At 31.7% G+C, this 144,179-nt stretch overlaps 12 protein-coding genes and 1 long non-coding RNA gene across 20 annotated transcripts; 8 read left to right on the top strand and 5 right to left on the bottom strand.

Moving 5' to 3' along the window:
* The first annotated feature begins 10,941 nt into the window (after nucleotides 1-10,941).
* Rpn9 (regulatory particle non-ATPase 9) lies at nucleotides 10,942-12,909 on the top strand. Of its 2 annotated transcripts, none has more exons than XM_083102723.1 (5): nucleotides 10,942-11,293; nucleotides 11,378-11,491; nucleotides 11,617-11,943; nucleotides 12,042-12,374; nucleotides 12,502-12,909. In XM_083102723.1, exons 1-5 carry the CDS (start codon nucleotides 11,139-11,141, stop codon nucleotides 12,767-12,769), a joined length of 1,197 nt encoding a protein of 398 aa, XP_082958849.1. In that variant the 5' UTR covers nucleotides 10,942-11,138; the 3' UTR covers nucleotides 12,770-12,909. The 2 variants fall into 2 exon arrangements, with proteins under 2 accessions (XP_082958849.1, XP_082958850.1); XM_083102724.1 differs by having other exon boundaries at nucleotides 11,167-11,293; nucleotides 11,349-11,491.
* A 214-nt stretch (nucleotides 12,910-13,123) lies between these two features.
* Nucleotides 13,124-18,708, bottom strand: LOC145973390 (choline/ethanolamine kinase). 2 transcript variants are annotated; one of them, XM_083102727.1, is made up of 7 exons: nucleotides 18,125-18,708; nucleotides 16,977-17,013; nucleotides 16,765-16,877; nucleotides 16,155-16,634; nucleotides 15,835-16,081; nucleotides 14,197-14,361; nucleotides 13,124-14,050 (listed from the first exon to the last, which is right to left on the bottom strand). In XM_083102727.1, the coding sequence occupies exons 3-7, from the start codon at nucleotides 16,875-16,877 to the stop codon at nucleotides 13,937-13,939; spliced, it is 1,119 nt and encodes a 372-aa protein (XP_082958853.1). In that variant the 5' UTR covers nucleotides 16,977-17,013; nucleotides 18,125-18,708; the 3' UTR covers nucleotides 13,124-13,936. The 2 variants fall into 2 exon arrangements, with proteins under 2 accessions (XP_082958853.1, XP_082958852.1); XM_083102726.1 differs by lacking the exon at nucleotides 16,977-17,013 and having other exon boundaries at nucleotides 13,127-14,050; nucleotides 18,125-18,698.
* Nucleotides 18,709-29,646: 10,938 nt separating this feature from the next.
* Nucleotides 29,647-31,672, top strand: LOC145973384 (zinc finger HIT domain-containing protein 2). Its single transcript, XM_083102719.1, has 5 exons — nucleotides 29,647-30,081; nucleotides 30,249-30,540; nucleotides 30,613-30,879; nucleotides 30,967-31,170; nucleotides 31,241-31,672. Exons 1-5 carry the CDS (start codon nucleotides 29,915-29,917, stop codon nucleotides 31,556-31,558), a joined length of 1,248 nt encoding a protein of 415 aa, XP_082958845.1. The 5' UTR covers nucleotides 29,647-29,914; the 3' UTR covers nucleotides 31,559-31,672.
* A 399-nt stretch (nucleotides 31,673-32,071) lies between these two features.
* On the top strand, nucleotides 32,072-42,529 carry Pi4kiiialpha (phosphatidylinositol 4-kinase III alpha). 2 transcript variants are annotated; one of them, XM_083102714.1, is made up of 23 exons: nucleotides 32,072-32,233; nucleotides 32,860-33,253; nucleotides 33,541-34,049; nucleotides 34,126-34,441; nucleotides 34,698-34,760; nucleotides 35,024-35,278; nucleotides 35,376-35,568; nucleotides 35,657-35,867; nucleotides 35,958-36,212; nucleotides 36,289-36,641; nucleotides 36,908-37,328; nucleotides 37,399-37,506; nucleotides 37,588-37,794; nucleotides 37,887-38,163; nucleotides 38,248-38,740; nucleotides 38,816-38,951; nucleotides 39,110-39,445; nucleotides 39,533-39,820; nucleotides 40,001-40,228; nucleotides 40,310-40,656; nucleotides 40,744-41,020; nucleotides 41,111-41,517; nucleotides 41,615-42,529. In XM_083102714.1, exons 1-23 carry the CDS (start codon nucleotides 32,144-32,146, stop codon nucleotides 41,838-41,840), a joined length of 6,390 nt encoding a protein of 2,129 aa, XP_082958840.1. In that variant the 5' UTR covers nucleotides 32,072-32,143; the 3' UTR covers nucleotides 41,841-42,529. The 2 variants fall into 2 exon arrangements, with proteins under 2 accessions (XP_082958840.1, XP_082958838.1); XM_083102712.1 differs by lacking the exon at nucleotides 34,698-34,760 and having other exon boundaries at nucleotides 32,075-32,233.
* LOC145973387 (NADH dehydrogenase [ubiquinone] 1 alpha subcomplex subunit 7) lies at nucleotides 42,501-43,625 on the bottom strand. The gene is made up of 3 exons (XM_083102722.1): nucleotides 43,402-43,625; nucleotides 42,872-43,050; nucleotides 42,501-42,680 (listed from the first exon to the last, which is right to left on the bottom strand). The coding sequence occupies exons 1-3, from the start codon at nucleotides 43,468-43,470 to the stop codon at nucleotides 42,620-42,622; spliced, it is 309 nt and encodes a 102-aa protein (XP_082958848.1). The 5' UTR covers nucleotides 43,471-43,625; the 3' UTR covers nucleotides 42,501-42,619.
* A 436-nt stretch (nucleotides 43,626-44,061) lies between these two features.
* LOC145973382 (uncharacterized) lies at nucleotides 44,062-60,381 on the top strand. 3 transcript variants are annotated; one of them, XM_083102715.1, is made up of 25 exons: nucleotides 44,062-44,443; nucleotides 44,601-44,794; nucleotides 45,049-45,164; nucleotides 45,268-45,567; nucleotides 45,747-45,881; nucleotides 46,158-46,322; nucleotides 52,907-53,044; nucleotides 53,283-53,426; nucleotides 53,550-53,667; nucleotides 53,830-53,972; nucleotides 54,040-54,265; nucleotides 54,345-54,423; nucleotides 54,596-54,731; nucleotides 54,812-54,951; nucleotides 55,185-55,538; nucleotides 55,621-55,855; nucleotides 55,937-56,174; nucleotides 56,259-56,368; nucleotides 56,454-56,693; nucleotides 56,863-57,230; nucleotides 57,298-57,436; nucleotides 57,549-57,658; nucleotides 57,734-57,992; nucleotides 58,065-58,341; nucleotides 58,751-60,381. In XM_083102715.1, exons 2-25 carry the CDS (start codon nucleotides 44,677-44,679, stop codon nucleotides 59,932-59,934), a joined length of 5,472 nt encoding a protein of 1,823 aa, XP_082958841.1. In that variant the 5' UTR covers nucleotides 44,062-44,443; nucleotides 44,601-44,676; the 3' UTR covers nucleotides 59,935-60,381. The 3 variants fall into 3 exon arrangements, with proteins under 3 accessions (XP_082958841.1, XP_082958842.1, XP_082958843.1); XM_083102716.1 differs by having other exon boundaries at nucleotides 44,064-44,443; nucleotides 57,749-57,992; XM_083102717.1 differs by lacking the exons at nucleotides 44,062-44,443; nucleotides 44,601-44,794; nucleotides 45,049-45,164; ... (1 more) ...; nucleotides 45,747-45,881; nucleotides 46,158-46,322 and adding an exon at nucleotides 49,973-52,558.
* On the bottom strand, nucleotides 60,315-62,898 carry LOC145973383 (putative tRNA (uracil-O(2)-)-methyltransferase). The gene is made up of 3 exons (XM_083102718.1): nucleotides 62,806-62,898; nucleotides 61,669-62,720; nucleotides 60,315-61,332 (listed from the first exon to the last, which is right to left on the bottom strand). Exons 2-3 carry the CDS (start codon nucleotides 62,629-62,631, stop codon nucleotides 60,433-60,435), a joined length of 1,863 nt encoding a protein of 620 aa, XP_082958844.1. The 5' UTR covers nucleotides 62,632-62,720; nucleotides 62,806-62,898; the 3' UTR covers nucleotides 60,315-60,432.
* A 339-nt stretch (nucleotides 62,899-63,237) lies between these two features.
* LOC145973385 (ras-related protein Rac1) lies at nucleotides 63,238-67,460 on the bottom strand. Of its 2 annotated transcripts, XM_083102721.1 has the most exons (4): nucleotides 66,293-67,460; nucleotides 65,773-65,984; nucleotides 65,332-65,650; nucleotides 63,238-63,373 (listed from the first exon to the last, which is right to left on the bottom strand). In XM_083102721.1, the coding sequence occupies exons 1-3, from the start codon at nucleotides 66,639-66,641 to the stop codon at nucleotides 65,348-65,350; spliced, it is 864 nt and encodes a 287-aa protein (XP_082958847.1). In that variant the 5' UTR covers nucleotides 66,642-67,460; the 3' UTR covers nucleotides 63,238-63,373; nucleotides 65,332-65,347. The 2 variants fall into 2 exon arrangements, with proteins under 2 accessions (XP_082958847.1, XP_082958846.1); XM_083102720.1 differs by lacking the exon at nucleotides 63,238-63,373 and having other exon boundaries at nucleotides 63,959-65,650; nucleotides 66,293-67,458.
* Nucleotides 63,439-67,678, top strand: LOC145973388 (uncharacterized). The gene is made up of 4 exons (XR_014439422.1): nucleotides 63,439-63,654; nucleotides 65,352-65,616; nucleotides 65,766-66,008; nucleotides 66,314-67,678. It is a non-coding gene; the product is annotated as an uncharacterized LOC145973388 (long non-coding RNA).
* Nucleotides 67,679-68,371: 693 nt separating this feature from the next.
* Nucleotides 68,372-70,810, top strand: Pisd (phosphatidylserine decarboxylase). Its single transcript, XM_083101666.1, has 5 exons — nucleotides 68,372-68,498; nucleotides 68,569-68,719; nucleotides 68,800-69,033; nucleotides 69,119-69,389; nucleotides 69,448-70,810. Exons 2-5 carry the CDS (start codon nucleotides 68,591-68,593, stop codon nucleotides 69,909-69,911), a joined length of 1,098 nt encoding a protein of 365 aa, XP_082957792.1. The 5' UTR covers nucleotides 68,372-68,498; nucleotides 68,569-68,590; the 3' UTR covers nucleotides 69,912-70,810.
* Nucleotides 69,918-77,748, top strand: LOC145972760 (CB1 cannabinoid receptor-interacting protein 1). 2 transcript variants are annotated; one of them, XM_083101668.1, is made up of 5 exons: nucleotides 69,918-70,059; nucleotides 71,015-71,173; nucleotides 71,399-71,626; nucleotides 71,746-71,966; nucleotides 77,246-77,748. In XM_083101668.1, exons 4-5 carry the CDS (start codon nucleotides 71,791-71,793, stop codon nucleotides 77,568-77,570), a joined length of 501 nt encoding a protein of 166 aa, XP_082957794.1. In that variant the 5' UTR covers nucleotides 69,918-70,059; nucleotides 71,015-71,173; nucleotides 71,399-71,626; nucleotides 71,746-71,790; the 3' UTR covers nucleotides 77,571-77,748. The 2 variants fall into 2 exon arrangements, with proteins under 2 accessions (XP_082957794.1, XP_082957793.1); XM_083101667.1 differs by having other exon boundaries at nucleotides 71,399-71,966.
* Nucleotides 77,749-79,442: 1,694 nt separating this feature from the next.
* Nucleotides 79,443-84,148, bottom strand: LOC145972758 (RNA polymerase II-associated protein 1). The gene is made up of 9 exons (XM_083101664.1): nucleotides 83,945-84,148; nucleotides 83,571-83,788; nucleotides 82,786-83,473; nucleotides 82,213-82,714; nucleotides 81,891-82,060; nucleotides 81,604-81,763; nucleotides 81,239-81,515; nucleotides 80,961-81,061; nucleotides 79,443-80,880 (listed from the first exon to the last, which is right to left on the bottom strand). The coding sequence occupies exons 2-9, from the start codon at nucleotides 83,715-83,717 to the stop codon at nucleotides 79,536-79,538; spliced, it is 3,390 nt and encodes a 1,129-aa protein (XP_082957790.1). The 5' UTR covers nucleotides 83,718-83,788; nucleotides 83,945-84,148; the 3' UTR covers nucleotides 79,443-79,535.
* Nucleotides 84,149-132,492: 48,344 nt separating this feature from the next.
* LOC145973217 (uncharacterized) lies at nucleotides 132,493-134,423 on the top strand. Its single transcript, XM_083102459.1, has 2 exons — nucleotides 132,493-134,200; nucleotides 134,374-134,423. Exons 1-2 carry the CDS (start codon nucleotides 132,493-132,495, stop codon nucleotides 134,421-134,423), a joined length of 1,758 nt encoding a protein of 585 aa, XP_082958585.1.
* Nucleotides 134,424-144,179: the final 9,756 nt, after the last annotated feature.

Below are 144,179 nucleotides of genomic sequence, written 5' to 3'. Positions count from 1 at the left end.
TATTACAGAAAATATTTCGGCAACGAGAGAATTATCAATAACACCGTGTTCGACCTTGATAAACAGTATCGCGCTATTGTTAATATGTTACACGGCTTTATTATCATTCGCACAGTGATCTTGAGTAGTGACGTGAGAGACGTTTCACATATTATCAAATTCTTTCTTTACATAGTCAACCTTGGCGATATAAACAGTACCGCGGTAATGTTTCTGACTTACGATCATTCGCTCAGTGGCTCTTGAGCAGTGAATATCTTGAGTAGTGATGTGAGACGTATCATATATTATCAAATTCTTTCTCTGAACACAATTGCAAGTGCAACGAGGAACTTTTCGTGAATGAATGTAAGTGCAACGAGGAATTCAAATGAGTGCAACGAGGATTGAAGTGCCACGAGGAAAAAGCGAAGAAAGCAAAAAAAAAAGGAGATTTTGGAAATGGATGGACCAATGAAATATGATGTAAGTCATTAATATAAATTATTTATCACATTCATTATTTGTTATATTGTTGCGTCCCCGCGTCCCGTCCCGCTGTATTCGTCACCCGTTGAATTCTTTCGAAGAAGGTCGTTTCCGCGCGCGATGTCAAGATATTGTTATAAACAACGACTGTCAAAGAATCTGAGCCCAGCTGTCAAGCTGTGCGGACGCGCGTCTATTTGTGATCCATTTTACGATTATTCTGAATTCTTGTATGTTACTCGCGGTTTATTAAAATTCTTGTGCACCTTAAATCGCGTTATTATTTACGAGTGCACGAACGTCAGCGTATGCCGAAAAAAATATTCCATTTTATTTTAAAATATTTATAAAACATTTATAAAATTTTTTATTAATTAATATTTTCAGTTACTTCTTATATTTTATAAAACATTTCATATTAATATATTTCTTTAAATATTTCATGTATAAAAAAAATAGAAATTTTTTTATTTATCATATTTCTAAAAGTTTATATCTAAGAAATATAAATTATTTTGTAATTACGAAATTTATAATATTAAAATATAATAATTAGTTTTAAAAATAATTAGTTTTAAAATCAATTATTTTGAACATTGCTTTATATAATAGATTTTCTTTTATCTTTTATATTTTTATTTATTATTTATATTTGCGAATTTAAATTTATGTACTATATTACAAAATAAATTTCAAATTATGTATTATATTATATATAAAATTATATATAATATAACCCTCCCATGGGGTACACCTTGTCGCGGTGGGAGGGCTTAGTACTTGGATGGTGCCTTGAGGTTTATCTTAAATTTTTCTATTTATGATAAATTTTAAGGTGCCTGAATGGGAAGCTAAGTACCCTTTCGCGTCGTCGGTGCCGTCAACGTGCCGCGGACGGCAAGCGCTTCGTTACCGCGTTTTCGCGTTGCAGTATTCTCGCGTTGTCGCGTTTTCGCGGAACTTTTGGACTTTTTCATATAAAATCCCAATTTCATTTATTGTCACGAGTCTCTACTTCCGATGCCAACTAACTGGGATGTTTCGAGTTTGCACACGTTACTATACAACGTACACTCGCGCTTCGTGCTTCGTGCTTCGTCAAGTGATTCGGCCCGAATTAGTTAGAACTTGATCGATTGCTCGGAATGGTCGTCAATGGGTCCCTTCTCTTTGCTCGTCTACAGCCATACGCACTGCGTGTGTTAACCCTGTCGAGGAGTCGAGTGGATTCCCCTAAGCACGATTTTCGCTCGGTAAAAGGGGTTGCCTCCCCATTTTCTAAATTGCTGAATGTTAGCATTTAAAAAATGTGGGTATCCTCTTCTTTTGCCGTCTACTAGCCTGGTGTAGCATATAGCAACCGCGGGAGGCATAATATGTCCGGGCGGAGCACCTGAAATCGTGCTTAGCGGGTCCAGGTTCGATACGAGATAGGATAATTATGCGCGAAAAAGAGTTGGTGAACTTCATTTTCCTCTATTTCCGTTAATCGCTTCGTCTTTTTTCCGGTTTGGGCTTAGTCCTTGCTCGTTGTATCGTTGCATTCCCGACCTGTTGACTCGAAGCTGATTCTCGTAAGTGAAATGGGATTTTCGCTCGTACCGAAACCGGGAGTGCCGTTCAAAGTATATACATATTAAGTATATACATCGCGCGATCAAATAGAAAATTTTTTATTGTACCGAAATAGTGCGGACACCGTTAAGTATCGCGCGTAAAATAGCGGAAATAGCGATATAAAAATATCGCTCGCGAGTGCGGGAGTGTCGTTATCGCGCGCCAACAACATGAGAGGAGGAGGAGGCCTGGGAGAGGCATCTTACATCGGCGGAGCAACCTGATGGTGAATATCTATTATTTATATGTTAATTGTTATAAATCGTTAACTTGTTATAAACGAACAATAATTCGATCTTATTATTTAAATGAATTAAAGAGAAAGATTTTTATAAAAGTCATATAAAATTTTCTATTTAAAAAACGGTTTCAAAAATTTATAAAATTTTTCCATACGTGTTTATCTGCTTATTATTTTACACATGGGATATAAAATTCCGCGCGATAAAAATTTTTTTAAATATTAATTGCATTTTGTGAGCATTATTATAAATGAATTTTATATTTGTATGTTACAGACAACTAGCTTCGATAACAACAACTCCGCTGTTGCGCATCAGTGCCGGTGAGTGAAAAAAACTTTTATTTAACTTTAAGGTAACAGATTCGTAGAGATTGCAGATGTAGATGTAGATGTAGATGTAGATGTAGATTGTAGATTGTAGATAAATCCGTTGCCTTAAAATGGATGAGCTAGGATGGATTAAATTAAATAAATTAAATTAAATAATTAAATTAAATTAATTCAATTAAATTAAATAATTTTAATAAGTTCTTTCGAACTTATGCTTTGCATCTATTGCGAAAATATATTGAAATATTAATTAAAAAAAGAAGAGATTAAGAAAAGATTTTTTTGTAAAGATTTTGTCTAATTTATTAAATAAAGGACACGCATTAACAATTACCAATTTTATCAATTTTTGATGCTAATTTATTCTTATAATACGCACTTATCTTCTAATTGCTCATAGCTCATCCATCGTAGAATTTGTTTGTAGATATTGTTTTTAAACTTTACTTTAACTTAATATAAAGCCAAATGATTAATTAATTAAATAATTTTTAATATGATAAATACACATATTAATTTTATATTTTACTATAAAATATAATTTATAGAAATTTGTAGTAATTTGGCTTTATTTCAGTTAAAATAAAGTTATATTCAATATTTAACGAACGATCGTGAAATCGAACGATCGTTATTAAATGAGCGTAAATATTTCACGCTCTTTTGCCGGTAATTATCCGGCAAAAGAAGGAGTAATTATCTCCTTCTTCGATCTCTGATTAGAGATCGAGAAAGAAAGTGGCCAGGATCAACGAAAGGTAGGTTCAACTGGCCTGAAGAGTACGGTTAGGGTACGCGGTTAGGGCACGTGACTAAAATATATACATGATTAGGTGAGGTGATGATTAGAGATAGGTTCCTCAAATCTCGAATAATTTTAGTTAATCAGGAAGTAGGGTTGTTAAGGCTATTAAGTAAAATCATTAGAATTCTTCTATTAATATTAGGGTTGTTAGGGCTCTTAAGATCATTAGAATTCTGTTATAGTAGGATTGTTGGAGCTATTAAAATTATTAGAATCCTTTAATAGTAGGGTTGTTAGGGCTATTAAGTAAGATTCATTCTTTCTTTTAATATTCCAATAATCCTAGGGGTAAATTAAAATTATTTTAATTAAGTTGAATTTATTTTTAAAAACGTAAAAATGAATATAACATGTTTTAAAAATAAAAATGTTTTAAAAGGGAAATTTAAATTATCAAAATTATCTTCAGAAATATTAAAGAAATTGCATAATTATTAACGTTTAAGAAATCTTAACATGTTATATTTTATTTTAAAACTTAAAAATGTATGTGTATTAAATCGAATATAATATTAAATCCAAATGTTAATGCTATCAATATCAAATTATTATATCAATGTTATTAAATATTTGAATAAATGGAATTATTATTTGATATTGATAGCATCATAAATTTGTAAATTGTAAATTGTAAATTATAAATAGTTATAATTGTATTTTAATTATAATATCTAACATTGATATTTTAATTGTAAAATACAATACAATTATGACTATAATTATATTATATGAAATTGTATTTATGATTGTAAATTCTTATGTAAATTACACGAAAAATTATCGAAAGTATACGTATAATGATTACATAATAGTAATTAACATAATAGTAATTCATTAAATTAAAGTATTTGTTTCTGTAGTATATATTTTTGGAATATTCATAAAAGAGTAACTGTTTGTATTTTCATGTCAAAGAGGAACTGAATATTCTTAAAATAAATTATTAAATTATGATTGCGAAAATACCGTGTTCTTTCCGCGTTCTCTTCGCATTCTTATACAAGATTATCATTTTAACAGAAGAATTTTATCGCTGTCCCTCTCGTCAGATAATATTCCTAAATATTGCTAATTAAATATAAAGAAATGTCGAATAAGAGAGTGAAGATTCGATAAGATTTGTGATAAGTCAACGATTAAATATTAACTTCACAAAATTTAACGATCACCTTCGATATTATAGAATCGCGAGTTAATTATTATGAATTTAATAATTTATTTTTTTTGGTTATATTTGTATTTACGAATTTTTTTTTTCATATCGGAAAATATTCATAAATAAATTAATAAATTACCGTTGCGAAAACACCGTGTTCTTTTCGCGTCCTTTTTCGCATTCTTTTTCGCGTTCTTAGACGAGATTGTCGTTTTAATAAAAGAGTTACCATTGTTCCTTCCGTTAAATAAACTTTAATGAAAGTTGCGTGGCTCGTACCGCCAAGGAGTCAAAACGATTTTCATCATGGAGAATTATTTTTCATCGGTTCTTGTGAGATCCATTCGCGACGTCTAGTTCGGTGCCCTGTTAAAAATTGGGAATTTTTATTGTAAGATTGAAGGAACTAATCTCAGGTTTTCCTGGCAATTTCCGAAAGCAATGATTTCGGTAGTAATTCAACGATGATACGCTTCTTTAACGTCGAATTAATTTAAATAATATATATTTAGATGAGAGAAATGTATCTTTTCTTTTCTTCGTTAAAAATGTTCTATCATTATTAGGATTGGTATTATTATTGTCTATATATATAATGCTAGAAAGATTTAATAGTAGATTAAATATGGATATAGCGTTGTGTATAAATTTTAGGTTTTCAAGTAATTTCATATTGTAATTAATTTGTATAAATTTTTTGATAAAAATAATTACGAACGAATATATTTTTAATTAATATAATTTGTCTCTTTTGAAAAATTATTTTTAGATGCTGGGGATATTAACATTAATTTTTAGTTTCTTTTAAGAAACTATTTGCAGGTATTGGACATCCATCGGCATTTTGAAATATTAGTTTTTAGATATATACCATTTTATATATATGTATAATAAAATACATGCACAAATTTACGTATCCAAAATATTTTTATAATTTTTAATAATGTTATATATTATATATACGCGAAATTATACATGTATATTATATAAAATGTGCGAATACTTAAAAATTTCGAGACAAATCGAATGGGTACCTATATCAGTAAGATATTGATTAAAAGAAAAGAAATTATTAATTTAAACGTTATAAGAATAAGAATCTAGAGAATTAATCTAGAATTAATTGTTTACAATTATTTTATTTATTTTATTTTGCACACTGTTCGAATTGAAATTTTTTAAATCTTGCTGATATCGGGTTCGATTCGTCTCGCGCGCGCGAACCGTACCCCAAATTATGTGTTCGCACATTTAACACAAACTCCAATAATGCATGTATTTTATTATTTATAAATATAATCGTTCGTAATCACATTTCAATAAAATAGGTCGTTATATCCATTTAATTTTCAATAAAGAAATATATTTCTTAATAATGGAAGAACATGTTTTCTAATGTGCATATCAATTTCGTGAATTGGAGATAATGATGAGGGATAATTGTGGTTGATTTATTACTGAAATCATTGCTATCGGGAATAGTCCGGAAGATCCAGGATTCGTTCCCTCCTACAGTGAAGTTCCCGACATTCAATGGATTACTTAACTTTTCTTCGCAGATTGATGTTGCGAAATCTAATGTAGACACAAGATGTTAATCGTTCTCCATTTTTAAGATCGCTCCTCTTTTTATCGGATATTACTGATATATCATTCGCGTATCTGCAATTGAATATTTTGAATATTATCGATTTATTTATTCGTCGCGTTTTATCGCGAATTTTAAATCGCGATTTATCTTATAAAAATTCGCAAGTAAATCGGTCGGTGAATTGTATATTCGCAAACATTACAGACCTCAAATGATTGTCGAAATATTTTTGATTTTCTATACTTACGTGATAGCAATTATATCGCGCTCGTGTCTATTGAGAGCTTCGATTATTATATTATAAAAATTACGTATCGCGATCAAATATTCCGCATATTATGGACTTATTTATTCGTCGCGTTTTCCCGTGAATTCGAGTCGCGATTTATCTTATAAAGATTCGCAATTGACTCAGACAATGAGTACTGTATTCGTAAATATTACAGACATCAAATTGTCTGTCCAAATATCTTCGCATTTATGTGATAATTATATCGCGCGCGATTATAATGTCTATTGAGACGCTTCGATTATTATATTATAAAAGGTACATATCACAATCGGATATTCCGAATATTATCGATTTATTTATTCGTCGCATTTTCTCGGGAATTTTAAATCGCGATTTATCTTATAATTTAATCGTTGACTTATGCCTGTTTCTACCAACGTCGTTTAACTTTAATCTTAGCTTAACTCACTCTTTGTCTCCTTCTAACTGTTCTTTTAATTTGCAATTAACAATTACATATTTTTTCTTCGAAACAACTGTTTTCTTTACACCAATTGATTCCTCTCATTATTTTGTACATAAAAGTATTAAGGTAAGATAATCGAAAAATGAATATTTTACAAGATATTTTACGGTTTATGTAAAATTAAGAAATGATTTCAAGCCTCATAACTCGGAAAGTACTTAATTAAAACTAACTTAATTATAGTATTTTGGAAAGCTCTTGAGATGAGCTACAAGAATATGTAATAAAAATAGCGAGTTCCATTTAAAAAATCCAAAGTGATTTTGCCCTGATCTTGACAACACTCTTCAAGGTCATACTGATATCACCATGTAATGCGTTACTTGAAACCTTACAACTTTTGTTTGAAATATTTTTGTCTGCCGCGCTCAGTTTTTGAGATATTCGGCTGAAACGGGTGATCTGCGACACCCTGTATATACATATATATATATAATAAATTAAAATAAATTGTTTCACTGCACAATATATAGACCATTTAATATTAATTATATTGAACATATTTAGACCAGGAGACGTCATGTGAACACCACAATTGATAACATTGAAAATGTATTAGAAACTAAAATTTTTATATTACTTAATTTATCTTACTGAACATAATTTTAAAATTAATATGATTTTTACGACTAATTGTAAAATCACATTAAACCCAACATTTTATTCAAATAATTTTCAATTAGAAACATTCTTTTACTTATATAACAATAAGTAAAAGTTATCCGAATTATATTGTGTTCGATGTCATTTTAAACGCAAGAATTTCATTAATCCCTTTTAATCAAAAAAGATCAAACAAAATATAAAAGCTTTAGTTTTTATTTTATGGCAATTTAAAGTCATATATTATTATAAATAACGAAAAAATTCCCGATGCCGCAGATTCCGAAATTTCTTACACGAGACTTCATTTATAATATTCACGAATATATGTCAAAATATAAAATGCATTTTTTATTCATTGGAAAGTAATTTTAATAGAATAATGAGAATTTTGCGATTAAAATAATACCAAACACGATATAAATCGCATAAATTTAATTAAATATATAATTATAATGAAATATTTATTATCAGATTAATTAAAAATTACCCGATTTACGTCATGTTTGATATCATTTTAATCGCCAAAATCTCATTAATTCATTAAAATTACTTTCAAACCGATAAAATTAAAAATAAAAGTTTCAATTTTTATTTTATAAGATGTTTACATTTTCGTGAATTGCGAATGGATAGAGGAAGCGAAGAAACCGATTGTAAGAGACTTCGGAACTCTTTGATGATAGGTCATCTCGCTCGCTCTCTACTCATGGTCTTACTTTCTTTGTCACACTTGACAATCGTGATAGATAGCTCGGAAAGATAAGCGGACCCAAGAATCGAGAGCGAGCGAAACAGTAACAAGAACGAGCGAGACAATAATAGGAGCGAGCGAGACAGTAATAGGAGCGAGCGAGACAGTAATAGGTGCGAGCGAGAGGAAAATAATAGCGCGCAAGAAAAATCCGATTCTCGAGCTCGAGTCTCGTTGCTCGTGCTATTTCTATCTCGTTCGCTCTTATTGTTATTTTACTTGTCCTTCTCGCTTCCTCACGTAACTTTCGCATTGCTTTTATACATACATACGTACATACATACGTATATACCACACACACACACACACACACACGCACACACACGCGCGCGCGCGCGTGTGTATATATATACATATATATATATATATATATATATATATATATATATATATATATATATATATATATATATATATATATATATATATATATATATATATACATCTTTATTATTTAGAACTTTTATTCTTAAGAAATGTGTAGGATCTATATTGAAAATAATATCAAACTTTCTCTCTCTTTAAATATATAAATTAATTATTAATAGTCTGGTAAAAAATATCTTATTTTCAAGTATAGTCATATTATGAATAAATTTCTATATATTGTATATAGCTATTTTTAGTATAAATCTCGATATACACTACCGCTCAAAAGTATTTGCCCACTGTAAATTTTATCGAAAATTTTAAAACAAAAGTCTCTATTGTGACTTTATCAATATTTATTGTTTATGTACATATATAACATCCTTATCGATAGCTATTATGTTGAATAAGATTTGATATTTACCGATAATTAACCACGAAACTAAAGATAGCGCCTATGATTCATTTCTTGGAATTAATGTACTTATGTTTTACCCGCGACAGGCACTTGATTATTTCGATCTTCTTTTATTTGGTAGCTTGGCATACAGAAGTAAGACGTATAATACAACTTTGCTTTAGTTATCTGCTCACTTGACTAAAAATCATAACTGTCTAAAATACTCTCTTTTTATAAAGACTTTTTTTCCCTCAATTTATCAAAATGAGCAAAACAAAGGAATTATCGGTAGAGACGAGAGGTATTATTATCGGGCTTCATATGGCTGGAAAAAGCAATCGTCAAATCGCAAAAGATTTGAAGATATCAAGGCGAACTGTTGACTACAATGTGAAGAAATTCACTACTCAAGGCAAAGTTACCAATAATCCTCGCCAAGGCAGACCAAGAATAACGAATTCAAGGGATGATTTAAATATTATAATAAAAAGCAAACGTAATAGACGCCTTACCGCTCCTGAAATAACAGCACAAATCAATGAGAGCCGCAATAAACCTATTAGTTTATCCACTGTAAAAAGACGACTTTTAGATGCAGGCCTTAAAGGATGTTTAGCCGTATCAAAACCGCTATTGAAGACTGCAAATAAGAAGAAAAGACTTAATTGGGCTCAACAACACAAAGATTGGACAATTGAAGACTGAAACAAGGTTCTTTGGAGTGATGAATCCAAATTTGAAATTTTTGGGACTAAGAGACGTGTCTTCGTTCGCCGATATTCTAATGAGAGGGTAGCTGACGGCTGCACAGTGGCTTCTGTCAAACACGGTGGAGGTTCTGTCATGGTATGGGGATGTTTTAGTGGATCTGCAGTGGGTGACTTGATTAAAATAGAGGGAATTCTCCGAAAAGAAGGATACAAAAAGATCATAGAAGAAAATGTTGTTCCTTCTGGCACTCGGTTAATTGGAACAAACTTTATTTTTCAACATGATAATGACCCCAAACACACATCAAAACTGTGTAAAACATTTTTAGAACATTTGAAAAGGCAACACGTTTTAAAAGTTATGGAATGGCCCCCGCAATCACCTGATCTTAATCCGATCGAGTTATTGTGGGATGAACTGGATAGACAGGTGCGAAAATCTTGTCCTACATCCCGAGAGGACTTGTGGAGAATTCTACAAGAAGAGTGGCAGCAAATATCCAGAGAAACGCTAGAAAAATTAATAAGAAGATTGCCAAGACTTTGTGAAGCCGTAATCAAAAATAAAGGCGGGCATATAGATGAATCAAAAGTTTAATGTATAAGTGTTTTGTTAAATGTATAAGTTAAGTTAAGTGTACAATTTGTTCTTGCAATTTTAGTTTATTATATATGAATACTTTTCATAAGATTATTACATTGTTTTATTTATTCCTAGCCATTAGAGCACAAGTATCTTAGGTGGGCAAATACTTTTGAGCGGTAGTGTATATATATATATATATATATATATATATATATATATATATATATATATATATATGGAGAAAGAGAGACCACAAATCTTATTTACATTAAAGATGTATACATAACTTGTCTTGCATTCATATTTTTGCAGTCATATTGCCGGCACTTTGTGCATATAGCACGGAACAGAACCACAAATCGTGGACATAGCATGTTACCCTTTGAAAAGTTTCATGGAAATGGCTATGTAGTTCAATGTCCACGTTTTATGGACATAGAGGCGCTTCAAATACGGGTTCCACCTAAATCAGGGGCATGGCCGCTCTCAGGCTTCTCTCTGCCATAATTCATTTAAGCCCCTTGCACAATGCTAGGCAACAGGCAATAGAAATAAGGAATAGAAACTGTTCACCAATAAATACGCGGAACAGAAAATATTCGCTAATAGGAGCAGAGAATAGATACTCAATAGATTTCTGTTCTTATTGCCTGTTGCTTAGCATTGTGCAAGGGGCTTTATAGTTCGAGTTTGTAATACAGCGCAGCTAAAAAGAACACACTTGAGGAATCGAGAGCTCAATTATGAATGTATCGCGATTTTTCTCGCTCACTCATGTCATCAGACATGGCGGTATCCGTGGCGGTGAAAGATGTGAACACTTTTCTCAGTCAGAAACAAAATGTTTCCGACAAGGAACTGGCCGCAGAATGGGCTCAGCTCGAGGAACTATATAGTAAAAGGTAAGACAAATAAACTATTTCATATAACAAGATTTTATGAGGGAAAAAATAACAGATGGACGTGTTGGTCCTGGTGACTTGCAGGCTTTGGCATCAGCTGACGCTAAAATTGGAGACCTTTGTGAAGAATCCAACGCTCCAGCAGGGAGATAATCTCGTGCAACTGTATGTTAATTTTCTATCAACTTTTGAAAACAAGTGAGTATTTTTAATCATATCTATATTTCGAATTTAAATTTCCTGCGTTATTTTTATTTTATTCTCTGTTTCTCTTTATTATTACCTGTATTAAAATCTTTTTATTATATTTTGTGAAAAAACAGAATAAATCCATTATCATTGGTGGAAATATTGGCACACGTGATACAACAATTTCAAGATAAACAAGAGGCAATTAAATTTTTGGAAAAAACTGAAACTAAAGTCCAAAGTAACAATGAAGCTGTTGCTCTCTGTAAAGTCCTCAAAGGACAAATCTTATTGGATAAATTAAATAATCAAGAACAAGCAAAAAAGATAATAGAAGAAGTAGAAGCTATGCTAGATAATGCCGATGGCATTACAACAGTTCATGGACGTTTTTACCTTTTAGCTAGCCGATTGTATAGATTACAAGGCAAACATGCAGAATATTATCGTACAGCACTAAGGTATGCTTAGGTATAATTTGTATAATTAGTTTATTAAAACTATATAATTTCTGTGTAATTAATTATAATTATCCTTATTTACCTTTTTTTGCATTAAGATATCTAGGCTGCATTGAGCTGAGCAGCTTGAGCAGGCAAGAGCAAGAACAGCACGCCTTCTTTCTTGGTTTAGCGGCACTTTTAGGCGAAGGGGTTTATAATCTTGGAGAACTGCTTGCACATCCAGTTCTAGAATCATTAAAAGGCACACCCAACAATTGGCTCATCGATTTGTTACAAGCTTTTAATGCTGGTGATATCGTCGCATTGGAGAGATTGAAACCGCAATGGAGTAAAGTGGCCGATCTAGCCGCGCAGGAATTAAAATTGAGACAAAAGATCTCCTTGTTATGCCTCATGGAAATGACTTTTAAGAGACAAGCCAATAATCGGTACATATATAATTCATTAACATTTTTTATATATACAATAATATAAAAGTTTGGAAGCTTCAAGAATTAAATGAAATATGCATTTAATTTCTTATTAAATGGACATTCCACAATAATGTTTACACAGGCAGTTGACATTTGCGGAGATCTCTCAGGAGACGCGTTTGCCTCTCGGTGAAGTGGAATTATTAGTGATGAAAGCTCTCGCTCAGGGTCTTGTTCGAGGTGCCATAGATCAAGTAGCAGGTACCGTCAACATGACTTGGGTGCAGCCACGCGTTCTAGATCGCAGCCAAATTGCCGGTATGGTACAGCGTCTCGACGGATGGTGTAAAGACGTTAGTTCAATGGAGAAACTTTTGGAGTCTAGAGCCTCTGAAATTCTCACTCTTTGAGAAAAATTTGTTGCGCAGATCATTTCCAACTTATTATTAATCTGTTGTATTACAATGGAATGCTAAGGTTCACATATTTACAATTATAAAAATCAGTTCCCCAACATGCCATCAATAAATATGAAAAATTATTTCACATATATTTGCATTTATATAACAGTCTTCCGTGTAAATTTTTTCCTCCTATACAAAAAGACAAATTGTATAATTTATAAATAATATTATTTTATAAGTGAATTAAAGGTATAAGAAAAACTCTAAATAGAAACGAAAAAGGTAAAACATTTTATCTGAAACGAAAAAAGTAAACATTTTATTTGAAAATTCGTGAAAATACATTTTTCAGTTTTAGGTGCATTTTATATTAAATATCAATAACTATGAATATTAAATGCTGTGCTCCTTGATACAATCTTAAGTACTTGTACTTTAATATAATATACTTAAGTAAAAATGGTGAATATTTCTCTAGTTCTATTTACAAGTATGTTATATATAATTTATATATAATTATTACAAGTTAATAATCAAGCATATAAACAGACACAATATGATTGACAGAAAACAATTTGAGAGATATAGTCCTACAATAAATATATATAAAAATTAAAAGAAATGTACATTTATAAATGATAGACTCACAATTTGATTGAGCACATAATTTTTTACATTCAGCCTTGTCATTTTTAATTTTCACTCCTTATAAAAAAAATCAGTTTTCTCATTTATTTAAAAGAATGTTTCAAATAAAAATAAATGTATTTAAGTACTTTGCTTCTTATTTTTGATAGAAGCGTATTAGGATTTGAGAAATGCTATTAAAAATACTAAACAAAACGTTTAAGTACATGCTTATTCTATATCACATGGTTGACTTTCCGTTTACTCTTGATCTGCTTCGTTTATTCATGCGTCGTATTGTATGCAAACAATGCACTTATACGTTTGTGAAAGTAGCAGAGTACATTATTTCGCGATTTCGAATGAAATGATGATTTAATGTACTCTATTAAATATACTCTCTTAAAAGAGTTACTCGTTGCTCGCTAGAGTTATATCAATACCATCAATTGGAATTGACAAAGCAAATGAAGCTACCTACTTATGTAGCAAAATGTTATAAGATAGATTGCAAATGTATCTTTTTTTCTTTTCAATCTTGTTTTTTCAATCTATATCTTTAGATCTTCTTTTCAAGCTGTTATCTAAAGTTGGTGGACCAGAGGCAATAATCTTCTCTTTTAGATACATATAATTTTTCAATCTGCAGACAGCATAATCCTGAAACATGCAGTTATATTAATACATATTTAAATAGATCTACTAATTAAATGGAAAAGGGTAGAAGATACAAAATATTCTCTTATATAATTTTTTTCATTTTTAATATATTTAAAGTATCAAAATTTGTTTACATCTGTACACACCCAATATCCGAACGGAATCTGCGAAATTTTGGCATTTACGATGCTCCAAAGACCCCAAAATAGATGACTAGCTAATGAGAATATCCTCACTTCCATTATGACACGTTGTTCCTCCAGAGATCCTTCTTTCCCCAATGTTTTCAGATAGGCTCTTATGAAGTTGAGCTGTTGAAAAAAAAATAGTCTGTGAAATCGTGTATCAAAGAAGAGACAAAAAGTTATCCTACTCTTGTACTTTACATTTTGTTTAATAATTGTTAAAATAACTTTTTTATAATAGACTTGTTTACACCTCAAAAATATTCAATGATTGTTTCACAAAAAAAGTAATTTATATAATATAATGTATAACAAGAGAGACAAAACATTGTTATAACAATATGAACAAATTAGACATACACAGACTTTAAACATTAACAAATAAGATAATACAATCAATAAAAGCATCTGAAGAAGAAAATACAAAAAAGTTATGATATGTTAACACAATATATGAAATGTATATTTAAAAAAAAATATGAAGTTCTGCATAAAATTCTTTTTACTTTTTTAAATTTTTATATAAATCTAAAAAAAGGTGATCATTATTCAACATATGTCATATTTTGTTATCAAATTATTCATATCTATCCATATTTGTATGCGTAATTGAAAGATAAATATTTCCTATTACTTAACGCACGCGCGACTATAAATCCCTAATATTTTATGGAAAACGACATAATTATAAAGTGAATCGTTTTCGCAAAATTTGCTATTAATTTGGTATTAATTATGGTATTAATTGCGTATCGTTTGGTATTATGTGTATAGAGTCACATCGGTTAAAGTGCTCCAATGCTAGATTAATAAATGCACTTTTACCGCTACCGAAACAATACATTCGTACAAGGGTACGCAGATTATGAATTGATTAGAGTGAGGAGAGTGTACAGGTACTATAAAGTGTAGATGAATGGATTGGTGTTGCCAAGATGGTACCCTGATTCCACAAATGTAGAGCACCCACAAGTCGGGATCCATCGCGCAGACATTCAGATTGCTGGCCATTTTTTTCTCTGATTGCAGGCATCAACTTTGTCTCGACGGACTGCAGTCCTGCGAAACTAATATATACACACGCAGCACACGCCAAGTCGACACCCCTATCTACTTTGTGTCCTGGCACAATATCCAATAATATGTCAATTTGCAACCCAAGAGACTATACTGTGTAAGGATTAAATTACAAAATTCTGGCAATAATTTGTATAAACATTACATTTTTATGATATATAAAATGCACACTATTCTCTTCAATCAAATTTGTATTTCTTATATAACTTAAATAAATGTTTGATAAGTATGAAAATAAAATAATAATAATAAATTAAAATTAATTATTTCGGTATTAAATTGCTATCATATAAAACTTATGAATTTCTGTTAACTTCAAAATTTTCCTTATGAATGTAATTTTACATCACTGTAATAGATATACCTATCTTTTATTTGTGAGCATTATATATTCTCAATGGTTTAATTCGTTTATAAAAAAACTCATGATATGATAATGCTGGATGAAGCATATTGAACAAATAATCAGGATATCTTACCCAAATTAAATCATCGCCCAATTTTTTCTCATTTGAAACTTACCTTTTGTTCTTTTGTAGGACCAGCAGATGGACGTTCATGAAAGAAAGGATATTCTGGCGCTGTGTAGTCGTATTGCCATTCAGCAAAATGATTAGCGATATCAAATCCTCGATAATTATAGGAACAATATTCGAAGTCAATAAGTACTAATTCCGGCTTTCGCGTATTTTGACGTAGAAGTATATTGCCTTCCTGCATATCGTTATGACAGAATGTAACCGGGTATTTTTGCTGCATCACGAGTGCCCTAACAAATAGATTGGAAAATTTAAATTTTAGTATGATATTTTTTTTACAAGTTTTAAACTTTTTCTACTTACTTGAGCCAATTGATTTCGTGTTCTAAATTTATATATTTTATTGCATTAATATTCTCTAACTGTTGAATATCAATATCTTCAATATTCTCGAGAATATCTGTCGCTGTGTTAAGCCAGTTATTCATTGTTTCCCATATCCATTTAGGCTCTTTGCTAATTGGTATCTGCATTGTATGTATCTGTCCCATTTTCTCTGCGATCAGCAAACTCAAAGTAGAATCTGCCAGTTCCTTTGTAAGTAAAGGTCGGGCGGGTATATACTCCTCTATGCGACCACCAGGAAATACTCCATGCAATTTGGGACCGAGTCTCCTCTCAGAGAGTAAAGTGAAGATGACAGATTCTGTGATAAGTCCCTCCAAGGCTCTCTCTCCGTGTACTTGTCCATATAAACGTAGCAAAACTTGACGAGGTTCCCCTCTGACTGGAACTGTTCCTTCAGGGAGCTCGATATTATACAACCAGTTACTAAGACCACCACTGGAAGTAATGAATGATGTCATTTTATTATATATATATATATATTGCTAAACTAATTTTTATCTATAACTGAATTATCTAAATTGTAGTGTACTTTATATAAAATCTTTTACATAAAAATCTCACAAACCTGATACGTTTCAGAATAATATTTTCTGCTGTAACATGCTTCCAGACACCGTTTAAGTAATCTCGACAAATTCTCGCAGCAGTTTCCCTCATCTCAGGATTCTTATCTGACATCTATCATAAAACATATAACTTACAATAATTTTGGGACATTGTATTTAATTACATCTTTCTTTTTTTTGAAATAGTTAAAGTATAATATATTTCTCTCACCGGCTATATTGAAAAATCATTTCAATCACGTTCTCTCCTGATATGATATGACGGAATGCGGTAAAAATAATCAAACGAGTAAGAAATATAATATGATTCCCAAAATTATTTGTGCAACTAAAGATGAGTTTGTGGATTCAAACGAAAAACAACGATTAAACATTATGCCAAGAATCATGTATTCATAATATTGAAATCATCTGCTGTTTACAGAAAAAAAGCATGCATCACGACGTCTGATGTTACGGATCAGTGGATCTCAAATTTGACAAATAACATTTGACACATGATATTTGACAAATTGCACAATATGAACTATGGACATTTGCACGTAAAGATCTACCTGTGTACGGAGTAGGAAGAAAAAATAGAATTCAAATTAAAATGATTTATTAAAATACAAAAAATATAAAAAATGTAATTTTGCATATCACGCTAAATTGTGATGGCTGATTTATATAAATACATTGCGCATTTCTTTGCTGATAAATTAATTTTTTTAATATACGATTATCGCAACTTACGCGCCATTCTGAATCCTCTTTTATTGATAAAAGTGCCTTTAAAAGTGTCTTATAAGCCTTCTGATTGGCTGTAAGCCACTTGTAGAGGCACTTTTATCGATAAAAGAGGATTCAGAATATAGACCTAAGAATTTGCAATCGCTGTTTATAAATGGATATAGGGGAACAGGCTTTATTTATACGATCTACAAATATTATCACGGCACACATATATGTATGTACAATGAGAAAACAAATATAATATACGCACAAAAATAGATTAATGAGCATTTTCGACACAACATTATGGACATCACATATATGAGTGAAAATTAATGATAAAAATAACTGCAGCAAAATTCATCCAGCTCGCTTCGATTAGCTACGACGCAATCGCGTACACACGCGTACACACAATGCGTAAATAATATATAAATAATGATATTCAAGGATATCGAGTAAATTAAATATAGCGAAGGAAAAGGGAGAGAATCTCAAGGCTACGAGCATTTTCTTGTATTGCCTTTATTAAATTCCAATGTTATCATGCTTATCGCGTTCACTTGAACATTCAGTTTTATTTCAAAAAGAGAAAGAGAAAAAAAAAACAAGTATATAAAAGGTACCACAATTTACAGTAAATACCTTATGTTCAACGCCTATGCCCATGTCGAAATCTTCTAGGTTGAGCCTCGGATATTATCGAATACGCTGTCGGGAACTAATTAAAATCGCTGGCACGTCGCTCGGAAGAGGATAAGCGAGGAATTCTTCGATCGAGTCTCCCGATATAATACACACCCGTCGAAAACTATAATTATTATTGCCACGACTGTATCACCGATTCACAATGAGTCATGTCCGGATCGCAAACCGGATAAGATAGATAATTTATATGTACACGTGTACAGTATGGTATTTGCGTCTTTCCGTTTTTCGCGATAAACAAGTCCTCGTTAAGAGAACTTAGATTAGCTAGATTAGGATATTAGCTACGTTAAGTATCGCTCGCGGAATTTGACGTATAACACAATGATAACGATGATAACCTCTTCTAAAAAAAAATGTTTTATCGCAAAACATACAGCATTGCGAGATAAAGAGAGAAGAAACTATGTCGATACAAAGCTGTGAATGAAAGACGAATGGTTGTTGGACTTGAAACAGAGAGAAGCCTGAGAGCGGCCATGATTTAGATGGAACCCGTATTTGAAGCGCCTCTATGTCCACAAAACGTGGACATTGAACTACATAGCCATGTCCATGAAACTTCTCAAAGGGTAACATGCTATGTCCACGACACCGACGAGATAATAGGTGCTTTCCATTTACATCAAAACTCAGATAAATCTCACTTCTGTCTTTCTTTAACATGAATGTTGAAGAAAGACAGAAGTGAGATTTATCTGAGTTTTGATGTAAATGGAAAGCACTTACTATTAACATAGAGAAGACTGAGAGATGTCATGTGCAAGTAATGTGACAAGAGAAAAAGATGCAAAATGGATGGAATCAGAGAGAAGACTGAGAGATGTCATGACCCGTTTTTAGATGATCCCTGGAAGCGATACTCCCTCTGTGGACACTAAAAACGTGGACATGAACTACAAAACCAATGTCCACGAATGTTCTCAGAGGGTAACACATATGTCCCTCTGATAATATAAATAATATAAATAAAAATATAAATAATTTAATTAATAATAATTTATTATATAACAATATTAGTATGTTCTCTCTTTTCACGCTATTATTTATTTATTTATTTATGTGTCTTCTTTTTCTTTTTCTCAACATCATTTATTTATTTATTTAGTTCGCTCTAAGTCAGTCTTTTAAAATGCAAAACTAAATATTATAAAATTTGACTTCGGAAAAACGCGGTAAAACAATCGAATAAATTCAAATCATTAGCATAACAAAAGGTTCCGTGATATATCAATCGTTTAATAATTAATTTAAAATAAAATACCTCTATAATTTAAAATTCCGCGTGTTTATGTAGTACGTAAAATATTTCGGCAGAGAATTATCAATAATATCATGTTTGGCCTTGGCGACGTATAGCAAGCGCGCTATACATATCACGGCTTTGTCATCATTCGCACGGTGACTCTCGAGTAATAAAGTAGTGATGAGAAACGCTTCGTATATTGTAATTTTTGTACTAAACACGATTATGATTAGTATCGAAACATAATTTGCTATAAATATTAATAATTAAAAATTAATTAACTTTTGATAAACATGAAACTGTATCGCAACGATAAATATTTATCGAATCGTAATCATTCATTACTGCGAATAAAAATTGAAACAGGGAATACATGAAAGGGGACAAGAGAATTAAATATATTATGATCTTTTGATCATCAATGCTTATTATAATATTTCTTTAACAATATTAGAATTAAATATATTTCGACCAATGCTTTAAATTTTCTCAATCCTGGTTAATTAAACAAGAAATATATTTAATTCTAATATTGTTAAAGAAATATTATAATAAGCATCGATGATCAAAAGATCATAATATATTTAATTCTCTTGTCATCTTTCATGTATCCCCTATTTCAATTTTTATTCGCAGTAATGATTGATTACGATTCGATAAATATTTATCGTTGCGATACAGTTTCATGTCGTTTATCAAAAGTTAATTAATTTTTAATTATTAATATTTATAGCAAATTATGTTTCGATCGAGTGATAAAGTAACACGGATGGAATATATTTGTGACTCTAAGTATTAAAATAATAATTATTGTCCGTAAAGATCACAATGATCGAAGTGATTATTTAATATTTTGTATTCCTATCATTTTATCGATTCTCGATTAAATTGTATATTAATATACAATTTAATCGAGAATCGATTTAATGTGATAGGAATCCAACATATTAAATAATCACATCGATGTTTGCAATCTTTACGGACAATAATTATTATTTTAATACTTAGAGTCACAAATATATTCCATCCGTGTTACTTTATCATTTTACTTGACAATCTAAATATAATTTGGGGGGGGATTGTGAAAGAACACGAAGTAAAACAATCGAATTATAGATGCAAATAATTAGTATAACGAAAGACTTCATGATGAATAGTTTAATAAATAATCAATTAATCTTAATCAATAAATTAAAATGCTTCTATAATTTAATATTCCGCGCACGAATATTTTATATTACAGAAAATATTTCGGCAACGAGAGAATTATCAATAACACCGTGTTCGACCTTGATAAACAGTATCGCGCTATTGTTAATATGTTACACGGCTTTATTATCATTCGCACAGTGATCTTGAGTAGTGACGTGAGAGACGTTTCACATATTATCAAATTCTTTCTTTACATAGTCAACCTTGGCGATATAAACAGTACCGCGGTAATGTTTCTGACTTACGATCATTCGCTCAGTGGCTCTTGAGCAGTGAATATCTTGAGTAGTGATGTGAGACGTATCATATATTATCAAATTCTTTCTCTGAACACAATTGCAAGTGCAACGAGGAACTTTTCGTGAATGAATGTAAGTGCAACGAGGAATTCAAATGAGTGCAACGAGGATTGAAGTGCCACGAGGAAAAAGCGAAGAAAGCAAAAAAAAAGGAGATTTTGGAAATGGATGGACCAATGAAATATGATGTAAGTCATTAATATAAATTATTTATCACATTCATTATTTGTTATATTGTTGCGTCCCCGCGTCCCGTCCCGCTGTATTCGTCACCCGTTGAATCTTCGAATTCTTTCGAAGAAGGTCGTTTCCGCGCGCGATGTCAAGATATTGTTATAAACAACGACTGTCAAAGAATCTGAGCCCAGCTGTCAAGCTGTGCGGACGCGCGTCTATTTGTGATCCATTTTACGATTATTCTGAATTCTTGTATGTTACTCGCGGTTTATTAAAATTCTTGTGCACCTTAAATCGCGTTATTATTTACGAGTGCACGAACGTCAGCGTATGCCGAAAAAAATATTCCATTTTATTTTAAAATATTTATAAAACATTTATAAAATTTTTTATTAATTAATATTTTCAGTTACTTCTTATATTTTATAAAACATTTCATATTAATATATTTCTTTAAATATTTCATGTATAAAAAAAATAGAAATTTTTTTATTTATCATATTTCTAAAAGTTTATATCTAAGAAATATAAATTATTTTGTAATTACGAAATTTATAATATTAAAATATAATAATTAGTTTAAAAAATAATTAGTTTTAAAATCAATTATTTTGAACATTGCTTTATATAATAGATTTTCTTTTATCTTTTATATTTTTATTTATTATTTATATTTGCGAATTTAAATTTATGTACTATATTACAAAATAAATTTCAAATTATGTATTATATTATATATAAAATTATATATAATATAACCCTCCCATGGGGTACACCTTGTCGCGGTGGGAGGGCTTAGTACTTGGATGGTGCCTTGAGGTTTATCTTAAATTTTTCTATTTATGATAAATTTTAAGGTGCCTGAATGGGAAGCTAAGTACCCTTTCGCGTCGTCGGTGCCGTCAACGTGCCGCGGACGGCAAGCGCTTCGTTACCGCGTTTTCGCGTTGCAGTATTCTCGCGTTGTCGCGTTTTCGCGGAACTTTTGGACTTTTTCATATAAAATCCCAATTTCATTTATTGTCACGAGTCTCTACTTCCGATGCCAACTAACTGGGATGTTTCGAGTTTGCACACGTTACTATACAACGTACACTCGCGCTTCGTGCTTCGTGCTTCGTCAAGTGATTCGGCCCGAATTAGTTAGAACTTGATCGATTGCTCGGAATGGTCGTCAATGGGTCCCTTCTCTTTGCTCGTCTACAGCCATACGCACTGCGTGTGTTAACCCTGTCGAGGAGTCGAGTGGATTCCCCTAAGCACGATTTTCGCTCGGTAAAAGGGGTTGCCTCCCCATTTTCTAAATTGCTGAATGTTAGCATTTAAAAAATGTGGGTATCCTCTTCTTTTGCCGTCTACTAGCCTGGTGTAGCATATAGCAACCGCGGCAGGCATAATATGTCCGGGCGGAGCACCTGAAATCGTGCTTAGCGGGTCCAGGTTCGATACGAGATAGGATAATTATGCGCGAAAAAGAGTTGGTGAACTTCATTTTCCTCTATTTCCGTTAATCGCTTCGTCTTCTTTCCGGTTTGGGCTTAGTCCTTGCTCGTTGTATCGTTGCATTCCCGACCTGTTGACTCGAAGCTGATTCTCGTAAGTGAAATGGGATTTTCGCTCGTACCGAAACCGGGAGTGCCGTTCAAAGTATATACATATTAAGTATATACATCGCGCGATCAAATAGAAAATTTTTTATTGTACCGAAATAGTGCGGACACCGTTAAGTATCGCGCGTAAAATAGCGGAAATAGCGATATAAAAATATCGCTCGCGAGTGCGGGAGTGTCGTTATCGCGCGCCAACAACATGAGAGGAGGAGGAGGCCTGGGAGAGGCATCTTACATCGGCGGAGCAACCTGATGGTGAATATCTATTATTTATATGTTAATTGTTATAAATCGTTAACTTGTTATAAACGAACAATAATTCGATCTTATTATTTAAATGAATTAAAGAGAAAGATTTTTATAAAAGTCATATAAAATTTTCTATTTAAAAAACGGTTTCAAAAATTTATAAAATTTTTCCATACGTGTTTATCTGCTTATTATTTTACACATGGGATATAAAATTCCGCGCGATAAAGATTTTTTAAAATATTAATTGCATTTTGTGAGCATTATTATAAATGAATTTTATATTTGTATGTTACAGACAACTAGCTTCGATAACAACAACTCCGCTGTTGCGCATCAGTGCCGGTGAGTGAAAAAAACTTTTATTTAACTTTAAGGTAACAGATTCGTAAAGATTGCAGATGTAGATGTAGATGTAGATGTAGATGTAGATTGTAGATTGTAGATAAATCCGTTGCCTTAAAATGGATGAGCTAGGATGGATTAAATTAAATAAATTAAATTAAATAATTAAATTAAATTAATTCAATTAAATTAAATAATTTTAATAAGTTCTTTCGAACTTATGCTTTGCATCTATTGCGAAAATATATTGAAATATTAATTAAAAAAAGAAGAGATTAAGAAAAGATTTTTTTGTAAAGATTTTGTCTAATTTATTAAATAAAGGACACGCATTAACAATTACCAATTTTATCAATTTTTGATGCTAATTTATTCTTATAATACGCACTTATCTTCTAATTGCTCATAGCTCATCCATCGTAGAATTTGTTTGTAGATATTGTTTTTAAACTTTACTTTAACTTAATATAAAGCCAAATGATTAATTAATTAAATAATTTGTAATATGATAAATACACATATTAATTTTATATTTTACTATAAAATATAATTTATAGAAATTTGTAGTAATTTGGCTTTATTTCAGTTAAAATAAAGTTATATTCAATATTTAACGAACGATCGTGAAATCGAACGATCGTTACTAAATGAGCGTAAATATTTCACGCTCTTTTGCCGGTAATTATCCGGCAAAAGAAGGAGTAATTATCTCCTTCTTCGATCTCTGATTAGAGATCGAGAAAGAAAGTGGCCAGGATCAACGAAAGGTAGGTTCAACTGGCCTGAAGAGTACGGTTAGGGTACGCGGTTAGGGCACGTGACTAAAATATATACATGATTAGGTGAGGTGATGATTAGAGATAGGTTCCTCAAATCTCGAATAATTTTAGTTAATCAGGAAGTAGGGTTGTTAAGGCTATTAAGTAAAATCATTAGAATTCTTCTATTAATATTAGGGTTGTTAGGGCTCTTAAGATCATTAGAATTCTGTTATAGTAGGATTGTTGGAGCTATTAAAATGATTAGAATCCTTTAATAGTAGGGTTGTTAGGGCTATTAAGTAAGATTCATTCTTTCTTTTAATATTCCAATAATCCTAGGGGTAAATTAAAATTATTTTAATTAAGTTGAATTTATTTTTAAAAACGTAAAAATGAATATAACATGTTTTAAAAATAAAAATGTTTTAAAAGGGAAATTTAAATTATCAAAATTATCTTCAGAAATATTAAAGAAATTGCATAATTATTAACGTTTAAGAAATCTTAACATGTTATATTTTATTTTAAAACTTAAAAATGTATGTGTATTAAATCGAATATAATATTAAATCCAAATGTTAATGCTATCAATATCAAATTATTATATCAATGTTATTAAATATTTGAATAAATGGAATTATTATTTGATATTGATAGCATCATAAATTTGTAAATTGTAAATTGTAAATTATAAATAGTTATAATTGTATTTTAATTATAATATCTAACATTGATATTTTAATTGTAAAATACAATACAATTATGACTATAATTATATTATATGAAATTGTATTTATGATTGTAAATTCTTATGTAAATTACACGAAAAATTATCGAAAGTATACGTATAATGATTACATAATAGTAATTAACATAATAGTAATTCATTAAATTAAAGTATTTGTTTCTGTAGTATATATTTTTGGAATATTCATAAAAGAGTAACTGTTTGTATTTTCATGTCAAAGAGGAACTGAATATTCTTAAAATAAATTATTAAATTATGATTGCGAAAATACCGTGTTCTTTCCGCGTTCTCTTCGCGTTCTTATACAAGATTATCATTTTAACAGAAGAATTTTATCGCTGTCCCTCTCGTCAGATAATATTCCTAAATATTGCTAATTAAATATAAAGAAATGTCGAATAAGAGAGTGAAGATTCGATAAGATTTGTGATAAGTCAACGATTAAATATTAACTTCACAAAATTTAACGATCACCTTCGATATTATAGAATCGCGAGTTAATTATTATGAATTTAATAATTTATTTTTTTTGGTTATATTTGTATTTACGAATTTTTTTTTTCATATCGGAAAATATTCATAAATAAATTAATAAATTACCGTTGCGAAAACACCGTGTTCTTTTCGCGTCCTTTTTCGCATTCTTTTTCGCGTTCTTAGACGAGATTGTCGTTTTAATAAAAGAGTTACCATTGTTCCTTCCGTTAAATAAACTTTAATGAAAGTTGCGTGGCTCGTACCGCCAAGGAGTCAAAACGATTTTCATCATGGAGAATTATTTTTCATCGGTTCTTGTGAGATCCATTCGCGACGTCTAGTTCGGTGCCCTGTTAAAAATTGGGAATTTTTATTGTAAGATTGAAGGAACTAATCTCAGGTTTTCCTGGCAATTTCCGAAAGCAATGATTTCGGTAGTAATTCAACGATGATACGCTTCTTTAACGTCGAATTAATTTAAATAATATATATTTAGATGAGAGAAATGTATCTTTTCTTTTCTTCGTTAAAAATGTTCTATCATTATTAGGATTGGTATTATTATTGTCTATATATATAATGCTAGAAAGATTTAATAGTAGATTAAATATGGATATAGCGTTGTGTATAAATTTTAGGTTTTCAAGTAATTTCATATTGTAATTAATTTGTATAAATTTTTTGATAAAAATAATTACGAACGAATATATTTTTAATTAATATAATTTGTCTCTTTTGAAAAATTATTTTTAGATGCTGGGGATATTAACATTAATTTTTAGTTTCTTTTAAGAAACTATTTGCAGGTATTGGACATCCATCGGCATTTTGAAATATTAGTTTTTAGATATATACCATTTTATATATATGTATAATAAAATACATGCACAAATTTACGTATCCAAAATATTTTTATAATTTTTAATAATGTTATATATTATATATACGCGAAATTATACATGTATATTATATAAAATGTGCGAATACTTAAAAATTTCGAGACAAATCGAATGGGTACCTATATCAGTAAGATATTGATTAAAAGAAAAGAAATTATTAATTTAAACGTTATAAGAATAAGAATCTAGAGAATTAATCTAGAATTAATTGTTTAAAATTATTTTATTTATTTTATTTTGCACACTGTTCGAATTGAAATTTTTTAAATCTTGCTGATATCGGGTTCGATTCGTCTCGCGCGCGCGAACCGTACCCCAAATTATGTGTTCGCACATTTAACACAAACTCCAATAATGCATGTATTTTATTATTTATAAATATAATCGTTCGTAATCACATTTCAATAAAATAGGTCGTTATATCCATTTAATTTTCAATAAAGAAATATATTTCTTAATAATGGAAGAACATGTTTTCTAATGTGCATATCAATTTCGTGAATTGGAGATAATGACGAGGGATAATTGTGGTTGATTTATTACTGAAATCATTGCTATCGGGAATAGTCCGGAAGATCCAGGATTCGTTCCCTCCTACAGTGAAGTTCCCGACATTCAATGGATTACTTAACTTTTCTTCGCAGATTGATGTTGCGAAATCTAATGTAGACACAAGATGTTAATCGTTCTCCATTTTTAAGATCGCTCCTCTTTTTATCGGATATTACTGATATATCATTCGCGTATCTGCAATTGAATATTTTGAATATTATCGATTTATTTATTCGTCGCGTTTTATCGCGAATTTTAAATCGCGATTTATCTTATAAAAATTCGCAAGTAAATCGGTCGGTGAATTGTATATTCGCAAACATTACAGACCTCAAATGATTGTCGAAATATTTTTGATTTTCTATACTTACGTGATAGCAATTATATCGCGCTCGTGTCTATTGAGAGCTTCGATTATTATATTATAAAAATTACGTATCGCGATCAAATATTCCGCATATTATGGACTTATTTATTCGTCGCGTTTTCCCGTGAATTCGAGTCGCGATTTATCTTATAAAGATTCGCAATTGACTCAGACAATGAGTACTGTATTCGTAAATATTACAGACATCAAATTGTCTGTCCAAATATCTTCGCATTTATGTGATAATTATATCGCGCGCGATTATAATGTCTATTGAGACGCTTCGATTATTATATTATAAAAGGTATACATATCACAATCGGATATTCCGAATATTATCGATTTATTTATTCGTCGCATTTTCTCGGGAATTTTAAATCGCGATTTATCTTATAATTTAATCGTTGACTTATGCCTGTTTCTACCAACGTCGTTTAACTTTAATCTTAGCTTAACTCACTCTTTGTCTCCTTCTAACTGTTCTTTTAATTTGCAATTAACAATTACATATTTTTTCTTCGAAACAACTATGTTTTCTTTACACCAATTGATTCCTCTCATTATTTTGTACATAAAAGTATTAAGGTAAGATAATCGAAAAATGAATATTTTACAAGATATTTTACGGTTTATGTAAAATTAAGAAATGATTTCAAGCCTCATAACTCGGAAAGTACTTAATTAAAACTAACTTAATTATAGTATTTTGGAAAGCTCTTGAGATGAGCTACAAGAATATGTAATAAAAATAGCGAGTTCCATTTAAAAAATCCAAAGTGATTTTGCCCTGATCTTGACAACACTCTTCAAGGTCATACTGATATCACCATGTAATGCGTTACTTGAAACCTTACAACTTTTGTTTGAAATATTTTTGTCTGCCGCGCTCAGTTTTTGAGATATTCGGCTGAAACGGGTGATCTGCGACACCCTGTATATACATATATATATATAATAAATTAAAATAAATTGTTTCACTGCACAATATATAGACCATTTAATATTAATTATATTGAACATATTTAGACCAGGAGACGTCATGTGAACACCACAATTGATAACATTGAAAATGTATTAGAAACTAAAATTTTTATATTACTTAATTTATCTTACTGAACATAATTTTAGAATTAATATGATTTTTACGACTAATTGTAAAATCACATTAAACCCAACATTTTATTCAAATAATTTTCAATTAGAAACATTCTTTTACTTATATAACAATAAGTAAAAGTTATCCGAATTATATTGTGTTCGATGTCATTTTAAACGCAAGAATTTCATTAATCCCTTTTAATCAAAAAAGATCAAACAAAATATAAAAGCTTTAGTTTTTATTTTATGGCAATTTAAAGTCATATATTATTATAAATAACGAAAAAATTCCCGATGCCGCAGATTCCGAAATTTCTTACACGAGACTTCATTTATAATATTCACGAATATATGTCAAAAAATAAAATGCATTTTTTATTCATTTGAAAGTAATTTTAATAGAATAATGAGAATTTTGCGATTCAAATAATACCAAACACGATATAAATCGCATAAATTTAATTAAATATATAATTATAATGAAATATTTATTATCAGATTAATTAAAAATTACCCGATTTACGTCATGTTTGATATCATTTTAATCGCCAAAATCTCATTAATTCATTAAAATTACTTTCAAACCGATAAAATTAAAAATAAAAGTTTCAATTTTTATTTTATAAGATGTTTACATTTTCGTGAATTGCGAATGGATAGAGGAAGCGAAGAAACCGATTGTAAGAGACTTCGGAACTCTTTGATGATAGGTCATCTCGCTCGCTCTCTACTCATGGTCTTACTTTCTTTGTCACACTTGACAATCGTGATAGATAGCTCGGAAAGATAAGCGGACCCAAGAATCGAGAGCGAGCGAAACAGTAACAAGAACGAGCGAGACAATAATAGGAGCGAGCGAGACAGTAATAGGAGCGAGCGAGACAGTAATAGGTGCGAGCGAGAGGAAAATAATAGCGCGCAAGAAAAATCCGATTCTCGAGCTCGAGTCTCGTTGCTCGTGCTATTTCTATCTCGTTCGCTCTTATTGTTATTTTACTTGTCCTTCTCGCTTCCTCACGTAACTTTCGCATTGCTTTTATACATACATACGTACATACATACGTATATACCACACACACACACACACACACGCGCGCGCGCGCGCGCGCGCGTGTTTATATATATACGTATATATATATATATATATATATATATATACATCTTTATTATTTAGAACTTTTATTCTTAAGAAATGTGTAGGATCTATATTGAAAATAATATCAAACTTTCTCTCTCTTTAAATATATAAATTATTTATTAATAGTCTGGTAAAAAATATCTTATTTTCAAGTATAGTCATATTATGAATAAATTTCTATATATTGTATATAGCTATTTTTAGTATAAATCTCGATATATATATATATATATATATATATATATATATATATATATATATATATATATGGAGAAAGAGAGACCACAAATCTTATTTACATTAAAGATGTATACATAACTTGTCTTGCATTCATATTTTTGCAGTCATATTGCCGGCACTTTGTGCATATAGCACGGAACAGAACCACAAATCGTGGACATAGCATGTTACCCTTTGAAAAGTTTCATGGACATGGCTATGTAGTTCAATGTCCACGTTTTATGGACATAGAGGCGCTTCAAATACGGGTTCCACCTAAATCAGGGGCATGGCCGCTCTCAGGCTTCTCTCTGGTGCTAGGAAGATATTATGTTAAACTACCAGTGTATCGGTAAAATAGAGGCTCTGTGTTATAGATACAATACAATAATCAAAACATCAAAACATTGCTGTGTTTATTGCAATGAAATCCTAATAGAACGATTGAAAATGATGGAATCTCCTGGTCCGAGTTCAGACACTAATATCTGTAAATTGTAAGTAAAATTCTTTTATACAAATATTTGATTACAAATATAATTTGTAAAAAAATATTTGTATAATAAAATTGCAGTAAAATTTAGTAGCTTTGAAAAACCGATTATATTGTGTAAATTTGACATTTTTTAACTTTTATAATTAACATGTACTCTTTTAATATTAGGTGTAACAAACGCACACGTTTGTATACCTGTCCGCGATGTGGCATAGGTTATTGTGGGACTGAATGTTACAAATCAGATTTTCACACTGATTGCTCCGAGAGTTTTTACAGACAGTGTGTCGAGGATGAACTAAAATCTCAGAAAAATGACCCATTTGTTAGGCAAAATATGATAGAAATTCTCAAGAGAGTACATAAAGCAGACATAGACAATGATATTTTAAACGAGGATTTTGATGAAAACAATAGCGATGATGAGGACTGTGTATTAGATTCAGATGATGAACAAGAGGTAATGAAACTAATGGCTTGAATGATTTATTTCATAATTTATTAAATATGTATTCTCAAATGTATATTTTAGCTTGTCGATTTAGAAAGCAGATTGCAGAATGTTAATTTTGAAGATCCAAATGAACTTTGGTCAGCCTTGTCAGATACAGAAAAGCAAGAATTTGAAGCATTATTAAAAAACGGGGAAGCAGAAAAATTATTGCCTAAGTGGATACCATGGTGGACTCATCGTATTGAAAGAAAATTAATTCTATCCATTGAAGAGGATATTATGGATGCTTACAAGGATTTAAAATATCCCATTTTAATAGATGTACCATTATTTAGTGAATTGCAGGTAACAGATATCAAATCTATTCATATAATAATAAATTTTGCATACTGAGAATAATAAAATTAAATTAAATGGATTACTTGTATTCAGAAAGCATCCCCTTATGTTTACTTCAATGTGACAAATGTGATATACGCTTATGCGTATACAGCTCTCTATTATATTGGAGATTATCTAAATTGCGCCGAAGATGCTGCTAGTGTTTTTCTGATTATATGTGCGAATATGAGAAACAATGAAATCTTCAAAGATACAGACTCGGCGATTGAATCTGTCGTAACAAATATCAAAAGTGTGAGTAATTTGTGTATATTGTATTATTAATATTAAATTATTTCATATAATATTATTAGTAAATGCTTAGGTTGACTGGTTGCCTCAAAATCAAGAATGTTTAGCAGCTCTAAGGGACGCGGGCGCTTTGATCTTGCAAGGACCAGGTGCTGAAATGAAAACTCTCTATATATCTGCAGCACTTTCGGAACTTCATAGATTATTGACAATAGCCAAAAAGGAAATTTCAATGCATAAGAATGCAAAGAGCAATCAAGAATTTACAAAGAGATTTCCACATAGACGTGACAATGACATTAATCTCTCAAGAAAAAATATAATTTTGTGTTTAAAAAAATTAGAATATTATTTATCATGGGTAAAAAACTATGGGACAGAACTTGTGTAAAGTACAATTGTGAAATATTGTTTTATTATTTGTTATAATTATAACACTATATTGTACTATTTTATTGAAACGGTAAAAAAATAATAAAATAATTTTCCATTAATATATTTTAAATGCGATCTTATCGCATTTATTAAAGAACATGTTTTTTAATAAAATTTTTTTTTATTTAAAACATCTATATATTTCTAAAGAAACAAAGACGGAAGAAACGTTTCAAGCATTTCCGGAATACAGATATATTGTTATTTTAAATAAAAAAAAAAAAGGTTTTATTAAGAAAACATGTTCTTTAATAAATAAGATATGAGATCGCCCTAGCTCGCTTCGTGCCTACCACCGCATGATTTGCTCATCATTAGTGAGACAAAGCCGGTGCAGTTGTCTGTTCTTGTCAACCTCATCTAGTTTGGATATGAACCGTAGCACGGACACGAACCATGTATCATTACCGAACGTAACGGACATAGTTCATGTTCGGCGGCGCATCAGCACAATATGCGTGTTAAAGCGAGGCCGCTCTCAGGTTTCTCTCTGTCATCTGTCAGTACCTGTGGTCAGTACTAATGATCGGTCAATTGTAAGATGATGGCGGATGAGAAGTTATTTTTCTCGAATGCCGTACAACAATTGGCGAGGTGTTTAGCCGCTATTAAACCTACACCATGGGAGAAGGTAAATTAAGTTTTTGCATAGAATAGAATTCTCTGATCGAACATTAATTTTTCGATGATTTTACGAATAATAATTATTTTACGTTTCTCCATCAATTTGACATATCAGGGTTAACCACAGGAAATGTCAGCTGATATCTTGACATATTATTATGACATAATAATCTCCAAGAGACACACTTGTAGGATTATTATAGTCGTGACATTACATATGATAATTGTTGTTGTCCTGTGCGTTAAAAAAATTATAATCGCAACTTGTATAATAACTGTTTGAAACAAATCTTGTGAAAAACATAATAACAATGTTTTTAATATAATAGAATAAATATAAAAGATAGAAATATCCAGAAAATTACGTACTATAAAAAAATTATAAAGATATATAATAGACAATCATTTTCAAAATATTATAAGAGAAGAAAATTATAATATATTATTGCAAAATTACTTAATAAATTATTTATAAATAGTATTTTGATACGCAATAATATTTTATAAAATTTTGTCCAAGAGAAGAGTTTGGATCATTATTTTTTCTCATAATGCAATTAACAAAAAAATTATTAGTGCAATTTTTATGGAGAAGAAAAGAAATTAACTTATTCTTTTTATATTGATTTACAGGTAGCTAAATTGTACAAGTTGTGTCCTCAAGATTCCGCTCAGGGTGTATTCCGTTTGGATCAGAGGGGTCAAGATGCGACCATTGCATTGGGAATTTATTTTTTGGAATCTGAACTGCAACACCGGGATCGAATCTTACCATATTTGCTCAGACTGTTGCGCGGTCTTCCAAAAGCGGTATGGCGGGATGAAGTAAAATGTTCTCTCGCCGAGAGAGTTCCAGTAGCCGAACGCTTCAGCTTCTGTCTGAACACATTATTGAGCGATGTGGCGGCCAGATGCGAACCAGTACGAGAAGAAATTATTTCAACACAAGTTGAGATCCTCGCGGTTCTGACCAACCTGATACGTGGATATAAAGATCAAAATAGTAATCGGGGCTTACAAGCAAAGAGTAAATATCAACAGATATATTAACATAACATAATTGTTTCTGATATAATAAATTGCAGCATTTAAAATGAGATACAAATGAGATACAAATGACAATTCTATCTAAAGTATTAAAAAATCAGTAATTGAGACATACTAATAAAAGGAATAATAAGTCAGAATTATTTTTTTTTATTGTAATGTCACTGATATTGAGTCGTTATCTTAAACTATATATGTGTCATTATTTGATAAGAATTGAAAAGTTTCAATTAAATTATATTTCTGATGTGTTACATTTTGTTTCAGTATCATTATGCAAATGCCTGGTGCCAGTATTGATTGGTCTGGCACGATCGATGGGCCGCTTCGCGTGCACGGATCCACCATTGCTTTGTCGCATCTTCCCGCGCCGGGAGACACCCTCACCGGCAAGCAGTTCCGAAAATCGCTCGATATCTGACAAGAAACAGTACAACTTTTCAAACTTCAGACCCATTATCCCGCGATCTCTGAGCGGTAATTTTAATTCATGTATCGACAACATAGCTTTGCCAGGCTACGACAGTCACGATTATCAGTGCGGCAAGAGACCGTCATTACAGTCCTTCCTGTCGGTACCGTATGATCCGACAACATATTTCTTCAGTCGTTACGGTTCGAGCTTCAATCAATTCCCGCAGATGCGATGCAACGAGAGTCCCGAGAGAAGAGCTGGGATGCAATTTACCGTGGTGCACTTGCAGAGTGTGTTAGCTCTGGCTAAGAAATTGCTCACAAAGGAGATCCTGACGTTTTTAGATGAAGAAGCGCAACAAGTGAATTATTTATATTAACGATTTTCTATCATTTATATGAGTCTAATTATACATAATCATAATTATATCGTTTTAGGTTTATAGTTCTGGTCAAGTACACATTTTCCCATATCGGACCTTCAGTGAGACGATGAATTTAGTAATGGTGGCTCTGTTGCGCGAACTGCTGCAGAATCAGCGCGATTTGCCGGCTCCGTTTACGAGGGACGTGCAGGAATTTGTCAAAGGTTTATTCCTCTCGGGACAAACGGAGCTGCAATCGCGACAGCACGATGCGAGTGAACGCGAGGACATTGATACGAATTTCCGTACCGTCAATCGCTTCAAGGTGAATGTAATGGCCAACTCCGCGTGCGTGGATCTTCTAGTCTGGGCGATTGGTGATGAGACAGGTGAGCATATATTTTACGTTTGTCGATAGACAAAATAGAAAGCGCGTCGCGGAAGCATTTTAAAGCTAAAATAAATTGCGCATTCATGTCAGAATAATAATCTGGAAGAGATATACTGAAGAGTTTCACGATTGTGCTCGTAATTGTAAGCGCATGGATAGTGTGATCGCGAGAAATCAATGTCTATATCGATCATGTAACACATAACTCAATACAAGTATAGGTTTCTTAAGATTTTTTCACGTTATTTTTCCAGTATCCGGCGAATATGATTTGTCCGCGCTGTTCGCAGATATCAGTTCAATGCTGATCGGCAAGGGTATATTGATTTACCCGTGTGTGTCACTTCCCTATTAACACGTCCGCTATTTTAGTGTAATTACTAACATAATAAATTTATTTCTGCGTGGCACGATAATAATCTGTTAATCGCTCTTTCTTGCAGTGTTTTTTGTCAAATGTCATGCATAAATAACTAATATCGATAATTTTATAACAGACAATGCTGCAAAATAAAGTTTTATCTATTTATTTATATGTTTATATATTATAAATTATATGTATATAAATTTTGATCCTCAGGCGCGGACAGTTTGTGCGGACGACTCGTGGAAAAGATTAATTCTAATCATGGGCCCAAGCTTGTGCTGGCACACATGCCATTATTGATGGTTTGTCTCGAGGGATTGGGAAAATTGGCGCAAAAATTTCCCAACATAGCCAGTACGTCGATATACTATTTACGAGACTTTCTCGTTGCGCCATCGCCAATTCTTCTGAAATTATATCGACAACATAGTGAATATTCCATGAAAGAACATCAATTTAAAGTGCTAGGTATTGCGTCTCTCTTATCATGTATTATATCTATCAATGTGTTAGTCATAAAATTATTTGTAATTAATATAGCACATATTCACGTATTTTTGGATAGTTCAAGGGAAAGAAATAACCGACACGAAACAGACGACATCATCAGTGCATACGGCATTCGAGAAACTTCGCGATGCAGCAATCGGCAATCTCTGTATCGCCTTGGAAGCTGCGCACTCTGTGAATCCGGATTGCGTGCCGGCGCTCGTGGCCAGTGTCTCGAATAGATTGTACACGGCAGACATAAGTGATGGGTACGGCTATTCGACGACATCGAAGTTTATAATTTTTCTACACATATAAATAAATAAAACTGCAATATTTACTCGATGATTTTTTTAGTGAAAATGATGAAAAATTGAAGAACGAAGTAGTCTCGAAGAATATTGTGATCATGTTGGGCCATGTGGCTGTGGCGCTAAAGGATACCCCGAAGACGATGCGCACCATCTTCCCGTTTTTCCAACAACTCTTCTGTCGCACTCCCAGCGATCTCGATTTTCTCATAGTAGATCAATTGGGTTGCATGATCATCGCTAAATGCGAACCAAAGGTCAGTAACAATTCTAATATTTCTAGAGCCATTTGTAACATTCAAATAAAAAATTTAGAATAATCATTATCAAGAATATTTATTACGCAGATTTACGAAGGGATAATGCAAATGTTCTCTATGTCATTGGGATCGAGTACGGCAACATACGCTGCGAACGATGATCGTAAGCAGTATTGTCATGTTTCCAAAGCGGTTACAAACGCACTGGCGAACATAGCGGCGAATCTGCAAGGCGAGTCGGAGTTGGACGACTTACTGTTGCATCTTCTTGAACTTTTCGTGCAGTTGGGACTCGAGGGTAAACGCGCTAGTGACAAGATACCGAATAGTATTATCGCAACGGTAAGCTTTAATCTACTTTAATTTTAACAAAATGTAAAAGATAAATATTTGAAACAATTTTAAATATATGATGCAGAAAGCAGCTACTAGCGCTGGAAATTTAGGAGTACTCATTCCTGTGATCGCGATTTTGGTGCGACGTCTACCGCCGATCAGACATCCGCATAAACGACTTCTGAAGCTGTTCAAAGACTTTTGGTTATATTGCGTTATAATGGGCTTCGCCGCGGATCATCCGTCGAGATTGTGGCCACCTGAATGGTACGAGGGCGTCAAGGAAGTCGCGGTCAAATCGCCCTATCTTATTTCCCAGACCAGTGCTCGTCTTGAAATGCGAGAGTTACAGTACACATCGGCAGTACGCAATGACAGTGTCTCGTTGAATGAGTTGCAGGAATTGCGAAGTCAAGTATTGAAAATAAGCACCCGGTATGATTTATTTTAAATCATTATACATTTCTTATTTTCAATCTTTAATGAATCTTTTCAATTATGACAATTGTTTGAAGGAAATATTGAGACTTGAGTACTTGAGGGGGGGGGGGGATATTTTTTGTCTCAATTATAAAAAATTATATGTTATTCTATTATTAAAAGAGCTTGACGTCTTATTTTTTAGATATTTTTTTATTTAGAATCTATTACATAATTATTATTTAGTGTCTGCTATCAAATTTCTTGTGATTTTCTTTCAGTACAAACGACATATCAGCGTATGTGACTAAACTACAATTTGCGCAATGCACATATTTGTTATCCGTTTATTGGTCGGAAACCTTGCGAGTGGCAAACAGTCCTGAACCTAGTTTGCAACCGATCATGGAGTATCTATGCGATACTGATTTGCAGAAGGATAAAAGTGGCATGTGGCAGTGTATATGCTGCGTAGCGGATTCTGTCTTTGCGAAATTCAAGGATGTGATGCAGCGCAAACCGAAAGACGAACAACGCGAGAAGGAACTCGAGAATCATGCACAGTTCTTGCTAGTGCGTTTCAATCACGTGCACAAGCAAATCAGAAGAGTGGCGGACAAGTATCTCAGTGCGTTAGTGGATGCTTTTCCGCATCTATTGTGGAATTGCAAAGTCCTCTGGAGTATGTTGGATATACTACAGGTACTTGTTTTATTGTGTACTCTATTATACTTCATTAGGCTTCTTCTTACATACAAGTGTATTATTGCAGATTCTATCATATTCATTACAACTTGATCCAAATGAAGAAACTCCTAGTTTGAGAATACCCAGCACACCATATAGTATTGAACTTATGAATACTCTCGAAGCAAGAGAGGTATAATGATTATGTAATTTATGAATTATATAATTTGTTAAAATAAATTTTATAGTAACATAATAACATAATTTATTACAGATTATCGTGAAGGATTTCACTGCAAGATGTAAAGGCATAGTGCAGGAAGCTATGAAATGGGCACCGCAAGCTACCAGATCGCATCTGCAAGAATACATCAATCAGATACCGTCTTCTGGCATGCGACATCATTCTGGTTTGTCGCTAGCTATTGACTCTGTTCTCGAATTCGTAGACACGGCAATTCCTACAGTAGTTCCGGCAAATGTACGTAGTGACGTTTAACCGTATTATGTATGTATTATATAAATGATAACTCATTACTAATTTTATATTATAATAGATAACGTATTTTGCAGACGAATTCATTGGATAAGAGGCCACGCTGTCCGAAAGGCGCGAGTTCATGGTTGCTATCGATGATGTCTACGAGATCCTGGCATGCCGGAGAAGTAGCGGGTATGCTCGCTCTTGCGCGCACCGAGTCGCCAACCGCAGAGATGACTCTAGAAAAGTGCAGAGATAAAGTCATCTATAGGTTGATTGAGGCCGTTCGCCGCGCTTCTCAAGATCGCGATGATACTGCTCATCGCGGAGCTCTCTGGCGTGCCACTGCTCTTTTAATATCCATGCCCGGTAAACTTGAACAGCAATAAATTCTATAATTTCAAACAGAATTTCATTAAATTCTACTTTGTAATTTCACTATCGCACTTTCAGGGATACATAGACGATTACTACACACAGTTGCATGCTCGCAGATAGAATTGTTCACGACCGTGGCTATGACGACGGCGGTCGAGTGTTGGCAATGGATTTTAACCGTTCGACCGGATCTAAAATTGCGTTTCTTACAAGAGATGTTACTCGCGTGGCAATACACTGTCGATAAAAGGATGGGTTTGTTTGCACCAAATGAAGAAGAGGTCAGTCCGCTTGCAGTCTACGAGGGTTGCAAGCTTGGACCCAATCCGCCCCAGATAAAACCACACGATATCTGGGTGACCTTTATAGTAGAGCTTGTCGAGACGGCTAAGTATTGTTGTCAGGAAACAGTTGACATGATTGCCTTACTGTTGCATCGCTCATTACCCATGACTGTCGGTGCATCTGGCGAAGAGCCTGGCATTAATCGGCACGTTGCTGCTGTCGGCGTGCGTTTCAAACTCCTCTCGTGCGGTCTGGTATTGTTGCAAGGTGACGTTTTACCGAGGTAAATACACAAAATGATTAATTTTTTCTTAATAACTGTGATAAAAAAGAATAATTGATGGATCCATCTTCGCAGGACTTTAAGCAAAAATGTCTTGCGTGAACGCATCTATTCCAATTGCCTAGATTATTTTTGCCGGGAACGCCAATTACCGACGCAAGAAATTGATCAGCTTAGCGAGGACATAGTTACATTAATACGCTTTTGGCAGGTAAGAATTTGCAGCAAATTATAGTTATATATACTTTATACTTATACTTTATTAAAGTGCAAATTAAGATATATTGATCTTAATCGTGGAATTTTTACAATTATCTCTTTTAATTCCTCAATAACGCAATTTGTCCATGTTATTCTCATTTTCTACAGGTAATGCATAGCGATAAAAAGTATTTGATGATGACGGGGGCCGATAATGAATTTGAAATAGTGACTTCTCAACAAACTTATACAACCGCGGTAATTGTTCCGAGCGAGACGATTGGTTCATTAGCCGCCACGCTTGCTCCCACTCCGAACGACTTTTCGAAATCGTCTAGCAATGTGTGGATGAACACCATGCCAATGTCAACCAGTAGCAATACGTTGGGCAAGCGTAGTAATCGCAGCAAGCGAGTTGTAAACGCTAATGTTCTCGTGAAAGATTATATCAAGAAGAGAAACTTGATTCTCGAATTATTAGCGGTTGAAATTGAAATGTTATTGGTGAGAGTACTCGATGAATTTTCAATATATTATGATTTATTGTTGTTTGATGTGAAAATAATACTTTTGAATATTGAAATCTTGTAGGTCTGGCGTAATCCTAGCGGAAGACCGGAACTCGCAATACAAGGGGAAGGGAGTATTGCAGATTGGCGTGCCAAAGGGATGAACGATCGTTGGCGCGAGTATACGCGGCTCGCGTGGGAAATCAGTCCCGTTCTAGCAATATTTTTGCCGGTGCGATTAAAAAATCACGAAGTTATTATCAAGGAGATCTGTGGTTTGGTGCGCCTTAAACCTGTGCCAGTCATGCATGTGTCAGAAGCATTACAATATCTTGTCACGACAGACACGCTACTTAATGATGTACCTGAAGTAAGATATTTTGAATATGTTATGCATAACTTTTAGTTAGTGAATCATTATTTTATAATTTGGAATATATCAATATGTTAATTAATAGCCAGACGTGTATAATGTTACATATTTATACATTGAATATTATTATCCCATCTATCTGTATTTGTAATATAATTATCTGCTCCTGTGTTTCAGTTAGTTTATATGTTAACGTGGGCAAGAGTATCTCCAATTCAAGCATTAGCATACTTCTCGCGACAATTTCCGCATCACCCTATCTCGGCGCAGTATGCGGTGCATGTGTTGGACAGTTATCCCGCCGACGCTGTGCTTTTCTATATACCTCAACTAGTGCAAGCCGTCCGTCACGATGCAATGGGCTACGTGATCGAATTTATCAAAAAGATCGCTAAACGATCGCAGGTAATAAGATTTGCGATTAAAATTAAATTAAATCGGAGAAGAAATTCATTTGTAATTATTTTGATTTATAACGCGTTCTAGGTAGTGGCACATCAGCTAATATGGAATATGTACACTAATATATACATGGATGAGGATAAGCAAGTGAAGGATCCCGTGCTATATGACATATTAGATTCGTTGACGAAGAATATTCTGAATGCATTGTCTGGCCCGGCAAAACAATTTTACGAGAGAGAGTTTGACTTTTTCGAAAAAATTACCAATATTTCGGGCGAAATCCGACCTTATCCTAAAGGCCCGGAACGCAAAGCTGCATGCCTAGAAGCCTTAGCGAGAGTGAAAGTACAACCTGGTTGCTATCTACCATCAAATCCCGAAGCAATGGTTATCGATATAGATTATCAAAGCGGTACTCCTATGCAGAGGTACGATTTAGAAGGATAATCATGAGATAATGATTTACATAAGATGATTTCATTACAAAGTATTATATAATTATCTTACAATTATAGCGCTGCTAAGGCGCCATTCTTAGCGCGCTTCAAAGTACAGAGATACGGTATCAATGAGCTCGAGAACATTGCACTGGCAGTCTCAACTAATGGGAAAGTCGAAACCAAGAGAGAACCCGAAGAGCAGACGTGGCAAGCTGCTATTTTCAAGGTTGGCGACGATGTCAGGCAAGATATGCTGGCTTTGCAAGTGATTAGTATTTTTAAGAACATATTCCAAAAGGTTGGGCTGAATCTCTTCCTATTTCCCTACAGAGTGGTGGCCACAGCTCCCGGGGTGAGATATTGATTATTTTTTTATGATCAGTATATTGTTTTATAAGTATCTTTCATTTATAATTACATTATAATCATTTATTATTATCAGTGCGGCGTGATAGAATGCGTGCCGCATGCAACATCAAGGGATCAGCTTGGACGTACAACAGACAGCGACATGTATCAATATTTCATAACGCAACACGGAGACGAGACGACCAAAGAGTTTCAAAATGTTCGTCGCAACTTTGTCAAGTCGATGGCAGCGTACAGCGTGATAACCTACCTCCTCCAGATCAAAGACCGTCACAATGGCAATATCATGATAGATACTCAAGGTCATATCATACATATCGACTTTGGCTTCATGTTTGAGAGTTCGCCTGGCGGTAACTTGGGCTTCGAGCCCGACATTAAACTCACCGATGAGATGGTGCTCGTGATGGGTGGCAAAATGGAAGCTGCGCCGTTCCGTTGGTTTGTGGAATTGTGCGTGCAAGCTTTCCTCGCGGTCAGGTAAGCGCAAAAATATATTTAGTTGTAGTAAAAAATATATGTAACAAATATGTGTACTGCTTAAATATACCCTACTTAAATGTTCTTCATTTTGTAGACCCTACCAGGAAGCCATCATCTCTCTCGTCTCCCTTATGCTTGACACAGGATTACCCTGCTTCCGTGGACAAACCATTAAGCTCCTACGTAGCCGATTCGTACCAACTGCTACTGATCGAGAGGCGGCAATCTTCATGATTAATGTAATACGTAACAGCTACCTCAACTTCCGTACGAAAACTTACGATATGATACAATATTATCAGAATCAAATCCCCTATTAAACTGTTACCAGAGAGAAGTTATCTCTCTTCTCCCTCTTCCTGTTTCTTTTCGTAATTCCTATAATCGTTAGTTTTGCGCTCACGATGCGACTGTTGTTATCTGGTTAGAATCTATAAATTTAATATATCATGTTAGATATTGTTAGATATTGCAGTGTGATAGCTAATTTTGGCGAGGCTGTACAAATTTATATCGATGTCAATATTATTTTTAATCCTGTATGTATTTTGTGGAATCATGCATTTCACTGTGTATATGTATGTAATAATGTATTATATTTATCTATGAGATATTGTGCTGATAAATACACACATACACACACACATACATACATACATACATACATATTTGTTTTTTGTGTCTATGTATACAAGAAAACATTCCTGTTTATTATTAATTTATACAATGTGTTAATGATTAAAAATTAAATTTCTTTAATTCTGACTTAACATAAATATATTTTAGCTTGTGATGCATTTCAGTCCTCAACTGTGATGCTATATATATATATTCAGTATTAAATCTAATTTCAACATATTTTATACAGAATGCTATATAAAATATGTGTATGTGCATCTTTATTTCAGCTTGTTCTCTTCTAATGTCTTTGTAATTTTACTTGTATAATAACTTTTTAGAAGAATATAACAAACAGCCAATTATACAATACATTAAGAAGCTTAATTTATTTGCTATGTACAATAATTATGTCAGAACATCTATCACTGAATGATATATTACACCAATATAATATCCTCTAGTCCAATTTTTTACGAAATTAATCCCAATTGTAAGCTTTTCCTGGAGTAAGATATTTTTCTTCAGCTGGAGACTCATTCCTAAAAGTTTTAAGGAATGTGTATCAATATATAAAAAAAAGAGTTCCTTTTTTTTATGAATTATTCTTCCAAAATTATTCTACTAAATATTTATATAATATGTATTGCCCAAAGTATACATGTTTCAAAAATATATACATTAATTTTACTTTCTTTAGCTAAATTTAAATGAGTGAATATAATATACTTACTCTGTGCCAATCTGCTTTGATCCACTAATCAACAATGGTGGTTCAACTTCCCGTCTCGCGTCTCGAGTGTAATAATAAATCTGAGAGGTTTTATGATATGGACCTCCTGGTACCTGTGGTGGAGGTTGAGTACGCGCTGCTTGTTCGTCAGCAAATCTAATCGTTAACACAATTTTCCTCTGCAACACATAAACAATGGAAATGTTATCTGGAATTTTAAAACTTCTAAAACTGTATTTTTGTATAGAGAAAAAACGCAAGTTTATTGAAAATAAGGGAAAATAAGTTAAATACAATATATTTTTCCTGAAAATATTTGCTTCATTCAATTTCTACAAATTAAATTCAATATCTTTGATAAAGATATACCTCAAAATAAAAACACTGTAACTAATTGTTTTAAAATAAATGACTCATTTTGTCCGGAAAATCTTTTTGATATTAATAAATCAAATACCAATATAATTTGTAAACAAGTAAACATATGAAAAAAAAAACATTACATAATTGGAGTAAATGTCATTACTTACACCACGGACTAAATCTCGAAACATTTGTAGCAGTGGTCCAACATTCCTGTGTGCAACTGGGCCCGACATGCTTTTCTGAATAAATTAATCGACTTATATTGACAAATAATTAAATCTAACACAATATTTATTGCAATCAGAGAGAAGACAACTCGCACGGCGATGCGAACACTTTTTCTCGTCCAGTTTCTCCATCTACGGACCTTGATGAAAACTACGATCGGGGAGACATTCTGGATGCTTTGAAGCGTTTGATTGACCAATCAGGTTAGACAATTTTTTACTCCTTCTATCCTGATTGGTCAATCAAACACTTTAAAACATCTAGAACGTCTTCTCGACCGCTGCCTTTCCAGTATGTGTAGAGTTCAATGGCGCGAAATAAATAAGTTGAATAGTAACGCCACCTGAACTTCTATCTCGCTTACTCTTTCATATTTTATTCTGCTCTCTCTCTCTCTCTCTCTCTCTCTCTCTCTCTCTCTCTCTCTCTCTCTCTCTCTCTCTCTCTAGCTCATTGATACATGTAATATATATATAAATAACTCGAAACTACAAACAAATACAATTGATTAAAAAAAAAGAATTATTTTATAATACATGTCGACTAGTTAATTAAATAATTAATTAAAAATTAATTCTAAACTAACAAACGAAAATGATTGCACTACAATAATTTACAAATGAAAATGAACAATCGATTTCACATTTTATTTTTTAAAAATAGTGTTAGTCGTCGGCTAACATCATACGAATTACATATGTGATCACGCGTCAATTTGGCAGAAACGGTTAGTTGCAACAGAGAAAAGCGATTGAAGAAGAGAAATATGCGTAGCGTTCATGACAAATGTCTACCAACGACGATTCACACGACTTTGAAAAAAATGAGGTAAAACAAACAGGAAGAATAGCGAGAAAGAACAACATATGGTGACATTTACATGTGGTAGATAAGAAAACATCTGTGAGGCAAATATATTGCGAACGAAAGAGTCTCATTGACGGTGTTTTTTATCGCAATCGAAAGTAATATATAAAGGTAATTTCATTTTAATACCGTTCGAAAACCAACGAAACAATCCAAGATAGGTTAGAATCGCAGAGCTTGACATTTAATTATATTAATGTAATGACAGCTCTGTATTACAATAAGAATTATAACAGTTAAACATACTATGTTTGATTACTATTTGCAGCAAATTATATGTGGACTTGCATAAGTGATTTCGTTCATCATCTGAAGATTGTTATTGTCATTGTCACATTAAGAGTATGTCTGCCAATATGTTAACAGAGCAGAACGTAATTATGGAATTTACTGACTCCAGTGATACAGTACCGATTGGTTTTATCACCACCGATGATGGTCATACACTTTTCGCAATGGGTGGTAAGATAAGAATATAATGTTTAATATACTAAAGTATGAATAATTAGCAAAAATAGAGTTATATATTTAGAGTTTATTTTAATAAATATCTTCTATATTTCTCTTTGTATATATAATAATTAAAGATTGCAAAAGTTATAGAACAAGTTTCATATTAGTTTATATATTATATATATATATATATATATATATATATATATATATATATATATATATATTGTTTAAAGATCATTGAAGATATAATTTTTTTGCAGAACATGAAGATGGTACATGGGAAATCATGACGACCCCTATTACATTAATGCCACAAAATAATATAATGTCTTCAGCACTGATAAAAACTGTGGATGGAAACTTTGTTTTACATTCGGTATGTGTATTTAAAGCACCTTAAAAAAAACATAAATTGTAAACACAGTTTTTTTATTGATCTAGTATAATTATTCAATGTAATAAATTAATTTTTGTTTTAGCCTATTTTTCAATTAAATGTAGAAGGTTCATCAGGAACTGTAATGCAACAAGTAAACCTACTTCCAATACAACAGAATGCATCTATGATTACGGAGCAATTGAAAGTAGTACAGAATGTAAATGAATGTGCAATTACAGAGCCCTTGTCTATCAGAGAAGATAGCAACATATTACTAAATAAAGAGGAGAATTGTAAGAGGCAGACAGAGGAACAAACAACAATTGATAATTATGTTAAAAATAAATCTATATCTACATCTGTACATAAAAAGTCTCCAGGGAGACCAAAAAAGACTGAGGTAATATTAGAAATTTTCATTTTATTATAAAGTGTGCTTACACAATTATTTACAAAAAAGGGTCACATTGTATAAAATAAATTCAATATTTATATATTTTTTAGAAATTTACATAATTTCATAGTTGAAGATTTCCAATCTAGAAAAATCACACATATATTATTATATATCTGTTGCAGAATACACAATCTTTGAAATGTGATATATGTGGACAAGAATTTACTAAACAGATGTTATACCGTAGACATATGGAAAATCATGCCGAAGAAAAACCGCACAGATGCCCAAAGTGCCCAGCATCTTTTAATATTCCTGTAAGTTCTTTTGCTATTTTTCTTATCGATGAAAAGAAAAATATATCAAGCTATATCTTTTAATTAATGTATGGTATAATAAAAAAATATACTGTAACAAGTAAGAAACAACTAATAAGTTGTTGTAAAACAGTTACAATTTCGTCGAATAAATTTATTCAATCATCGATTAATCTTTTATAAAAGTAGATTAACAATAGTGAAAATTGCTTCTCTTTTAATCTTTAATACAATAGTCGGATTCAATTTAGTAATAATACAATGGCATCATTGCAGACAAATTTCACGCTTCATATGGCAACGCATAATATCGGCGACCCGAAATGTCCCGAATGTGGTAGGAAATACACTAGAATGGCGAGTCTCAAATCTCATATGCTGCTACACGTGAAGGAGGAGAATCTTTTCTGCACGGAGTGTGAAGACGCCTTTTCAACAAAAGTAAGTAATTATAAAATATTTATTTTATAGATTTTATTTATTTTTATACAGGGTGACCCATTTTAACTTAGGCAGCCAAATAACTCGAAAAATAAGCAAGATAGAGAAAAATGTTTTAGACAAAAGTTGTATGGTTTCGAGGGGGCCATAAGATGGTATCATTGGTTTGACCTTGAAGAGTCATTTGAAGGTCACGTGAAGGTCACTTCAATTTTTTTAAATGGAATACCCTATATATTTTTGTACATTCTTGTAGCTTATTTCGAGAGCTTTCCAAAACACTATAATTAAGTACCTTTCCGTTAAGTACTTTTTGAGTTATGATGCTTGAAATAATTTCTTAATTTTACATAAACCGTAAAATATCTTGTAAAATATTCATTTTTCGATTATCTTACCTTAATACTTTTATGTACAAAATAATGAGAGGAATCAATTGGTGTAAAGAAAACACATAGTTGTTTTTAAGAAAAAATATGGAATGTTAATTGCAAATTACATATTTTTTCTTCGAAACAACTATGTGTTTTCTTTACACCAATTGATTCCTCTCATTATTTTGTACATAAAACTATTAAGGTAAGGTAATCGAAAAATGAATATTTTACAAGATATTTTACGGTTTATGTAAAATTAAGAAATTATTTCAAGCCTCATAACTCAAAAAGTACTTAACGAAAATGTACTTAATTATAGTGTTTTGGAAAGCTCTCGAGATGAGCTACAAGAATGTACAAAAATATATAGGATGTTCCATTTAAAAAAATTGAAGTGACCTTCACGTGACCTTCAAATGACTCTTCAAGGTCAAACCAATGATACCATCTTATGGCCCCCTCGAAACCATACAACTTTTGTCTAAAACATTTTTCTCTATCTTGCTTATTTTTCGAGTTATTTGGCTGCCTAAGTTAAAATGGGTCACCCTGTATACACATGAAATTTTTTTCTACATTTAAAATAATATGGACTTTTTAAAAATTTAATATCTCTGTGTTTAATCTTTATAAATGACATACAAAATGTATCACAGACTTTATACATTATTTCAAGACTAATTTTTGAAATATTATCTGGCACTTTTTTAAAACAAACTTTTTGCACATATGTTATTATGCTACATAAGATCAATTTATTAATAGTATTTATTTATTAATTCTGTCATACTGATGCAATTCTGCTCACAGACTACTTCATTGATAATATTCATTATTGTAAATATAGTGTTTGTGTATATGTGTGTGTGTGTGTGTTATTACCTGGTATTAAAGGCTAAAGGCTGTTGGCTGTTTTATCTCATATTTGTTCATTCCGCAATTGATTCGCATGTTCGAATTGAAGTGAATCAAGCGCTCATAAATCCCGTTTGATAACAAGCAAATTTTAATTACTTATTTTACATAAATTTTATAAAAAATATTGTTTGAGATACATTCATCACCATCATATAGCAATTTAATTCATATTAAATAATTGCGCGATAGGATCTATATATATTTATTATATAACGAATAAGAGAGAGAGATAACATATAAATAAATTTAATTATGCTAATGCAATGTGGATATAACTCGATATAAGAGAATCTTGATTTTTTACTCCGTTCAATCAAAGGTCGATCTTGACGACCCGTGACGTCTTATCTATTCGCCGTTTGCTGACCAAAATTAAACGATCATAGAGAAGAAGATAGGCACCAGTGATTCTCTCGTTTCGTCATGTCCTCGTAACTGACTGCAGTCGAATAAATGGAGGAGATGGATTTAATAATTCTCTCGAATGCGCGCGCGCGCTCTCAAAGACTAAGAGAGGACATTATCTCATAGCGTCATCAAAGTATATCCGCAATAATTAGCCTTGCAATACTTTGCAAGCAATGATTATTCAGGCGCTTCGTCTTTAATATGTATTTATAGACGTATCTATATTAATTAAGAATTAAATAGGAATGAAATTAATGAGTCATTCGAGATAGCACATATTTTCGATTGCATACTTGTTATTGATTTTGAATTGAAAAAGAGTGTATGTTTTTCAGAATGCTGAAAAAATGTCTTTGATGTAATATTGAGATTCCGGAGTGACTTTCCGAGCTTACAGAAATAATAAAAATCAATTAGGATAACTCGCAACGCGACATGGATTAATAAAACATGGGAAAATAGCAGCAACAGCTGTATTAATGCCACAAATTACGCAACCGAATCGCATGATCTCATACAGATCTCCCTCGATTGCTCTCGCATTTGACCGCCGACACGCGCCGTACGCCTACATGTACGCATGTAACGATGAGATATGAAACGGACTCTAGGAAACGCATCGTCTCATTTGGCCGCATTTGAACATACAGATATTAAGAAGAAGAAAAATGTATGTATGGCAGAAATCATAGCCAGAAATGTTTTGAAACACTAAATTATACGCGCTTGAATATTTTAATTTTAACCAAAAAGGAAAAGATAATTCTTTTAAAGATAATTTTTCAAGAATATGATTTAAAAATTCATTTTTGAGGAAAAAGAGAAATAGAAAATTAAGAAAAAATGTAAAAATTTGGGATAAAGAGATAAATACAAAAAAAATGTGCATTCAAAAGAATTATTTCAAGAATGAAGAGAAAGATTAGAGAAAAATGCAAAAATAATAAAGTTTTATATAAAAATAGTACAAACTTTTGATTTTCAAGCTCAATTTTGAAGTTATATGGGAATGTTAGAAACTGTGGGTATAATCTAATTTATATATTGTGATATTTTGGGCGAATCTGAAAGTATAACAACTCACGGAGAGAGAAAGAGTCGATTATGATGATGATGAATATGACGAGTATTTTAACGACGACGTAAGCGATATTTACAGTTTGTAGTCGCTTCATCAGTGAGCGGCGAGTACTCGTGAAGTGCACATGCTCGCGCTTGTCATCTCATATCTCTTCAACGAAATGTACGGTTTCGCCAAAGTCGAAGGACACTGCATATGTGTCACTAGTGTGTCGCGAGAATTCACATTCGTTAAAGTACTCATAGTCATTTTAATTTTTTCTTATTTAATTGATGATAAGAAACATGATGTGTTAATTAATTAAATTATAGTCACTTTCAAGACTTTACATTGTCATTACTATCCATATTATACTTCATTGTTATTGTTTTTACGTAAACCTCTTGCTGGGAATTCATCGCTGAAGAAATAAATGAGTCGAGATAATAAACAATTTACATAAACATCGTTTCTCTACAGGATTATTTGATAATTAGTGCTACAAATTCTAAATTATAATTGCGTGATATTTTATCTTTAAATGTTGGAAAGAATTTTTTCTTTCGGAACAGAGGCAGTCTTCTTGGCAGTTTTTACGCCTGCTCCTCCACATATTTGTATATTTTCTCTGTCGTCGGATTTGAAAGCTTTTCGAGGAACTCCGCTTGTCTTCCCTCGAAGGAAGAGAAATTAAGATTCGTGATAGAAATTGTGCAGATGATGTTTCTTGCTGGTACACGGTGTGACATGATGTGAAACGAAATGTATAGGAAGAAGAAATAAGCATAAATAATTAACGTGCGTTTGTTACATAGGTGGAGCAGATGCCTCTTGAATTGAGAGTCTACGGTGAATACGTACAGGTGAAGGATAACGAACGTAAAACGTGAATCTGTGAAGGAGGTACAGTGGAGGAGAAGAAAGAAATTTTACCGGACGAAATAAAAACGTCGATAATGCGACCGGCGTTGATAAGAACCGAACCGTTGAACTTTACCAGGAAGAGCGAGGATATAGTCGCCGTTTCGATAACTCGCTATTATTAGTAACATAATAATCCTGAGAAAATACAATTCTTCGGATATTTTGTCAAAATCGTTCCCAAGCGATATTTAAATCGCAATCGTGATATTAAAATATAATCGATAAATGTCATACTTAGTGCGTATGTGTGCCACTATAAGATAGATCAAGTTTTTTCTTGGAAGACTTAGTTTAGCTCACTGATCTTTTGCGGAGGCGCCTGTTTACGCACGCAAGTAATAATAATCTGACAGCGCAGCGCGTGTAAGAACACATTGAAGAAGACGAAGATAAAAAAAATCACTCAACGAAATCTGGTGACGACATTACGGAGTGAAAGAAAGAAAGCGATTTGATACTCGAGGCTGTATTTGAGGAACTTCTTGAGAATGCCATCTTCTTCTTACTTGCAGTCTCGAATCGTTCGCGTTTATCTGACGATATACGTCCGCTTGACATTTGAGACGCCAATTGCCCATTTGTTATAGTGCAATGATTTTTGCTGTCTCGACCATCTTCATTTCCAACTGCTGAAAGAAGAGAGAATTGCCGATTTTTCACAAAATTTCTATGAAACCGTCCTTTTTGCCATCTAAAATTCTTCAAAGTTAATTCTAATCCGAATGTCCTATATAATTATTTTATATATAAGAAGGATCTAAGGACGTATTGTGAAAAAATAGAAAGTGTGGAAAAATATTATTTCGAGTAGTTGGCGACTCGATAAGAATGCTGTCCTCGGCGGTGGGCGGTATATCGAAGCCGGAGGTCGTTTCCTGGATCGTTACGTCCGACGTGATTAGATGTTCTGCGTTCTTTGGATGTGCTTCGATAGAAGAAATCTTACAGCAAAAACCGCCGATTCGATCCAGATTTTTTTAATCTTATGAATGTTATACTGGCACGTGGAGTAAAATCTAGAGCTATACGAGGACTAGAAGAAGAGAGATAATGTTATGGAATGTTTGCTGAAATGATTTATTTCGGGAAACTTCAGATTTTCAATATACAAATTGCAGACAAGATTTAAATCATTGAAAGAAAAGCTTCATTATTCTTTTTTTCATCTCATTCTTGAGAGACAACGTCAGTCTTTGTTTATCATAAAATCTTATAAGAGAGCTATGCCATCTGAAGTTTACTTATGCAGATCGCCGACTCGTATGGTGTTTGTCGGCAGCATCTGAAGAATCCGAGATGCGAGCGACGTGTCTCTCGCTGGCTAACCGAAATCTTATCGTCGCAGCAAAAGCATCGCGAGAAAGGGAAAGCAAAGTTCGAGAGGAGGGAAACGCACGAGGAAGAGGAGAACGAAGAAACGAGAAGTTGCGTAGGACGATCAAGCGGAAGAGGAAAAGGACTACGGTGGCTTGCAGACGGAAGAGAGAGGAGATGACGGAGAGGAAGAGCGGCCGACTTTGGGAAGATCAATCGGCGCGCGGGGAGGAAGCTGCTGGACCGCGAACGGCATGCGTGCCGGAAAAAGTGCAATGTCCTCCTTCGGAGGCGTGATACTGGTCGCGGTGACGCGCGGGAATTAAGAAGCCACTCGACGCAATCTCGAGACTCGTCTTCAAGAACTCGACCTGCAAGAAGAGAGAAAAGGGAGGAGGGAGAGAGAGAAGAGAATTTATTATATTGCACTGAGATATTAAATCCGCTAAAGAAAGATAGAAAAAAATAGGAAGGGAAGGAAACAATGATAGGAAAAGATAAAGAAGAAGAATAGAAAGAAAATTTCCTTTTACATATTTATTACGCGAATGGTCCGACAGAAAAGAGGAAAAAAGAGAATAACAAAAAAAGAATAGAGAGAAAAGAAGAAAACAGAAAGTGAAACTCCAGCTTTTGCAGTCTGTTTGTCGCACGACCACGTGAACGCTACGTAATAAAGCTCCGCGTATAATTTGTCACGCACGCTAATTATAATTGCTAAATTCGATCGAAAGCGAGTAGAATTGTCGAAGACGAGTGCTTTATCTGATCTCTAAATTATATTTTTCTTCTTCTTTGACGGTATTCTTTATCGATAGGAGACAATAAGAGACACAAGTCATCAGCGAAGTCTTATATGCGCGAGCAATGACTTAATTTACTATCGACACGCGATAGTGATAAGTCGAATTTTGTGTTCAATATTTTGTGTTCCTTCGTTCCTTATCATCAAGAAAAAAAAAATACTTTTTCGAGACGAAACGATCGATAGTCGCGATAATTCGCGGTGGGTCACCGCGTTGTGTTCAATCCCTTGTGTTCGTCCTACTTTTTGCTCCAAGCACTGCCATATAAGTACTCACTGCCCACTGGTGCGTATTACTTTATGTTACACGACATAATCTGTGCCGTCTTCCGATATGTCGTTTGCCGTCGACTGCCTGAATTTCGCGCTTCTCTTCATCTGCACGCGCGTGTTCCATCTTGCTCTTGGAATCAGCGCTCAGTATTATAAGGTATATCAATTTCAATAATCCCTAAATTATTATACCCACAAGGAACTCGAAATGAAAAGAGATATTATACTTTATAAAGAATGTTATGTATATAATTTAAGATAATTAAAATAAAAAATATTTTGAAATAATTTTATTTTGTGCATACACACACACACATACATACATAATTAGAAAAAAACACACACACACACACACACACACACACACACACACACACACACATATATATATATATATATATATATATATATATATATATATATAATTGTCATTGTAAAATATATAATTTATATTTAATTACTACGCAAATTTTAATAAAAATAATTTTTTTTATAATTTTTTTAGGCCCAACTGGATGCGCATTTGAAGCTTCATGGAGAAAAGTGGGCAAATGAGGATGTTGGTGTACGAAAGTGTAAATTATGCAACAAGCAATTCACGCAACCAGCTCTCTACCGAATGCACATTCGCGAACATTATAGGGTGAGTAGGAAAAACTTATCGAATGCCGTAAGCTGTTCGATAAGCGGATCAATAACATTGGCAATGTTTCATAAATTATTCTCCTTTTTATTAGCCTTCTTTAACATAAAACTGCGGTAAAGATTTTTTCATCTTTTTTTCCTCTTTATCCTTTTTTTCTCTTGAAAAAAATGCTCCTGTATGCTTCTAATAAACAGCTTTGCTCTCCGGGGGTCTTATCGCGTTTATTTCTCCACAGCTACAGACGAAGATAGTAAAGCAAACTAAGAGAGGAACGAAACATAAAACAATGTACAAATGTACCATATGTTTGAAGAATTTTCAAAAGCCGAGCCAGTTGATGCGACATATCAGGGTGCATACCGGAGAGAAACCATTTAAGGTAAATGCTTTTTATCTGCATATATAAAACAAATTGCTTATTGCATTTACTTGCATATATAACAACATGATTTGAACAAACGATCGTTTTACATGTATGTTTTTTTTGTTTTTATTTGTGCAGTGTACCCTTTGCACTAAGGCATTCACGCAAAAAAGTTCGCTACAAATCCACGCGCGGCAACACAACGGTATCCGACCGCACAGCTGCAGCCTCTGCAGTGCCAAATTTGGCCAGAAAGGTTCGAAAATTTGCGATCAATATTACGTATAATAATATAATAATATTATATTATTAATGTAATGCGTCGGAAACTGTACGTGATAAAAAAATTGTTCTACATCGATAGTAGTTATTCTATATCCATTGAAGATTTTTTTACTTCTATTCTTCAATTTTTCAGGAAATCTAAAAGCACATATACTCAGAGTACATAATGCGCCAGAAGGTGAGCCCACGTACGCCTGCTCTTATTGCTCTTGCATTTTCAAGAAGCTGGGCAGTTTAAACGGCCACATAAAGCGAGTACATTCTAATCCGGAGGAGGTAAGCGGAGATATTCGCTTGTTTTGCGTTAGAATGATTTGGATGAAGAAACATGATGCCTGTTTAGGAATCCGCCGATAAATCCTCGGCAGCTAATTCTGCTATCTCTTCGGAAGCTGACATGCGTGCGACAGTTGATAGCGTTATATCGCAGTTGGCGTCTTTGGAAGCCGTCGTAAATAATACCGCAGATTCCACGGGGACTGCAACGCTGAATGCAGAGCAGAACGATATCCTTCAACAAGCGTTGAAAAATAGTGGTTTGCCGAATAAGAATGAAGTCGTTTCGAAAGGTAACTCTCTCTATGTCTTTCATACTCGTCATTCATTACGAAATGAACATTATATCTAATGTTTTTTTGCTCGCAACAGAAATCGCAGAGCCGAAAAAGACTGATTCACCAACAACGTATGTCACATTGTTGGACAAGACTGCTGGCAGTACTTCAAGGTAATGCTCTTTATTTTGCGTGAAAATATAAAATCACGACGGAAAGTAGATCGGCAACTTGAAAAACTTGACGGATGACGATATAAAAATGTAGATGATAACTAATTAAATGCGATAAAAACACTATGTATACTATTGTATGTTAGAAAATTAATAAACTTTACATTTGTAGGAAATATCATGCCATAAAACAACGCTGCATAGGAAACGTACGGTGGTATGTATGTTCGTTTTGCCCGAAAGAATTCAAAAAACCGTCCGACTTAATACGACACTTGCGAGTGCACACGCAGGAAAAGCCCTTCAAGGTAGATAGATTTTTCGTTCATTTGAAGCCAGAATCGCGATAAAAGGACAAAAAATAATGAAATCATCCTATGTCTTTCAGTGTATGTATTGCGTGCGTTCTTTCGCGCTAAAATCGACAATGATAGCGCACGAGCGAACTCATACCGGAGTAAAAAAATATGCTTGCACTTCTTGCAACAAAACCTTCGCTTGTCATAGTAGTCTTACTTCTCACACAAGGTAAGCTTCTTCGTTGCATATAATATAATCTTATTTTAAAATATAGCTAAATTTTTATACATGTATTTATAATTTTCATTTTATTCTCTTTTTACTTTTATTTTTTAATCTTCCTTTACTTATTGCATATTTTGATTGTTCTTTTCTGATAGAAGCATCATAAGATACTTATATTTATTTGTATATCCTATATAAAACATCAATATTTAATGAAAATTTATTTTTCTTTTCAGATTACATATGAAACCACATAAATGCAGTATCTGCAGTAAATTATTCAACTCCAGCATCATCCTGAAAAATCATATGAAATGTCATATGCGCGAGAAACCCAAAATATCGCCAGAGGCAGAAAGTCTAGTATCGCAAGTAGTACTACAGGAGCCACTTGTTATCAGTGATGCCGGTAACAAGATTAGCTTTGCCCAAGTGCAATCGAAACAAAAGCAATTGTATGAGAATGCCGGCGCGACCAGGCCACATGAGTGTTGGGTCTGTCATGCTGCATTTAGAAAAGTCAGCCATTTGAAGCAACATCATCGCAGGCACACGGGCGAACGTCCTTACAAATGCTCTAAATGCGACAGGTTTGAAATTTTTTACTTAATCACAGATTAATTTGCAATGTACATACATCGAACAAAAATTTTTATGGTGTCGTTTTTACAGGAGATTTACATCAAATAGTGTCCTGAAATCTCATTTGCATACGCACGATGATGCGAGGCCATACAGTTGTTCAATATGCAATACAAAATTCTCCACACAAAGCAGCATGAAGAGACATTTAGTCACACATAGCAACAAAAGGCCATTTATGTGTCCATATTGTCATAAAACGTTTAAGACGTACGTCAATTGTCGAAAACACATAAAAAGACACAAGCACGAACTGGTGCAACGGGTACATATTTAATCATCGTAAAAAACTTATCGATAAAACGTATTAAAGTATTAAAGTTTTATATATGTTATAACTAAACAGCAATTGGAGGAACAAAAGACGCAAGAGCAGAAGGAACAACAGCCTTTAAGAGAAAATAAAGAAGCTGGCTCAGCAGCCTTACCGGAAATTACTCTTACCGAAGATATGGAAGTATCGTTTCAACCGCAAATGGCGCCAGATTTCACGCAGGCCTTTTCTGATCAGTTTCAAAATATCAATGCAGAAAAGGAGAAGTCCTTCTTATTGACAAACAGCACGACAGCGTCAGTAACAAACCGTATGTTTTTCAATAAATATAAAATATACATTACATTTTGAAAAAAGTGGATTGTATATATTTATATATAATTATATCTTTCAGAAAATTTATCTGTTGACACAACTAATTTAGGAACTTCGCAAACTTTACACGCCGATGAAACTGGCACTATTACGTTGTCTCATTACTCTGGAGATCAAACCCTCACAGCGGTACATAACTTTAATAATTTTAAAAGATGTGCATAAACATTATAATATAAAGAAAAAAGAATAGCATTGGTAAAAAATTTTGTAGGAAAGCATACGAGAGATCGAGGAAACATTAAATCAACAGCTGTTTAATATTGACATGAATCTCGGACTGACAAACAATCTACCAAAGCAGATAGACGAGACGAATACGAATTCTCTCAATTCCAGAGAACAGCCAGTGCTCAATATAATTTACGAACATAACAAAAATCTGGATTCATCTGGCAATACTATATTCACGTCGCAATTCGATTCATTTGACATGAGCCAGATTACATTACAGGTAAATGCACTTTCTACGCCAGAAAACATGATTCTATCTATGAGACATGATTTTATAACTAAAATATCAACAACAAAACATGTGTGTACACTTTATTTCTCTGATTATTTCTTTATATAAATATTAATAATCAATTTTGAAATATAAATTTCAATAATCAATTTTGTAGACGGACAGTGAGATGGACATCGGTTTGAATCCGACCAACACGACGAGCATGTCTGATATTTTGTCAAAATCTATAGAAGGAGGCAATAAACAGCAAGAAGAACAACGAGCTATTCCAGTTACTACAGTTGATAGTATAGATCCTTCTGCAATTACGAAGAATGCTCATTTGATGGTAATAAATCCTAAGGATAATTGTTCGGAATTAGTGAATCTTTCGCAAGTATGTCCATCGAAATACTCGAAAGTCATTGCGAAAACGGATACTACAAACGGTTTGATCGAAATGCAAAGTACGACTGAACCTGAAAGAATGCCACAGAAAAGTAATGTTATATCATGTGAGAGTGAAAGAAATTCTTTATTCATGTAAGTCCTTCTATTTTATATGTGAAATTGAGTTATTAGCGAGCAATTAAAAAAAAGATACTTGTAGGAAGAACTTCCAAAGTACAATACAGCCGGAGACATTCGTTTCTTCTGGAACGAATAGGTCGGCCAAAATATCAGAATACAATGATTTGTTAGAATGCCACATATGCCATCGTAATGATTTCACGGCAGAGAGATTAAAGGTAATTTTCCGAGTATTTATACATTACGATGGTGATATTGCATATTTGTGTGTGCAATCTAAATCATCTATAATAAAACCTATTTATTCAATAAAATCAACGTAATTTGTAGGAACATTTAGAATCTCATTGTGGTGCCAAACTGTACGAATGTCCGAGGTGTTCCCAGCGATTCCATACGAATGGTGGTCTCAGCAGGCACACAAAGAGACTGCATACAGAGTAAGCAATTTGATAGATAAAACAATAAGAAGTGTATCTCTCAAACTTATTTCAATAGAAAATCTAAAAATCTAGTTTTATATGTCATAGGCTGAAATGTACAACTTGTAAGAAAGTATTGGACAACAAATCACAATTGAAACATCACAACAAAATGCATAGCGGAGTTTTGAAAGTTGTACGCGTGGAACCGAACGAGAAGGAAACGATTTCCTCCAGTTCTCGTCTTCCGTCAATAATGACACTAGATGTCTCAGTAAATCCGGACTCGTCGGTATCTGAGAAGGTATTGATGGACGCAGTTGCCGAGAGAAAATGCATGGATCGCGTGGACGTGAGTACACATATTTTCATCACTTTTTAAAATATTGTTTATACTTGTATCAAATGGCATTTGATCGTTCAGGAAAACGCGGGGAAAAAAGAAACGAAAGAATATACGAATAAATGCAAGTACTGTCCAAAAACCTTCCGGAAGCCGAGTGATCTTATTAGGCATATTCGCACGCATACGGGCGAGCGGCCATACAAGTGCGATCACTGCAACAAGAGCTTTGCAGTTAAGTGTACTCTGGACTCGCATATGAAGGTTCACACGGGCAAGAAAACATTCTGCTGTCATGTTTGCAACAGCATGTTTGCTACGAAGGGCAGTTTAAAGGTCCACATGCGACTGCATACAGGTGAGTAATTTAATAAATACGTATAACAAAGTGATATATAATGTAATTAAAAGAGGTAAGAGAAAGGATCTTTGCTTAAAATTAAATTTTTTTTAAATTTAATATTTAATTCTTTTTTTAATTTATATACTTTGCTTCTTTTCTTTAAATACTTATAAAAAAAATAACATTTAATAATAATATTTATAATTATTTCTGAAATATAACGTTTTCACTGTTGCCACATTTTTCTGTAACGATAGCTCAATCTTTATTTCAAAATTTATATTTGCATATAAATTAGAATTAAAAAATAAATTATCGATTTAAAATTTTCAAATGTTATAATTATATATACATATACACGTGATATACATAAAAATCTTATTTAAAATTTGAATAAGTACAATAATTCGCGACAAATTTTCAGGCTCGAAGCCGTTCAAGTGTCCCGTGTGCGACCTGCGATTTCGCACTTCAGGTCATAAAAAGGTGCATATGCAGAAACATGCGAGAGAACATAAGGGCGGCGCGAAACGCAAGCCTAAACATCAAAAGATCGCGGCAGTGGCGGAAGCGGCGGCTAGCCTTGAAAGCATCGGTAACGATTCTCTGAACACATCGAGGACGACGACGGAGACCATGATCAACAGCAGTGAAGTCGCGCCACCACAGAATCTTGATTATTCCCCATTGGAGCACACTGAAATGAACCTTGATGATACGAATCACTTGCCTAATCAAATCACGTTCAATCATACCGATGCGACAACGACGATTCTCAACAACAATTCCATGCTGTCATTAAATGACAGCAATGAACTGGTAGCAAATCTACAATTTCTATTAGCAAACGGTCTCGTTACTATCCAAACAGACGATACTATGCTGACGACGCAGCCAGCAGCAAACGGTGTCGCCGAAGTGCCAACCAATGTGATCGAATTAGTCGGTACGAATCCTTTCCAGGAAGCTTGCACTTTAGGTAACGCCAATCATCAGATAGTGATAACCAGCCAAGTGCCAAGTGAGACGACAACCACGAATGCGAACGATACAGCAATTATTCAAATGAACGATTGCTTGCCACCTGTTTCCATAGTACAGGTACAGAATCAAGGTACGAACATTAATGGCGACGCATCCAAAACAAAGACAAGCAGTCAATCAACAACGATAGCATGTAACAGTCAAGCGGTGACGACGGGAACAGCTAAAACCTCGACACAATCGTCACGAAAGGAGTGCGACATATGCGGCAAGACATTTACGAAGCCATACCAAATGGAGCGACACAAGCGTATCCATACAGGCGAACGGCCATACAAGTGTGAACAGTGTGACAAGTCATTCGCGCAAAAGTTTACGTTGCAGCTACACCAGAAGCATCATACTGGCGACCGGCCGTATCCTTGTCCGCACTGCAAGCAGTCGTTCACGCAGAAGTGCAATTTGCAGACTCATCTGAAACGCGTTCATCAATTAGTCACGCTCGACGTCAAGAAACTGAAAAACGGCCAGCAGATGCTAGGTACACTTCTGCAGGAAAATCAAGAAACGGACGCCAAATTGATGAATTTGGATGACATACTGGTGGTAGATTTTCTCAAATAAATAGTTAAGAGAGTTCTTTTTAAGAGATGCTCCTCCTCAGAAGATTCTGTGCAAAGATTCGAGCAGAACGCAAATAGATATAGTATGAAAAAATGTGCCGTAAATGAATTATCGATGATTAAATACTACGCTTCAAAATATCAAACAAACACAGACAAAGAAGTTTCGAGAGAATGTTAGATAAATAATTAAAGCTGTGATGAATGAGAGATATGTTCTATACATCGCTGATGTTATAACAAAATAGGTATATATTCGAAATGTAATGTAATACCGTTTAGTTAATTTATATTATATTGTTACGTTTTGTAATGCTAATCCACATCGATGGAATCGTTGCATATGTGTTCTTTTCATTTTAGCTTTGACATGCAACAATCGACATTTTTCTTTTTTTATTTAAAATAAAATATATTGTTACATGTGTGCATCACCGCACTCAAATAATAGACTTCTAAAGTATGAAACACAACTTCACTTAATAAGCAATGAAGGAACTTAATGTTGAAAATCACAGTCGACCTCGAGAGCAGGACACCCATCGGGATGGTTCTTATGAAACCAACAAGGCTTAACTTTTCTCAATGGTTCGCTATTGTTCCTTTTCCTCTTGACTCTCTTCCTTTTATTAACGAAGCCAGGAGTCCTGAACTGTACTTTTCCTTGGGTGACATAGAAAATGTGATTATGATTCTTCAATAAAGTTTGCAATCCTCCGCACTCGTTTCGTAGATGTTGCAGCATTTCGGGTGCTAATAACTTTGCCGCTTCGCCGATGTCGATCTGCCCACCGGCATTCCATGTTTCACCGGGTCTCCATTCCAATGATATTCTACGATTAACGCGCAAAAGATGTGCCGCAATCACGTTGACTATGTTGAAAACTAGTTCTCTATCCAATTGCGTGCAATTCCGCGCCTGCTCCACCGAACTCCTTGGTTTGAAGCTTGAAGACCACGGATCAGTCTTCGCTTCATTTCCTACGGTTTCTTTTTGAAATGACGTGACAATTGTCGATCTCGCATTGATGATTTTCTGAATGTCGGCATCTATCATCGCAGATTTTTCTTTCGCGTAAGTCCTTTTCCATCCGACGAAACAAGTTCGCTTAGTCGACGGGATTCGCAACCTGTCTACTAATGTCAGAAAGCCACAGCCTTCGCATACGCTCTTAACGTAAGACATGTACTCCGAATATTGACTCTCGCCGGCATTGCACCGCCGATATTTCGCGCCGTCGAATTCGTAGGCGCAGCACGGCAGCAGAAAGAATCGGCATTCGTAGGAACTGCGTGCCGCAATCACCGGGATCCACGGAGTGAGTTCGTCCGAATGATTCCCTATGATCCAGTCCACTCCGGGGAAAATTGTCTCCGAGGATGGAACAATTGTGCTGACCTGGTACGTAAGTCACAGAATGTATGATTACTATCTTAGAATATACATACTAAAAATTATTATTAATATTTATAACAAAATGTAATAGAGTGTAACAAGAAAATATTAGCGAAAAACGTTAATCCACATTACATAGTCCATAAATTTGTGTGCAATTATTAATCAACAATATTTATTACTTTCTGATATAAATAACGTAAAAAAATGAGATACCGACAATAAATTATAATAAATAATCACTTTTAACGAGTACACAAAAAACAGATTTTTGGACTGATGTAATATTTGAACTCTCTCAAGTAAATTATAATTATATAACGAATATTGTGTACATACTTGCAAATGAGTACTGTTTGAAAATAAGTCCCAAATCTTTCTCCTACGCAAATCGATTCCCGTTCCTCTGTGACCTTCGCTAGACAAAACGTGGACGAGAAGACCGTTGCCACAGCCGAGATCGACGAATGATTGCAGCTCCTGCGTATCCCTTTCTAATCTCTCTTTTTCCCATAGTAGCAACAGGTATGTCGCGATCGCAATATCCTCGTAAACAAACTTTGCCGGATCTGTGTTCTCTGGCCATATCTCCACCATTTTCGCGCCATACTTCTCCTTTAAGCGATTGTATAACAAGGTATATTTCTCGATGGAGATGAGACTGAGAGAACTGATTTTCGAACTGGCTACATCGTTCTCGCTGTCCATCCACTTTATCAAACGCGGAAAGAACTTGAATCTCAACCAGTCACAACTTTTGCTATAATTATCAGCATCCGATTTATGTACATTTATACAGGTGGAGCCGTATTCGTGATGCTGTATACTGTAAGCAGCATTTGGACCTAGAGACTGTTTATCCAGGTTCATCAGCTTGTGGAAACTAATAACGTTGGCAGATCTCTTGTCGATAAATACAAATTCCAGCGTAGGCGAGAATATCTGCGTGTTGCGAGGCAAAAGTTTTTTTATACATAGATACACTTTATCATCGTTTAATACCTCAAATGGATCCATACATTCAAATGATTGACAATATTCTGTGATATTTAAGGTATCTAATAAGTCTTTTATATTTCTTGAAAATAAATCATATTTGAAGTCATTAGGTTGGATATGGAGCTTGTCAATACGTTGGAAAATATCCAGAACATTGCAATTGACTTTGATCGTTAATAATTCCCGAGATCCTAGAATCCTACGATTAACAACATGAGGATTTTTCATCCAGATTGCAATGGCTTTCCAAAATTGCGAGACACTGCTATTGGTGTTCTCGCTAACAATCTGTTCAAAATTCATTTTTCTATCTATTACTAATACATGTAGATATTAAGATGTATAATGATTATTTATCATTTTGGCGTTGAAGTGCTACCTGGTTGTTTATACTGTAAGAAAGAAGTACAAATTATTGTTGACTTAAATATCTGTAATGTAATTCGAACTTAATGTACATGTCAATAGCGAAAATACCTTTTGTATCACCCACTTGGCATCTAATAATGCTCGTTCCATAATTTGCTGTATACGTTCCTCATCAGATTCTGAGGCATGCTGCTTGAAGCTCTAGAAAAGAAATAACTTCACTGACTCAATAATTATTAATGAAAAAGAATTTGATCTCTCTAAAATCATTTTTGTAAAAAAAAACAATGGCTTTTTTCTCTCTTTCGCAATTAGATTTATAATTTCTAATATTCTAAATTATTTTAATTATTCTACATTTAATATTTCAGCAGAGATTTAAACTGTTTTTTAAATACTTTCGTACATATTCAGTTATGTCAAATTGATCATATCGTTATCGAGTAAAAATATTTTGCACGTACTTGTTTGATAGAGTGCTTGTAAAATTGTTGCGTGTGTTTGGGCAGTTTTTCGCATTCGCGCAATAAATATTTATACAATTGCTTAGGTGCATTCAACGTTGCACTGCCGGCCACTCGGTTCGCCATTGTTTATTGGGGATCACAAGAGGCGCACGTGGAACCGTAACCTCCTTGTCTTTCCTGATCCACTATTTTCGACGTATGGTATCATGCTGTGATTGCAAATTATATACCCGTTATTGATAAAATAGAAAATGAAGATATCATATTTTTAAGATTTAACATCAATTGCAAATTTTTTGTGTTTTAATATCTTCTTAGCAATAATTTACTAAAGTTGCAATATTAAATAAAGAAGAAAATTAATCGATAAAAATATTAAAGTTATAGATAAAGATTACAATTTTACAGTATGTGAGAAATGTTATCTGTAATTGCAGATTTTGCAAGAATATAAATTTGAAAGTGAATTGAATATGTATAAAATGCATTAGTAAGTATATAAAAATTATAGGTAGATTTATACTAATACTAGATTTTAATGTTACTCAAATCTTTTAATATTTGATTGTAATACTTTGCTGAAATTACAGTGAGATTTTAATTCTTATTCTTATCTCACAGTAAATTTATATTTTCATTCAACTTTTTTCTCAATCCAAACAGATTTGGAAATCCTGCTCAGATGTTTCGCTTTTGTCAGATGACTGCTCTATTATTGAGCTATCCAGTTTCCCCACATTATTTCTAATTTTAGGCATGACATAGATAGAGAGACTATTTTCGTTTATGATGAATAAATATTTATATACAATTTATTTTTGATGTGCCACACATGATATAGAAATGAAGTATTACAGCAAATTATATCTATCATATTATGCATTTTATCATTTTGAATCTTATCTGCAGTCTTATTCGCGCGTACAATTTCATATGCAATATACATCCATAGAATATCCGAAAGAAAGTTTCAAGTAAGATCACAGCAACCTTCCATAGTAATTTAAAGTACAAATGTGTAGTAGATCATTAAATATCACGGATATGATTTTGCGCTAATTAATGTATTGATGTTCCTTTATCATTATTGATATCGCTCGTACAAACACTACTACATCACATATGCTTATATCAAAAACGCGTTTTACCAAATATCATTGTTATCGCTTATACTATATTGTATATATAAATTTTATATATATGTATGTATATGTGATGTCACGCGGTTATCGTCGATTGTGAAAGTGTAACGTGATATTTTAAAACTACTATTACTCTACTAAATACCAATATATCAAAGATATTAAAAAATAAATATATATATATATACATTTATATATATATATGTATATATGTATATATATATATGTACGATGTCGCAACAAGTAAAAAATATACAATTATTATATGTCACACGTGGCAAAAAGGGCCACCTAATATTCTCGATAAAGAGAAAAAAAAGGGAGAAACGAGTGGGGAAAGAACTGATCCTTACCGCAACAATTAAAACAAAGATATTACGTGTACGAAAATCACAACCAGCGAGTAGCCAATTACTATGCTAGTATAACAAAAAAATATGATTAATATTGTACAATAAATTATACCACACTTATGCGCGGTTTCAGGAATTTTATGAAGGCGGCACTCACTCGCTCCGTCTGTCAGAATGTAATTTGACTAACAATTTGCTCCCAATAATCTATCTCTGCGCGATATATTGTCGTGGGCAACCCTTGTGTATAAATTATTAGGCAAATTACTATACAAATTGAATTAGGCGTAATTATTTCTAGTACTGTACGATTTTTCTAATATCCTATTTGGCATGTTATTCTGGCAGTTTGTTAGTTCATAAAATGTATTTAACGCATATAAAAAATATAAGTTAGACAATTCGTGCGAATCCGAGCGAATTATGTTAAAGCGTCGCATGTGTAACAGGGTTGCTCTCGATGCTTATTTTCGCGCACGGAAGTATTATCTATTAATAGTCTCATCTCGTCTAAAATCTATAACAAAGTAGCTGCCTCTCTTTGTATGTCGAGATAATCTTCAACGAATCTAGCTATCATGCTAACAGGGAGGAAGTGATGATTCTGACAGAAGAAAGAGCGACCGTCTATGATCACAGAGGGATTCTAAAAAAGTATAGAGTCTATCTCACTTATAATAGGATTTTTTTAGGTCTCGCTCGAAGACGGCCGTTCCCAGCAGCACAACCATCTACGCCACAACGGGGGCGGCTTCCTACGCCGATATAATAAATTGGCGCCTCCACGTCGCGTATTGAGGGCACTGACTATCGCCTGATCGAAGGCCTCTTTGAGGTCGTGTTGCGTCAACGCGGATGTCTCGACGTAATTGACGGCGCCCAGTCTCCGCGCCAACTGATGACCCTGGATAGTGGTAATCGGCGCCTGCCCATATCTCGCCAGTTGCAACATCAAACGTACATCTGATCTTAGATCGCTTTTCGTTCCTACCTAGAGAATTATAATGATAATAATTACATTGTTAGATTTATGATATCTTATTTATTAACATTATAATATATAAATATAATATTATTAACAAAGAGATTATACAATCCATTTATAGACCGTACCAAAATAATTGGAGCACTAGGGCAGTATTTTCGCACTTCATTGATCCATCTGGAAGCCACGCTGTGATAAGATGAAGGGCATACAACGCTGAAGCAAACTAGGAATACGTCTGTTTCAGGATAGCACAATGACCTCAAGGGATCAAAGTCATCCTGACCCGCTGTATCACATAGCTGGACATTTAGCGGTTGTCCATCGACATTTACAACCACTGGATAAATATTATTACAAAGGTGTTAGTATATTTGGATTGATTTAATATATTTTTTTTACTTATTTGTGCTCGAGAATGCCAATTAAAAACAAAAAGAAAAATCAATTATAATAAGACAAATTAAAGTACAGAATTTGCAATATATATAAGCATATTATTCTAATCAATTTTAAAAATTGTACTTTATAAAACAAATTGTATACAAACTGAATATATATTGCTCTGTAAATACTCGCAATATATTTCCTCGAATTATAATCTTGAGTCATTGTTAGCGAGCATACACATTCCAAAATTATACAAACCATTATAATTGTCAAACGCAGTTGGCACATATTCTCCAGGGAAGCCGTTGGTGGAGTATGAAACCACCAGACTGGTCTTGCCGACCGCGCCGTCACCCACCAAGACCACTTTGATTCTTTTGTCGAGCGGTGTCGCAGGATGCTCCGCCACGCTTTGATTTTGTGCTCCAGTACCGACAGCCGTCGACGACGATGTCGTCGTTGCCGTCATCATCGGTTGTTGCTGTTGCTGTTTAGCTACCTGCATCTGCATGGTCTGTCCGCCCTTGAGTAACGGCCTCGTCCAGTTGGTGTGCGAGGACGGCGGCATTGTCTCGCTCTTGATCTTACCGCAGCCCCGACCTTTCATGCGTCAGGTGACACTACTCCGGGAATGCGACGGATACCTCCGTGTAATTTTCCCGGACCTCCTCCTCGGGGCCGAGGTGGACGTCGTCGCTTTACTTCAAGGTAGTGCCGTCCCGGAGTAACGTCGCGTCGTCGTGCGCGTCATGTCTCCGCTCGAGGACAAGATCGTCGGCCACTGGTTGATCCTGCTGGTTGATCTTCGGGGTTCGACGCGATCGTCGAGATGCCACAATCGGGACCGGAACGGCGCAGATCGAGACAGACGGCGACGACGATGGAAAACAATGGGAACTGACGAAAGCGAACGCGAACCAATTGTGATCGCGCGGCGGACAAAAAAAAGGCCAGTCCGACGATTCACCTGCCGCGACGCGGAGCCACCTGTTATCGCGCCCCCGCCTCCTGGTGTGCGCCTCCTCACCGTCAGTGGCGGCCGGTGTCGCGTGCGGCGTGCGCGCATCGCGAACACTGACGGATAAGCATGCGTGACACGCACATAAATGTACTGCGTTCTTTGACCCTCTCGAGCGTGCGCGCGTTGTATTATTTAGAGATATCGTTAGTCGACATCATTGAATATTCGATACTTTTTACATTGTTTAAAAAATATCGAATAAAAAATTATAAGTAAAATATTGACAGATATGTATAAAATATTATATATATTATAAATTTGAAGGATCAGCAACATCACAAATTGAATTTGAGTTATGCTATGTATTACTGGGGCATAATAACTTACTGCAAACATTATTTTTGTTCTCGAAGACAATGATAGCATCTTATAAAAAAAATTATTAGAAAGTCTCTTCATTATCTATTAGCACAAATCAAAATTTCCCAAGCCCAAGAAATTAAACTGATAATTTAATTTAAAAAAAACTTATATATTTTACAGAAAAGAAAATCAATATTTATATAATTTTCCCAATCTTCTGATAAAAATAATTATAGAGTACTTTATGTAAAATATTATTTAATATAGTGTAGTAAATATAGTTAATATAGTATTTAATATGTAATGTAGAATATTGAATTTAGATGATTGATTGTGAATTGCGATGATTGATTGCAAATCTAAAAATTTTATTTTAATTTACTCGTATCATTTAATTTTTATTTACAGTGATTTTTAAGAAACTCTGATAGCGAATACATGTTAAATGTAATTAACATAATCAATATTGCGATATTGATAATATTTGTTTTAATACGAAGTTTTAAAATAATATACATTCTAATCAGCAGAGATTTCTTCTTTTTTTTGCAGAAATTTTTGCAGAAACATTTTTTTATGAAAAACTGAAATATTCAGTTTTAGTTATTTTTAATAAAAAAATATATTTTTTGCTTATATTCAGCAAAATATAGATAGTTTAGAAGTAATCAAGTTTGCGAATTATATTTGTAGAAAGTCAGATTTGAAAGATGCGCGCGCATTTGAATTACTTTGAATGGCTGCGTTCAGCAGAAAAAGCTGTTTTGCAACTGTTGTAAAATTCGTAAGCCTGATTGGTGTATGCTCTTAATTTTGACTGAATCTAAGAGCATACACCAATCAGGCTCACGAATTTTACAACAGTTGCAAAGCAGCTTTTTCTGCTGAACGCAGCCAATGGTTTAACCGATGCCCCACCACCGTGAATTATGCACGTGTGCATATCGCTCAATGTTTCCAGGTTGAGAGAGAGAAAATGGGTCTGTTCTTTTCAGCTGCACTGCTGCACTAGTGCAATAAGTTAGAAAGAGACAAACATACTTTCTTTCACTCTAACTAATTGCACTAGTGCAGCAGTGCAGCTGAAAAGAACAGACCCAATGTTGACTTCATCTCTTAGGTAGAGTCAGCAGTATATAGGTATATAATTTTCTTTTTCTTTAGAGGTTTTTTTAAATCTTACGATTACGACTAAAATTTTTGTACGTAGGACATGCGTGCACTGAAGCAGGATGGCCATTCTCAGGTTTCTCTCTGGTATTGGATTGTCGATTCTTGCAGCAACACAATGGAATTATTTACACAAACATGGATATTCCATTGACATACATGATAGGCCAGAATTGTTGAACGATGTTGTGGTAATTTCATTATAAAGAATGATAGATTTGTGATTGGGATCGAGTTATTAAATGAATTATAAAAAGAGTTATTGTTATAGGTTACATGTTACTGCTGCCTACCATTGAGAACAACTAGTAGGATATGGGGTTGGTTGACAAGGATTGAATTGCCAGTTAGTTTAAGACCAAAGCTCTATAGATTTTATGCGAATCTGTTTCATGCCAATCTGGATGAGGTAGAATTAGATCTGTCTGCATTCCCAAACCTAGTAGAGTTTTTTGTAAGGGCGCTTAAGCAAAATGCAAGACCAATTGCTCCAAATGCAAATATGGTGATTATTTTGTTACAAGAGGATAATTATATCTGATTTAAATCTGATATAAAAAATAATATTATTTGTTGGAAATTATTTATAGGTCTCACCTGCAGATGGTAAAATCCTTTATTTTGGACCAGTAACTTCTTGCCGTGTGGAGCAAGTGAAAGGAGTAACGTATGATCTCAGGCAGTTTTTAGGTGATACGAATTCCATCTCGAACATAATCGCGGACAATTATGTTAATTCACTCTTGAAAAATCCACTAGACAATAGATTGTATCAATTAATAATTTACTTGGCACCTGGTGATTATCATCGATTTCACAGTCCCACCGATTGGAATATAAAACTCCGACGACATTTTCCAGGTATGTTTTTTCTGTAAAATTGTAGCCTATAACATTTTTCTAAATAACTCTTCTTTAGGAAAATTATTGAGCGTCAATCCGAAAATATTAAAGTTTATGCCGAATCTGTTCTCGCTAAATGAGCGTGTCGTATATATCGGGGAATGGACAGATGGTTTCATGGCTTACACAGCAATCGGTGCGACTAATGTGGGCTCCATAAAAGTTTATTGCGATGGAAACTTGGCTACCAACACAGTGCAATGGCCAGAAATTTCGCATCCGAAGGAAGCGAGCTTAGACAATGCATGTATAACTAAAGGCGAACTATTTGGCGAATTCAGACTCGGGTCTACGATCGTACTTTTGTTCGAGGCACCGCGAGATTTTCGATTCTGCTTGCAAGTCGGCCAGACCATTAAAGTCGGTCAAGCCTTGAGTACGCATTTTAATGACAAGCCTGATGAAAGACGAATCGAACGACAGCACTTAATTATGGATGTTGCCCAAGATTGGAAACATATATGGAAGCCTAAAATATAGAGAGCAGAATGATAAAGTAGGAACTGATTTTAATTCTACAGAGAAATCAGATATGTATTTATGCCTCGCACACACGCAAAGTCGTGTTGTAGGTGGAATAAAGAGAAGAATGACTTAATGAAAGATCTAGAAACTCGGACTCTTTGGAGTAAGTATCGATTTTGTAATTACTTTTATACATAGCCGTTCGTGTGCAGGAAATCATTATATCTCACACGATTTATCTAAAATTACATGTAAATTATATCTAACGCGAGATTACACTCGTTCGTTACTTTAATTGCGCAAACATCACGCGAAAGACGTGATTTATAATAGATTTGACACATTTATACCTATTGCATACACATGTATCATAGGGTCAGTACGTAGATATATGTTAATTACATGACGCCTTGTAATTATAATGATTACAATGGAACTACTCGACGCGTAAAAAATATTTCTCTCCCCTCCTTGTGCGTCACTAATAGAGGTCGGATCGTAACTGTTTTAGTTGCATGCCAAATCGATCTTCGTTCGTAGTTAAGTCGACCGGTCAAGGCCATAAAATGAAACACTTCCCTCAATTAAAGCACTATTTTTTTAAATAAGAAAATAACAAACCCACGTTGTAAGTCTATGAACGTACGAAGCATCGATCTGGTTTACTTTCGTTATCATGCAAAAGCATTTTACCGATCCTCTATCATTAATATTAATATGTCATTTCTGAGAAATTATATATTAGATCAAAACATCTCGTGCTTGTGCATGTTAAATATTGCGCGTGCAAACATTGACTTTGCACTCTATAAACTAAAATAAATCAAAGTGTGATGTTTATCATAGAGAGAGAAGCAGATATATTTTAAGGTGCAAAAAATGTATAGAAAAATAATATTTATTTTAATATCATATTTTCTTATATAATAATGAATTTATATCCAGACAAATTTATTCCAAATAGCATCCCACATCCTGCTATTTTATATTATTTTATTTTATTATAGTGATCTGAATCTATGATTATAGAAATTTTTCTTATTCTTAACCAACTGCTTACAAATATTCCAATATCCATGTCATTATTCTAATTAATCCTGTTTATAATCCTTGTTTAGAAAGCTGTGATTCTTTTCCTGTCTGCCCATGTATTATGTATCATGTAAAGAATAGCAATTAAAAGAGATGATTTTAATGTACACAATGTGCACAGTAGTCACCGAGTAATCGCACATAGTCGCCAAGTAAACATAATCGATGGTCACGAATATTAAAAGGCAAGTTGAACTGTCTACTTATACATATTCTCTATCGATACATACAGATATTCTACTTGGAAAATACTAATTATATATTCAATCATCATCCAAGAGCTAATTTAAATTTATCTGTATCGTAAATTTTCTACTAGATTTATTTTTCTTGCAAATTTTAAATCGTTAATTTAAGTTTACCTTCTCTTGGTTACAAATGCTAATACTAACACCATCCCACGCACGCAGAGAATTCCTTCATATCCTCAAACCTTCGTCCATCGCTGCGGGGAGTTTAATGCTGGTCGATCTTTTGAGGAAGATCCGCGTCGGTTGTCAATGTGAAAAGAAGGAGGAAAGCCGCCGAGTCTTGAGTCGGCGTCGCATACATCAAAGCGTCGCTCGTTGAATCAGTGAGCGTCGCGACGCCCGCGGCGCAGGTTGCATCGTCTCCTCTTCTTGCGACCAAGCTGCATAGTACGTATCGATACGTTATACGGGACATGACGTGATACCGCGTGTTGTTTGATGCGCACGCGAGCTACAGTATTTTCCTCTTTTCCTTCTCTTTTTATTTATCTGTGGGGCACCCGCAGACTTTGCACCGGGTGACTATTATGGGGTATTTGAGCGGCGGCTAAATGGGGGCCGATGGACATTTTCGCGTGACCTTGTCCCTGAGGAGGGAACCGGGCGCCGGTCCGGTCTACTGTAAGATGGAGACATCCGCCAGGTTCCGGCAATTGAAGACAGTGAAGCTAAGCTGCGAGACGACGTACCGGCTCGACATCAGCTTCAAGCCGCCGCAACTGCTGCAGTGGGTACAGTGAATGTGCAATTAATATATATACATACACACACATACATAAATAGTTCCGATCGAGGAACGTTAAGCGAATTTTTTCTCAGAAGAAAAAGAAAAGTGTAAAGGAATCTCGCGTAATTTCGATTTCGATGGTTTTCTTGGATGGACGATAAACTCTCGTGAATGATTAAACGAATTGGATTATTGGTGTCAATTGAAATATATATGTATACGTATATTTATTAGATTTATGAAATCTAGATATATTTTTGAGATGATATTATTTCCATTATATATTTCGATTAGCTTAATTAAAATCTAATTACATTAAAATCTCAATATATCTCATATATGGAATATATTAAGGTTTTATTAATATAGTTAAATTTTCATTATAATTAAAAATGATTAAATTAATCAATCTGAATAGTTAGCATGAGTCTGAATATAATTCTACTGTAACGGATATGTAAATTATATTCGGTTTTATTAGAGATATATGGAATAACTATAAGACGTGTTACATAACTATCTCCCAAAGGGGGCTATAAACTTGCGCGAAAAAGTCGCACTCGACTACTAGCAGTTTATCAGAAATTTATACGATCATCTTGAACGCGAAGACGGAGCAAGAGCTGGCGATAAATTTCAACGCGTTCTATACTCCAGGGACAAGGATTACGACTTCTTGCTATATACATACACACATATATATATATATATATATATATATATATACACACACACGCGCACACATATTCGGATATAGAATCACTAATAATGCTAACTTAGCCGAAAATAAATTCGGTTACTGAATGCACACGTATGAACGCACGTTTGCTCTTTCGCGAGTTCTTAACGAGCAAAAAAATTGCTATTCCACGTCAAATAATTTACCCAATATTATTGGTACTGATCACAAAGATCAGATTTTATTTCTATATCTAGAAGAAAAATAAAAGTCAGATTCTATTTCTATTTATCTGAAGAAAATTAAACGTTCATTAATATTAATGAAGCGTTGATGTGAGCTTACTTGTTCATATTAGTAAATTACATTTTTCTTCCAGATATCGAAATAGAATCTTTAGAGATTTTACTTTTTTTTATTATTAATTTCTAAACTAATTGTAAATGTAAAAGTTCAATTACATTTCTTGCCATTTAATTTCTATAAAAACCAATTGCTTTAAATTGGAATGCTAAATTGTTAGAAAAAGTCTACAATAAGTAATTTGGACCTTATCCAATAAACTTTTATAATAAATCTTTTAAAAAATTGATCCGGAAAGTTAAAAACTTTAATTAAAATTTAATTTAAAATAATTACGTTATCGTGAGTAAAAAATTTGAAATAATTTCTAAGCAAATATAAATTTATCAAGATTGATAAGAGAGATCTGATCTTTGTAATTAGAGTGATAAAATTTAATTTTATGCAAATGTTCTATATGTTTTTATTTCAACTTACACGTATATAATATTGTAAAAGTTTCCTCGAAATTACAAAGTACATGTAACAGGGTCACACTTAGGTTGTGCGAAGCATGCCGGAGGCTTAAAAGGTCGAACTCGAGACTGGAGGAAAGTTGAAAACCGCAGTTAAAATCGAATTAATGACAACACGGAGTCGGCGAACCAGATACAAGCGAATTGATTCACACATCACTAATTAGATCTAGACCTTTATCGAGAAACATGATCTTTACAATAGGACAAAACCCCATTATGCGATAATTACAAGAGTGAGACAAGTGAGATAATCAAGGTTCTGCGCAGTTTCCATAGTTTCTAATAAACGCAGTCCTCGAATCGGCGACGATACGTTAGGGGGCCACTAGCTTTATTAAATGCGTGCGAGTGCACCAGCTGTAGCGACCCCCTTGAGCGGGCGCGAGAAAAGTAGACTAGTATTATTGCCTTGAACTGCAAAACTTACTTCAGCCTCGGGGAATCGATCGAGTGATTCTACATAGTGCTCTTGCTGCTTATAACTAGCTCTGATACACTCGCCATGACTAATAATCGCGTTATCGCGGAAGCACCGAAACAACATGATGGATGCGTTTTTTGTACACTGCTGTACTCGTGCAAACCTCCGCGTAATGGATACGTGTCACGGGATTGAATTCAATCGAGTTTCAGATAATATCGTATTGCGATGATACCTCCATCAATAAGAAAAGCATTCGATAAATATCGCGTAATTATGGCAATAAATAATAATTATATGCGAAGGATATGCGATCGCTTATACCCGAGATGATCTAAAAAATGTCAAGGTCTACCGAGGAAATTGACGCGAACGATAACTTAATTACCATAATCTCTTTCAATTAAAATGACGTATTATTTATACATGAAATCTCTTTGTAAGCGGAATTCGAGATAACAATGACAATAAGAAACTTGAGATTTAATATATGTTAAAAGGAACATGAAAAATTATTCCAATAGAGTTCGGAATAAAAATGTAAGAGATTTTTATCACTAATAACTTAGGTCTTTCCTTTTTTTTCAGCTGTCATTTCAACATTTCATAATGATTTATAGAGAGTAGCGATTACGCGCCTACGCGTGTTGAACACGAAATCGAATATGGAGATGAAGATGAATGCGCGGCGCGCATAAATATTTCAGCTATTGCGGAATGCAATCGCCGGATTGCGATGCCGGAAGTGTCCAAATGAACTTTGAAAAGTCACGAAAGATTTGCATGTCGACGCGACAGAAATAGAGCAGTTTCTCTGACGTGGTTTTTTCGAACAATGGAAAATCCTGTCGATGGAAAATTCGACTTTTCTCCCCGGCACTATCGCCAAAATCTCATGGAATTTTAAGCAGCCGCCCGCCTCCGGATTATTAGTTCGAATCACGCGATGCATCCTCGTTGCACGGACCGCTTTTCGATTCTAGCCGATGGTAACAGCGCGATAATCGTAACGATCCGTTCCTTGACGGTGCAAGCTATCGAAAATAGATTATTAACGGTTGACTTATTTCGCCGTACACGTTATTATTAATGTATTCCATTAATTATTCCTTCATTTGAATAATTAATAGAATGCCTACTCATATCCATTCCCACTATACTCCTTCTTTAATTCAACGATTAAACTTTCGCAGTGAGCGCCAGAAACTTGGCCGTCTTCGTTTACTCGCTGTAATATTCCTCCACGAACGAAAGTAAGGCAGGAGGACGCGAAATGTGAACAGAGAGACAAGCTTGTGATGTTATGAGCCAGCGAGTGTTGCATTTTTTACGAACGCCATGTCGACCGTGCGCGGTTTTGCCTTGCTCGCGACTGCAAATCCGTCCCGGTTTCGTTCCGGCTCATCTCTTATTTTAAGCACAGTTCCTGCACATGCATGTTTAATGTCTAAGCCTGGCAATGTATCCTGTAAAACGTATGTCTGCTTCTTCTAGTCTAGATTCTTATTTCATTTTCAATGGAATTTTTTCATGGGATATGATTATTCCGTAAAAAGTGAAACGGAATTTATATTTACACATCTTGATATTCTATATTAATTAATATTCTATATAATTTTATCTCTCTTTGCTTTCCCTTAGGATTGCCAAATTTAGCGTTAATTGAGTGATTTTGATGCATCGATGTTATTTATGAAAATGAGCGCATCTATGTGTTGTAACAAGCTCTGGAGATTTTCAAGAGAGTTCCCTCTACAGAAATTGAAATATACAGATTCCTCTTCATCGTACATTATATATTATCTCACGTTCTCTTTTATATACTTGGATTCTAACAAATTCTCTCTATTTATAGATAATGAGTTGATTCCTGCCACGCAATAATTATTTATTTCTGAAAAGGATAAAACTGATATACGCGACTGATATAACCACGAGCAGATCATTTGCATGCACTCATCGTTGCCCTCGTAAAAACTCTAAAAATAAAGTCAATCAAGACGTGAGTTAAAAAGTACACCTCGTGTCCATATGAGAAACTAGGCCATATTCTAATGATATATGGACCTGTCGATCTAAGGATCAAAGCATCCAAGAATACAACCCGGAAGTTTACTGACGTAAGATCCAAAAATGCTATAGCTAGGCAGGCTTCAAGGATGCAGAACTGATGCAATCGATATATGATTATTTCATAGTGAAAATTCTGTAAAATCCGCCTGGTCAAAAAAATTTCAGATACTTTTAATTAATTAAAGTAAATTTAACTGATCTGTGTCGAGAAATTAAAAAGTAGTGAACAGTAATTTCATTTCTTTTATCAATTATTACGTTATCGTGCGTTCTTCTGTGAAAACTAACATTTTGTAAGTTATCATAATTAATTAGGAACGCTTAAAATTTTGGGGCAAATTTCACTTAAACTTTATTTGGGCCAAATGAAGGATTCCTGTTTGAATATCCTCTTGTTTCGATTTGATATTTCAATTTCATTATTCTTAGTTCGCTTTTTTGGAGCAGATGCATTTTTACGAGTTGACTTATAGGAACGTGACTAGTACACATAATAATCGTCGATTACGTTTATCTTGACGTAACGCCAGGCATGGGAGAAATATTATACTAAAGTATATATACACATAGCAACGATTGTGTGCCATGCAAAACGTCTATTTTCGCTTTAAAAAAAAATAACTTTTACTATGTCGTGAAACTCGTCTCGACTCATTTCAATCATCACTACAGTCGCATTTGTTCGAACTTCTGTTGGCTGTCTCGCTTTTTGCAGACAGATAAATATGCCGAATAAACAAATGAGATATTCTTTTAAACATAAATAAGCAGCCTTGTCGAAAAGAAATGGGTCATGTAAAATGCTAGCGTGAGGATATATAGTAAGAAAACTTTTCTTGTTGTTATAAAGACATGCACACATTTAACATGCGCTTTAAAATGAACGTCGAAGAAACTCGATCGATTTCCTTTGTCTCTTTATATTTCCTAACTCATATATAATTATTTTAAGTTAAAAGGATTCTTAATAAAATATTACGTTATAAGAAACTCAGTAAGAATATATATATACACACTTAGTTTTCATACACACATACATTCACAAAGATATATTAAAAATCTCAATTTTATTTTAATACAATTTTAATTTATAGCAATTTATAACAATTACTTTATTCTTAAATTCGATGTAATTTTCTTTCTATGAAGCATATGTATAATTGATGAAAATAATTTAGAAATAATATATAAATATAAGAAAAAATTCTGAAATTTGTATATAAATTTTAAAATCGCATTTTTTGTATGATAGAAACTATATTTTCTAACAGATTCTCCTTTTCAGATCCTTGAGCATTGGTGGGAAATCGGTGGAGACGGTCGAACGGGCGAGGGATAGCACGGCATGTGCCTACAGCGCTTATCACAGCACCAAAGATATCTCGGCGAGCGCGCGCGGTCACCGGGAGGACCTGTCGATTGCCATGCGAGTGCTCGGCTCCGGCTACCTGACCACCTGCCTACAAATCAAGTACTATCGACTGGATGATCAGAGCCACTGCGAATGGGGTGCCAGGCTGCACTGCATCGAGCTCGATTGCTCCAGCGTCGAAGGACGTCTCGTTACGGTGGATCGGGAGACTTACAGAAAGCTCGGCATAGAATCTTAACAAACGATGGACGTCATTCTTATAATATATTTATTATATAGGCAATAAGAAAACCCGACGCTACGCCGCAATTGATATCTGCTAAAGTTTGTACGTGATTTGCTAAATACTTTATACTCGTAAACGCTCCGAGGGTGTCCTGACGGTTCTAAATGAAAATAAAGATAGATAAAATCGATAGTACCGGTGACGAAAAATCTAACATATATCCTAATACACTGTATAAGCTTTAATAAACTAATTCTTGATTAATCGTATAAGAAACAGGAGCTTAAAAATTTTGTCCAGGATTCTGTCAAAAATAGGCCTTTTGCGATGAATTAAATCTATTAATAAAGATAGATTATAAAGCTAGATAAAGTTCATTGGAATAGTATATTTTTAATTCAGTAGAATGAATATAGATAGCGTGGAAATTTCGCGGAAATGTTATCGTGATCGATGAATAATTGAGATTGATCGATGCTAGTCAGCAAACAACATTGTATCGTTATGATATAGATTAGTTATACAGAGAAACTGATTTTGCGCTCTCTCTGCTCTCTTTTTACGATATATTACTAAAATTTTTAAAATCAGAAGAAAATTATAATACAATTTTTTTTAGGAATTATATAATAACAGTATACAAATTGGGATTTATATTTCCTCTTTTATATTTCAAGACCTCGTGTGTTTGCGTATCATTGCATTGCAATTAAAGTGTGATGTATAACTTCATTAATTTTACGACGATGTTGAATAATTTATCAAATATTTAACATCACATTGAAAGAAATAATTAATAATATAATTGTGGTTTTGATCGATATTTTAACGAGAAAGCTCGCAGAAATTAATGAAAGCAAAAGCAAATGCAAACACATTGATAACTTGAATACTTAAATTCGACACGATATACATATATAATATATACATACAATATGGAATGCGCGTCATTGATTGCGGATTAATATTTAATTGAATCAATCGCGTGGTATTGAAGCAATATGCCATGGTACATGCGTAGAAGAACGACGCGTTTTTCAGTCGAAAGGAAAAAAGGAATTAGCGGCGTGGTGTCAGCTTTCGTAACTGCTACGAAATGTATTTTTGCGCGCATTGTTAACGCTATCCATTTGCTTTCCGCGTTACTTTTTTCATCTATTTTAATTTCCGCTCCTTTTCTTCATATTCGCACTTTACAAAAAATTGAAAATTTTTATATTGAGAAATCTGTCTCGTGTTAATGCAAGATTTGATGGATTTAGAATATAAGACACATGTTATTTGTGAATTAATTCTAGAAGCATTCTCAAATGCATCGTTGTAGCACTTTAATACTCGAAAATTTTTGATAATCAACAAAGTGATCAATTAATGTCTCTAGGCTTATTGTAATTGCGCAGGTTATTTCTATTCTCTTTCACTACTCACTCAATGGATTTTATTGAAACTATCGTTGTATAAATTTATTTATTGTATTTGTATACAGTGTATATATATATATATATATATATATATATATATATATATATATATATATACACATATACACACAATCGATAAGATATCTGCACTTTCTAATTTTGATTGAAATAAATTCTACAAAGAAATATAAATCATATTATGTATGAATCTAATTTTGAAATATTATAAATTTCGGTAATTACAATTAATTAGAAATCCTAATGAATGAATTACATTTAATAAAAGAGAATTCATATGAATATCATAATTATATAAAAAACTAATGATATATTTTTTAAAGAAATACACCATTTCAATAAATAATTCATGTTTTTTCATAATTTTTGTCGAAAATAACTGGGAGTCTTACCTAAGATAAGAAAGGTGATAACTTGGTGGATTATGAAAGATAATATCGAGATCTTCACTTAAATATCAAAGATTTAACAAAATATTCATACACATATAATACACATATAAATTACATGGTATTGTTTTTGTATTTATTTTATATTACTATAATCGCGGTGATTCGTAATATAACAACTTATCCGCAATATCTCTGTTCCTCAACTTCTCCATCTGCGTTCGCATTCGCACCGCCAGTTTACTCGTGCGTTTCAGATACATCGCCGAGTGATGTAGCGCGATTATGAATGGAACCGGACACCAGGTCTCTTTGATCATACCGCGAACTAATGCCGTGATATAACTATCTATGAGAGACGCGTCCTCCTCCTCTGGATAGAGATAATCCTTTAGTGGCAACAGTAACTTTTCTGGAGACAATCTCATATATCGCAACGCGGCCGCGTGTTCCGACCATAGTAGTTTCCGATAGTGCGCATCGTGCCGTTGCGCTACTGGTACAAGCAGCGTCGCGGCGAAATTGTTGTCGCCATATGAACTCGAGTAAAATTGCTCGCACAACGCCGTAAACAGATCGGTGAAGGAGCTCAGTCCTGGCAGCTCCGCCTGGAAGTCCAATCGTGCGTGATGTTTCGTCAACAGATTCGATAAGACCTTAGCCAGCAACACAGATACATCTTTGTCCAAGTACACCGTATCGCAGAGATATATTAGTATCAATCTACTGAATTGCAAAGTAGGTGACAACCTTATCGTGAGATCGGGTAAGATCAATGCTAGGCTCAGTACTGTCAAAATGCTGTCTTTATCCTCTGACTGAAACTTAATATCACTTTTATACTTGTTGTATAAGTGAACGAGCGGTAAGAAGAGCCAATCTTTCGGCATCGCCGCCTGATTCCAGTCGCCGTTTGGAACGATGTATTTCTCGTAAAGCAATGCCGCATCGGAGCGTAAATCTATCTTAACTTGATTTGTTGTCGTGGTTGATGCAACTAAATCTAATTTGGCCAATTCATTGACGATCAGCTCTAAATTCACTTTTTCGTTGGACAGCGCAATCTTGAGGAGTTCTCTCACGTCATCTGTCGCATCCGCGGGCAAAGCCGACACGAGTTTGATGGCAATTTTCCATATAATTTGTGCTGTCTGATTATTAATTGTATTCCCCAGAAGTGATGCTGCTTTCACCACCATTGTTAAAAAACATAATTCCGTTCGGCTATACCATGATCTCTCGAAACTCCAATTAAATTTTTCTAAGTCTCGTATGTATTTGCAAAAATTCGGGTGTTCAAGTATTGTGCGAATTTCCGTTACGCGAGAATGGTTGTAAAACGTTTTCAGCACTGACGCGAAGAACGGTATGCACGAATTTATCGACACGATCGGCTGCGGCTCTCCGTTTTCTGTGTAAACGTCCAAGCTTGGTAGACAAGACGGTGTTCGATCCGTTGCCGGGTTGCAGTCGCTCAATAAGTTCGAACTAGAGCTGCAAAAGATGAATATGTTGAATCTCATTTTCTTCTTCATTAAGTATAAACCTGTATAAAGAAGAAAAAATAAACTTACCGAAGTCTCGAGAAAATATGTTCGTTGGATAACCATGGTATTTCGAATGAGGATGTTTCAATGGTGGTTAGTATCTCCGCGATTAGTTTCATAACACCCCACTGAAATTTACAATACTTTTACTTTCTGCTAGACATTATATTATTTTAGTTCATGATATCGTAATAGCGTTAAAATAACAGTATCGACAAATATTAAAAGGAAACACATAGAGAATTATTGAACATTTTATTTCTTTAAGAGATTAATTATTTTTCGAACTAATAAATTGTGCTTACTGTTGCATTAGATACTGATGAGAATTGAGTATTCCATTTCTTTAACAATGTCGACATGTTCGATCGCAAATTTCTTTCACGACTCGCTACAGCAATTAACGCCGCAGCACGTTCGCAAGCTAACTCATTCTTGGACGTGCTTTGGATATCGTGATTACTCAACAATAGTTGTAATTGTGATATGAGAGCACCTGTGACACTTTCCAATCCTATTTCGTAGTGCAATAACATGCGCCAGAGTCGCAGGCTTTCGATGCTGAGTTCTAAATCATCTTTCCTAATGAAGTACATTAAATATTTTTAATTTTTAAAGTAAAATAATAAATGTGCGCACTTTATTATATACAAAATATAAATAATCTTACCCTGTCTCGCTATTAACGTATGTTAAAATGGTATGTATAACTTTGAAGTTATTCAATTTCTGCGCGACGGGCTTCTTACCATATGTGACGAGAACGCGACACAATTTAATCGCTTTAACTACGGGGATTCCGTAAACGTTATTTATTGCGTCCTGCATTGCTGTAAGAAACAATTTTCAAATTATTTCAAAATTATTTATTCAGAAATAATATCTTAGATCGAATTTATTTAATTATTTGAAAATGATGACTATATTAAGTATTAAACAGAATATAAATCACAATACCTAATAGGTCTATTGATAGTGGCATAAAATTTTGGATAATAGTATCTAACAAGTATGGTGTGGATGAAATATTTAGCGCCGTTGTGTGCGAGTGTCTCGCAAGACGAATGAGTATTTCTAAAGCACACGTTACTCCGACAGGTGGTGGATGCATTTCATTTAGGATGTATCTACAAACAGTTAAATTCCCAATTACTTTTCTATTTTGAGTGCTTAAAAAAATCTTATGCTTAATAAAATTACCAGATTTATAATACTTCCAATAGTTAAATAAAAAAATATTGACTATAAATATTTAATTAAAAAAACAATAACGAAGTACCTGATTCGTAACAGAAAATCGGATCTCAGTAGCGTAGTCACCGCATCCAATTGCGCCAATTCGTGATCCTTCAGACTACTTGTGTCTTTGTCCTCAAGTTGAGGAATCAATGTTGGTTCCACGTGTCCATTAAATCCATGCAGTCTATCCAGACATATCTCGTCTGCATCACTGACCAAAAAAGCTCTTAGTGCCTGCAAAGATGCTGTAACTACGCCTACAGATGAATCGTCCAGCGAGAATCTCAACAGCAATAGAATATTCTTTTGACTCAACGCAATTAATGGTGATGGATGCAGAGCTTTGTCATATCTGCCCTCATGTGTCTTCTCCATGACATTAGCTAGGGTAGTAAGGGCTTTACACCGTTGCTGTTGAATGGAAGATCTACTCAGCTGCAGTAACTCTTGAAGGGAATACCCAGGACGTTCAGGTTCCTCTCCATGATGGTGAAGTCCTTTGTCTAAAGTTACATTCTCATCTTTGTATGGTAATAAAAGACCTAAAAGAATTGAGATAAATATGAGTATTGTATTAAAATGTGTAGAGAATGAGCATATATGTAATATTAACCATTAAAATCAAATCTTGCATTGTATTCTTCGTTTGTTGCAAGTTCTTCTTTTTCCTCCATTAAATCTTTCATCCATTTCAATTTTTCTGGTTCAGGTTTGTCCATATGCAGCCATCCTTTCTGTTTGCTTACTTCCAATATTTCTTTAGATGACTTTGGTATGCTGACTGTGTCATCCTCGCAGTCCATATTTGTATCATCTCCTTTCAAAGGAAATTTTGTCTTTTTATCACTAGGTACTATGTCCATTGTTATTTCTTTTGTAATTGAAACATTTGTATCATTCTCTATTTCTGTGTCATTATTATCATTTAAGGAAAGTTTCAGTTTCTTATCACTAGATTCTGTATCCAGTGATACTACACTATTTGTGGATGATGCAGTATTCATACTTTCTTCAATTGATCTTTTTCCATATTTTCTTCTATTCTTTAAGAATTGTATTATTTTAGAATCTAGAGTCTCCTCAAGTATTTTCTTTTCTTTTAGTATTTCTGCTTCACTCATTTTAGCCAGCTTATCCAAATTTTCTTGATGAATTTTATCAGCCAATTGATCCTCTGCTACAAAACTTACTTCTTCTTTGTTACTATGCAAAAATTCATCCTTTTGAATCTTCGCTATATCTTTTGTAGATTTTAGCGCTGAAACATGTTGTCGAAATAAACTCTGTTTTCTATTAATATCCTATAAACAAACAAAATTATTTAATAATTTATTTGGAAACAGTAAAAACAATATATAACAGCATATAATAGTCTTGTAAAAAAAGCATATAACATACTTTTTTCGTAAGTACATTATCATCCAATTTAAAAACCTTAGGAAATCCAAATTCATGTTCTACGGTAGAAACACGATTGCTGTCGAATTTGTATTTTTCATTAAACTTTCTCTCCACAATATTGCCCATAACGGGAGAGTTAGCCATTTTTAAAGGTTATTTTAACCTCTCTCTTTTATTCTTTATAACAATTGTAACTGTATGTCGCAGCAAAAAATCTGCAAAACAAGCGTTGATAATTATAAATTTCTCAAGAAGCGAAATTATTATAATGTAACATTTGCGAAGGTTATTGTCATTGCATATAAATTGTCTTATTCCGAGTGATTCAACACGCTTTGACCACGGTCTAATAAATATATTTGAAAACTTACATGAGGCTCTCGATTATCTGGAATGGTGACTGCAGCAATATGTCCAGTATTTGCTTCATTATTAGTTTTCTTTAGTATTTCTTGAAATCTCGTCCGATGAAAAGTATTCTTCAAACCATGGTCCTAAGATGGGCTTGCTGCCCTCCTCTACTGACAACAATTTGTTCTATATATATCAGAGAGAAGACTGATCCACTTTTAGGTGATCCCTGGAAGCGATACTCCCTCTGTGGACATAAAAACGTGAACATGAACTACAAAGCCAAAGTCCACGAATGTTCTCAGAGGGTAACATATATGTCTCTCTGATAATATAAATAATATAAATAAAAATATAAATAATTTAATTAATAATAATTTATTATATAAAAATATTAGTATGTTCTCTCTTTCCACGCTATTATTTATTTATTTATTTATGTGTGTTCTTTTTCTTCTCAACATCATTTATTTATTTTTTATTTATTTATTTATTTATTTATTTAGCTCGCTCTAAGTCAGTCTTCTAAAATGCAAAACTAAATATTATAGAATTTGACTTTGAAAATAAAATAATCGAATAAATTCAAATTATTAGCATAACGAAAGGTCCGTGATAAGTTATTTAATAAATAATCAATTTTAATTAATTAATGAAAATACTTCTATAATTTAATATTCCGCGTTAGCGTATATTTTATAATATATAAAATATTTCGGCAACGAATTATCGATAACACGGTGTTCGACTTTGGCAATACAAAAAATAAACAGTAGCGCGCTATGTTAAAGCTTTAATATTAGAATTAACTATATTTCGACCAATGTTTTAATTTTCTCAATCCTTGTTATTAAACAATATACAATTTAATCGAAAATCGATTAAATGATAGAAATTCAAAATATTAAATAATTACTTTGATCGTTGCGATTTTTACGGACAAAATAATTATTATTATAATATTTAGAGTCACAAATATATTTCATCCGTGTTACTTTATCGTTCTACTTGACAATCTAAATGTAATTTGGATTGTGAGAGAACACGAAGTAAATCAATCGAATTATAGATGCAAATAATTAGCATAATGAAAGGATAAATTGTTTAATAAATAATTAATTTTAATCAATAAATTAAAATACTTTATTAATTTAATATTCCGCGTTAATGTACATTTTATAATATATAAAATATTTTGGCAACGAATTATTGATAACATGGTGTTCGACTTTGGCAATATAAAATATAAACAGTAGCGCGCTATGTTTCGGTTTTGTCTTTGACTCTCGAGTAATAAGGTAGTGGTGAGAAACGTTTCGTATTGTATTGTAATTTTTTTACTAAACACGATTACGATTAGTATCGAAACATAATTTGCTTTAAATATTAATATAAATTAATTAATTAAAAATTAATTCACGACATGAAACTGTATCGCAATTATAAATCTTTATCGAATCGCGATCATTCATTACCGTGATTAAAAATTGAAACAAAATATATATAAAAGGGGATAAGAGACTTAATTATGTTATGAACTTTCGATCATTGATGCTTATTATATTTCATTAACAATATTAGAATTAATTATATTTCGACCAATACCTTAAATTTTAACAATCTTTGTTAACTAAACAATGTACAATTTAATCGAGAATCGATTAAATGATAGGAATCCAAAATGTTAAATAATTGCTTCGATCGTTGCGATCTTTACGGACAATAATTACTATTTCAATACCTAGAGTCACAAATATATTTCATCCGTGTTACTTTATCGTTCTACTTGAAAATCTAAAAATAATTTGGATTATGAGAGAATACAAAGTAAAACAATCGAATTATAGATGCAAATAAATAGCATAACGAAAGGCTCCATGATAAATTGTTAAAAAATAATCAATTTAAATCAATAAATTAAAATACTTCTATAATTTAATATTCCACGCGCGAATATTTTATACATATTACAGAAAATATTTCGGCAACGAGAGAATTATCAATAACATCGTGTTCGACCTTGATAAACAGTATCGCGCTATTGTTAATACGTTACACGGCTTTATTATCATTCGCACAGTAACCTAGAGCAATAAAGTAGTGACGTTTCATATATTATCAAATTCTTCCTTTACATAGTCGACCCTGGCGATATAAACAGTACCGCGGTAATGTTCTTGACTTACGATCATTCGCTCAGTGGCTCTTGAGCAGTGAAGTAGTGATGTGAGACGTTTCATATATTATCAAATTCTTTCTCTAAACACAATTGCAAGTGCAACGAGGAACTTTTCGTGAATAAGTGTAAGTGCAACGAGGATTAAAGTGCCACGCGAAAAGAGCGAAGGAAGCAAAAGAAAAAAGGAGGTTTTGGAAGTGGATGGATCAATAAGATATGATGTAAGTCATTAATATAAATTATTTATCACATTCATTATTTATTATATTGTTGCGTCCCCGCGTCCCGTCCCGCTGAATGTATTCGTCACACGTTGAATTCTTTCAAAGAAGATCGTTTTCGCGCGCGTTGTCAAGATATTGTTATAAACAACGACTGTCAGAGAGTCTAAGCCCAGCTGTCAAGTTGTGACGCGGACGCGCGTCTATTTGTGATCCGTTTTACGATTATTCTGAATTCTTGTATGTTACTCGCGATTTATTAAAATTCTTGTGCACCTTAAATCGCGTTATTATTTACGAGTGCACGAGCGTCAGCGTATGTTATGTATTTTGTCGATTGGGTCGCGCGCGTTCGATATATATCGCGTTCGATATATACCGCGTTCCGCGGACGCAACAATATATAAATTATTTATCAATAATATATATATTCAAAATATACATATTTCTCGTTTCGTTTTATTTCTTTGATTGTGATTTAACAGTGATTTTAAATTGTAACATATATAATACATATACTTATAAAAAATATTCCATTTTATTTTAAAATAATTAAAACATTTATAAAATTTTTTATTAATTAATATTTTCAGATACTTTTATGTTTTATAAAACATTTCAAATTAATATATTTATTTAAATATTTCATATATAAAAAAATAGAAATTTTTTTATTTATCATATTTTTAAAAGTTTATATCTAAGAAATATAAATTATTTTGTAATTACGCAGTTTATAATATTAAAATATATCTATTTAAAAGTAAAAATGTAAAAATTAATTGCGCGCAATAATTAGGTTTAAAATCAATTATTTTGAACATTGCTTTGTATAATAGATGTTCTCTTATCCTTTATATTTTTATTTATCGTTTATATTTGCGAATTTAAATTTATGTACTATATTACAAAATAAATATCAAATTATGTATTATATTATATATAAAATTATATATAATATAACCCTCCCATGGGGTACACCTTGTCGCGGTGGGAGGGCTTAGTACTTGGATGGTGCCTTGAGGTTTATCTTAAATTTTTCTATTTATGATAAATCTTAAGGTGCCTGAATGGGAAGCTAAGTACCCTTTCGCGTCGTCGGTGCCGTCAACGTGCCGCGGACGGCAAGCGCTTCGTTACCGCGTTTTCGCGTTGTAGTATTCTCGCGTCGTCGCGTTTTCGCGGAACTTTTGGACTTTTCATATAAAATCCCAATTTCATTTATTGTCACGAGTCTCTACTTCCGATGCCAACTAACTGGGATGTTTCGAGTTTGCACACGTTGCTATGCAACGTACACTCTTGCTTCGTGCTTCGTCAAGTGATTCGGCCCGAATTAGTTAGAACTCGATCGATTGCTCGGAATGGTCGTCAATGGGTCCCTTCTCTTTGCTCGTCTACAGCCACACGCACTGCGTGTGTTAACCCTGTCGAGGAGTCGAGTGGATTCCCCTAGGCACGATTTTCGCTCGGTAAAAGGGGTTGCCTCCCCATTTTCTAAATTGCTGAATGTAAGCATTTAAAAAATGTGGGTATCCTCTTCTTTTGCCGTCTACTAGCCTGGTGTAGCATATAGCAACCGCGGGAGGCATAATATGTCCGGGCGGAGCACCTGAAATCGTGCTTAGCGGGTCCAGGTTCGATACGAGATAGGATAATTATGCGCGAAAAAGAGTTGGTGAACTTCATTTTCCTCTATTTCCGTCAATCGTTTCGTCTTCTTTCCGGTTTGGGCTTAGTCCTTGCTCGTTGTATCGTTGCAATCCCGACCGGTTGGCTCGAAGCTGATTCTTGTAAGTGAAATGGGATTTTCGCTCGTACCGAAACCGGGAGTGCCGTCTAATGTATAGGTATACATATTAAGTATATACATCGCGCGATCAAATATAAAATTTTTAATCGCATCGAAATAGTGCGAAAATCGTTAAGTATTCGCGCGTAAAATAGCGAAAATAGCGATATAAAAATATCGCTCGTGAGTGCGGGAGTGCCGTTGAAAGTATCGCGCGTCAACAACATGAGAGGAGAAGGAGGCCTGGGAGAGGCATCAGGCACCTGTGAAGCAACTCTATGGTAAATAAATTATCGATTATATATAATTATTTATTAATTGCGTACGCGCGATTTAAATTAAGTAATTAATCGCGTAATTTGATTTTTTATTTACATGACTTAAACAAGAGAAAAAGAGAGAAATTTTTACATAAAAACTGTAATTTAAAAGTTTCTACGTTCGAATAGCTTTTGATAGAATTATTAAATTATTACTTATCAGTAGAATTTTTCTCAAAATTTATAAAATTGTTTATCTGCTTATTATTTATGTGCGTCGGATATAAAATTAAATGCATATAATAATAATTTTTTGACCGTGACTACAATTTGAATCTTCTTTGTATGTTACAGACCAACAAATTATTGTCAGAGGAGGAAGAGGCCTGGGGGAGGCATCTTGCATCGGCGAAGCAACCTGATGGTGAATATTTATTATTTGTATATTAATTATTATAAATCGTACGCATAATAATTTGTTCATTTAATTTAATGGAATTAGAGAGAAAGAATTTTATAAATATAAAAATTTCTATTTAAAAAATAATTTCAAAATATATAAAATCTTCCCATACGTGTTTATATCTGCTTATTATTTTACACAACGGATATGAAATTCCGCACAATAATAATTTTTTGAAATATTGATTGTATATTGAACTTTGTTATAAATGAATTTTATATTTGTATGTTACACGTAGTTTTAACGACAACGTAGTTTCGATAACGACAACTCCGCTGCTGCACATCAATGCCACGGTGAGTGACAAAAACTTTTATTTAATTTTAAGGTAACGGTAGAGATTGTAGATAAATCCGTTGCCTTAAAATGGATGAGCTAGGATAGATTAAATAACTTTTAATAAATTCGTTCGAAATGTATTGCATCCATCGCGAAAATATATTGCAGTATTTTAATTATAAAGAAAGAAGATCGAGAAAAGATCATTTTTGTATAAATTTTATCTAATTTATTGAAAAGAACATTAAAAATTTTATCAATTACATCTGATGCTAATTTATTCTTATAACGCGTATTTATCTTATTCACTTATCTTATTCTAATTTCTTATAGCTCATCCATTATAGAATTTGTTGTAGATATTGTTTTTAAACTTGTAAAGCCAAATGATTAGTTAATGAAATAACTTGTAATATGATAAGTATTATACACATATTAATTTTATATTTTATTATAAATTATGCATTACTACAAAAATTTATTAATTATATATATTATTATAATATCAATCAATTTTTATTGATAATCTGCACAGAAAATTTTTATATTATAAAAATTTTATATATTATATTGGGCTGCTAACAACTAAAGTCAGGATAACCATTTACAATTGGGCAGGATACATATACAGATTAAATTAATATATACATATTGTGTCATTTCATTTTGCCGGCATTTATTAAAATAAATATAAACTGCAACGAGATAAAAATAAATATAAGCAGTTATGAAATATTAAAATATAGTATTAAAATAAATATACAAGCAATAATTATATAAATTACAATTGCATCTTTCGAGAGTGACAGTGTTATGTTAAATTCTGTGATACCCGGCATAAATTCTGCCCAATTATAAACGGTTGCTCTTGTTTCATATTTTACCATATGAAATATGGCCGTGTTAGCACTCTAATACAATATATAGAAATTTGTAATTTGGCTTTATTTCAGTTTAAAAAATGAAATTGAATTTATTTTTAAAAATAAAATCTAAATTATTAAAATTATTTTTTTCAGGAATATTAAGAAAATTGTAAATAATTATTAGTGTTTAAGTGTTTAAGAAATATCATGAATACATTCTTATGCAAATTACACCAAAAATTACATAATAATAATACACGAAAAATTATCCAAAGTATACGTATAATGATTATATAATAGTAATTCATTAAATTAACATATTTGATTCTATAGTATATATTTTTGAAATATTCATTAATAGAGTAACTGTTTGTATTTTCATATCAAAGAGTCATTAATAAATTCGAAATCTATTTATAAATTCCATATCGCGCGGAACTGAATATTCATGAAATAAATTATGATTACGAAAATACCGTGCTTTTCCGCGTTCTTTTCGCGTTTTTAGACGAGATTGCCATTTTAATAAAGGATCTTATTGCCGTCCCTCTCAAATAATATTCTCAAATATTGCTAATTAAAAGTAAAAAAATATCGAATAAGAGTATAAAGAGTCGATGTTAAGTTAGCGATTAAGTATTAGCTTCACAAAATTTAACGATCGCCTTCGATGTTATGAAATTGCGAGTCGATTATTATACGGATTTAATGATTTACTTTCAATTCGATTTATGTATTTACAAATTTCGTATCCGAAATAAATATTCGTAAAATTAATAAATTACGGAAACATATCATATTTATTTCCGCATTCTTTCCCTATTCTTAAACGAAATTGCCATTTTAATAAAGGATCTTACCGCTGTCCCTCTCGTGAAATAATATTCCTGAATATTGTGCGCTAATTAAATATAAAAAAATGTGGAATAAGAGTGTGAAAACTCGATGTGTGTTAAGTCAACGATTAAATATTAGCTTTATAAAATTAAACGATCACCTTCGATATTATAGAATCGCGAGTTAATTATTATCAATTTAATAATTTGTTTCTTCGGTTATATTTGTGTATTTACGAATTTCGTATGGGAAAATATTCATAAATAAATTAATAAATTACGGTTGCGAAAATATTACGGTGTTTTTCCCGCGTTCTTTTCGTCCTCTTAGACGAGATTGTCGTTTTAATAAAAGAGTTATCGTTGTTCCTTTCGTTAGATAAACGTTAATGAAAGTTGCGTGGCTCGTACCGCCGAGGAGTCGAAACGATTTTCATCATGGAGAATTATTTCTCATCGGTTCTTGTAAGATCCATTCGCGACGTCTAGTTCGGTGCCCTGTTAAAAATTGGGAATTTTTATTGTAAGAATGGAACTAATCCCAGGTTTTCCTGGCAATTTCCGACAGCAATGATTTCGGTAGTCATTCAACGACGAACGCCATGCGCTTCTTTAAAGTCGAATTAATTTAAGTAATATTATTTAGATGCGAGAGAAATGCATCTATTCTTTTCTTCGTTAAATATGCTCTGTCATTATTAAGATTGGAATTATTATTGTCTAATGCCAGAAAGGTTTAATAGTAGATTAAATATGGATATAGCATTGTGTATAAATTTCTATTTTTTAAGTAATTTCATATTATAATTAGTTTTTATTAACTTTTTGATAAAAATGATTACGAACGAATATATTTCATTAATTATTAATTAATTGTCATTTGAAAAATTATTTCTAGGTACTGGGGATATTAATATTAGTTTTTAGTTTCTTTTAAGAAACTATTTGCAGGTATTGGACATCCATCGCCATTTTAGAATATTAGTTTTTAGATATATACCATTTTATATATATGTATAATAAAATACATGCACAAATTAACGTATTCAAAATATTTTTATAATTTTTATTAATATGATATATTATATATACGCGAAATTATATATAAATGTTACATAAAATGTGCGAATACTTAAAAATTTAGAGACGAATCGAATGGGTACCCCTATATCAGTAAGATATTGATTAAAAGAAAAAAAATTATTAATTTAAACGTTATAAGAATAAGAATCTAGAGAATTAATCTAGAATTAATTATATATTTAAAATTATTTCATTTATTTTATTTTGCACACTATTCGAATTGAAACTTTTTAAATCTTGCTGTTATCGGGTTCGATTCGTCTCGCGCGCGCAAACGGTACCCCAAATTATGTGTTCGCACATTTAACACAAACTCCAATGATGCATGTATTTTATTATTTATAAATATAATCGTTCGTAATCACATTTCTATAAAAAAAAAAATCGTTATATCCATTTAATTTTCAATGAAGAAATATATTTCTTAGTAATGGAAGAACATGTTTTCTGACGTGCATATCAATTTCGTGAATTGAACATAATGACGAGGGATAATTGTCGTTGATTTATTACTGAAATCATTGCTATTGGGAATAGTCCGGAAGATCCGGGATTCGTTCCCTCCTACAGTGAAGTTCCCGACGTTCAATGGATCACTTAACTTTTCTCCGCAAATTGATCTTGCGAAATCTGATGTAGAAACAAGATGTTAATATCGTTCTCCATTTTTAAGGTCGCTCCTCTTTTTATCGGATATTACCGGTATATCATCCGCGTATCAAATGGCGTCAAATTATATTATAAAATTTATGCGCAATCGATTATTTTGAATATTATAGATTTATTTATTCGTTGCGTTTTATCGCGAATTTTAAATCGCGATTTATCTTATAAAAATTCGCACGTAAATCAGTCGATGAATTATATATTCGCAAACATTACAGACCTCAAATTGTCTATCGAAATATCTTCGCCTTTGTGTGATAATAATTATATCGCGCGCGTGTCTATTGAGGGAGCTTCGATTATTATATTATAAAAATTATAGATATCGCGGAATCGGTTATTCCGAATATTATCAATTTATTTATTTGTCGCGTTTCCTCAGGAATTTTAAATCGCGATGTGTCTTATATTTTAATATTATCTTATAATTTAATCGTTGACTTATACATCGAAGCTTTGTCTATCTTTTCACGTCTTTGAATATTGTTTCTAATAGTCCGCGCAAAATGCGCTAGTAGTGCAAATATTTTTTTTCTACTATTTAAAAAACGATCGATAATTTTTTTAATGACTGTTTTAATCGCGATTATTTACAAATTGCGTGATAATTTGAGTGATAATAATTATGTCGCGCACGCGTCTATTGATGATTTCGATTATCATATTATAAAAATTTTCCATTTTATCTTATTTAGTTAGTCATGCGCGAGATATGTATCTTATTTTAAATCGCAACGTTCATATAAAATTGCATATTAATCGCAAATAAATCGGATAGTGAATTTTATATTCTCAAATATTACAGACCTCGAATGTCTATCGAAATATATCTTCGCATTTATGTGATAGCATAATTACATTGCGCGCGTATCTATTGAGGACTTCGCGATTATTATATTATAACAAAAATTATACATATCGAATATTCCGTATATTATCAATTTATTTATTCGTCGCGTTTTCCCGCGAATTTGAAATCGCGATTTACCTAACTTAATCGCTGACTTACATCGAAGCTTTGTTTATCTTTCCACGTCTTTGAATATTGTCGTTAATAGTCTGCGCTAGTAGGACAAATCTTTTTTTCTACTATTTAAAAGACGATAGATAATTTTATTAATGACTGTTTTAATCGCGATTGTTTACATTATTTAAATCTTATTAAACTCTACTATTACATTGATAGTTACAGATCAGATATAGTTAAATATGTAGTTAGAGTATTAGAGGGACGTTGATAAAATCATTCGTTCCGTTATTCTCTATTAAACGTGGTGATAACGCGATTTTTTAATTATATATTAATTATATATTAAAATTGTAAAGTTTTAAGATTTATTTTACTTCATTGAATTAATCATGCGCAAGATGTAATATGTATTTTCAATATGCGTTTTCTCAATCGCGACATTTATATAAAATAGCGTATTAATCGCAAATAAATCGCAAATAAATTCGCAAATATTACATACCTTAAATGTCTATCGAAATATCTTCGCACTTGTGTGTGATAGTAATTATATCGCGCGTGTCTATTAGGGGCTCCGATTATATTATAAAAATTATACATATCGCAATCAAATATTTCGAATATTGTCGATTTATTTATTTGTCGCGTCTTCTCGCGAATTATAAATCGTGATTTATCTTCTAAAAATTCGCAAATAAATCAGACAATAAATTCTATATTCGCAAATATTATAGATATCAAATGTCTCGAAATATCTTCGTATTTGTTTGATAATAATTATGTCGCGCTGTCTATTGGCGGTTTCGATTATCGTATTACAAAAATTATGCATATGGTAATCGAATATTACTAATATTATCGATTTATTTATTCGTTACCGTTTTCTCGCGAATTTTAAATCGTTATTTATCTTGTATTATGCGCCAATAATGCAAATACTTTCTCCTACAATCGAAAAAACGATCGATAATTTTATTAATGACTCTTTTGATCACGATTATATATATTTACGTTACATAAAACTTATTAAATTCTATTATTGCATATCAATAATTAATAATGAATATCGCATAATTCACCAACGCTAATCAGTCTTGTTTTGACTATGTAGAAATTTTTAATAAATTTTATATTATACGTATATTTTGGATACTTTCGTGTAATTCTTTGTAATAAATTAAAATTATTTTTAAGAAATTAAATTGAATTTATTTTTAAAAATGTTTTAAAAGTGAAATTTAAATTATCAAAATTATTTTCAAGAAGATCAAACAAATTGCATAATTATAGATGTTCAAGATACTTTTTAACATGTTATATTTTATTTAGAAATTAAAAATATATAAATATATAATTTACACATATATATATGATATATAACAATAAGTCCAAATGTTAATGCTGTCAATATCAAATTATTTATGTTATTAAACATTTGAATAAATCGAATCCATTTATTTGATATTGATAACATTATAAATTGTATTTTGTAAATTGTAAATAGTTATAATTGTATATTATAACTATTTATAATTGTATATTAATTATAATCTAATATTGATATTTTTAATTATTGACATAAATGTGTATAAAATACAATTATAACTATAACTTAATGATATGCTTTCCGTTAAATTTATCTATTTATGAATTCCATATCGCGCGGAACTGAATACTCGTATTCGTAAAATACGAGTAATAAATTATGATTGCGAAAATACCGTGCTTTTTCCGCGTTCTTTTCGCGTTCTTATACAAGATTACCGTTTTAACAAAAGAATTTTATCTGTCCCTCTCGTCAGATAATATTCCTGAACATTGCGCTAATTAAATATAAAGAAATATGGAATAAAAATGTGAAGATTCGATGTGATAAGTCGACGATTAAATATTAGCTTTACAAAATTTATCGCGGTCACCTTTGCTATTATAGAATCGCGAATTAATTATTAGAAATTTAATAATTTGTTTCTTCAGTTATATTTGTGTATTTACGATTGTGTATTTCGTATCGGAAAATATTCATAAATAAATTAATAAATTACGGTTGCGAAAAAATTACGGTGTTTTTCCCGCGTTCTTTTCGCCCTCTTAGACGAGATTGTCGTTTTAATTTAAAAGAGTTATCGTTGTTCCTTTCGTTATATAAACGTTAATGAAAGTTGCGTGGCTCGTACCGCCGAGGAGTCGAAACGATTTTCATTATGGAGAATTATTTCTCATCGGTTCTTATAAGATCCATTCGCGACGTCTAGTTCGGTGCCCTGTTAAAAATTGGGGATTTTTATTGTAAGATCACCACAATGGCTCTTATGTGGCACGCGCATTTAATGCGTTGAACGCACATTGCGTCGTCGACTTTCCATCGTCGGTGCCGTCAACGTGTCGCGGACGGCGGCATTTCGTTACCGTGTTTCCGCGTTGTAGTATTCTCGCGTCGTCGCGTTTTCGCGCTTCCGCGTTGGACTTTTTGTATAAAAATCCCAATTTCATTTATTGTCACGAGTCTCTACTTCCGATGCCAACTAACTGGGATGTTTCGAGTTTGCACACGTTGCTATGCAACGTACACTCTTGCTTCGTGCTTCGTCAAGTGATTCGGCCCGAATTAGTTAGAACTCGATCGATTGCTCGGAATGGTCGTCAATGAGTCCCTTCTCTTTGCTCGTCTACAGCCACACGCACTGCGTGTGTTAACCCTGTCGAGGAGTCGAGTGGATTCCCCTAGGCACGATTTTCGCTCGGTAAAAGGGGTTGCCTCCCCATTTTCTAAATTGCTGAATGTAAGCATTTAAAAAATGTGGGTATCCTCTTCTTTTGCCGTCTACTAGCCTGGTGTAGCATATAGCAACCGCGGGAGGCATAATATGTCCGGGCGGAGCACCTGAAATCGTGCTTAGCGGGTCCAGGTTCGATAAGAGATAGGATAATTATGCGCGAAAAAGAGTTGGTGAACTTCATTTTCCTCTATTTCCGTCAATCGTTTCGTCTTCTTTCCGGTTTGGGCTTAGTCCTTGCTCGTTGTATCGTTGCAATCCCGACCGGTTGGCTCGAAGCTGATTCTTGTAAGTGAAATGGGATTTTCGCTCGTACCGAAACCGGGAGTGCCGTCTAAAGTATGTACATATTAAATATATACACATCGCGTGATCAAATATAAAATTTTTAATCGCTCTTATACAAGATTACCGTTTTAACAAAAGAATTTTATCGCTGTCCCTCTGCAATTGAATATTTTGAATATTATGGATTTATTTATTCGTCGCGTTTTATTACGAATTTAAATAAAAGCGCGATTTATCTTATAAAAATTCGGAAGTAATTCGGTCGGTAAATTGTATATTCGCAAACATTACAGACCTCAAATGATTGTCGAGATATTTTCGATTTTCTATATTTACGTGATAATAATTATATCACGCTCGTGTCTGTTGAGAGCTTCGATTATTATGTTATAAAAGATATACATATCGCAATCAGATATTCCGAATATTATCGATTTATTTAGTCGTCGCGTTTTCTCGGGAATTTTATATCGCGATTTATCTTAATATTATCTTATAATTTAATAGTTGATTTATACGTCGAAACTTTGCCTGTCTTTCCACGTCTTTGAATATTATCTTTTATAGTCTGCGCTAGTAGTGCAAATATTTTTTTTTACTATTTAAAAAGATGATGGATAATTTTATTGATGATTAATCGCGATTGTTTAAATCATTATATAAATCTTATTAAACTCTACTAATACATCGATAGTTAAAGATATAGTTAGATAGTTAAATTATTAGAGAGGGACTTTGGTAAAATCATTCATTTCGTTATTCTTTATTAAACCGTGGCGAACAACGTGATTTTTTAATTATATTTAAAATTGTAAAGTCTTAAGATTCATTTTATTTCATTTAACTAATCATGCGCGAATTGAATTTACTTTTACTTTAAAAATGTTTTAAAAATGAAATTTAAATTACCAAAATTATTTTCAAAAATATTAAACAAATTGCATAATTATAAATGTTCAAGATATATTTTAACATGTTATATTTTATTTTAAAAATTAAAAATATATCGTATATATGTGTAAATTAATATATAGCTATAATATTAAGTCCAAATGTTAATGCTGTCAGTGTCAAATTATTTATGTTATTAAACATTTGAATAAATCAAGTACATTTATTTGATATTGATAACATAAATTGTATTTTGTAAATTGTAATTTGTAATTAGTAAATTGTAAATAGTTATAATTGTATATTAATTATAATCTAATATTGATATTTTTAATTATTGACATAAATGTGTATAAAATACAATTATAACTATAATTATATTACATGAAATAGTATTTACGATTGTAAATTACGTAAATACATTCTTATGTAAATTACACGAAAATTATCGAAAGTATACGTATAATGATGATATAATAGTAATTTCATTAAATTAACATATTTGATTCTATAGTATATATTTTTGAAATATTCATAAAAGAGTAACTGTTTATATTTTCATATCAAAGAGTCATTAATAAATTCGGAAAATTTTTATATAAAATGTAAAAGTTCGGTGCTAAATTAATGATGAGATATAAGCTTTACAAAATTTGACGAACGCCTTCGTTATAGAATCGCGAGTCAAATTATTATAAATTTAACGATATGCTTTCCGTTAGATTTATCTATTTATGAATTCCATATCGCGCGTAACTAAATAATCCTAAAATAAATTAATAAATTATGATTGTGAAAATACCGTGCTCTTTCCGCGTTCTTTTTGCGTTTTCAAACGAGATTGAATTAATAAAGGATCTTATCGCTATCTCTCTCGTCAGATAATATTGCTAAATATTGTTAATTAAATATAAAGAAATATGGAATAAGAATGTGAAGATTCGATGTGATAAGTCAACGATTATTACGAAATATTAGCTTCACAAAATTTAATGATCACCTTCTATATTATAGAATCGCGAGTTAATTATTATGAATTTAATAATTTGTTTCTTCAGTTATATTTGTGTATTACGAATTTCGTATCGAAAAATATTCATAAATAAATTATAAATTACAGTTGCGAAAACACCGTGTTTTTCCCGCGTTCTTTTCACGTTCTTAGACGAGATTGTCGTTTTAATAAAAGAGTTATCGTTGTTCCTTTCGTTAGATAAACGTTAATGAAAGTTGCGTGGTTCGTACCGCCGAGGAGTCGAAACGATTTTCATTATGGAGAATTATTTCTCATCGGTTCTTGTAAGATCCATTCGCGACGTCTAGTTCGGTGCCCTGTTGAAAATTGGGAATTTTTATTGTAAGAATGGAATTAATGCCGGTTTTTCCTGGCAATTTCCGAAAGCAATGATTTCGGTAGTCATTCAACGACGAACGCCATACGCTTCTTTAAATTCGAATTAATTTAAATAATATATATTTAGATGTGAGAGAAAATGCATCTATTTTTTTCTTCTCGTTAAAAATGTTCTGTCATTATTAAAGTTGGTATTATTATTGTCTAATTCCAGAAAGATTTAATAGTAGATTAAATATGGATATAGCGTTGTGTATAAATTTTTATTTTTCAAGTAATTTCATATTGTAATAGTTTTTATTAACTATTTGATAAAAATGATTACGAACGAATATATTTTATTATTAATTATTAATTATTTCTAGGTACTGGGGATATTAATATTAGTTTTTAGTTTCTTTTAAGAAACTATTTGCAGGTATTGGACATCCATCGCCATTTTAGAATATTAGTTTTTAGATATATACCATTTTATATATATATGTATAATAAAATACATGCACAAATTAACGTATCCAAAATATTTTTATAATTTTTATTAATATGATATATTATATATACGCGAAATTATACATGAATGTTACATAATATGTGCGAATACTTAAAAATTTTGAGACGAATCGAATGGGTACCCCTATATCAGCAAGATATTGATTAAAAGAAAAAAAATTATTAATTTAAACATTATAAGAATAAGAATCTAAAGAATTAATCTAGAATTAATTATATATTTAAAATTATTTGATTTATTTTATTTTGCACACTATTCGAATTGAAATTTTTTAAATCTTGCTGTTATCGGGTTCGATTCGTCTCGCGCGCGCAAACTGTACCCCAAATTATGTGTATTCGCACATTTAACGCAAACTCCAATAATGCATGTATTTTATTATTTATAAATATAATCGTTCGTAATCACATTTCAATAAAAAAAAATCGTTATGTCCATTTAATTTTCAATAAAAAAATATATTTCTTAGTAATGGAAGAACATGTTTTCTGACGTGCATATCAATTTCGTGAATTGAAGATAATAACGAGGGAATTGTCGTTGATTTATTACTGAAATCATTGCTATTGGGAATAGTCCGGAAGATCCGAGATTCGTACCCTCTTACAGTGAAGTTCCCGACTTTCAATGGATCACTTAACTTTGTTTCGCAGATTGATCTTGTGAAATCTGATGTAGAAACAAGATGTTAATCGTTCTCCATTTTTAAGATCACTCCTCTTTTTATCGGATAATACCGGTATGTCACTCGCGTATCTGCAATTGAATATTATCGATTTATTTATTCGTCGCGTTTTATTTCGAATTTTAAATCGCGATTTATCTTATAAAAATTCGCAAGTAAATCGGTCGGTGAATTGTATATTCGCAAACATTACAGACCTCAAATGTTTGTTGAAATATTTTTGATTTTCTATATTTATGTGATAATAATTATATCGCGCACGTATCTATTGAGAGCTTCGATTATTATATTATAAAAATTATACGTATCGCGATCAAATATTCTGCACATTATCGACTTATTTATTCGTCGCGTTTTCTCGTGAATTTTAAATCGCGATTTATCTTATAATTTAATCGTTGACTTATACATTGAAGCTTTGTTTATCTTTCCACGTCTTTGAATATTGTTTTTAATAGTTCGTGCAAAATGCTGGTAGTGCAAATATTTTCTTCTATAATTTAAAAGACGATCGATAACTATATTAATGAAAATCATTCGTTCCGTTATTTTCTATTAAACGTGGCCACAACGCGATTTTTAATTATATTTTAAAGCTTATAGAGCTCATTTCTTCTTATTCAGCTAATCATGCGCGAAATAGGATATGTATTTTATTCTCAATCGTGAAATTCGTATAAAGCCGCGTATATATTAATCGCAAATAAATCGGACAGTGAATTTTATGTTCATAAACAATACGGATCACAAATGTTTGCTAAAATATCTTCGTCTGTCAACATTTGTGTGATAATAATTATATCTCATGCGTGTCTATTGATTCGATTATTATATTATAAAAATTATGCGTATCTCGCAATTGTGTGTGTGTGTGAATATTCGATCATTGTCGATTCATTTATTCGTCGCGTTTTCTCGCGAATTTTAAATCGCAATTTATTTTGTAATTTAATCTTTGATTTACATCATAGCTTGTTCTATCTTTACACGTTTTAAATATTTCTTTTCATGGTCTGCACGAAATGCGTCAATAATGCAAATACTTTGTTCTACAATCGAAGAAATGATCAATAATTTTATTAATGACTCTTTTGATCATGATTATTTACGTTTATACGTTATTTATATAAAACTAATTAAATTCTATTATTCTATGTCGATTATTAATTATAAATATCGCTTAATTAATCATCACTAATCAGTCTTGTCTGGTCTATGTAAAAATTTTTAGTAAATTTTATATTATACGTATACTTTGGACACTTTCGTGTAATAAATTTTATTTTGTATTAAGTTTAAAATTATAGTTTATATTAAATTTGTATTATATTTTGTAATACATATTTCTGATGTATTGTATTTTATATATTCTGTATTAAATTTTGTAATATATATATTTGTAATGTAATTATTTTTATATTACATAATTTAATATTTTGTAATGTGTTTTTTATGTAATTGCAAATTAATTATAATTTACGTTGTATATATTATAATTATGTAATATATATTTTTTATATGTATTATATTCTCTGTTTAAAAACTCTATAAAAAAAAATAAAAAAAAATAAAAAAATTTTTCTCCTCAATTTTTCCTGCCCTGTATCTCCGCCTTAACGAAGGCATTTGCCAGGTGAGGAGGTTTCAGTACTCTCATGAACCTGATAGCTATGCCGGCGGTAACATACGCCGATATTCAAATAGTCTATTCTTATATTTAAAATCATTTGGACAACGTATGGGCACACATACATACACATATAGGTAAGTAATTTATAAAAATTATTTTTATAAAAATTATTATTTATCATATTTATATATTATTTTCAAAATAATGATTGTTATACTCTGGTGCTACCGGCATTTCGTGCACATAGCACGGAACAAAACCAGAAATTGTGCACCCTCTGAGAACATTCATGGACATTGGCTTTGTAGTTCATGTCCACGTTTTCAATGTCCATAAAGGGAATATCGCTTTCAGGGATCACCTAAAAACAGACCATGGCCGGTATTCATAGTCCGGTCTTATATTTAAGATCGTCTTTAGTTCATCTTCAGATAATCCATAGCCAATAAAATGATACATACAATATCTAAAGATGAACTTAAGACGATCTTAAATATAAGAACGGACTATGAATACCGGCCCATGACATCTCTCAGTCTTCTCTCTGCCTGGAAGCGATACTCCCTCTGTGGACATTAAAAACGTGAACATGAACTACAAAGCCAAAGTCCACGAATGTTCTCAGAGGGTAACATATATGTCTCTCTGATAATATAAATAATATAAATAAAAATATAAATAATTTAATTAATAATAATTTATTATATAAAAATATTAGTATGTTCTCTCTTTCCACGCTATTATTTATTTATTTATTTATGTGTGTTCTTTTTCTTCTCAACATCATTTATTTATTTTTTATTTATTTATTTATTTATTTATTTAGCTCGCTCTAAGTCAGTCTTCTAAAATGCAAAACTAAATATTATAGAATTTGACTTTGAAAATAAAATAATCGAATAAATTCAAATTATTAGCATAACGAAAGGTCCGTGATAAGTTATTTAATATATAATCAATTTTAATTAATTAATGAAAATACTTCTATAATTTAATATTCCGCGTTAGCGTATATTTTATAATATATAAAATATTTCGGCAACGAATTATCGATAACACGGTGTTCGACTTTGGCAATACAAAAAATAAACAGTAGCGCGCTATGTTAAAGCTTTAATATTAGAATTAACTATATTTCGACCAATGTTTTAATTTTCTCAATCCTTGTTATTAAACAATATACAATTTAATCGAAAATCGATTAAATGATAGAAATTCAAAATATTAAATAATTACTTTGATCGTTGCGATTTTTACGGACAAAATAATTATTATTATAATATTTAGAGTCACAAATATATTTCATCCGTGTTACTTTATCGTTCTACTTGACAATCTAAATGTAATTTGGATTGTGAGAGAACACGAAGTAAATCAATCGAATTATAGATGCAAATAATTAGCATAATGAAAGGATAAATTGTTTAATAAATAATTAATTTTAATCAATAAATTAAAATACTTTATTAATTTAATATTCCGCGTTAATGTACATTTTATAATATATAAAATATTTTGGCAACGAATTATTGATAACATGGTGTTCGACTTTGGCAATATAAAATATAAACAGTAGCGCGCTATGTTTCGGTTTTGTCTTTGACTCTCGAGTAATAAGGTAGTGGTGAGAAACGTTTCGTATTGTATTGTAATTTTTTTACTAAACACGATTACGATTAGTATCGAAACATAATTTGCTTTAAATATTAATATAAATTAATTAATTAAAAATTAATTCACGACATGAAACTGTATCGCAATTATAAATCTTTATCGAATCGCGATCATTCATTACCGTGATTAAAAATTGAAACAAAATATATATAAAAGGGGATAAGAGACTTAATTATGTTATGAACTTTCGATCATTGATGCTTATTATATTTCATTAACAATATTAGAATTAATTATATTTCGACCAATACCTTAAATTTTAACAATCTTTGTTAACTAAACAATGTACAATTTAATCGAGAATCGATTAAATGATAGGAATCCAAAATGTTAAATAATTGCTTCGATCGTTGCGATCTTTACGGACAATAATTACTATTTCAATACCTAGAGTCACAAATATATTTCATCCGTGTTACTTTATCGTTCTACTTGAAAATCTAAAAATAATTTGGATTATGAGAGAATACAAAGTAAAACAATCGAATTATAGATGCAAATAAATAGCATAACGAAAGGCTCCATGATAAATTGTTAAAAAATAATCAATTTAAATCAATAAATTAAAATACTTCTATAATTTAATATTCCACGCGCGAATATTTTATACATATTACAGAAAATATTTCGGCAACGAGAGAATTATCAATAACATCGTGTTCGACCTTGATAAACAGTATCGCGCTATTGTTAATACGTTACACGGCTTTATTATCATTCGCACAGTAACCTAGAGCAATAAAGTAGTGACGTTTCATATATTATCAAATTCTTCCTTTACATAGTCGACCCTGGCGATATAAACAGTACCGCGGTAATGTTCTTGACTTACGATCATTCGCTCAGTGGCTCTTGAGCAGTGAAGTAGTGATGTGAGACGTTTCATATATTATCAAATTCTTTCTCTAAACACAATTGCAAGTGCAACGAGGAACTTTTCGTGAATAAGTGTAAGTGCAACGAGGATTAAAGTGCCACGCGAAAAGAGCGAAGGAAGCAAAAGAAAAAAGGAGGTTTTGGAAGTGGATGGATCAATAAGATATGATGTAAGTCATTAATATAAATTATTTATCACATTCATTATTTATTATATTGTTGCGTCCCCGCGTCCCGTCCCGCTGAATGTATTCGTCACACGTTGAATTCTTTCAAAGAAGATCGTTTTCGCGCGCGTTGTCAAGATATTGTTATAAACAACGACTGTCAGAGAGTCTAAGCCCAGCTGTCAAGTTGTGACGCGGACGCGCGTCTATTTGTGATCCGTTTTACGATTATTCTGAATTCTTGTATGTTACTCGCGATTTATTAAAATTCTTGTGCACCTTAAATCGCGTTATTATTTACGAGTGCACGAGCGTCAGCGTATGTTATGTATTTTGTCGATTGGGTCGCGCGCGTTCGATATATATCGCGTTCGATATATACCGCGTTCCGCGGACGCAACAATATATAAATTATTTATCAATAATATATATATTCAAAATATACATATTTCTCGTTTCGTTTTATTTCTTTGATTGTGATTTAACAGTGATTTTAAATTGTAACATATATAATACATATACTTATAAAAAATATTCCATTTTATTTTAAAATAATTAAAACATTTATAAAATTTTTTATTAATTAATATTTTCAGATACTTTTATGTTTTATAAAACATTTCAAATTAATATATTTATTTAAATATTTCATATATAAAAAAATAGAAATTTTTTTATTTATCATATTTTTAAAAGTTTATATCTAAGAAATATAAATTATTTTGTAATTACGCAGTTTATAATATTAAAATATATCTATTTAAAAGTAAAAATGTAAAAATTAATTGCGCGCAATAATTAGGTTTAAAATCAATTATTTTGAACATTGCTTTGTATAATAGATGTTCTCTTATCCTTTATATTTTTATTTATCGTTTATATTTGCGAATTTAAATTTATGTACTATATTACAAAATAAATATCAAATTATGTATTATATTATATATAAAATTATATATAATATAACCCTCCCATGGGGTACACCTTGTCGCGGTGGGAGGGCTTAGTACTTGGATGGTGCCTTGAGGTTTATCTTAAATTTTTCTATTTATGATAAATCTTAAGGTGCCTGAATGGGAAGCTAAGTACCCTTTCGCGTCGTCGGTGCCGTCAACGTGCCGCGGACGGCAAGCGCTTCGTTACCGCGTTTTCGCGTTGTAGTATTCTCGCGTCGTCGCGTTTTCGCGGAACTTTTGGACTTTTCATATAAAATCCCAATTTCATTTATTGTCACGAGTCTCTACTTCCGATGCCAACTAACTGGGATGTTTCGAGTTTGCACACGTTGCTATGCAACGTACACTCTTGCTTCGTGCTTCGTCAAGTGATTCGGCCCGAATTAGTTAGAACTCGATCGATTGCTCGGAATGGTCGTCAATGGGTCCCTTCTCTTTGCTCGTCTACAGCCACACGCACTGCGTGTGTTAACCCTGTCGAGGAGTCGAGTGGATTCCCCTAGGCACGATTTTCGCTCGGTAAAAGGGGTTGCCTCCCCATTTTCTAAATTGCTGAATGTAAGCATTTAAAAAATGTGGGTATCCTCTTCTTTTGCCGTCTACTAGCCTGGTGTAGCATATAGCAACCGCGGGAGGCATAATATGTCCGGGCGGAGCACCTGAAATCGTGCTTAGCGGGTCCAGGTTCGATACGAGATAGGATAATTATGCGCGAAAAAGAGTTGGTGAACTTCATTTTCCTCTATTTCCGTCAATCGTTTCGTCTTCTTTCCGGTTTGGGCTTAGTCCTTGCTCGTTGTATCGTTGCAATCCCGACCGGTTGGCTCGAAGCTGATTCTTGTAAGTGAAATGGGATTTTCGCTCGTACCGAAACCGGGAGTGCCGTCTAATGTATAGGTATACATATTAAGTATATACATCGCGCGATCAAATATAAAATTTTTAATCGCATCGAAATAGTGCGAAAATCGTTAAGTATTCGCGCGTAAAATAGCGAAAATAGCGATATAAAAATATCGCTCGTGAGTGCGGGAGTGCCGTTGAAAGTATCGCGCGTCAACAACATGAGAGGAGAAGGAGGCCTGGGAGAGGCATCAGGCACCTGTGAAGCAACTCTATGGTAAATAAATTATCGATTATATATAATTATTTATTAATTGCGTACGCGCGATTTAAATTAAGTAATTAATCGCGTAATTTGATTTTTTATTTACATGACTTAAACAAGAGAAAAAGAGAGAAATTTTTACATAAAAACTGTAATTTAAAAGTTTCTACGTTCGAATAGCTTTTGATAGAATTATTAAATTATTACTTATCAGTAGAATTTTTCTCAAAATTTATAAAATTGTTTATCTGCTTATTATTTATGTGCGTCGGATATAAAATTAAATGCATATAATAATAATTTTTTGACCGTGACTACAATTTGAATCTTCTTTGTATGTTACAGACCAACAAATTATTGTCAGAGGAGGAAGAGGCCTGGGGGAGGCATCTTGCATCGGCGAAGCAACCTGATGGTGAATATTTATTATTTGTATATTAATTATTATAAATCGTACGCATAATAATTTGTTCATTTAATTTAATGGAATTAGAGAGAAAGAATTTTATAAATATAAAAATTTCTATTTAAAAAATAATTTCAAAATATATAAAATCTTCCCATACGTGTTTATATCTGCTTATTATTTTACACAACGGATATGAAATTCCGCACAATAATAATTTTTTGAAATATTGATTGTATATTGAACTTTGTTATAAATGAATTTTATATTTGTATGTTACACGTAGTTTTAACGACAACGTAGTTTCGATAACGACAACTCCGCTGCTGCACATCAATGCCACGGTGAGTGACAAAAACTTTTATTTAATTTTAAGGTAACGGTAGAGATTGTAGATAAATCCGTTGCCTTAAAATGGATGAGCTAGGATAGATTAAATAACTTTTAATAAATTCGTTCGAAATGTATTGCATCCATCGCGAAAATATATTGCAGTATTTTAATTATAAAGAAAGAAGATCGAGAAAAGATCATTTTTGTATAAATTTTATCTAATTTATTGAAAAGAACATTAAAAATTTTATCAATTACATCTGATGCTAATTTATTCTTATAACGCGTATTTATCTTATTCACTTATCTTATTCTAATTTCTTATAGCTCATCCATTATAGAATTTGTTGTAGATATTGTTTTTAAACTTGTAAAGCCAAATGATTAGTTAATGAAATAACTTGTAATATGATAAGTATTATACACATATTAATTTTATATTTTATTATAAATTATGCATTACTACAAAAATTTATTAATTATATATATTATTATAATATCAATCAATTTTTATTGATAATCTGCACAGAAAATTTTTATATTATAAAAATTTTATATATTATATTGGGCTGCTAACAACTAAAGTCAGGATAACCATTTACAATTGGGCAGGATACATATACAGATTAAATTAATATATACATATTGTGTCATTTCATTTTGCCGGCATTTATTAAAATAAATATAAACTGCAACGAGATAAAAATAAATATAAGCAGTTATGAAATATTAAAATATAGTATTAAAATAAATATACAAGCAATAATTATATAAATTACAATTGCATCTTTCGAGAGTGACAGTGTTATGTTAAATTCTGTGATACCCGGCATAAATTCTGCCCAATTATAAACGGTTGCTCTTGTTTCATATTTTACCATATGAAATATGGCCGTGTTAGCACTCTAATACAATATATAGAAATTTGTAATTTGGCTTTATTTCAGTTTAAAAAATGAAATTGAATTTATTTTTAAAAATAAAATCTAAATTATTAAAATTATTTTTTTCAGGAATATTAAGAAAATTGTAAATAATTATTAGTGTTTAAGTGTTTAAGAAATATCATGAATACATTCTTATGCAAATTACACCAAAAATTACATAATAATAATACACGAAAAATTATCCAAAGTATACGTATAATGATTATATAATAGTAATTCATTAAATTAACATATTTGATTCTATAGTATATATTTTTGAAATATTCATTAATAGAGTAACTGTTTGTATTTTCATATCAAAGAGTCATTAATAAATTCGAAATCTATTTATAAATTCCATATCGCGCGGAACTGAATATTCATGAAATAAATTATGATTACGAAAATACCGTGCTTTTCCGCGTTCTTTTCGCGTTTTTAGACGAGATTGCCATTTTAATAAAGGATCTTATTGCCGTCCCTCTCAAATAATATTCTCAAATATTGCTAATTAAAAGTAAAAAAATATCGAATAAGAGTATAAAGAGTCGATGTTAAGTTAGCGATTAAGTATTAGCTTCACAAAATTTAACGATCGCCTTCGATGTTATGAAATTGCGAGTCGATTATTATACGGATTTAATGATTTACTTTCAATTCGATTTATGTATTTACAAATTTCGTATCCGAAATAAATATTCGTAAAATTAATAAATTACGGAAACATATCATATTTATTTCCGCATTCTTTCCCTATTCTTAAACGAAATTGCCATTTTAATAAAGGATCTTACCGCTGTCCCTCTCGTGAAATAATATTCCTGAATATTGTGCGCTAATTAAATATAAAAAAATGTGGAATAAGAGTGTGAAAACTCGATGTGTGTTAAGTCAACGATTAAATATTAGCTTTATAAAATTAAACGATCACCTTCGATATTATAGAATCGCGAGTTAATTATTATCAATTTAATAATTTGTTTCTTCGGTTATATTTGTGTATTTACGAATTTCGTATGGGAAAATATTCATAAATAAATTAATAAATTACGGTTGCGAAAATATTACGGTGTTTTTCCCGCGTTCTTTTCGTCCTCTTAGACGAGATTGTCGTTTTAATAAAAGAGTTATCGTTGTTCCTTTCGTTAGATAAACGTTAATGAAAGTTGCGTGGCTCGTACCGCCGAGGAGTCGAAACGATTTTCATCATGGAGAATTATTTCTCATCGGTTCTTGTAAGATCCATTCGCGACGTCTAGTTCGGTGCCCTGTTAAAAATTGGGAATTTTTATTGTAAGAATGGAACTAATCCCAGGTTTTCCTGGCAATTTCCGACAGCAATGATTTCGGTAGTCATTCAACGACGAACGCCATGCGCTTCTTTAAAGTCGAATTAATTTAAGTAATATTATTTAGATGCGAGAGAAATGCATCTATTCTTTTCTTCGTTAAATATGCTCTGTCATTATTAAGATTGGAATTATTATTGTCTAATGCCAGAAAGGTTTAATAGTAGATTAAATATGGATATAGCATTGTGTATAAATTTCTATTTTTTAAGTAATTTCATATTATAATTAGTTTTTATTAACTTTTTGATAAAAATGATTACGAACGAATATATTTCATTAATTATTAATTAATTGTCATTTGAAAAATTATTTCTAGGTACTGGGGATATTAATATTAGTTTTTAGTTTCTTTTAAGAAACTATTTGCAGGTATTGGACATCCATCGCCATTTTAGAATATTAGTTTTTAGATATATACCATTTTATATATATGTATAATAAAATACATGCACAAATTAACGTATTCAAAATATTTTTATAATTTTTATTAATATGATATATTATATATACGCGAAATTATATATAAATGTTACATAAAATGTGCGAATACTTAAAAATTTAGAGACGAATCGAATGGGTACCCCTATATCAGTAAGATATTGATTAAAAGAAAAAAAATTATTAATTTAAACGTTATAAGAATAAGAATCTAGAGAATTAATCTAGAATTAATTATATATTTAAAATTATTTCATTTATTTTATTTTGCACACTATTCGAATTGAAACTTTTTAAATCTTGCTGTTATCGGGTTCGATTCGTCTCGCGCGCGCAAACGGTACCCCAAATTATGTGTTCGCACATTTAACACAAACTCCAATGATGCATGTATTTTATTATTTATAAATATAATCGTTCGTAATCACATTTCTATAAAAAAAAAAATCGTTATATCCATTTAATTTTCAATGAAGAAATATATTTCTTAGTAATGGAAGAACATGTTTTCTGACGTGCATATCAATTTCGTGAATTGAACATAATGACGAGGGATAATTGTCGTTGATTTATTACTGAAATCATTGCTATTGGGAATAGTCCGGAAGATCCGGGATTCGTTCCCTCCTACAGTGAAGTTCCCGACGTTCAATGGATCACTTAACTTTTCTCCGCAAATTGATCTTGCGAAATCTGATGTAGAAACAAGATGTTAATATCGTTCTCCATTTTTAAGGTCGCTCCTCTTTTTATCGGATATTACCGGTATATCATCCGCGTATCAAATGGCGTCAAATTATATTATAAAATTTATGCGCAATCGATTATTTTGAATATTATAGATTTATTTATTCGTTGCGTTTTATCGCGAATTTTAAATCGCGATTTATCTTATAAAAATTCGCACGTAAATCAGTCGATGAATTATATATTCGCAAACATTACAGACCTCAAATTGTCTATCGAAATATCTTCGCCTTTGTGTGATAATAATTATATCGCGCGCGTGTCTATTGAGGGAGCTTCGATTATTATATTATAAAAATTATAGATATCGCGGAATCGGTTATTCCGAATATTATCAATTTATTTATTTGTCGCGTTTCCTCAGGAATTTTAAATCGCGATGTGTCTTATATTTTAATATTATCTTATAATTTAATCGTTGACTTATACATCGAAGCTTTGTCTATCTTTTCACGTCTTTGAATATTGTTTCTAATAGTCCGCGCAAAATGCGCTAGTAGTGCAAATATTTTTTTTCTACTATTTAAAAAACGATCGATAATTTTTTTAATGACTGTTTTAATCGCGATTATTTACAAATTGCGTGATAATTTGAGTGATAATAATTATGTCGCGCACGCGTCTATTGATGATTTCGATTATCATATTATAAAAATTTTCCATTTTATCTTATTTAGTTAGTCATGCGCGAGATATGTATCTTATTTTAAATCGCAACGTTCATATAAAATTGCATATTAATCGCAAATAAATCGGATAGTGAATTTTATATTCTCAAATATTACAGACCTCGAATGTCTATCGAAATATATCTTCGCATTTATGTGATAGCATAATTACATTGCGCGCGTATCTATTGAGGACTTCGCGATTATTATATTATAACAAAAATTATACATATCGAATATTCCGTATATTATCAATTTATTTATTCGTCGCGTTTTCCCGCGAATTTGAAATCGCGATTTACCTAACTTAATCGCTGACTTACATCGAAGCTTTGTTTATCTTTCCACGTCTTTGAATATTGTCGTTAATAGTCTGCGCTAGTAGGACAAATCTTTTTTTCTACTATTTAAAAGACGATAGATAATTTTATTAATGACTGTTTTAATCGCGATTGTTTACATTATTTAAATCTTATTAAACTCTACTATTACATTGATAGTTACAGATCAGATATAGTTAAATATGTAGTTAGAGTATTAGAGGGACGTTGATAAAATCATTCGTTCCGTTATTCTCTATTAAACGTGGTGATAACGCGATTTTTTAATTATATATTAATTATATATTAAAATTGTAAAGTTTTAAGATTTATTTTACTTCATTGAATTAATCATGCGCAAGATGTAATATGTATTTTCAATATGCGTTTTCTCAATCGCGACATTTATATAAAATAGCGTATTAATCGCAAATAAATCGCAAATAAATTCGCAAATATTACATACCTTAAATGTCTATCGAAATATCTTCGCACTTGTGTGTGATAGTAATTATATCGCGCGTGTCTATTAGGGGCTCCGATTATATTATAAAAATTATACATATCGCAATCAAATATTTCGAATATTGTCGATTTATTTATTTGTCGCGTCTTCTCGCGAATTATAAATCGTGATTTATCTTCTAAAAATTCGCAAATAAATCAGACAATAAATTCTATATTCGCAAATATTATAGATATCAAATGTCTCGAAATATCTTCGTATTTGTTTGATAATAATTATGTCGCGCTGTCTATTGGCGGTTTCGATTATCGTATTACAAAAATTATGCATATGGTAATCGAATATTACTAATATTATCGATTTATTTATTCGTTACCGTTTTCTCGCGAATTTTAAATCGTTATTTATCTTGTATTATGCGCCAATAATGCAAATACTTTCTCCTACAATCGAAAAAACGATCGATAATTTTATTAATGACTCTTTTGATCACGATTATATATATTTACGTTACATAAAACTTATTAAATTCTATTATTGCATATCAATAATTAATAATGAATATCGCATAATTCACCAACGCTAATCAGTCTTGTTTTGACTATGTAGAAATTTTTAATAAATTTTATATTATACGTATATTTTGGATACTTTCGTGTAATTCTTTGTAATAAATTAAAATTATTTTTAAGAAATTAAATTGAATTTATTTTTAAAAATGTTTTAAAAGTGAAATTTAAATTATCAAAATTATTTTCAAGAAGATCAAACAAATTGCATAATTATAGATGTTCAAGATACTTTTTAACATGTTATATTTTATTTAGAAATTAAAAATATATAAATATATAATTTACACATATATATATGATATATAACAATAAGTCCAAATGTTAATGCTGTCAATATCAAATTATTTATGTTATTAAACATTTGAATAAATCGAATCCATTTATTTGATATTGATAACATTATAAATTGTATTTTGTAAATTGTAAATAGTTATAATTGTATATTATAACTATTTATAATTGTATATTAATTATAATCTAATATTGATATTTTTAATTATTGACATAAATGTGTATAAAATACAATTATAACTATAACTTAATGATATGCTTTCCGTTAAATTTATCTATTTATGAATTCCATATCGCGCGGAACTGAATACTCGTATTCGTAAAATACGAGTAATAAATTATGATTGCGAAAATACCGTGCTTTTTCCGCGTTCTTTTCGCGTTCTTATACAAGATTACCGTTTTAACAAAAGAATTTTATCTGTCCCTCTCGTCAGATAATATTCCTGAACATTGCGCTAATTAAATATAAAGAAATATGGAATAAAAATGTGAAGATTCGATGTGATAAGTCGACGATTAAATATTAGCTTTACAAAATTTATCGCGGTCACCTTTGCTATTATAGAATCGCGAATTAATTATTAGAAATTTAATAATTTGTTTCTTCAGTTATATTTGTGTATTTACGATTGTGTATTTCGTATCGGAAAATATTCATAAATAAATTAATAAATTACGGTTGCGAAAAAATTACGGTGTTTTTCCCGCGTTCTTTTCGCCCTCTTAGACGAGATTGTCGTTTTAATTTAAAAGAGTTATCGTTGTTCCTTTCGTTATATAAACGTTAATGAAAGTTGCGTGGCTCGTACCGCCGAGGAGTCGAAACGATTTTCATTATGGAGAATTATTTCTCATCGGTTCTTATAAGATCCATTCGCGACGTCTAGTTCGGTGCCCTGTTAAAAATTGGGGATTTTTATTGTAAGATCACCACAATGGCTCTTATGTGGCACGCGCATTTAATGCGTTGAACGCACATTGCGTCGTCGACTTTCCATCGTCGGTGCCGTCAACGTGTCGCGGACGGCGGCATTTCGTTACCGTGTTTCCGCGTTGTAGTATTCTCGCGTCGTCGCGTTTTCGCGCTTCCGCGTTGGACTTTTTGTATAAAAATCCCAATTTCATTTATTGTCACGAGTCTCTACTTCCGATGCCAACTAACTGGGATGTTTCGAGTTTGCACACGTTGCTATGCAACGTACACTCTTGCTTCGTGCTTCGTCAAGTGATTCGGCCCGAATTAGTTAGAACTCGATCGATTGCTCGGAATGGTCGTCAATGAGTCCCTTCTCTTTGCTCGTCTACAGCCACACGCACTGCGTGTGTTAACCCTGTCGAGGAGTCGAGTGGATTCCCCTAGGCACGATTTTCGCTCGGTAAAAGGGGTTGCCTCCCCATTTTCTAAATTGCTGAATGTAAGCATTTAAAAAATGTGGGTATCCTCTTCTTTTGCCGTCTACTAGCCTGGTGTAGCATATAGCAACCGCGGGAGGCATAATATGTCCGGGCGGAGCACCTGAAATCGTGCTTAGCGGGTCCAGGTTCGATAAGAGATAGGATAATTATGCGCGAAAAAGAGTTGGTGAACTTCATTTTCCTCTATTTCCGTCAATCGTTTCGTCTTCTTTCCGGTTTGGGCTTAGTCCTTGCTCGTTGTATCGTTGCAATCCCGACCGGTTGGCTCGAAGCTGATTCTTGTAAGTGAAATGGGATTTTCGCTCGTACCGAAACCGGGAGTGCCGTCTAAAGTATGTACATATTAAATATATACACATCGCGTGATCAAATATAAAATTTTTAATCGCTCTTATACAAGATTACCGTTTTAACAAAAGAATTTTATCGCTGTCCCTCTGCAATTGAATATTTTGAATATTATGGATTTATTTATTCGTCGCGTTTTATTACGAATTTAAATAAAAGCGCGATTTATCTTATAAAAATTCGGAAGTAATTCGGTCGGTAAATTGTATATTCGCAAACATTACAGACCTCAAATGATTGTCGAGATATTTTCGATTTTCTATATTTACGTGATAATAATTATATCACGCTCGTGTCTGTTGAGAGCTTCGATTATTATGTTATAAAAGATATACATATCGCAATCAGATATTCCGAATATTATCGATTTATTTAGTCGTCGCGTTTTCTCGGGAATTTTATATCGCGATTTATCTTAATATTATCTTATAATTTAATAGTTGATTTATACGTCGAAACTTTGCCTGTCTTTCCACGTCTTTGAATATTATCTTTTATAGTCTGCGCTAGTAGTGCAAATATTTTTTTTTACTATTTAAAAAGATGATGGATAATTTTATTGATGATTAATCGCGATTGTTTAAATCATTATATAAATCTTATTAAACTCTACTAATACATCGATAGTTAAAGATATAGTTAGATAGTTAAATTATTAGAGAGGGACTTTGGTAAAATCATTCATTTCGTTATTCTTTATTAAACCGTGGCGAACAACGTGATTTTTTAATTATATTTAAAATTGTAAAGTCTTAAGATTCATTTTATTTCATTTAACTAATCATGCGCGAATTGAATTTACTTTTACTTTAAAAATGTTTTAAAAATGAAATTTAAATTACCAAAATTATTTTCAAAAATATTAAACAAATTGCATAATTATAAATGTTCAAGATATATTTTAACATGTTATATTTTATTTTAAAAATTAAAAATATATCGTATATATGTGTAAATTAATATATAGCTATAATATTAAGTCCAAATGTTAATGCTGTCAGTGTCAAATTATTTATGTTATTAAACATTTGAATAAATCAAGTACATTTATTTGATATTGATAACATAAATTGTATTTTGTAAATTGTAATTTGTAATTAGTAAATTGTAAATAGTTATAATTGTATATTAATTATAATCTAATATTGATATTTTTAATTATTGACATAAATGTGTATAAAATACAATTATAACTATAATTATATTACATGAAATAGTATTTACGATTGTAAATTACGTAAATACATTCTTATGTAAATTACACGAAAATTATCGAAAGTATACGTATAATGATGATATAATAGTAATTTCATTAAATTAACATATTTGATTCTATAGTATATATTTTTGAAATATTCATAAAAGAGTAACTGTTTATATTTTCATATCAAAGAGTCATTAATAAATTCGGAAAATTTTTATATAAAATGTAAAAGTTCGGTGCTAAATTAATGATGAGATATAAGCTTTACAAAATTTGACGAACGCCTTCGTTATAGAATCGCGAGTCAAATTATTATAAATTTAACGATATGCTTTCCGTTAGATTTATCTATTTATGAATTCCATATCGCGCGTAACTAAATAATCCTAAAATAAATTAATAAATTATGATTGTGAAAATACCGTGCTCTTTCCGCGTTCTTTTTGCGTTTTCAAACGAGATTGAATTAATAAAGGATCTTATCGCTATCTCTCTCGTCAGATAATATTGCTAAATATTGTTAATTAAATATAAAGAAATATGGAATAAGAATGTGAAGATTCGATGTGATAAGTCAACGATTATTACGAAATATTAGCTTCACAAAATTTAATGATCACCTTCTATATTATAGAATCGCGAGTTAATTATTATGAATTTAATAATTTGTTTCTTCAGTTATATTTGTGTATTACGAATTTCGTATCGAAAAATATTCATAAATAAATTATAAATTACAGTTGCGAAAACACCGTGTTTTTCCCGCGTTCTTTTCACGTTCTTAGACGAGATTGTCGTTTTAATAAAAGAGTTATCGTTGTTCCTTTCGTTAGATAAACGTTAATGAAAGTTGCGTGGTTCGTACCGCCGAGGAGTCGAAACGATTTTCATTATGGAGAATTATTTCTCATCGGTTCTTGTAAGATCCATTCGCGACGTCTAGTTCGGTGCCCTGTTGAAAATTGGGAATTTTTATTGTAAGAATGGAATTAATGCCGGTTTTTCCTGGCAATTTCCGAAAGCAATGATTTCGGTAGTCATTCAACGACGAACGCCATACGCTTCTTTAAATTCGAATTAATTTAAATAATATATATTTAGATGTGAGAGAAAATGCATCTATTTTTTTCTTCTCGTTAAAAATGTTCTGTCATTATTAAAGTTGGTATTATTATTGTCTAATTCCAGAAAGATTTAATAGTAGATTAAATATGGATATAGCGTTGTGTATAAATTTTTATTTTTCAAGTAATTTCATATTGTAATAGTTTTTATTAACTATTTGATAAAAATGATTACGAACGAATATATTTTATTATTAATTATTAATTATTTCTAGGTACTGGGGATATTAATATTAGTTTTTAGTTTCTTTTAAGAAACTATTTGCAGGTATTGGACATCCATCGCCATTTTAGAATATTAGTTTTTAGATATATACCATTTTATATATATATGTATAATAAAATACATGCACAAATTAACGTATCCAAAATATTTTTATAATTTTTATTAATATGATATATTATATATACGCGAAATTATACATGAATGTTACATAATATGTGCGAATACTTAAAAATTTTGAGACGAATCGAATGGGTACCCCTATATCAGCAAGATATTGATTAAAAGAAAAAAAATTATTAATTTAAACATTATAAGAATAAGAATCTAAAGAATTAATCTAGAATTAATTATATATTTAAAATTATTTGATTTATTTTATTTTGCACACTATTCGAATTGAAATTTTTTAAATCTTGCTGTTATCGGGTTCGATTCGTCTCGCGCGCGCAAACTGTACCCCAAATTATGTGTATTCGCACATTTAACGCAAACTCCAATAATGCATGTATTTTATTATTTATAAATATAATCGTTCGTAATCACATTTCAATAAAAAAAAATCGTTATGTCCATTTAATTTTCAATAAAAAAATATATTTCTTAGTAATGGAAGAACATGTTTTCTGACGTGCATATCAATTTCGTGAATTGAAGATAATAACGAGGGAATTGTCGTTGATTTATTACTGAAATCATTGCTATTGGGAATAGTCCGGAAGATCCGAGATTCGTACCCTCTTACAGTGAAGTTCCCGACTTTCAATGGATCACTTAACTTTGTTTCGCAGATTGATCTTGTGAAATCTGATGTAGAAACAAGATGTTAATCGTTCTCCATTTTTAAGATCACTCCTCTTTTTATCGGATAATACCGGTATGTCACTCGCGTATCTGCAATTGAATATTATCGATTTATTTATTCGTCGCGTTTTATTTCGAATTTTAAATCGCGATTTATCTTATAAAAATTCGCAAGTAAATCGGTCGGTGAATTGTATATTCGCAAACATTACAGACCTCAAATGTTTGTTGAAATATTTTTGATTTTCTATATTTATGTGATAATAATTATATCGCGCACGTATCTATTGAGAGCTTCGATTATTATATTATAAAAATTATACGTATCGCGATCAAATATTCTGCACATTATCGACTTATTTATTCGTCGCGTTTTCTCGTGAATTTTAAATCGCGATTTATCTTATAATTTAATCGTTGACTTATACATTGAAGCTTTGTTTATCTTTCCACGTCTTTGAATATTGTTTTTAATAGTTCGTGCAAAATGCTGGTAGTGCAAATATTTTCTTCTATAATTTAAAAGACGATCGATAACTATATTAATGAAAATCATTCGTTCCGTTATTTTCTATTAAACGTGGCCACAACGCGATTTTTAATTATATTTTAAAGCTTATAGAGCTCATTTCTTCTTATTCAGCTAATCATGCGCGAAATAGGATATGTATTTTATTCTCAATCGTGAAATTCGTATAAAGCCGCGTATATATTAATCGCAAATAAATCGGACAGTGAATTTTATGTTCATAAACAATACGGATCACAAATGTTTGCTAAAATATCTTCGTCTGTCAACATTTGTGTGATAATAATTATATCTCATGCGTGTCTATTGATTCGATTATTATATTATAAAAATTATGCGTATCTCGCAATTGTGTGTGTGTGTGAATATTCGATCATTGTCGATTCATTTATTCGTCGCGTTTTCTCGCGAATTTTAAATCGCAATTTATTTTGTAATTTAATCTTTGATTTACATCATAGCTTGTTCTATCTTTACACGTTTTAAATATTTCTTTTCATGGTCTGCACGAAATGCGTCAATAATGCAAATACTTTGTTCTACAATCGAAGAAATGATCAATAATTTTATTAATGACTCTTTTGATCATGATTATTTACGTTTATACGTTATTTATATAAAACTAATTAAATTCTATTATTCTATGTCGATTATTAATTATAAATATCGCTTAATTAATCATCACTAATCAGTCTTGTCTGGTCTATGTAAAAATTTTTAGTAAATTTTATATTATACGTATACTTTGGACACTTTCGTGTAATAAATTTTATTTTGTATTAAGTTTAAAATTATAGTTTATATTAAATTTGTATTATATTTTGTAATACATATTTCTGATGTATTGTATTTTATATATTCTGTATTAAATTTTGTAATATATATATTTGTAATGTAATTATTTTTATATTACATAATTTAATATTTTGTAATGTGTTTTTTATGTAATTGCAAATTAATTATAATTTACGTTGTATATATTATAATTATGTAATATATATTTTTTATATGTATTATATTCTCTGTTTAAAAACTCTATAAAAAAAAATAAAAAAAAATAAAAAAATTTTTCTCCTCAATTTTTCCTGCCCTGTATCTCCGCCTTAACGAAGGCATTTGCCAGGTGAGGAGGTTTCAGTACTCTCATGAACCTGATAGCTATGCCGGCGGTAACATACGCCGATATTCAAATAGTCTATTCTTATATTTAAAATCATTTGGACAACGTATGGGCACACATACATACACATATAGGTAAGTAATTTATAAAAATTATTTTTATAAAAATTATTATTTATCATATTTATATATTATTTTCAAAATAATGATTGTTATACTCTGGTGCTACCGGCATTTCGTGCACATAGCACGGAACAAAACCAGAAATTGTGCACCCTCTGAGAACATTCATGGACATTGGCTTTGTAGTTCATGTCCACGTTTTCAATGTCCATAAAGGGAATATCGCTTTCAGGGATCACCTAAAAACAGACCATGGCCGGTATTCATAGTCCGGTCTTATATTTAAGATCGTCTTTAGTTCATCTTCAGATAATCCATAGCCAATAAAATGATACATACAATATCTAAAGATGAACTTAAGACGATCTTAAATATAAGAACGGACTATGAATACCGGCCCATGACATCTCTCAGTCTTCTCTCTGCCTGGAAGCGATACTCCCTCTGTGGACATTAAAAACGTGAACATGAACTACAAAGCCAAAGTCCACGAATGTTCTCAGAGGGTAACATATATGTCTCTCTGATAATATAAATAATATAAATAAAAATATAAATAATTTAATTAATAATAATTTATTATATAAAAATATTAGTATGTTCTCTCTTTCCACGCTATTATTTATTTATTTATTTATGTGTGTTCTTTTTCTTCTCAACATCATTTATTTATTTTTTATTTATTTATTTATTTATTTATTTAGCTCGCTCTAAGTCAGTCTTCTAAAATGCAAAACTAAATATTATAGAATTTGACTTTGAAAATAAAATAATCGAATAAATTCAAATTATTAGCATAACGAAAGGTCCGTGATAAGTTATTTAATATATAATCAATTTTAATTAATTAATGAAAATACTTCTATAATTTAATATTCCGCGTTAGCGTATATTTTATAATATATAAAATATTTCGGCAACGAATTATCGATAACACGGTGTTCGACTTTGGCAATACAAAAAATAAACAGTAGCGCGCTATGTTAAAGCTTTAATATTAGAATTAACTATATTTCGACCAATGTTTTAATTTTCTCAATCCTTGTTATTAAACAATATACAATTTAATCGAAAATCGATTAAATGATAGAAATTCAAAATATTAAATAATTACTTTGATCGTTGCGATTTTTACGGACAAAATAATTATTATTATAATATTTAGAGTCACAAATATATTTCATCCGTGTTACTTTATCGTTCTACTTGACAATCTAAATGTAATTTGGATTGTGAGAGAACACGAAGTAAATCAATCGAATTATAGATGCAAATAATTAGCATAATGAAAGGATAAATTGTTTAATAAATAATTAATTTTAATCAATAAATTAAAATACTTTATTAATTTAATATTCCGCGTTAATGTACATTTTATAATATATAAAATATTTTGGCAACGAATTATTGATAACATGGTGTTCGACTTTGGCAATATAAAATATAAACAGTAGCGCGCTATGTTTCGGTTTTGTCTTTGACTCTCGAGTAATAAGGTAGTGGTGAGAAACGTTTCGTATTGTATTGTAATTTTTTTACTAAACACGATTACGATTAGTATCGAAACATAATTTGCTTTAAATATTAATATAAATTAATTAATTAAAAATTAATTCACGACATGAAACTGTATCGCAATTATAAATCTTTATCGAATCGCGATCATTCATTACCGTGATTAAAAATTGAAACAAAATATATATAAAAGGGGATAAGAGACTTAATTATGTTATGAACTTTCGATCATTGATGCTTATTATATTTCATTAACAATATTAGAATTAATTATATTTCGACCAATACCTTAAATTTTAACAATCTTTGTTAACTAAACAATGTACAATTTAATCGAGAATCGATTAAATGATAGGAATCCAAAATGTTAAATAATTGCTTCGATCGTTGCGATCTTTACGGACAATAATTACTATTTCAATACCTAGAGTCACAAATATATTTCATCCGTGTTACTTTATCGTTCTACTTGAAAATCTAAAAATAATTTGGATTATGAGAGAATACAAAGTAAAACAATCGAATTATAGATGCAAATAAATAGCATAACGAAAGGCTCCATGATAAATTGTTAAAAAATAATCAATTTAAATCAATAAATTAAAATACTTCTATAATTTAATATTCCACGCGCGAATATTTTATACATATTACAGAAAATATTTCGGCAACGAGAGAATTATCAATAACATCGTGTTCGACCTTGATAAACAGTATCGCGCTATTGTTAATACGTTACACGGCTTTATTATCATTCGCACAGTAACCTAGAGCAATAAAGTAGTGACGTTTCATATATTATCAAATTCTTCCTTTACATAGTCGACCCTGGCGATATAAACAGTACCGCGGTAATGTTCTTGACTTACGATCATTCGCTCAGTGGCTCTTGAGCAGTGAAGTAGTGATGTGAGACGTTTCATATATTATCAAATTCTTTCTCTAAACACAATTGCAAGTGCAACGAGGAACTTTTCGTGAATAAGTGTAAGTGCAACGAGGATTAAAGTGCCACGCGAAAAGAGCGAAGGAAGCAAAAGAAAAAAGGAGGTTTTGGAAGTGGATGGATCAATAAGATATGATGTAAGTCATTAATATAAATTATTTATCACATTCATTATTTATTATATTGTTGCGTCCCCGCGTCCCGTCCCGCTGAATGTATTCGTCACACGTTGAATTCTTTCAAAGAAGATCGTTTTCGCGCGCGTTGTCAAGATATTGTTATAAACAACGACTGTCAGAGAGTCTAAGCCCAGCTGTCAAGTTGTGACGCGGACGCGCGTCTATTTGTGATCCGTTTTACGATTATTCTGAATTCTTGTATGTTACTCGCGATTTATTAAAATTCTTGTGCACCTTAAATCGCGTTATTATTTACGAGTGCACGAGCGTCAGCGTATGTTATGTATTTTGTCGATTGGGTCGCGCGCGTTCGATATATATCGCGTTCGATATATACCGCGTTCCGCGGACGCAACAATATATAAATTATTTATCAATAATATATATATTCAAAATATACATATTTCTCGTTTCGTTTTATTTCTTTGATTGTGATTTAACAGTGATTTTAAATTGTAACATATATAATACATATACTTATAAAAAATATTCCATTTTATTTTAAAATAATTAAAACATTTATAAAATTTTTTATTAATTAATATTTTCAGATACTTTTATGTTTTATAAAACATTTCAAATTAATATATTTATTTAAATATTTCATATATAAAAAAATAGAAATTTTTTTATTTATCATATTTTTAAAAGTTTATATCTAAGAAATATAAATTATTTTGTAATTACGCAGTTTATAATATTAAAATATATCTATTTAAAAGTAAAAATGTAAAAATTAATTGCGCGCAATAATTAGGTTTAAAATCAATTATTTTGAACATTGCTTTGTATAATAGATGTTCTCTTATCCTTTATATTTTTATTTATCGTTTATATTTGCGAATTTAAATTTATGTACTATATTACAAAATAAATATCAAATTATGTATTATATTATATATAAAATTATATATAATATAACCCTCCCATGGGGTACACCTTGTCGCGGTGGGAGGGCTTAGTACTTGGATGGTGCCTTGAGGTTTATCTTAAATTTTTCTATTTATGATAAATCTTAAGGTGCCTGAATGGGAAGCTAAGTACCCTTTCGCGTCGTCGGTGCCGTCAACGTGCCGCGGACGGCAAGCGCTTCGTTACCGCGTTTTCGCGTTGTAGTATTCTCGCGTCGTCGCGTTTTCGCGGAACTTTTGGACTTTTCATATAAAATCCCAATTTCATTTATTGTCACGAGTCTCTACTTCCGATGCCAACTAACTGGGATGTTTCGAGTTTGCACACGTTGCTATGCAACGTACACTCTTGCTTCGTGCTTCGTCAAGTGATTCGGCCCGAATTAGTTAGAACTCGATCGATTGCTCGGAATGGTCGTCAATGGGTCCCTTCTCTTTGCTCGTCTACAGCCACACGCACTGCGTGTGTTAACCCTGTCGAGGAGTCGAGTGGATTCCCCTAGGCACGATTTTCGCTCGGTAAAAGGGGTTGCCTCCCCATTTTCTAAATTGCTGAATGTAAGCATTTAAAAAATGTGGGTATCCTCTTCTTTTGCCGTCTACTAGCCTGGTGTAGCATATAGCAACCGCGGGAGGCATAATATGTCCGGGCGGAGCACCTGAAATCGTGCTTAGCGGGTCCAGGTTCGATACGAGATAGGATAATTATGCGCGAAAAAGAGTTGGTGAACTTCATTTTCCTCTATTTCCGTCAATCGTTTCGTCTTCTTTCCGGTTTGGGCTTAGTCCTTGCTCGTTGTATCGTTGCAATCCCGACCGGTTGGCTCGAAGCTGATTCTTGTAAGTGAAATGGGATTTTCGCTCGTACCGAAACCGGGAGTGCCGTCTAATGTATAGGTATACATATTAAGTATATACATCGCGCGATCAAATATAAAATTTTTAATCGCATCGAAATAGTGCGAAAATCGTTAAGTATTCGCGCGTAAAATAGCGAAAATAGCGATATAAAAATATCGCTCGTGAGTGCGGGAGTGCCGTTGAAAGTATCGCGCGTCAACAACATGAGAGGAGAAGGAGGCCTGGGAGAGGCATCAGGCACCTGTGAAGCAACTCTATGGTAAATAAATTATCGATTATATATAATTATTTATTAATTGCGTACGCGCGATTTAAATTAAGTAATTAATCGCGTAATTTGATTTTTTATTTACATGACTTAAACAAGAGAAAAAGAGAGAAATTTTTACATAAAAACTGTAATTTAAAAGTTTCTACGTTCGAATAGCTTTTGATAGAATTATTAAATTATTACTTATCAGTAGAATTTTTCTCAAAATTTATAAAATTGTTTATCTGCTTATTATTTATGTGCGTCGGATATAAAATTAAATGCATATAATAATAATTTTTTGACCGTGACTACAATTTGAATCTTCTTTGTATGTTACAGACCAACAAATTATTGTCAGAGGAGGAAGAGGCCTGGGGGAGGCATCTTGCATCGGCGAAGCAACCTGATGGTGAATATTTATTATTTGTATATTAATTATTATAAATCGTACGCATAATAATTTGTTCATTTAATTTAATGGAATTAGAGAGAAAGAATTTTATAAATATAAAAATTTCTATTTAAAAAATAATTTCAAAATATATAAAATCTTCCCATACGTGTTTATATCTGCTTATTATTTTACACAACGGATATGAAATTCCGCACAATAATAATTTTTTGAAATATTGATTGTATATTGAACTTTGTTATAAATGAATTTTATATTTGTATGTTACACGTAGTTTTAACGACAACGTAGTTTCGATAACGACAACTCCGCTGCTGCACATCAATGCCACGGTGAGTGACAAAAACTTTTATTTAATTTTAAGGTAACGGTAGAGATTGTAGATAAATCCGTTGCCTTAAAATGGATGAGCTAGGATAGATTAAATAACTTTTAATAAATTCGTTCGAAATGTATTGCATCCATCGCGAAAATATATTGCAGTATTTTAATTATAAAGAAAGAAGATCGAGAAAAGATCATTTTTGTATAAATTTTATCTAATTTATTGAAAAGAACATTAAAAATTTTATCAATTACATCTGATGCTAATTTATTCTTATAACGCGTATTTATCTTATTCACTTATCTTATTCTAATTTCTTATAGCTCATCCATTATAGAATTTGTTGTAGATATTGTTTTTAAACTTGTAAAGCCAAATGATTAGTTAATGAAATAACTTGTAATATGATAAGTATTATACACATATTAATTTTATATTTTATTATAAATTATGCATTACTACAAAAATTTATTAATTATATATATTATTATAATATCAATCAATTTTTATTGATAATCTGCACAGAAAATTTTTATATTATAAAAATTTTATATATTATATTGGGCTGCTAACAACTAAAGTCAGGATAACCATTTACAATTGGGCAGGATACATATACAGATTAAATTAATATATACATATTGTGTCATTTCATTTTGCCGGCATTTATTAAAATAAATATAAACTGCAACGAGATAAAAATAAATATAAGCAGTTATGAAATATTAAAATATAGTATTAAAATAAATATACAAGCAATAATTATATAAATTACAATTGCATCTTTCGAGAGTGACAGTGTTATGTTAAATTCTGTGATACCCGGCATAAATTCTGCCCAATTATAAACGGTTGCTCTTGTTTCATATTTTACCATATGAAATATGGCCGTGTTAGCACTCTAATACAATATATAGAAATTTGTAATTTGGCTTTATTTCAGTTTAAAAAATGAAATTGAATTTATTTTTAAAAATAAAATCTAAATTATTAAAATTATTTTTTTCAGGAATATTAAGAAAATTGTAAATAATTATTAGTGTTTAAGTGTTTAAGAAATATCATGAATACATTCTTATGCAAATTACACCAAAAATTACATAATAATAATACACGAAAAATTATCCAAAGTATACGTATAATGATTATATAATAGTAATTCATTAAATTAACATATTTGATTCTATAGTATATATTTTTGAAATATTCATTAATAGAGTAACTGTTTGTATTTTCATATCAAAGAGTCATTAATAAATTCGAAATCTATTTATAAATTCCATATCGCGCGGAACTGAATATTCATGAAATAAATTATGATTACGAAAATACCGTGCTTTTCCGCGTTCTTTTCGCGTTTTTAGACGAGATTGCCATTTTAATAAAGGATCTTATTGCCGTCCCTCTCAAATAATATTCTCAAATATTGCTAATTAAAAGTAAAAAAATATCGAATAAGAGTATAAAGAGTCGATGTTAAGTTAGCGATTAAGTATTAGCTTCACAAAATTTAACGATCGCCTTCGATGTTATGAAATTGCGAGTCGATTATTATACGGATTTAATGATTTACTTTCAATTCGATTTATGTATTTACAAATTTCGTATCCGAAATAAATATTCGTAAAATTAATAAATTACGGAAACATATCATATTTATTTCCGCATTCTTTCCCTATTCTTAAACGAAATTGCCATTTTAATAAAGGATCTTACCGCTGTCCCTCTCGTGAAATAATATTCCTGAATATTGTGCGCTAATTAAATATAAAAAAATGTGGAATAAGAGTGTGAAAACTCGATGTGTGTTAAGTCAACGATTAAATATTAGCTTTATAAAATTAAACGATCACCTTCGATATTATAGAATCGCGAGTTAATTATTATCAATTTAATAATTTGTTTCTTCGGTTATATTTGTGTATTTACGAATTTCGTATGGGAAAATATTCATAAATAAATTAATAAATTACGGTTGCGAAAATATTACGGTGTTTTTCCCGCGTTCTTTTCGCCCTCTTAGACGAGATTGTCGTTTTAATAAAAGAGTTATCGTTGTTCCTTTCGTTAGATAAACGTTAATGAAAGTTGCGTGGCTCGTACCGCCGAGGAGTCGAAACGATTTTCATCATGGAGAATTATTTCTCATCGGTTCTTGTAAGATCCATTCGCGACGTCTAGTTCGGTGCCCTGTTAAAAATTGGGAATTTTTATTGTAAGAATGGAACTAATCCCAGGTTTTCCTGGCAATTTCCGACAGCAATGATTTCGGTAGTCATTCAACGACGAACGCCATGCGCTTCTTTAAAGTCGAATTAATTTAAGTAATATTATTTAGATGCGAGAGAAATGCATCTATTCTTTTCTTCGTTAAATATGCTCTGTCATTATTAAGATTGGAATTATTATTGTCTAATGCCAGAAAGGTTTAATAGTAGATTAAATATGGATATAGCATTGTGTATAAATTTCTATTTTTTAAGTAATTTCATATTATAATTAGTTTTTATTAACTTTTTGATAAAAATGATTACGAACGAATATATTTCATTAATTATTAATTAATTGTCATTTGAAAAATTATTTCTAGGTACTGGGGATATTAATATTAGTTTTTAGTTTCTTTTAAGAAACTATTTGCAGGTATTGGACATCCATCGCCATTTTAGAATATTAGTTTTTAGATATATACCATTTTATATATATGTATAATAAAATACATGCACAAATTAACGTATTCAAAATATTTTTATAATTTTTATTAATATGATATATTATATATACGCGAAATTATATATAAATGTTACATAAAATGTGCGAATACTTAAAAATTTAGAGACGAATCGAATGGGTACCCCTATATCAGTAAGATATTGATTAAAAGAAAAAAAATTATTAATTTAAACGTTATAAGAATAAGAATCTAGAGAATTAATCTAGAATTAATTATATATTTAAAATTATTTCATTTATTTTATTTTGCACACTATTCGAATTGAAACTTTTTAAATCTTGCTGTTATCGGGTTCGATTCGTCTCGCGCGCGCAAACGGTACCCCAAATTATGTGTTCGCACATTTAACACAAACTCCAATGATGCATGTATTTTATTATTTATAAATATAATCGTTCGTAATCACATTTCTATAAAAAAAAAAATCGTTATATCCATTTAATTTTCAATGAAGAAATATATTTCTTAGTAATGGAAGAACATGTTTTCTGACGTGCATATCAATTTCGTGAATTGAACATAATGACGAGGGATTGTCGTTGATTTATTACTGAAATCATTGCTATTGGGAATAGTCCGGAAGATCCGGGATTCGTTCCCTCCTACAGTGAAGTTCCCGACGTTCAATGGATCACTTAACTTTTCTTCGCAAATTGATCTTGCGAAATCTGATGTAGAAACAAGATGTTAATATCGTTCTCCATTTTTAAGGTCGCTCCTCTTTTTATCGGATATTACCGGTATATCATCCGCGTATCAAATGGCGTCGAATTATATTATAAAATTTATGCGCAATCGATTATTTTGAATATTATAGATTTATTTATTCGTTGCGTTTTATCGCGAATTTTAAATCGCGATTTATCTTATAAAAATTCGCACGTAAATCAGTCGATGAATTATATATTCGCAAACATTACAGACCTCAAATTGTCTATCGAAATATCTTCGCCTTTGTGTGATAATAATTATATCGCGCGCGTGTCTATTGAGGGAGCTTCGATTATTATATTATAAAAATTATAGATATCGCGGAATCGGTTATTCCGAATATTATCAATTTATTTATTTGTCGCGTTTCCTCAGGAATTTTAAATCGCGATGTGTCTTATATTTTAATATTATCTTATAATTTAATCGTTGACTTATACATCGAAGCTTTGTCTATCTTTTCACGTCTTTGAATATTGTTTCTAATAGTCCGCGCAAAATGCGCTAGTAGTGCAAATATTTTTTTCTACTATTTAAAAAACGATCGATAATTTTTTTAATGACTGTTTTAATCGCGATTATTTACAAATTGCGTGATAATTTGAGTGATAATAATTATGTCGCGCACGCGTCTATTGATGATTTCGATTATCGTATTATAAAAATTTTCCATTTTATCTTATTTAGTTAGTCATGCGCGAGATATGTATCTTATTTTAAATCGCGACGTTCATATAAAATTGCATATTAATCGCAAATAAATCGGATAGTGAATTTTATATTCGCAAATATTACAGACCTCGAATGTCTATCGAAATATATCTTCGCATTTATGTGATAGCATAATTACATTGCGCGCGTATCTATTGAGGACTTCGCGATTATTATATTATAACAAAAATTATACATATCGAATATTCCGTATATTATCAATTTATTTATTCGTCGCGTTTTCCCGCGAATTTGAAATCGCGATTTACCTAACTTAATCGCTGACTTACATCGAAGCTTTGTTTATCTTTCCACGTCTTTGAATATTGTCGTTAATAGTCTGCGCTAGTAGGACAAATCTTTTTTTCTACTATTTAAAAGACGATAGATAATTTTATTAATGACTGTTTTATTCGCGATTGTTTACATTATTTAAATCTTATTAAACTCTACTATTACATTGATAGTTACAGATCAGATATAGTTAAATATGTAGTTAGAGTATTAGAGGGACGTTGATAAAATCATTCGTTCCGTTATTCTCTATTAAACGTGGTGATAACGCGATTTTTTAATTATATATTAATTATATATTAAAATTGTAAAGTTTTAAGATTTATTTTACTTCATTGAATTAATCATGCGCAAGATGTAATATGTATTTTCAATATGCGTTTTCTCAATCGCGACATTTATATAAAATAGCGTATTAATCGCAAATAAATCGCAAATAAATTCGCAAATATTACATACCTTAAATGTCTATCGAAATATCTTCGCACTTGTGTGTGATAGTAATTATATCGCGCGTGTCTATTAGGAGCTCCGATTATATTATAAAAATTATACATATCGCAATCAAATATTTCGAATATTGTCGATTTATTTATTTGTCGCGTCTTCTCGCGAATTATAAATCGTGATTTATCTTCTAAAAATTCGCAAATAAATCAGACAATAAATTCTATCAATGATAAATTCTTGAACGTCGCCAGTAGATAAAATAAATGAAAGTAATTTAATCGACCACACCGGCAATATTTATTGATGAAAAAATTCACAACGTTTCGACCATGGGTTTTGGTCCTTATCAAGTGAACTGAAATTATTACAAATAATATAAACAAATGAATTACAATAAGATGTGACCAAAAAATGGAGAAAGAAGAAAAAATCATATACATACATTGTCTTAGGTAACTAATACGTGGTGAGAAATAAAGAAATCACTGTGTCAAGTCATGTCGACCTCTCGATCCAACACAAAGAGAAAGACTAAACCGCCTTTATTAGTCTATCATAAATATCGTTTAAACTTTCAGTGTCCTTTTGTAAGTTAACAGTGTTGTCAGACTTTTTGATGAAAAACATTTCAGCAATTTCTCTCTTTCTCACATGTCTCTCATTATGCAGAATAATCGGTGTTGACCAATCGAAGTCATGATTAAGTTCCAGTTTATGTTTGCTAACCACAGAAAGATTGCTTTCGTGCAATTTAATGTTGTTGCAATGTTCTTTGATGTTGCTGCACTTTTTACTAATATTCCTAAAGATTTAGTTGTAAATGGTGTTACTAAACGTTGGAATTACATTGCGCCTAACACTAAATTTAGCTTGTCTCAGTTTTTATACGCGATTGAAACGGTTTTGGATTCCACTAGTTTTTCGTTTAATGGACAGTTTTACGAACAGATTTTTGGTAGCCCCATGGGGTCTCCCTTGTCACCTATTTTGGCAAATATCGTGATGGATGATCTAGAAACGCATTGCTTGAGTTTATTGAGCTTTGATGTGCCGCTGTATTATAGATATGTTGATGACATTTTTACCATTGTTCCACGCTCAAAAATTGACGAGATTATATCGACTTTCAATGACTATCATCAACGTTTGACATTTACACATGAAACTGAGTTTGATTCGCGTATTGGTTTTTTGGACACGACTGTTATTCGCTCGGATGGTCGGCTTTTGACGGATTGGTACAGAAAACCTACTTGTTCTAATAGATACACTAATTTTCATTCCAAACATCCGTTTAAATATAAAATTAACACCATTTATAGCCTTGTTGACCGCGCAATTTTATTATCTGACGCTCGATTTCATTTTAAGAACATCGATATTATTAAACAGATTCTTTCCAACAATTGTTTTCCAACTCAAATTACAAACCGTTACGTTAAAAAAAGACTAGAATTTTTGAAACATCGCGACAATGTAAATATGAATACGGAATGTGATAATGCGACTACATCATGTTACATCTCGTTGCCGTTTGTAGAGAGCTTGAGCGATGAGATTAGTCGCCTTTTTAAAAATGTTGGTCTGAAGGTTGTCTATAATGTACCTAATAAACTGAATTCATTAATCAAACGTGGAAAAGATAGATTTCCTATTAATAACAGGACTGAGGTCGTTTACAAGTTAAACTGTAAAAATTGTAATATGTCATATATTGGCCAAACAAAAAGACATTTAGGCACTCGTATCAAAGAACATTGCAACAACATTAAATTGCACGAAAGCAATCTTTCTGTGGTTAGCAAACATAAACTGGAACTTAATCATGACTTCGATTGGTCAACACCGATTATTCTGCATAATGAGAGACATGTGAGAAAGAGAGAAATTGCTGAAATGTTTTTCATCAAAAAGTCTGACAACACTGTTAACTTACAAAAGGACACTGAAAGTTTAAACGATATTTATGATAGACTAATAAAGGCGGTTTAGTCTTTCTCTTTGTGTTGGATCGAGAGGTCGACATGACTTGACACAGTGATTTCTTTATTTCTCACCACGTATTAGTTACCTAAGACAATGTATGTATATGATTTTTTCTTCTTTCTCCATTTTTTGGTCACATCTTATTGTAATTCATTTGTTTATATTATTTGTAATAATTTCAGTTCACTTGATAAGGACCAAAACCCATGGTCGAAACGTTGTGAATTTTTTCATCAATAAATATTGCCGGTGTGGTCGATTAAATTACTTTCATTTATTTTATCTACTGGCGACGTTCAAGAATTTATCATTGATTTTACGCTCCTGGACCTAATTATGGAGCTTCCGCAATCTAACATGTTTTTCCAAATGATTACGAATCGGTTTGGCAATACTTACACGACCTTGTTGAAGTCATGGATTAACAATAAGAGGAAGATCTGTACCGCTAATCAACAACTTATTTTCTTACTTCGATGCAGGAGCCACGATTTAATTCCTTCCCATATTGACAAGTTAAAGGCCAACATCACATTTCATAGTAGCAGCATCAACCGTTCTTTTGAAAAAACCACTAAGAAATTCCGCTATAGATTGCTGAATTTAGAAATTAAAGATCTTAATTTTAACCTAAATTATTTGCGTGCCAACGTTGAAAGGATCGAAAGAGCACTCAGTGAAGGTTTACCACGAGATCTTGTTCTTAGATTTTTTGAGTTCAATGAACGGAGGTTCTTAAGAATTACCAACAGATTAAAATCTAATTTAATCAAGAAATTCAACAATTTGACTAATAATAATAAAGCTTTTAATCCTTTCAACAATATCGACACAGCGCGTTGGCTGATTAACATTAGTGGTAAGAATATTCCCGATAGAGTTTCTGAACTTCTGAGTCTTGGTGACAATTTTGGGTTACCGGTGCATCAGTCTTTTAAGAGCGACCGCTTGGGTGTTGTTCTTGAGACTTTGAAGAACTTTGAAATCAATTATAATCGCATCCCCAGGGAAGCTGTTGAAATGACCAGAATTTCGATCGCCAATTCTCTCCAAAAATTCCTTTGTGAGAGTAAGCATATTAGCTCTGTAGACAGATATATTCTTAAGGGATTCTCTCTTTGTAAACGGTTCTTGCGTGATAATGATGATTTGTTTGTCACCAGGGCTGATAAGGGTCAAGTCACAGTAATCATGGACAAAAGTGATTATGTGAGTAAGATGGAGGCTCTTTTGGGTGATCAATGTACTTATAGAAAATTGAATAAGGATCCGATCAGAAAATTAACCAATAGAATTAATACTATTATTAAGTCCTGGCGAAGTAACGATTTAATTAATGAGACTACATATAGAAAATTAAACTCTACTAATGGTAACTTGCCGCGGTGTTATGGTCTGCCTAAGATTCACAAAGCGGGTTTTCCACTACGGATTATTGTGTCATCACTTGGCAGTCCGTTATATAATGTTGCGCAATACATTCACGATATACTACAGATTTCGATTTTGGAACCTAAATCTCACATTAAGGATGGTTGGACTTTTGCCAATAGTTTGAAAGATAAATTTATTAACGATGACGATTTAATGATTTCACTTGATGTTGCTGCACTTTTTACTAATATTCCTAAAGATTTAGTTGTAAATGGTGTTACTAAACGTTGGAATTACATTGCGCCTAACACTAAATTTAGCTTGTCTCAGTTTTTATACGCGATTGAAACGGTTTTGGATTCCACTAGTTTTTCGTTTAATGGACAGTTTTACGAACAGATTTTTGGTAGCCCCATGGGGTCTCCCTTGTCACCTATTTTGGCAAATATCGTGATGGATGATCTAGAAACGCATTGCTTGAGTTTATTGAGCTTTGATGTGCCGCTGTATTATAGATATGTTGATGACATTTTTACCATTGTTCCACGCTCAAAAATTGACGAGATTATATCGACTTTCAATGACTATCATCAACGTTTGACATTTACACATGAAACTGAGTTTGATTCGCGTATTGGTTTTTTGGACACGACTGTTATTCGCTCGGATGGTCGGCTTTTGACGGATTGGTACAGAAAACCTACTTGTTCTAATAGATACACTAATTTTCATTCCAAACATCCGTTTAAATATAAAATTAACACCATTTATAGCCTTGTTGACCGCGCAATTTTATTATCTGACGCTCGATTTCATTTTAAGAACATCGATATTATTAAACAGATTCTTTCCAACAATTGTTTTCCAACTCAAATTACAAACCGTTACGTTAAAAAAAGACTAGAATTTTTGAAACATCGCGACAATGTAAATATGAATACGGAATGTGATAATGCGACTACATCATGTTACATCTCGTTGCCGTTTGTAGAGAGCTTGAGCGATGAGATTAGTCGCCTTTTTAAAAATGTTGGTCTGAAGGTTGTCTATAATGTACCTAATAAACTGAATTCATTAATCAAACGTGGAAAAGATAGATTTCCTATTAATAACAGGACTGAGGTCGTTTACAAGTTAAACTGTAAAAATTGTAATATGTCATATATTGGCCAAACAAAAAGACATTTAGGCACTCGTATCAAAGAACATTGCAACAACATTAAATTGCACGAAAGCAATCTTTCTGTGGTTAGCAAACATAAACTGGAACTTAATCATGACTTCGATTGGTCAACACCGATTATTCTGCATAATGAGAGACATGTGAGAAAGAGAGAAATTGCTGAAATGTTTTTCATCAAAAAGTCTGACAACACTGTTAACTTACAAAAGGACACTGAAAGTTTAAACGATATTTATGATAGACTAATAAAGGCGGTTTAGTCTTTCTCTTTGTGTTGGATCGAGAGGTCGACATGACTTGACACAGTGATTTCTTTATTTCTCACCACGTATTAGTTACCTAAGACAATGTATGTATATGATTTTTTCTTCTTTCTCCATTTTTTGGTCACATCTTATTGTAATTCATTTGTTTATATTATTTGTAATAATTTCAGTTCACTTGATAAGGACCAAAACCCATGGTCGAAACGTTGTGAATTTTTTCATCAATAAATATTGCCGGTGTGGTCGATTAAATAAATTCTATATTCGCAAATATTATAGACCTTAAATGTCTATCGAAATATCTTCGCACTTGTGTGTGATAGTAATTATATCGCGCGTGTCTATTAGGGGCTCCGATTATATTATAAAAATTATACATATCGCAATCAAATATTTCGAATATTGTCGATTTATTTATTTGTCGCGTCTTCTCGCGAATTATAAATCGTGATTTATCTTCTAAAAATTCGCAAATAAATCAGACAATAAATTCTATATTCGCAAATATTATAGATATCAAATGTCTCGAAATATCTTCGTATTTGTTTGATAATAATTATGTCGCGCTGTCTATTGGCGGTTTCGATTATCGTATTACAAAAATTATGCATATGGTAATCGAATATTACTAATATTATCGATTTATTTATTCGTTACCGTTTTCTCGCGAATTTTAAGTCGTTATTTATCTTGTATTATGCGCCAATAATGCAAATACTTTCTCCTACAATCGAAAAAACGATCGATAATTTTATTAATGACTCTTTTGATCACGATTATATATATTTACGTTACATAAAACTTATTAAATTCTATTATTGCATATCAATAATTAATAATGAATATCGCATAATTCACCAACGCTAATCAGTCTTGTTTTGACTATGTAGAAATTTTTAATAAATTTTATATTATACGTATATTTTGGATACTTTCGTGTAATTCTTTGTAATAAATTAAAATTATTTTTAAGAAATTAAATTGAATTTATTTTTAAAAATGTTTTAAAAGTGAAATTTAAATTATCAAAATTATTTTCAAGAAGATCAAACAAATTGCATAATTATAGATGTTCAAGATACTTTTTAACATGTTATATTTTATTTAGAAATTAAAAATATATAAATATATAATTTACACATATATATATATGATATATAACAATAAGTCCAAATGTTAATGCTGTCAATATCAAATTATTTATGTTATTAAACATTTGAATAAATCGAATCCATTTATTTGATATTGATAACATTATAAATTGTATTTTGTAAATTGTAAATAGTTATAATTGTATATTAATTATAATCTAATATTGATGTTTTTAATTATTGACATAAATGTGTATAAAATACAATTATAACTATAACTTAATGATATGCTTTCCGTTAAATTTATCTATTTATGAATTCCATATCGCGCGTAACTAAATAATCCTAAAATAAATTAATAAATTATGATTGTGAAAATACCGTGCTCTTTCCGCGTTCTTTTTGCGTTTTCAAACGAGATTGAATTAATAAAGGATCTTATCGCTATCTCTCTCGTCAGATAATATTGCTAAATATTGTTAATTAAATATAAAGAAATATGGAATAAGAATGTGAAGATTCGATGTGATAAGTCAACGATTATTACGAAATATTAGCTTCACAAAATTTAATGATCACCTTCTATATTATAGAATCGCGAGTTAATTATTATGAATTTAATAATTTGTTTCTTCAGTTATATTTGTGTATTTACGAATTTCGTATCGAAAAATATTCATAAATAAATTATAAATTACAGTTGCGAAAACACCGTGTTTTTCCCGCGTTCTTTTCACGTTCTTAGACGAGATTGTCGTTTTAATAAAAGAGTTATCGTTGTTCCTTTCGTTAGATAAACGTTAATGAAAGTTGCGTGGTTCGTACCGCCGAGGAGTCGAAACGATTTTCATTATGGAGAATTATTTCTCATCGGTTCTTGTAAGATCCATTCGCGACGTCTAGTTCAGTGCCCTGTTGAAAATTGGGAATTTTTATTGTAAGAATGGAATTAATCCCGGTTTTTCCTGGCAATTTCCGAAAGCAATGATTTCGGTAGTCATTCAACGACGAACGCCATACGCTTCTTTAAATTCGAATTAATTTAAATAATATATATTTAGATGTGAGAGAAAATGCATCTATTTTTTTCTTCTCGTTAAAAATGTTCTGTCATTATTAAAGTTGGTATTATTATTGTCTAATTCCAGAAAGATTTAATAGTAGATTAAATATGGATATAGCGTTGTGTATAAATTTTTATTTTTCAAGTAATTTCATATTGTAATAGTTTTTATTAACTATTTGATAAAAATGATTACGAACGAATATATTTTATTATTAATTATTAATTATTTCTAGGTACTGGGGATATTAATATTAGTTTTTAGTTTCTTTTAAGAAACTATTTGCAGGTATTGGACATCCATCGCCATTTTAGAATATTAGTTTTTAGATATATACCATTTTATATATATATGTATAATAAAATACATGCACAAATTAACGTATCCAAAATATTTTTATAATTTTTATTAATATGATATATTATATATACGCGAAATTATACATGAATGTTACATAATATGTGCGAATACTTAAAAATTTTGAGACGAATCGAATGGGTACCCCTATATCAGCAAGATATTGATTAAAAGAAAAAAAATTATTAATTTAAACATTATAAGAATAAGAATCTAAAGAATTAATCTAGAATTAATTATATATTTAAAATTATTTGATTTATTTTATTTTGCACACTATTCGAATTGAAATTTTTTAAATCTTGCTGTTATCGGGTTCGATTCGCGTCGCTCGCGCAAACTGTACCCCAAATTATGTGTATTCGCACATTTAACACAAACTCCAATAATGCATGTATTTTATTATTTATAAATATAATCGTTCGTAATCACATTTCAATAAAAAAAATCGTTATGTCCATTTAATTTTCAATAAAAAAACATATTTCTTAGTAATGGAAGAACATGTTTTCTGACGTGCATATCAATTTCGTGAATTGAAGATAATAACGAGGGAATTGTCGTTGATTTATTACTGAAATCATTGCTATTGGGAATAGTCCGGAAGATCCGAGATTCGTACCCTCTTACAGTGAAGTTCCCGACTTTCAATGGATCACTTAACTTTTTTTCGCAGATTGATCTTGTGAAATCTGATGTAGAAACAAGATGTTAATCGTTCTCCATTTTTAAGATCACTCCTCTTTTTATCGGTTAATACCGGTATGTCACTCGCGTATCTGCAATTGAATATTATCGATTTATTTATTTGTCGCGTTTTATCGCGTATTTTAAATCTCGATTTATCTTATAAAAATTCGCAAGTAAGTCGGTCGGTGAATTGTATATTCGCAAACATTACAGACCTCAAATGTTTGTTGAAATATTATTGATTTTCTATATTTATGTGACAATAATTTTATCGCGCACGTATCTATTGAGAGCTTCGATTATTATATTATAAAAATTATACGTATCGCGATCAAATATTCCGCATATTATCGACTTATTTATTCGTCGCGTTTTCTCGTGAATTTTAAATCGCGATTTATCTTATAGTTTAATCGTTGACTTATACATTGAAGTTTTGTTTATCTTTCCACGTCTTTGAATATTGTTTCTAATAGTTCGTGCAAAATGCTGGTAGTGCAAATATTTTCTTCTATAATTTAAAAGACGTTCGATAACTATATAATCAAAATCATTCGTTCCGTTATTTTCTATTAAATGTGGCCACAACCCGATTTTTAATTATATTTTAAAGCTTATAGAGCTCATTTCTTCTCATTCAGCTAATCATGCGCGAAATAGGATATGTATTTTATTCTCAATCGTGAAATTCGTATAAAGTCGCGTATATATTAATCGCAAATAAATCAGACAGTGAATTGTATGTTCATAAACAATACGGATCACAAATGTTTGCTAAAATATCTTCGTCTGTCAACATTTGTGTGATAATATTTATATCTCATGCATGTCTATTGATTCGATTATTATATTATAAAAATTATGCGTATCTCGCAATTGTGTGTGTGAATATTCGATTATTGTCGATTTATTTATTCGTCGCGTTTTCTCGCGAATTTTAAATCGCAATTTATTTTGTAATTTAATCTTTGATTTACATCAAAGCTTGTTCTATCTTTACACGTTTTAAATATTTCTTTTCATGGTCTGCACGAAATGCGTCAATAATGCAAATACTTTGTTCTACAATCGAAGAAATGATCAATAATTTTATTAATGACTCTTTTGATCATGATTATTTACGTTTATACGTTATTTATATAAATTAATTAAATTCTATTATTCTATGTCGATTATTAATAATAAATATCGCGTAATTAATCATCACTAATCTGTCTTGTCTGGTCTATGTAAAAATTTTTAGTAAATTTTATATTATACGTATTATACTTTGGACACTTTCGTGTAATAAATTTTGTTTTGTATTAAGTTTAAAATTATAGTTTATATTAAATTTGTATTATATTTTGTAATACATATTTCTAATGCATTGTATTTTATATATTCTGCATTAAATTTTGTAATATATATATTTGTAATGTAATTATTTTTATATTACATAATTTAATATTTTGTAACGTGTTTTTTATGTAATTGCAAATTAATTATAATTTACGTTCTATATATTATAATTATGTAATATATATTTTTTATATGTATTATATTCTCTGTTTAAAAACTCTATAAAAAAAAATAAAAAAATTGTTCCTCCTCAATTTTTCCTCCCTTGTATCTTCGCCTTAACGAAGGCATTTGCCAGGTGAGGAGGTTTCATAGCACGGAACAAAACCAGAAATTGTGCACCCTCTGAGAACATTCATGGACATTGGCTTTGTAGTTCATGTCCACGTTTTCAATGTCCATAGAGGGTGTATCGCTTTCAGGGATCACCTAAAAGCGGGCCATGACAACTCTCAGTCTTCTCTCTGATTCAAGAGTGTATATTACATACCAATGTATAAATGTGATTTACTTCAAAATTAATTTTCATGCATTAATTATATAGCAAAAGATAATTTTTTAAATATTCTACAAAAATTGAAACATATTTTTTAAAATTGCGTTGATATATATTCTCATATTGATAATTATATAATAAAAACAAAATTGCAGACTAAAATAAAGATTATCTAAATTCTTTTAGCATACAAACATATCCTGAATAAATATACATTTTTATAATTTACTATACTTATTAAATATTAAAATTAAATACATATAAATAGTTTATTTTTTAGTTAGACCTAAAACATTTATTTTATTTTTATAGTTTATCTCTCTCATGGTTTTTTTTACATCTAAAAAATATCCCAGTGAGAAATGATAAGTCGGATAGACGTCTAAGACGTTTAATAAACGTCTATTAGACATCTATTAAACGTCTTAGACGTCTATTCGACTTATCATTTCTCACTGGGATAACTATAGTTCAATGGGGATCACCTAAAAGCGGGCCATGACATCTCTTGTTCTTCTCTCTGATATGTATATAGAAGAAAAAAGAAGACAGAAAAGAGAGAATACAAAAAAAGAAGACTTTTTAGGTGGTAAATTATTTTATTTATCTAGGCACGATACACTGGAACATGACGGTATGCAATTACGCACCAATCGCAATCATATAAATACGCTAAATATAAATGCACGAACGTGCAAGAATCTCAGAGAATAATTAAAATAATTTCATTCAAATTATTCGGCAATGACTATCGCGCCGCGTTCTTAGAATATATAATATATAATCTTCGCATTATAGAAAATAAATACAGCCGTTTGATATCTCTTTCCCATCTTTTTGCTTCTTAAATTAGATGTACAATTATTTTACGGAAATTAAATGTACACACAATTTATACACAAATTAAAATTGTACGAACAAAGAGAAACGATTTCGTGATATTTATTTTCAAAAGATATCTCGGAATAAAAAAACAGATCCAAGCAACTTTGCAATAAGTAGCCTCGCAATTATTTTTCACGTATTTTCTTTCGAAAATGTTAAATCAATCTTCTGTTCACTCCTTTTTATTTGGAAAAATACACAATTTTGCCTATATACATATATATATCTGAACAGATGATTGTATGTGTTTTCGTTTCTCTTATAAGTATATACACCATATATTGTTTATGTAACGCTGTAATTTCTTTAATATGCATTGTTGCAATAGAGAGAAATTGAAATTTTATAATTGGAAGAAGAGCGAAAGTATCTTTCCTCTTTTGTAACATATATCTTTTCAATAATTTTTTGCATCTAGATATGTAATATAAATTCTGAATTATATAAGATGATAGATTACATTGAAATATTGTTGTAGAATTACATGACGATTTGTCTTCTAGCAACAGAATATTATAAAAGCGCTGTTATCTGTTTCTCTGCGAAGCAACGCATATTCGAATTTTTGAACATTTGAAATATCATTACAGAATTAAACCTGAAATACATCCTTAAATACGTATTAAACAATAACACAATGCGACGACTGTTCTTTTTTTTACTTCGGCAAACTCGTACTTGCTTCGCAAGTATTTTACAAACACACATATTTTTCCCAATAAAACTAATCGCGCGGTGAGACAGCTTTTATTTACACAATCATATATATTTACATTAATTACAAGTATATCTCACATCGCGAATATAGTAACTTGTTTAAAAAAACCAATATCTGCGTGGAGACTTCCGTTATAGTTAATTCGCAGTCTCGTATTTGTTGCATGTGAAAATGCTCAGTCACGAAAGACAAATTCAGCGGTACGACATTGGTGTTACATTACTTACACATTTGAAAAAAAAGATAAAACTTATGCACAGAATAGTTTTTTCTTTTTTTTATCAAATTGAATCGCATTAATTATAAGATAGAGGAAAGGGGAAGAAACAAGAAAGAACGCGTTCCGCTCGCGATAGTTGTTCTCTCTCTCTCTCTTTCTCTCTCTTTCTCTCTCTCTCTCTCTCATTACAATATTTCAGGGAATAGATATAATATATAAAAATCTTGCTACAATTATATATAAACCGATCTCTACGGTTTGTATCAATTGTATAATTGAGTCAGCTCGTCTCCTTATGATCACTCTCAACTTCCTAAATATACACGCACATTTTTGGCGCACGCACGCACGCACGCACGCACGCACATGCACGCACGCACGCACGCACGCACGCACGCACACGCACGCACACGAAGAGAGACAGAGACAATATATATACACATATATATAAGGCACAGAATATACATTATATTTTATACACACGTACGAGCAGTTGCACAACTCCGATAAATTAAGAAAGAAGGTGAAAGAGTAAAGAGATAAAAGGAACTTATATGATATATGTAAATTGAGCTCCATGTGAAAAACAACAGCGTACAACATGTAAACTAAACATGTTTTTAAATATATATATATATATATATATATATACATATTTTTAATATATATATATATATATATATATATATATATATATATATATAATATACATACATATATATAATATTATATTATATATAATATATAATGCTATATAATATTACATACATATACATATATAAAATGATTATCTTGAGGATATTAATAGCTTCAATAGCGTCTGGTTTTGTACAAAAGTAACATAATATAAACAAAGTAATACTTTTATTAACAAATTGTTAATATTATTATGTATATTTACATATATAAATTGTATATATCGTAAATTATATTTGTCAGATGAGATTAATTAATATCCTCGATGATAATTATTTATCTATTTATATATCTATTTATATATGCGATGATTTTAATCTTTGTTTCGAAAATGTTTTTATAGCGAACAAAGCATGATTACAGGAATATTAATTACTTTGTGCCCTAATATTATCACAAAAAATGAGTCAGCATCTTGTTCTAATTAAAAATGTTCTATAGCATAATTAGCATCATTTTCGAGATATTATATACTGACCCATCTACTATTTTTGCGAGTCTTAATAATTACGAAAGATCGTATATACATTTCGCTCTGTCGTATTACTCGGGGTGACAATAGAAAAGTATAGCTTACATCTACTGTGATTATGCATCTACTGTATGTACAGTAAACGCTTTTATTTAATCTGTAATTGTATCATGTTTTATTCTGACATAATTTTTTGAATTAAAATTATAATAAATTATATATTAAACGTGATGTTATAGTATTATAATAATTTGTGAAGTTATAACTAAGAACATGATCGAAGATCTAGAGGAAACATAGCAGTATCAATAGCAGTATCATTAATTTTCTATGGTGAATTATTAAAAAATACTTTTAATAATTCTCAATCAATCATTAATAATGTCTATGAATCCTCGAGAAAATTTCCGATATAATTTTTAAGATTTTCATATTTTCTTTAAATTAAACTATTTATAAGTGAAGACTCATGTTACACGAGAGAATCACGGAATGTGTGTGTCGTTCTTAAATACGATTATATATTACATTAAACAGGCGCCTGTGTGCAAGAGTAATACTGTAGATAGACAGTGTCTTTATTAACAGTATATAATACCGTACTTAGAATATTTAAGATTAGAAAATGCTACGCGCGTTCTCGTGTGCTCGATCGTCGAAAGTCATTGACTACATAATAATATTTTTGGTATATAAGATGAATTGTATGCATATGTAAGATAAGACTTTCCTTGTTTTTTAGATTGCAGCCTTTCCTTCTTATTACAAGTGCGACAATTAAGTTGCATTATTCGAATGGAGCCAATCAGTTGTAAATCCGATGTCATTCCACTGTTTTGTCCTTTCCGTGCTGTTATTTATCACAACCGAAACAAAATACTCGAATAAATAAAGTTTTAAAATGTGACGTTCTGTTAATGCAAAGTTATAAATAATGATGACTCATCGAGGTTACTCGCGAAGGAGTCCTAGAAAATTTATATCAAATATTCCTCAGTCTTAGCAATTTTTTTCCTTTATTCGTAAATAATTACGCGCGTATAAAGTTCTTTCAATGCTTATAGACAGAAAAAGAACTGTATAATATATTTTTTATGCCGTTGGATGTAATATGCGATGTAAGTATGTAATATAATTGTAATAGATAATTTAGAGATTGCAAATTTTTAA

Source organism: Camponotus vicinus, unplaced genomic scaffold, assembly GCF_025532165.1.
Source record: "Camponotus vicinus isolate PSW18456_S1 unplaced genomic scaffold, iyCamVici1.0 SCAF_6, whole genome shotgun sequence".
Taxonomy (NCBI): domain Eukaryota; kingdom Metazoa; phylum Arthropoda; class Insecta; order Hymenoptera; family Formicidae; genus Camponotus; species Camponotus vicinus.
The sequence above is the reverse complement of the archived record's forward strand: the minus strand, read 5'-3'. Positions and strand labels throughout refer to the sequence as shown.

What these genes read in the sequence shown, in the direction of transcription:
- LOC145973383 (XM_083102718.1), bottom strand. Translation starts at nt 62,631, where the DNA reads ATGAATTTTGAACAGATTGTTAGCGAGAACACCAATAGCAGTGTCTCG. An exon ending in CAAACAGTACTCATTTGCAA is followed by an intron (nt 61,333 to 61,668) that starts GTATGTACACAA and finishes CTTACGTACCAG; the next exon opens with GTCAGCACAATTGTTCCATC.
- Rpn9 (XM_083102723.1), top strand. Translation starts at nt 11,139, where the DNA reads ATGTATCGCGATTTTTCTCGCTCACTCATGTCATCAGACATGGCGGTA. An exon ending in TATTATCGTACAGCACTAAG is followed by an intron (nt 11,944 to 12,041) that starts GTATGCTTAGGT and finishes TTTTGCATTAAG; the next exon opens with ATATCTAGGCTGCATTGAGC. An exon ending in AAGAGACAAGCCAATAATCG is followed by an intron (nt 12,375 to 12,501) that starts GTACATATATAA and finishes ATGTTTACACAG; the next exon opens with GCAGTTGACATTTGCGGAGA.
- LOC145973382 (XM_083102715.1), top strand. Translation starts at nt 44,677, where the DNA reads ATGTCTGCCAATATGTTAACAGAGCAGAACGTAATTATGGAATTTACT. An exon ending in GGAGACCAAAAAAGACTGAG is followed by an intron (nt 45,568 to 45,746) that starts GTAATATTAGAA and finishes TATCTGTTGCAG; the next exon opens with AATACACAATCTTTGAAATG. An exon ending in TCACGGCAGAGAGATTAAAG is followed by an intron (nt 57,437 to 57,548) that starts GTAATTTTCCGA and finishes CGTAATTTGTAG; the next exon opens with GAACATTTAGAATCTCATTG.
- LOC145972760 (XM_083101668.1), top strand. Translation starts at nt 71,791, where the DNA reads ATGGGGGCCGATGGACATTTTCGCGTGACCTTGTCCCTGAGGAGGGAA. An exon ending in AAGCCGCCGCAACTGCTGCA is followed by an intron (nt 71,967 to 77,245) that starts GTGGGTACAGTG and finishes TCTCCTTTTCAG; the next exon opens with ATCCTTGAGCATTGGTGGGA.
- LOC145973384 (XM_083102719.1), top strand. Translation starts at nt 29,915, where the DNA reads ATGTTAAACTACCAGTGTATCGGTAAAATAGAGGCTCTGTGTTATAGA. An exon ending in CATTATTTAGTGAATTGCAG is followed by an intron (nt 30,880 to 30,966) that starts GTAACAGATATC and finishes ACTTGTATTCAG; the next exon opens with AAAGCATCCCCTTATGTTTA. An exon ending in TCGTAACAAATATCAAAAGT is followed by an intron (nt 31,171 to 31,240) that starts GTGAGTAATTTG and finishes GTAAATGCTTAG; the next exon opens with GTTGACTGGTTGCCTCAAAA.
- LOC145973217 (XM_083102459.1), top strand. Translation starts at nt 132,493, where the DNA reads ATGGAGCTTCCGCAATCTAACATGTTTTTCCAAATGATTACGAATCGG. An exon ending in GACTGTTATTCGCTCGGATG is followed by an intron (nt 134,201 to 134,373) that starts GTCGGCTTTTGA and finishes ATTATTAAACAG; the next exon opens with ATTCTTTCCAACAATTGTTT.
- LOC145972758 (XM_083101664.1), bottom strand. Translation starts at nt 83,717, where the DNA reads ATGGCTAACTCTCCCGTTATGGGCAATATTGTGGAGAGAAAGTTTAAT. An exon ending in ATAATGTACTTACGAAAAAA is followed by an intron (nt 83,474 to 83,570) that starts GTATGTTATATG and finishes GTTTGTTTATAG; the next exon opens with GATATTAATAGAAAACAGAG. An exon ending in TACGTTAATAGCGAGACAGG is followed by an intron (nt 81,516 to 81,603) that starts GTAAGATTATTT and finishes GTACTTCATTAG; the next exon opens with GAAAGATGATTTAGAACTCA.
- Pisd (XM_083101666.1), top strand. Translation starts at nt 68,591, where the DNA reads ATGGCCATTCTCAGGTTTCTCTCTGGTATTGGATTGTCGATTCTTGCA. An exon ending in AATTGTTGAACGATGTTGTG is followed by an intron (nt 68,720 to 68,799) that starts GTAATTTCATTA and finishes TTATTGTTATAG; the next exon opens with GTTACATGTTACTGCTGCCT. An exon ending in ACTCCGACGACATTTTCCAG is followed by an intron (nt 69,390 to 69,447) that starts GTATGTTTTTTC and finishes ACTCTTCTTTAG; the next exon opens with GAAAATTATTGAGCGTCAAT.
- LOC145973390 (XM_083102726.1), bottom strand. Translation starts at nt 18,148, where the DNA reads ATGGGCATAGGCGTTGAACATAAG. An exon ending in ATTATTCTGAAACGTATCAG is followed by an intron (nt 16,635 to 16,764) that starts GTTTGTGAGATT and finishes CATTACTTCCAG; the next exon opens with TGGTGGTCTTAGTAACTGGT. An exon ending in GTCCTACAAAAGAACAAAAG is followed by an intron (nt 14,362 to 15,834) that starts GTAAGTTTCAAA and finishes TTTTTTCAACAG; the next exon opens with CTCAACTTCATAAGAGCCTA.
- LOC145973387 (XM_083102722.1), bottom strand. Translation starts at nt 43,470, where the DNA reads ATGTCGGGCCCAGTTGCACACAGGAATGTTGGACCACTGCTACAAATG. An exon ending in TTCGAGATTTAGTCCGTGGT is followed by an intron (nt 43,051 to 43,401) that starts GTAAGTAATGAC and finishes TATGTGTTGCAG; the next exon opens with AGGAAAATTGTGTTAACGAT. An exon ending in TCAAAGCAGATTGGCACAGA is followed by an intron (nt 42,681 to 42,871) that starts GTAAGTATATTA and finishes TAAAACTTTTAG; the next exon opens with GAATGAGTCTCCAGCTGAAG.
- Pi4kiiialpha (XM_083102714.1), top strand. Translation starts at nt 32,144, where the DNA reads ATGATGGCGGATGAGAAGTTATTTTTCTCGAATGCCGTACAACAATTG. An exon ending in GTATGTTGGATATACTACAG is followed by an intron (nt 37,329 to 37,398) that starts GTACTTGTTTTA and finishes GTATTATTGCAG; the next exon opens with ATTCTATCATATTCATTACA. An exon ending in AGCGGTACTCCTATGCAGAG is followed by an intron (nt 40,657 to 40,743) that starts GTACGATTTAGA and finishes TTACAATTATAG; the next exon opens with CGCTGCTAAGGCGCCATTCT.
- LOC145973385 (XM_083102721.1), bottom strand. Translation starts at nt 66,641, where the DNA reads ATGAAAGGTCGGGGCTGCGGTAAGATCAAGAGCGAGACAATGCCGCCG. An exon ending in TGCGTTTGACAATTATAATG is followed by an intron (nt 65,985 to 66,292) that starts GTTTGTATAATT and finishes ATATTTATCCAG; the next exon opens with TGGTTGTAAATGTCGATGGA. An exon ending in CTAGTGCTCCAATTATTTTG is followed by an intron (nt 65,651 to 65,772) that starts GTACGGTCTATA and finishes ATAATTCTCTAG; the next exon opens with GTAGGAACGAAAAGCGATCT.